Raw genomic sequence first — 144,179 nt, 5'->3', positions numbered from 1 at the left:
CTCCTTCCCGTCCCCAGGTCACCCTCCCATTCTCGCTCCACCAGCAGGGAGTCCAGCTGGCTCGTGGCCTCAGGGGAGGCAGGGCGGGGCAGAAAAATCTAGATGGCTCCAAGGCTGGCTGCTTTTGTAAAACAAAATGCAAAGTCTCAAGGGATGAAGATTCCCTAGGGGAGAGGACATAGTTGGAGCAGACAGTCCTGAGACTACAAAGTGATTTCCCTAGGCTTGAGGGGAGGAAAGAGAGAGAGAGTGAGATCTGTGGTTCCTGGAGAGAACCCTGCTAGAGGCGGCAAGGTCACCGAAGTGTGTGCGGCCAAGAGCAGACAGGGTCTATGATCACCACCCCTCTTGGCGGCCTGCTGCGGGGGGTGAGACCACTGTGGGCAAACAGCTTCAGGCAGAACAGCTCTGCTTTCCACAGGGGCAGGCACTGTTATTAGACCCTCCACAGAGAGGAAAATTAAGGTGCAGAGATGTTAGAGCATTGGCTCCAGATCTCACAGCTAATAACATTGGCAGAGGGGGAATTTTAACCCCAGCATTTTGACTCCACAATCCAAATTCTCAACCATTTGCTATCCTGCCTCCAAGCAAATAGAGCTCATTCACTTATTCAACTGTACTTATTGACTTCTTTACTGCCGTACAGCACTGTTGTGCACATGGTCATACCAACATGGCATAATGGATGCGGGCTCGGCGAGCCGCGGAGTTGAGAGAAAGATTTCTCGGACTTTCAAGGTCTGGTAGTAGTGCTCCTTTATTCAGAGAATAGCATGGGGACAGGACCCGTGGGCAGTGAAGAGCTGCAAACACGGGTTGAGGGTACCGCTAAATTTATAAGGCACAGGTATGTGAGTTCTCTCTTTCCAGGTCAAAGGAAAGATCATGTAAAAAAAGTTGCGAAAATGGTGTCAGTGCAGGGAGCGTCTGGTTATAGGGTGGTCCTAGAACTTTGGATACGAATCAGATCTGATCAGATCAGGACATGCTATGCGTCCAGAGAATGATATAGATTGGTCTGTAGGGCAGGACGCCTTGGGCTTTTCTACCTGGGGCAGCCTTGATCCTCGTCATAATCATTGTTATCTTTTTTCGGGGAGGGGGATGTGGTGAGGAAGATTGGTCCTGTGTTGACATCTGTTGTCAATCTTCCTCTTTTTTTTTTCGCTCCCCAAAGCCCCAGTCCATAGTTGTGTGTCCCAGTTGTAAGTCACTCTCGTTCTTCTGTGTGGGATGCGGCTACAGCATTGCTTGATGAGTGGTGCCATGTCCGCGCCCAGGAGCCAAACCAGCAAATCCCGGGCAGCCAAAGCAGAGCTCAAGAACTTAACCACTGGGCCTTGGGCCGACACCCATTGTTATCTTTCTATAAATTGGATTTGCTAGTAAATCCTTGCAATTTCTAAAAAATACAAATAAGGTAATAGATGCCCATTACACTTCTTTCCTAAGAATGAAAAGTGACCTTGGAGAATTTAAATTGTCCAGATATGTAAGTTTATATTATATATAATACGATAATCTATATACAATAGGCTAAAAATATACAAAATATATACTTTATACTTTTTTAGCTCCAGGTTCTATAGGCTAATTATTTAGTGTAATAATTTACAACCATTAATAAACAGAATATGTAAATATGATTATATTTTTGGTGTTATTGGCTTATTTGCATTCTTTTCTTCCTTTCACTTCCCTTTGAGAATCATTGAAACTGGGGCCTACTTTTGACATTTGGTGTATCTTAGCGTTAGTAATATTTTATAAGCTGGTAAATGTTTGTGGGTTGATATATATGTATGAAAGTGTGTATACAGGAAAACAAAACTCTATGTATATCAAAAGAAGAATCAGGGTCCATCAGAGTCACCCATAGTTTTTAATACATTTCTAACGTGTGAGACTACCACTGAAGCAACAGATACAAAATAAAGTGGAAAACTTGTTCAATTGCCTATTTAATTCAAATCCATTTCATACCAAATATGTGCCTAATTCAGAAAAAATAAAATTTTTCTGGAAATATATGATACATGCATATGACACGTGCATTTTCACGTCACCTTCCATTGCTTTTAGAAGTACAACTTATGTCTCTTCTTAGTAATGAAGCTAGAACACAGTTAAATATGGTGCCGAGATTGTATTGTACCTTACAAATCACACAACCTTTGACATGCGCAATTTCGCTAATGCATACAGCCAGGCTTAGTCGTTAGTTAGCACAGGAGCCGTAGAGCTGAGCCTCATTTTAAACTCGTTTCGGTCCTCTAAATCCAGTGTTCTTTCCAATATAATGTAGCCACTCAGTGTTGAGCCACAGCTTTCAAAAAAATATTTTGTTTTGTAGATTCACTTTTTATTAAAAATGCCCCTTCATCTGCTGCATTGTAAGAACAAAGGCTCCTACTGCGGGGTCATGGAACTGCAGGGATCCACGCAGGGACAGCCTTAGGGCTCTGCAGCCCTCTTAACATCAGATGCAAATTGTACTGTGCATGTGCAGGCGAGCATTTATTTGAGGAAATAGCTAGTGGTTTTCAAAACGTTCTTAAATCTGTGGACCTCTGCCCCCAAAGGATAAGACCGTGGAGTTAGGTATTCCCAATTCAGTCACTGCTTTTCTAATTTAGTGATGTGCTTCGTAATTAAGGGGTAAGTATGACGTGGTTATGTCTTGAAAATAATAACCTCTTAATAAACGTATAAAACCACGTGGCCTCAGCCTCATCGCTCTGTTTCCTGCCTCGTTAGTTGGCTGGGGAATTGCGTTTTGATTCTCACCAATTTTTAAAGGAGGAGAATCTCGCCCTCAATTCTGAAATTCTCCTACTCAGTTTTGCTCAAAAGTGAGATTTAAAGAATAAAAATTTTCCTAGCAATCTCACTCAAAACCACAACCTAAAATTAAGAGCACAGATTCTAAAGCCAGAAAACTTGGATTCTAATTTGGCACTAGAATTTATTAACTGTGTAAAGATTTACTAAATCTCTGTATGCCCAGGTATCCCTTTTCCTCCTGTGGTAAATATCCCTAACATAAAGTGCACCATCCTTAAGTGTACAGCTCAGTGACATGAAGTGCATTCACACTGTTGTGTAACCATCACCTCCATCCATCTCCAGAACTTTTTTCATCTTCCCAAACTGAAACTCTGCACCCATTAAATAAGAGCTCCCCATTCCCCACTCGCCTCTAGCCCCTGGCAACCTCCATTCTACTTTCTGTCTGTTACACATTTGACTACTCTGGGTCCCTTCATATAGTATTTGTATACTATGTACTTCATATAGTAAATCATATAGTATTTGTCCTTTCATGACTGGCTTATTTCACTTAGCATGATGTCTTCAAGGTTCATCCATGTTGTAGCATGTGTCAGAATTTCCTTCCTTTTCAAGGCTGAATAATATTTCATTTTTCATTGTGGATATACCACATTTTGTTTATCCATTCATCCATCAATGGACAAATGGGCTGCTTCCAATTTTTAGCCTTTGTGAATAATGCTTGTATGAACACGGATGTGCAAATGTCTGTTCAAGACTCTGCTTTGAATTCTTGTGTGTATAGACCCAGGAGTGAAATTGCTGGATCATATAGTAATTCTATTTTTAGTTTTTTGAGGAACTGTCATACTGTTTTCCAGAGTGGCTGTACCATTTTACACTCCCACAGCAACACACAAGTGTTCCAATTTCTCCGCATCCTCACCAACATTTGGTATTTTCTGGGTTTTTGTGAGGATAGCCTCCTGATAGGTATGAAGTGATCTTTCATTGTGGTTTTGATTTGCATTTCCCCATATGGTTAGTGATATTGGACGTCTTTTCTTGTGCTTTTTGACCATTTGTATGTTTTCTTTGGAGAAATGTTTACCCAAGTCCTTTGTCCATTTTTTAATTGGGTTGTTTGTTTTGTGGTTGTTGAGTTGTAGGAGTTGCTTATATATTCTGGATATTAATCATTTATTAGATACATGATTTGCAAACATTTTCTCCTATACCATGGGCCATGTATCCTTTTTTAAATGAAGATTCCGTTTGTCCTCACTTTATGGGTACGTTAGTTTCCATGGCTGTTGTAACAAATTACCACAACCTTGATGGCTTAAATAACAGAAATTAATTTTCTCACAGTTCTGGATGCCAGAAATTCAAAATTGGCATCACTAGTTTGAAATCAAGGTATTGGTGGACCACGCTCCCTCCAGAGGTTGTAGGGAAGAACCCACTCCTTGCTTCATCCAGCTGTGGTGGCTGCTGGCATTCCAATCTCTGCTCCCTTGGTCAGATTGCCTCCCCTTTTCTGCTGCGTCAAATCTCCCTCTGCTGCCTTCTCCTTGGGACACAAGTGAGGCGTTTAGGGCCCACCCTGATAATCCAGGATAATCTCCCTGTCTCAAGTTCTTTAACGTAATCACACCTGCAGAGGTAACTTTTCCAAATAAGGTAACATTTACAGGTTCCAGGCATTAAGACCTGCTATCTTTAGGTGACGGTTATCCAGGCTGCTAGCGGAGGACCGTTCTGAGGAGTCATGAGACGGGTCTAAGTCAATACCTAGCACAGTGCCCGTGCCGTGGTAAACACGTCATGAGTGTGCGTGTTATTATTATTGTGTATTTAGTAACGGTCACGTCAAACTCCCCTTGAAATCACTAATGGCGCTCTTTACATTTCTTTCAAATTTTTCTCAAAACTAGTGTCACCGAACCAGGTTCATTTTTTCCCGCCACCCAGAAAGCCAAGCAGCGAGATGATGAGATTGTAGCAGAGAGAGGATTTAATCACAAGGCAGCCACGTGAGGAAGCGAGAGCATGAGCCTCAAATTCGCTTCCCTGAAAATAGGGACTCAGGGGTATTTATGGGGTGGGGGCAAGGTGGTCTGAAATGTGGAGAGAGGTGATTGGAGGTGAGGAGAGGTGAGGTAAGTGTTGATCTGCGCAAGCGTGGTCAGACTTCATGCCTCTTCACAGGACCCATGTTCACAAAATGGCACATTAGCATGATCTGAGGGTGGAGTCGTTACCCTCTTGATGTCAAAAGGTCGCCTATCTGACATCTGTGTGGGCCCAGTTGGTGAGTTGGTCTCAAACAGCCTGAAGTGGACAAGGAATTCTAATTCCTGAAAGACAGCTCACACACCCATTACCATGGTGACCCAGGCTCCAGGGAGAAGTTATCTATAGGAACCAAGTGGGAGTCAGATAGCATATTGCCTAAGCAGCACAGTTAACGATGGGTGGGTTAAACAGCTGAAAGCTGTAATCAGTAATTGCAAAAAGGAAAACACTTTAGTTCCTAGCTACTTAATCATCAATGACTATTTACCGGTTTCTCTAGCAGTGATGCCAACTGTAACATCCCCAAGAGAGAGGAAGATGGGGCAAATCGCATGACTTGTGCCCTCCTCCCATCCATTTCTGCAGAGATGGAGTCTGGTTAAGACTGGTTCAGACCTTGAGGGAGAAACCAGCTCTCAAAAACATGTTCTGAGGATCAACCAAAGGCTGGTCGCTGGTGATTAGGGGGCAGGCCTGTGGCTTGATGTACACTCGATATCTGGTCTCCAACTCTCCCCTGGGACGGTGGCGCATCTCAAGGGCAAAGGAGTGGGGAGAAGGAGCCCTCTGACCAGGTTTAGTCACCGAAACTCACTCTCCTCTACGGACAGCACTGAGAGCAAGTGAGCATGGAAGTAGGATCATTTTGATGATTTTACTCAATTTGAATTTCCCAAAGAGAAGTATTAATTATATCTAAGTGGAAAACCATACAAAAAACTACTTATTTATGTATATAATATTGTATGTAATAAAAACTTACATATACATAAACATATGTACACACATGCACATATATACACTTCTCTTTGAGATATAAAATTTATTCAAAAATTCAGAAAATAATCATTAACTGCCCGTTATGTGTCAGGCCTTTTTCTAGGGCTGGTGAGTGAGCAGTGAACAAAATAGGCCAGCTCCTTGCTCTTGCGGATCCTACATTCTAGTGAGGAGAGAAAGACGGCGAATGAACCAATGAGCAAACTGACGCTCAGAACGTCCCGTGGGAATAGGGGGAAAGGTGCTGCCTTCCACAGGAGGCGACTGGAGTGGATTATGTCCAGCAGGTGCCAGGGAAGACTCTCCCAGGAAGTGAGACTGCCCAGCAAGTCACAGCTCTTTCTTTCTTGCCAGTACACAATATAATGGTGTCACTAAAAATGATAGTGTCTTAGAGTCACCAAAATACACACAGATACTTTTATACTGATGACTATTTTTATTTTCAATGCAAATTAAATTAAAAATAATATGCTTCTCACTTAAATTGAATTAAGCCAGAAATCAATGCCACTTCTATTTTCTTCTCTGATTTTGGTGCATCCTTGTGGAAAATATACAGTAACAGAAATCATGGAAACCCCTTAAACCTTTTGTCTGATCACCTAATTATCACCAACTAGATCATCCTTGTTATGAATTGAATTGTGTTCTCTCAAAATTCTTATGTTGAAGTCCTGAACTCTAGTATCTCAGAATGTGACCTTATTTGGAAATCGGGTCATTGCAGACGTACTTAAGTTAGGATGAGGTCATTAGGTGGGCCATAATTCAATCTGACCGGTGTCTTTAGAAAAAGCAGAAATTTGGACAAAGAGACAGATATGCACAGAGGAAAGACAATGTGAAGAGACATGGGGAGAAGATGGCCATCCACAAGGCAAGGAGAGAATTCTGGAAGAGATTTCTCCCTCACGGCCCTCGGAAGGAACCATCCCTGCCAACACCTTGATCTTGGACTTCTAGCTTCCAGAACTGTGAGACAATACATTTCTGTTATTTAAACTACCTAGTTTGTGGTGCTCAGTTATAGCAGCACTAGAAACGAATACAATCATATTCTGAAAACTATAACCTACTGATTTATAATTAAAGAGAAATTAACATTTAGCGTTTAAAAGCTCCAAAAATTTCAAAAAAGGATGGCCCTTATGTCATGGATGTTGTCAGCATTGGACAAAATTTGTTCCTAAGATAGTCACGCAAGTTCTAGAATTTTGGCTCCAGAGCTGAGTAGACAACACACAGTGTCCCTGCGTGTTGTGAACAATGTTTGCCTTCCACGTTTGCAGGTATGTACACACGTATAAGTTTCATTATTTTTCTAGTAACAAGGCTTAACCTACATTTGCAGGTATTATTCTGCCTAGTGACAGAAACTGTGGTCATTTCTCTGGTATTTCCTGATATTGCAGGTTTAAACTTCAGTTAGCTCACGATTTGCCTTCTTCCGGAGGGGCATTCCATTCTGAGGTCAGCTATGGAGTAATTGCCTGGCTGGGGTCGGGGGACGACGGCGGAAGGATGACAGGGAGGGAGTGTCACAAGGCCTCTGCTGTGCTCAGCCTAGCCTTTCATCTGCTGGCATCTACTGAGCCACAGCCCATTCCACCTGGGCCTGGCTGGGGCCACTCCTCCCATCGGCACCTACCAGTATTGAGAGCTGCTTAGTGACCGGCAGCCCCACTGTGGGAGCCAGTGTTCCATGGATGCAGTTTCCTCCCACCTGACCCCAATGTTCCTTGGGTGCATCAGCCTTTGCTCACGTCATTCATGCCCCTTTTTGGGGGTAGTGGGAAGCCTTAGGATCTCTCTCACGCCCTTCAGAGGGACTGTCCTAGGCCTGTCTGAGCCTGGAGCTGCCACCACTTCTCTACATGTGCCGCGTAATGGAGGGAGAACCTCACATCGGGCTTGCTCTAGCTAGTCTCCTGAGCCTCCCAGGCCACCTCTATCTTGGGCTCGCCAAATGTTCTGGGGGCTTTCTCACTGAACCCACACAATGCACATACCTTCTGCAGCTAACCTGGCCTTGGCTGGGGCCAGCGAAGCACAGGGCTCCTTCTCAGAGTCACCATGGGGGCCCTCCCAGGGCGTGCTTCTCTCTGCCATGCGCAGACAAGTGAGCTGTCAGCTTATGCCTGGACCAAGGATTTTGTTTGTCTTCTACCTCCTAAAACAAACACTAAGAACTTTGAAGTCTCTATTCTCTGGAGCACAAAAGACCTACATCCAGCAGTCAAAGAGGGGAGGTCCTAGGAATGCAAGAACAGAAATACAGTGACGCTCCAACGGGAGGTAATATGTCAAATATTATCCTGCACATATGTTTTCCTTTGGATATGGTCTATTCCCGGTGCTCTTTTCTAAGGCATTTACTTCTTTCATAATATTTCTATTGTTGATAAGAGGCTTTGTTGTCCCTGTGTCCACATCATACCCTCTTAGTTAGCTGGGTGCTGGAGAAAGCATGTTCATTTGCATCTTTAGAAAAATCAGTCGTTAGAATGTTCCTGCTTTCATATTTTTGAAGGATACATTTAGGAAAGAAGGCATACAATTAAGGATTAGTTATTAAATGTGCATATTAAGTTGAACATTCTCACAACAGAAAAGGTACCATTTCAACTCTCTTATAGTGTATGAGTCAAAATGTACTGGAGCAACCAGTAAAAATGATTACCAAGTAATCTTCAAGTTCTTCCTGTACTAAGGTTTATTTTGTTCTTCAAAAATTCATGTAATTTATTAGTGTTTCTTTTAGAAATTTGGTTTTGTTCACACTGAATCAACTTTAGAGTTAGAAGGGCCTTTAAATTTTTTAATTCTAATTTTCTAATTATATAGGATAAATTCAGTTTCAGAGAATTTAAATGACTTGCCCAAGATCATTCAGAATTCAAGATCTTCTGTTTCCCTGGGTTAAACTTCTTTTGACTATACTGTGCTGCCTCTTATACCAGATTTAGAACGCTGTTTATGAGGAAATTTTGTTTAAGGTATGCCTGAATATATCTGCCAAAATAGTTGTGAGGGGAGAAAACTGAAGACAGGGCCAGAATCCAATTTGTCAGCAGGCTTTGCCAACCACATATTGTTCCACGGACATAAAACCCCAGAAATGTAGTTCACAGCCATTCTGAGACGTATTGCAGGTCCGTGTAATTTATAAAATATATGATCAGCATTCAATGATATTTTTTAAAACACAGCTGATAGTAAAATGAAATTGAGTCATTTTCCCCACACATAAAGTAAACTAGATTGAGCTATTTGGTGTTTTCATCCACTTTCAAAAATAATCAGTGATGCAGCTCTGAAGACTGAGGAGTGGACCATGTATTATGGTATCATTATTTCCAGAAGAATTGTTAGCATATCAGATAACATAACCCAGGGAGCATGAATCGACTTGCAAAATAAAAGTGGGGGAGGGGTGTTACATTTAAACGTGTGGAAAGAGGAGCTGTTATAAGGAGCCAAGGATGGTGTTGGATAGTAAGTTTTCTGAACTGGTAGTTACAAAAGATTGTTAATTTTGAGTAACAGTAACCCATATATACCCGGAAAAGAAAGGGTTCGAGGATTTCGAATGCTATAAAGGATGTGTCCTACCAAGGAAACAATAGTTTGAACGGCAAATGCATCTTTTCTAAACAGCAAAGTCCTCTCCCCTTGCCCAGCAGGAGAAGGAGAACTTTCGCGAAGGAAGGAAGAGGGGCGGAGCCTGGCGGGCAGCTGCAGTGAAAGGACTCAGGGTACAGGCAGGGCGACTCTGCGCAGGGGAGGGGGCAAAGGTGGCAAAGCCCTGCGCTCACCGTCAGGCTCACCGGCCCTCCGAGAAAGCGTGGAGGTAGAGAGGGCCGCACAGCACAGGGGCTGTGCAGACTGGCTGGCTCCAGGGTCTGGCTCCGTCACTTTCTAGCTGCAGGAGTTTTGGCAAATTGCTTTACTTGCTGGTTTATGAGGAAGAGTTAATGAAATAATCTATGTAGAGCGCTCAGCTGGGTGTATGGAATGCAGTAAGCCCTCAATAAATGTTCACTCACTAGTAGATAGCACGGAACAGACATTTTATGAATGTTTACTCAGTCTCAACCTTCTCCAGGGGGCTTTTCTGGATGCCACCCAGGAGAAGGCCTGGAGGCCCAGGAAGGCGGGAGCTGGGGTCCAGGAGAAGCGAGCCCAGGCATCTCGGGCGGAGGGACCAAGGCTAACGGAGAGTGACGAGCAGTTTGCCGGGGCTGCTGCGACGAAACGGCGCTGAGTGCGCATTCCAGCAGCAGGAGTGGCGTCCTCCCAGGGTGGAGGCTGGTGCTCGCCAGCCAGGCGTCCGCGGGTGTTTCCTCCCAGTCCACCGGCTCGCTGTGCCGCACGGGGTTGGCCCTCGGTGTGCGTGTCGCCGTGTCCTCATCTCCTCTTCGTTTAAGGGCAGCAGTGGTATTGGATTAAGGCCCACCTGGATTAACCCCTTGACAAATAAAAATGGCAAGCAATGGGATATATTGGAGTATATGAGGAAGACATTTGGTGTAAACCTAATTCGGCCTGACTTTGTTTTTTCCAAAAAGGGCCTGACCATGGCCATTGAGCACGCATTGTATATCTGCTTTAAACATTTTCTATGGCAAGAACAAATGGTCTTAAGATAAACGTGCAACTTCCCCCCACATTGGCATTTCCTTAGGGATAAGCATCTTTCCTTAGGCTAGGAACTGATTGCGCTCACCTTTGACCACCCAGCTCACCTGTGACCACCCAGCTCGAGACAGCAGACTGCCACCCTGCTGTGTCCACCGAGACAGCAGAACTACCTGCTGTTTCCATCAATCGCTGTGCCAACAAAAGGGACATTTCAATCCTATGTGAAACATCCTGTTTGGGGGTATATAGCCACTCTGTGCATCCCACTTCTTTGGTGCCCTTTCTTCCTTCGGGAAGAAAGGCTCCGGGCCATGGTCCTCTGATTTTAGCTCAGAATAAACTCTCCCAAATTTTCATTTATAGATTGGTTATGGATTATTTTCATCGACACCCTTTTACCGCAGTCAGCTCTTTAAAGGTTCTGTCTTCAAGTCCAGTCGCGTCCTGAGGCGCTGGGGTCAGGGCTTCAGCACATGAGCACTGTGGGACACAGTTCAGCCTGTGATGAGTAAACACACTCGCCCATGTCAACAGTTTAGTAAGTGTATATAAATAATCTCCTGTGGTTTTTTTTTTTTTATTTTTTTTATTTTTTTTATTTTTCCTTTTTCTCCCCAAAGCCCCCCGGTACATAGTTGTATATTCTTCGTTGTGGGTCCTTCCAGTTGTGGCATGTGGGACGCTGCCTCAGCGTGGTCTGATGAGCAGTGCCATGTCCGTGCCCAGGATTCGAACCAACGAAACACTGGGCCGCCTGCAGCGGAGCGCACGAACTTAACCACTCGGCCACGGGGCCAGCCCCTCCTGTGGTGTTTTTAAAAAATTATTTTAAATGAGTTCCGTTGTTTCCAAGTCCTTATTAAAGACCGCTGCTCTGTTGTTGTGAGGCGACTCCTGTGTATAACAAACCTTAAAAACTGAGCGCTCTCTGCCTGACTCAGGAGGCCTGCTTGAGTCCTGGTCGACCCCTGATGGCCTGCCATCTCTGCGGTTCTTAGATTCTGCTTCTTTGTCTGTGAAACGGGGATAATTGTTTCTGCCTCGAAGGGCCGCCATGGAGATGAGACGAGGCGTAGTACATGAGGCAGGCTAGCAGGAACTCAAGGCATGTTCTCTTTGTGTGAGCACACACAGCCAAATTTGGACGCAGTCTGTTGGTGTTTAATCATGAACTTGGTGCTCAGGCAGGGGATACTATTAATTGTTTAGGCCATCAGTCGCAAAGACATCAGTTATAAGACAACTTCCCAACAGGGATATATTTGGCTTGGAAGTGATGACTGGCACCCAAGCAACCCTCCTGAACCTTGAGGTGAAAACGGTGTATTGAGGATGGCAGAGTAACGTGACAGAGGAAGCCTGGTCCCGGATAACTCTGGAGCTGTCGCATAGCCTTTTACAGCCCAACGCTGGCCTTCAGTTACATGTGAAAAAATCTATTTCTGTCTTGTTGAGGGCACTATTCTCTTGGATTTTGGGCATTCACAGTTGAATCTAATCCCAACTGACAAAGAAGTTTTATATTCTGAATAATAAAGAGTTTACTATATAATGCTGGTACAGTATCTGTACATAGAATTCAATAAATTGTAGCTATCATTATTATGATATGAATATAGACTTATAAGCTCTAAAACATTTAGTAAAAAAATCTTTAGAATAAACATATTTAGCAAAGTTGCAGAGATACAAATACAAACAAATTTAGTGCACACGTCTATACAAGCAACACAAAGCTAGAAAACAAGAGAGATTCCACTCATAGCAACAGCAAAACATTTGCCTCTTGGAAATTATTTCAACTTAAACATAAGATTTTATTAAAAAAAAGTTAAAATCCCCTTGGGGAAAGAAAGGAGCATAAGAACAACAAAAAACGACAAATACTATACTCCTGACTAAAAAGACTAAATTAAGAGAACTAGCAGCGAGTTTTAACAACAACAATAAACATGTAGAGAGCTTACAAGGGGTCTAGCACTGGTCTCAGTGCTTGTTATGCGTTAACTTGTTTATATACATCAGCTCAATAATCCTAGGAAGTAGGCGTTAATGTGTCTTTTATGGAAAAGGAAACTGAAGTATAGAGAAATAAAGTAACTTCCCCAAGGTCACATGGACACTAGAACTCTCTCTTTACTAAAATGCGCACACACACACACACTAAAAAATACAACTAAATCTCCAATAAACCAGATATTTGTTTATTCTTATTTGTTTATTCTGGTTCTGAGATGGATATAAATATGTGACTATTGAAAAATAGAGCTTAACATTTAAAGATGAATAATCCTGTTGGATAAATTCAATTATAAAGTAAAATGTAACAAAATAAGAAGGAAATTGATATGTTTATATCACAATTACAATAAAAATTTTATCCTTCACCGCCATGGCACACCGAGTTCATGCTTTGAAATATTCCCTTAGCTTCAAACACTTAGGAAGAAATGGATAAAGAATAAAAATATAAAACCAAAAGAAAATCCATGTTCATAAATAAGTGAAACATTTCAGTGGAAAACTGTAAGAGCAAGTCAGAGCAGTGAATAGTGATGAAGACAATCACTAAATTTATTCCGGTTTTGGAAGAAGGAGGTGGTGGCCAAGGAGCCCAGTTTCTGAGAGATGCAGAGTGGCGGAAGAACTTTCACAGGCAGGGAGCAGAGCAGGCTGGGGAGGGCTCCCTCACTCTGACAGGAGGCTGAAGAAGTGGGTGGCTGCCCACCGCCTTCATCTGTGAACTTTAGCAAACTGTGGGCCTCGACAGGCGGGAGGACAGAAACTGGAGAAACAGGAGGCATCCAGGAACTGAAGCATGCCAACCGCCAGCTTCAGGAGTGGATGGATGCTATTCTCGATATTCCTGAGACATTGTAAGAACTCAGAATTCTACGGCTGGCCATGCTCCTAAAATTGATGCATAAAATAAATTCATTTTTCCCCCTTGAACTTAATATAAGAGATATACATGGAGGAGCAAAGAGCTAAGAATTGGCATTAAAATTTTGAAGAACTGGGGCTGGCCCTGTGGTATAGTGGTTAAGTTTGGCACACTCAGCTTCAGTGGCTCAGGTTCATGGGTTTGGATCCTGGGCATGGACCTACACCATTCATCAGTGGCCATGCTGTAGCAGTGACCCACATACAAAACTGAGAAAGATTGCCACAGATGTTAGCTCAGGGCTAATCTTCCTCAAGCACAAAAAGAGGAAGACTGGCAACACATGTTAGCTCAGAGTGAATCTTCCTCACTAAAAAAAAAAATATTTTTGAAGAAGAACAAAGTGGGGGGATGTTCCTATCAAATACAATAAAGGTAAAATTTGGTATAAGACTAATACACCAACGAACCAGAAGAAAGAGCCCTGAAGCACAATCATATATGTTGCAGTCAGGTAGATGACAGAAACAACAAACTAGTGGGGAAATGAAGGGCTCAGTAAACGGTTTTGAGGACAACTGATCATCCATTACAGAAAAAAAGTAGCTTTCTACCACATACAGCAAGAACACAAATCAATCCTCAGGTGAATTCAACACCTAAGTGTGAAAATTAAAACGTAGGAAAATATCTATGTGACTTCAAGATTCCTAGAGAAGATATCAAAAACACAAAATATACTTAAGAAAAGATGGACAAATGTAACTACTTTAAGATGAAAAACTTCCTTGCATCAAAAAACTCTATACACTGAAAATGAAAGCTATAGATTAGAATAAAATACATGTGATGCTCACAAGCTGCGAAGGATTTGCCTCCAAAATGTAACGATCCACAGACATTACGAAAAATGGCAAAACCTCTCAACAGAAGAATGATCAAACTAAGTGCACAAATGACAGAGGAAGAAACAAGAAAGATCTTCAACCTTACTTGTAATGAGGGAAATTCACAGATTAGTGAAAAAATGTAACGATTTTGCAGAGCAACTGAGTAATAGAACTCAACCATGTCACTTCTAGGTCTATACATGGTATGAATGTATACATGTATGTACATGCATTCGTGCACACACATGCATATATGCATATTTACATGTGTACATATATGAGCAGAAAAAAAGATGCAAGAGAAATGAGTAGAAAAAGAAATGCAGGAGAATGTTCATTGCATTATGGTTTGTAATCTCAAAAATATTAGAAACTGATCTGGTTTTACATCAGGAAAAGATAACTAGGAGTAATATACAAACACTAAAGTAAATAACACTAGATCTACATTTCAAAGTGAGTGAAATGTAAATAGCATATATTAGCATAAAAAAGCGAAATTAAAGCATGATATGTACAGAAACTTCCATTTAACTGAAGTTTTAGAACGTGTAGACCGTATCATATATGTTTCATGCTCACACACCTATAGGAATAGGGTACAGCTGTGCACGGTTGTAGCGAACACCACGTCTGCAGCGGTGCTTTAGCTCTAGAGGCGGAGGGAGCGCCTGAACTGAGAAGGGTCACCAAGGGGCTTCAACTGCATCCCTTCGTAAAAATCAAAACAAACAGAAAGCTAGCAAATATGGCAAAATGCTAAGTTTATATAGACCTGTGTGGTGTTTTCAGGGTATGTTTTATATTTTTTTCTATACATTTCTGTGTGCTTGTTATATTTGATACTCCTTTTTAAAAGCTTGCTTTCTAAAATATGCAAATAACAGACAAATTTATAACTGCTAACACTCCAATTCTGTTTGATCAGTGGTTAAAGGAAATGAACCGAGTATTCAATAATAGAGAACTCAAACAAGAAGTCATCACACTGATTAATCCATATCTTTATGATTATTTAATAAATATAAATTTTAGCAACATTAAGATGCCATTAGATACCTATTTGCTAAATAAATAGAAATTAGAAAATGCCACTGGTGTTGGATCTCAGAACGACATACATTTTAAACGTTTTGGTTACATTGTCAATTGTTTTGGTTTTTCTGAATAAAAAACATGATGAGCTACGAAACTATTGGATGTGATTTTCACAGTAATCCTAGTCTATGGAACATTCTCAACGAAATAAACAGATTAAAAAGTTACTTCCTTAGAAATATTTATAGTCATGCTATTTATGATTGCAAACACAAAAACGCAACAAGGAAAACCCAATTGTCTAAGAATAGGAGATGGCTAAGCAAAAAAAGTCGTGTTACAACAGACGATCACTGCAGAGCTGTGAAAGCGTCAGCTGTGTGCTCGTGCTGCTGCATGGAAATAGGAATAACATTTAATTCTATAAAGCAGAGTTATAAAAATGCCAACTATGAAAGCCATATGGAAATAGAAAGTTAAATTAATTTGAAAGAGCGGAACACGCCATTTCCTGATTTCATGATTTCCACTAAGAAAAAACAACAATATTTGGTAAAGATAAGAAGAGAATTTGGAGGAAAATAAATAAATAGAGTTGGGTTTATTGGCTTCTTATTCTTTCCTTTAAAGTTGCCTAAGTTGACCTTTATTTCTTAATAAAACAACTACAGGGATGTTATCAGTAGGGTAATGTTTTACTCAATGAACCAACGCGTCTCTGCTCATGTGGTGTAATCAGAAGCAGCTGCCTTTTGTCTTCTGACACCGTTCGTCCTCTAGGCAGGTGACGCCATGCTGTACTGGGGAACAACACTTTTCCCTAAGAGATACGCCCAGTCTGAACCATGTTAAAATTTTACAATGGGAACAGTTGTGGATTAGTTTTTTGTTTTGTAAAGAATATAGTTGCTGCACAATCAAATGTTAAATCCATTCCTAGAACACCAACTAGAATAGTTTATACCACTCATGGCACCATGAGCTCCAAACCTGTGTCTCATTACAATTCCATAGGTCATTGTGTGCCATAGCAGAGGATAATCTTCCACCCGGATCCAAATGCATACAAATCAAAGGAACAAATAATGCATAAAATATCTAGCTTACCTCCCCTGCTGAAAATCTTTTGTTATGAATGAATGCATGAAGGAAATTATGCAGAAGGTAAAATTCTAACAAAAAGGCAATATTAGAAAAATAAAATTAGCTCTCTGGGATAGAGAAGGTATGAATACTTTTTCCAGAAGAGCAAAATTATTTTTAAAGTCTCTTGTTTTATCTTAAAAATCCAGGCACATTTTGCCTCTACTCCGTAATATATCCATGTTTATTATAATATAAAAACAATGTTTTAAGACATCAGTTAAATAATTTAATTCTACCTTCTAACAAAGCTAGAGAAAAACTGATGTTCCAGGAAGGTGTCCATGATTTTGCAGACATTCAGAACATGGTTGCCCACCCCCGGGGAGAAAACAAGCACCTGTCTGTGACACCAGCTCAAGAGCACACCCTGAGCGGGACGATTTGAATGACAGCAGGGGAGCCGCGAAAGGAGGGCGAAGGGCTGATGTTTGCTTTGCTCATAAGATTGTCTTTGAACTTAAATTTTTTCCAAAAAGAAAATGAAATCAGTCAATCTCTTTCAAGGTAAAAGATGTTCAGGGCCGGCCCTGTGGCCTAGTGGTTAAGTTCGGGCACTCTGCTTCCGTGGTCCGGGGTTTCGCTGGTTCAGATCCCGGGCGTGGACATGACACGGCTCATCAGGCCATGCTGAGGCAGTGTCCCACATAGCACAAACAGAGGCACTCACAACTAGAATATACAACTATGTACTGGGGGCTTTGGGGAAGAAGAAGAAAAAAAAAAAGAGAGAAGATTGGCAACAGATGTTAGCTCAGGTGCCAATCTTAAAAAAAAGGAAAGCATGTTTATACTTATTATTAGAAAATAGTTTATGTATAGTTTAATACAGTGTTTCCAAACATTAGACTTCTTGGTGAAAAATAATATACAGTATTAACTTTTGCTTCATAATATCTTTCTTTGTTAACCTGCAAAAAAAATGCCACTGAATGTTTTGCTAAATCTGGTTATTTAAGATAGAATGTTCTCAAATTGGATTGTCAGAAATCAGTGAAAAATAAACAACATTGTAGAAAAAAATGGAAAACTATAGAAATAATTATTTTTCCATTTATAAAATTAAAAAAATAATGCTAATAACTCAATGTGGTGAGAGATGATATTAAGACTGAGTGAAATACTTAGAAAGAAAGCACTAAAGGGGCATTGACAATATGACAAAAGGCCAATATTGTACATCTGTAATTTGCATAATTTGCTACTCTAAATTTTCCCTCAGAGCTTAAAATGGAATATAGTGATGATAAAGAAGAAACACCTGGATAAATGTTGACCAAAGCCTCTATGAAGAAGATTATTGCACAAAGTGTTGCCAATACTATTGGAATATAGTATAAAAGTATAGTAAAACATAAGTAGAGTGTAAGACCTTATCTACACGCTGAGTATACAGTGGAGAAATTCATTGAGCACAAATCAATGCATGGTACTCTGGCTTATTGGTCTTGTACACAAGAAAAATTCATTTTGATTATTAAGACTGTTAGTGATAAAGTAGGAGTCCCAGCTTTTGATTCATATTTGCTGTTCATTTATTTTGGTGGTGGTTCATTTCCAGGATTAAATTAGAGCCTGTTGAAGAAAGATGAGAGCAGAGGACTAGCCTATGGATTGGAACTCTATCATAGAAACCAGTGTGAGTATCAAGATTTATGTGTTGAGCTGGAACCCAAGGTAAGGCAAAGTAAGATTCAAAAAGGGCAAGCAGGGCTTTTCTGAAGATGGAGCTTCTCAAGGTGCATTTCTAGAGCTCTGTTTCATAGCATCTGGGTCGCTCCATATGCCAGAGACTAAAGAGCTGGCACTGAACAGAGACAAGAACTAAAGGGAAAGGAGATAAAAGGTGGAAGGGAGGTGAAGTTAATTTAGCTTGAGAAATAAAGTGATGATCAAAGAGTAGACTATAACCCCAGACAAATAGGCTAGTTACTTGCATACATTTCACCATAACAATGATTAGTGGAGAAGACAGAGAAAGGATAATCTGAAGACATAATAATGAAAGCGTACATAAGAAATACTACATAGGTTCCTGAAGGTTGACTTGTAGACATGGCAACTCTTCTTATATCACCTCTGTCATCTTCAAGTACTTACTGAGCACTTGATAACTGTCTGTTCTGCCAGTGTTTCACTGTGCCTACCTTCTTCAGAGCCACTTTATTCATTAAATATGGAATCCTCAACACAGAAAAGCTTCAAATTCATCCAGGTCAAGCTTGCATCGATGAGTGAATTTCCTCCGCAGTATGTTTCTGATGAGCATTCGCTCAGCTTCCTCTTGAACACGATGAAGTGGTTTGAATTCCAGAAACTTTTTTGGAGCACCTTCACATGTGCAAAGAACCGGAAAGGTGCCGAGAAGGAAATAAAGTCAAATTAGAAATGGAAACTCGGGAAAGTCACTGAGGTGATCTTTGAAGTACTCATCCTGATCCAAACAAAGCAACTACAACAAATTAAAATGATAAGGCAGTCATTTCTATGTTCCAGAAACAAACACCCACACAAACACACAGAGGAACACAGGGGCTAAAACTAGGAGTTTCTGGGTCCCAAAATATCAGAGATGAACAGTGGTTCATGCATGATGGAGGACAGAGCCAGACACAATATTTAAAACTGGAGTTTGGGTGCTCTCTCTTATCTTAAAGGAGCCTAAAAACAGCTATTTTTCCTGCATCCTTGCAGTGCAGCCAGAAAGAGGAAGGTCCTCACTGTGTTGGCGACTCTGTCTATAGTACCCTCCATATCGCGGTAGAGTGGAAAGCCACGGCTGCCAAGGAAAGACCTGAATCTGGACAAGAAGGTGAGGACCAGGTGGAGGTGAAAGAGGGGGAGGGTGAGGAGAAAGCAGATCTCTATTTAAGCCTCCGAGGATAATTAACACTGAGAAAAACAGTCAACAAACCAGAAGTGGAAGATGAACTTACCAGTAACAAAGTACAAATAGGAGAACAACATCAAAATCATTTTAAAATAAATATATTTAAGATCCTCCTGGAAAGAAAGGAATACAATCTATGAAATAAGTCATTATGAAAGAGGAAAAAAAGTGCCTATCTCAATAGAAGTTGAATGGGCATCTGATAATATCCAAACTTGTTCATGTGAAAACAGACGAGCAAAAAACACTTAGGAACAAAAGATAATGGAACTTTTATAACCTGGAAGAGGGTGTCTGCAATGACCTACAGGAAACATAGTAACTTTGGAAGCACCCCCACTAGAGTCAGGGGCAAAATAAGGCTGCCCCCAGTCCCCTACTCTTCAAATATGGACTTGAGGGCCTAACCAATACACTAAGATTAAAACATATTTTAGAAATATCTCTTATAACCTTGAGTAAAAGAAGAATTTCCCTAAAAGACACAAAACTCAGAAATCATGAGGATAATGGCTTGTAGTAAAAGGATATGCACCAAATTCATAATAGTGGTTGCCTCTGGGAAAGGAAGCAGACAGAGACGAACGAAGGGATGGTAAGGACTTCGACTTTATATATAATGTTTTGTTTCTTGAAAAATGTCAAGTGTAAAGTGTTAACAAACGCTCCTTCTGATTGGTGGATACGTGGGTGTTAATTGCATTACCTCTTGCGTTTCTCTGAAAAAACTTTTTTTTTAAAAATGAACAAAAACTGAAAGCAAAATCCCAGGACTTAAACACTACCTTAAAAGACGTGGATGCTCTTCTTCAGAAAACTATAGTTATCAGAGTTACATGTGACCTAATAAATAATTATAGTAAAAACAAGAAGAATATGAATACAATATAGATGTATAAACACAATGTTATGGGTATGCAGAAGAAAAAAGCAAAGCAACAAAATTAATATAAATGCTTCGTGGAAGAGATTTCATTAGTACTGAATCCTCAAAGATACATGATGTTCCAATATTCAGAAAAGGCCTTTCTAGAAGAGTGTTCCTGGATAAGGCTTCACAGGCAAACTGACAAAACTTGCAGCCATTCTGAGAATAGGGAGTAACCTGTCCACAGCAATGGAGTGGGAGACGGAGCCGGTTGGGTTGTGTGGGGTTGAGCATAGCGGCTTTGAAGGGTTTAGGGTAACATCTAAACGTGGAACTGTAGGCCAAGAAGAGCCGTGGAAGGTTTTTGAGGAAGACACCTTTTGGGGTATCTGTCATCCTATGCTACACCTGTGCCAGGTGTGGGCATCTATAACATTTTGAATCTGTGCCCCTGCCCACTAATAGGTTAAGAGTATACACAAGAGTCAACTAATGTTTCTCTCCCAGGAATGAGAAACCGGAATTCAGCAAAGTGAATCAGTCTGTTAGGTGCTTGATCTGGAAGTGATATGAAATTGGCCTGGGGTGGCTAGGTTCAGCCATGTATATCTGCTGAGGCAGAGAAAGACAGTGCACAAAAGAAAGCAGACAGGACTTGAGAGCCTGGAGCGCCTGAGTGACAGACCCCAGTGCCTTGCAAGGGCAGGCTGTGCTTCTGGACTTGGAGTTGCAGAAAGAACCCTGCTTCTGTCTGACAAAGTTGTCTTTTTTCTAAGCGACCTCAAAGGGGTTTTGTCTCTGACCAAGGCCAAAGGACAGGATTTGAAGGAGCTCAGGCTCAGTGTCCTCAGGAGTTACAGAGGAGGCCAGTAAGTGCACAACCAGATGAGGAAATGAATTTGGACAATTCTAGGGCCACTGTGAGAACTGCTTCAGAGAGCTGTTTCAGGAGAGCCCTGGGGCAGACGTCAGACTTCAAGGAACCAAAGTGTAAGTATAAATTATAGAGAGATTTTTATAGAACTTTGTGAATTAAGAGAAGAGGAGAGATAGGGCTGCCTACGAGGGAGCAAAGTCAAGGGGAGGCTTCTGTTGCTACCATTCAGGTTGGAACGTTCAAGCGTCTGTGTAAACAGAAGAGGGAGAATTGGTAGGCAGGACGTTAATGGAGAGCAATGATACCATATACCCACCCAACAGCTGTGCCAAACATAAACAGCTGCATTTGCTTCCTATGACTTTGTGCCTGAAATCAGCAATGCTGCACTTACGCAACATTCAAGTTTTCGGGGAACAGAGCACCCAGCAATTACTGATTCTACTCCAAGAGAAAAGAAATTATATTACTTTAACGTTGTAATAAGTAAACCTTTTTTGTATCACATAGCTATTGCTGCATAAAAAACACCCCAACACTTGGAGATTAACACCGCAATCGTTTCTCATTTCTCACGAGTGTATAGGTTGGCTGGATGATTCTGCTGATCTTGGCTCAGCTGATCTGCTGGCTCATTTAGTCATGCCTCTGTGGTCAGCCAGGGCTTGACTGGCCACTGTGTGCTCTTCATACATCTAGGGTCTCAGATGAACACTGGGCTGTGTCCTGTTCTCCAGCAGATGAGCTTATTCTCAGGGCTATCACATGGAAACAAGACAGAAGCAGGAGCACACAAGGCCTTTGAGGTCTAAGCTTGGAACTGGCACACCATCACTTCTCCCCCTTCTATTGGCCAAAGGAAGTCACAAGGGCATCCTTGATTCAAGGAGCAAGGAAATGGGCTCTACCTCATGACGGGAACAGGTGCAATGTCACCTTGTAAGGGGATGAATAAAGGCAGGCTACTAATTGAGGCCATTAATTTGATCCACCACACTTACAAAGGCAGGGGTTTTTCCTGTTTAGATGGAGGAGGAAAGCGTCAGAAGTGTCAACAAGTGGTTTTTCAAGGAGGTCACTAGGCTCTCAGAAATTTAACACTAAAACAGAAGGCTTCAAATCTACTTAGGACTGCTTCTTTCTCTTATATTTTATGTTGCTGGCTCAGCTAGACTAAGTTGGTGAGCTTTATTCCATTCAAATATATATATTACTTTCAGAGTAATATTCACAGCTCAGTAATATAAAGTCATTAACTGTTTTGAGTCCAGAAATAGAGGAATATACAATACTTAAGTTCAAGGTACTCACTGTGCACCTGGTAATCTAAAAGTCTAAGAAACGGGTAACTTCCTTTCCTATGAGGGTGGATAAAGCTTTTTTACTTTTTCACGTAAATGTCACTTTAGTAGTCTTAGATCAATTCACATTTCTAAGGTTAGAAATGGACTTTGTAAGAACTTGAATTGGGGGCATTAAAATGAGAAAGAACAAGTGCATGTTCAATCCTGAAAAAGTGGACTCTGTATTTTTTAATGGAATATTAGATATTAAGATAATGTGCTAAACAAAAAACTGATCTTTTCATTTTGGTTAAAGGTTTAATAGAATAGGGAAATTGAAGTGGAAATAATTCAAACAGGCCTGGATTTCGGTGGTTAGTACATAAAGGACGATGGTACGGTACTTTTGGATTTTTGAGACTGGGTCAAAAAACAGCTAAGAAAAAGCCATCCTCTGAGAAAGCCGAAAGGAAAAGATGAACGAGCTTATCATTCTGCAGAAGCAGCCCTTTTCAAGAGATGGTCTGCAAGTGTATGCTGCCAATGGAGATTTTTAAAGCATCCAAATCCAGTCCAGGTGGCCAGGGAGCATCCCAAGGTTGGAAAGCAAAGGGAAACTGGAACTCCACCGACAGCATCACATGCAGCTGGCAAAGCCTTTAGGCCTGTTGGCTGAGGCATCCCTCAATGAGAAGGGCTCTGTCAGACAGTTGTCTCTCGTCACATGACCCGTTTAGAGGAGCCAGCTCTCCCTGTCCTGACTGCATGGCCACTTGGCAATCTTTTCATTTAATTTGCCCTCCTTTACGGGCTATGGTGGTGGGAATGTGCTGATCTGAAAACATCGATCTTTTTGGCATTTCTGTCAGTCACTATGACTGGCATTCTTGCTTTGGGCTGGTTCCCTTAGCCTGATCACTTCCTGGAGCATTCACGAACTCAAGTTTCTGGACCACGATGCTGAGAACTAGGCCTAGCCCCTGAACTTGGGGATCTCTAAAGTAAGTGCTATGACGTGAGACACGTCCCGTGGAGCCAGCTGGTCTCTCCCACGCTGGGTCAACGCACAGGCAGGAAGAACAGCCACCTTTCCTGACACCCAGTGCGTGTTTTACATATTATACCACCTGCTACTTTTTTAGATAATGCATGTCTAGCTACAGTAATTTTGGGCATAGTGCTGTTCAAGAAAATATGAATTGCCTCTGAATTTTCCATTTTCCTTTTTCTATATCTCTCACCTTGGAGATGGAATGGGTGTATTGTATATATCTATGAAAATGAGACTGGTGGGATTGATAGCTTTCCTCCGCAGTTTTCATGGCTTTCTCTAAATCCAGTCAGTCTACTGAGTAGGAGCTGCAGCAGGAAGTGAAGTTTGTGTGAGAAGCCTTATCTCATTCTTGGACAGACTCTAAGCATCATCAGAAATACTGCATAGAAGTTGGGTGTTCAGAAACTCAAGGGAGCACACCTGGAAACAGTGTTTTTATGTCAGTTTATTTTTATTTATTTATTTATGTTTAAAGATTGGAACCTGAGCTAACAACAGTTGCCAATCTTTTTTTTTTCTGCTTTTTCTCCCCAAATACCCCCAGTACATAGTTGTATATATTTTTTAGTTGTGGGTTCTTCTAGTTGTGGCATGAGGGATGCCGCCTCAGCGTGGCCTGATGAGCGGTGCCATGTCCATGCCCGGGATCCGAACTGGTGAAACCCTGGGCCGCCGAAGTAGAGCGTGCAAACTTAACCACTCGGCCACGGGGCTGGTTCCCAGGTTTTATGCCACTTTAAGATAGCTTTGTTCTACCAAAAAAAGTACAAGTGTAAAAATAAATAGGTTCCTAAACAGATTTTGTCATTAATTAAAAATAGCAGGCCCAGCCCTCTGGCATAGTGGTGAAGTTGGGTGTGTTCTCCTTTGGCTGCCCCGGTTCTTGGGTTTGGATCCCAGGCATGGACACACACCACTTGTCAATGGCCATAATGTGATGGTGACCCACACACAAAATAGAGGAAGCCTGGCACGGATGTTAGCTCAATGCGAGTCTTCTTCAAGCTCAAAAATAAACAAATAAATAAAAATAACATAATATGCATATTATCTTGCTTATGAGGCTTTTGGGTATCATTTATTTAAAATTAGTTTTAATTCTTCAATATTATTTACACGACTTCTTTTTTTTGTGTGAGGAAGATTCACCCAGAGCTAACATCTGGGCCAATTCTCCTCTACTTTGTCTGTGGGACGCCTCCACAGCGTGGCTGATGAGTGGGGTAGGTCTGCACCCAGGATCTGAACCTGTGAACCCGGGCCACTGAAGTGGAGCATGTGGAACTTGAACCACTCAGCCACAGGGCCGGCCCCCTACACGACTTCTTTCTGAGCAGAAATTTTTTAACATTTTGTAAAATTGCAAAATTTTCAATATTTGCATTTAAATAGAACTCTATGCAATCATTGATATCTCACCCCATTAAAGGAAGTTTAATACTGGATAATGCACTCAGGAAAATATTGCTGTAACAGAGAAAACGGAACAAAAAACATAGTGTGGTGTGGGTAAAATTATTAATAGTGGCATTAATATGAAAATAAACTTGAGGATAATAATTATTGTAGGTAAATTATGACCATTGAAATGATTTTAGCTGCAATGGACAATTTGCTTGTGGAGCAAGCATAGAATACTGTTAAGATAACTTCTCTTCAATTACACTGAAGTGTGTAAAGGATTCACTTTGTGCTTAACTCTCGCAAATGGTCCCACATACATGCCAATAAACAATCGTGAGTTTTAAAAACACATGTGTCGGGGCCAGCCTCGTGGTGTAGTGGTTGAATTCTCACGCTGTGGCCTGGGGTTCACAGGTTTGGAAAACAAATACAGACCTACACACTGCTCATTAAGCCATGCTGCGGTGGCGTCCAACATACCAAAAATGGAGGAAGATTGGCACAGATGTTAACTCAGGGCCAATCTTCCTCACCAAAAAAAGAGAAAAAACCCCCACATATATCAATGGCCAATCTTGCTATTGATTAACAAAGCAATGCAATTTAATTCTACTTGGAAAAAAATAACATAAAAATATCGAACCAGAAAAAGGTAAATAAATTAAGCAAATTTCAAAATGAAGTGTCCCTTGGATAAAGGCAATCACTATTTTAGCAAATGGGAAGGTTTCATTTTCACCCACCATAGACAGGCCCAGACACATTACAGAACTGCTGTGTCACTGTTCTGTTTTGATGACCTGCAGAAAGGGATTCTGCTGTGTTTACTGTGCCCCCAGGGGTGCCTATCCCAACAATAATCCATCCTTATCCATCTGGTCATCATCAATTTTGCTACTTAGAGTTTGTCAGATTCAAGTGAATTATAAAAATAAAAAGTCTAGTAACCATCAGTGTTCTAAACCCCACTGTTCACAATGGACCATTGGTAATGTTACAACAATCAACTATGGCTATTTCATTTTAATCTGCAGCTGTTCAAATAAAAGGGATTTACTAAAACAGCTTTTCAAAAATTCTGTAACAAGTGTACCAACGCATTCTTGCTTATATTTCCACATAATTTGGATAACAGTATCGTTGAAAACAGATGTCAGCTTCTTTGAGTATAATCATATGTCGTCAATGCTCCACACTCTTGGATTTACGTTTAAGTAACCCAGGATGAGGTTCTCTGCCTGTGCCACCTGTTTCATTGGTGCATCCTCTCCCATATTTAAGCCTAGCCCATGAAAATAGTGTTTCTGTTTTCATAAATGTAAGCCAAATATATTCAATAAACAGGTTATAACAGTAATTGTTTCCCCAAAAGAGTGCAGACAAGGTGATGTAAATTCACTTTATTTGGATTTCAATCCAGCTTCCTTTGATTTTGTATAATATTAATATTGATTTTTCTATGGGACAGGCGGAACCAGAAGTGCCCTTAACTTTTTCTGTGCCGGAAACATTTTAATATTTCTATCACTAAGACTTAGAGTCTCTAATGAGAAACAAACACCACTGGGAAGGCCTGGGGTTGCTCCGCAGTGACTGGAGCACTTGTCTTTCACCAGGAAGACGCCCATCTGTGCTGTGTAAGCGGCAGGGAGGGCGCCTGTCATCCGCCCACTGAGTGCCACTCTAATTTCATGCAGTCAGGGGGGCAAATATGCAGAGGTGGCATCCTGCAGCATGCCTGTTATCACAGAAATAAGCCATAGCGCTCTAAGGCCTTCAGCATAAGCCTGTTAAAACCGGATGAAAGTAAGTACACCTCTTCACTACGTCTGCCTCAAGTGTTCGCTCTATCCTGACTCCTTCTGCCTCCCTTTGTTTTTCTCTTTCCTCCAAATCTTTTTATTGACTTATTAGAGTACAGAACGCAGTTTGTGTATAGGAGTGTGTTTGTATTTATACATTCCTAATCATCATGGTTCCTAATTTTAAACCTGCATTAGCAAAGGGTTTTATATTTCTCTCTTCAATAACACCACTAAATTATGTTTCTGCCAAAGGACCAGTCTCATTTGAAAAAGAAAACAGTTTTAGTTCTTCGTTTATTGTAGTCAACAAACCAAAAAAGATTGTTTTGGAAATTATTATTGTTAATCATGTTAAATCACTGAATTTCTTGCTGGAAGCAACAACTAATACTTATTTTGTACCTACGGGTTATTATTTGCGTACTAGAATTTATACACAAGACACTGCCATGAAAGAAAATTTCATTCAAAAGTCACAAAATAGTCTTTAATTATCAGCTACTTTTAATTATAAACCAAAATAAAGGATGTAGTAAGTTTCTCTCCAAACCGGTGAGAACGCTTCGTGAAAGCCTGACATTAACCAGTAAGAGTGTTCAGTTCCGTGAGGGCGGGAACCCAGCAGCTCCTACCCAACCTCAAGCAGCTGGAACAGGGTCAGTAAACATTGCTTCTTGCAGCTTGAAGAGTATTCTTTTATTTTAAAATGGTATCCGCGGGCGCGCTGTACCAAAGACAAGAGCAGGAAAAGGGCCTCGGAGAGGAGGCTGCAGAATCGGAACCAGCAGGACAGAGAGGAATCCAGAGGTCAGGGAACAACATTTGGAAGGTTAACCCTAAGAGCTGCGGTGCAGCAGGCCGAGCGCCCTGGGACAGCGCGCGACAGGGGCAGGGGTCCGGCAGGAAGTAGCCAAGATCCGGGGGACTCTTTCCCCGGGAACAGACGAGGAGGAAGAGGTACTGGGAAGGAGAGCCGCAGCCACCTCCCTTCCACGTGGAGCGCGACCGCATAGCGCCGGCCGTCCTCTCACTCCTGGGGAGCGGGGCGCGGCAGGTGCGGCGGGAGCATGCGCGCCGGCGGCAGGGCCGGCCCCGCCCCTCCGCGGTCCCGCCCCCTCACACCCTCCCCCCTACGCCCCCTCCCCCTACCCCCCCCCGACCCCGGCCCCGCTCCGCCCCTCCCCGCCCCCGGCCGCTCCTTCCACGGTCCCCCGGCCCCTCGCCACACCTCCTAGAGCTCCTCCCCTGCCGCCCCTCCCCGCTCTCCCCCGCCCGGCCCCCTGCCGCCCCTCCTCGCGACCCCCCGCCCGCGGCGCGGCAGCCTGGCCGCTCGCCTCGTGGCCCGCCCGGCCCGGCTCCGAGTCGGCGGCGGCTGTGCTCGGTAAGGAGGCCTCCGCGGGCCGGCCGGCCGGGTGGGGACGGGGCGGGGCGCTCGGCCGGCCGGCTCCTCCCTGGCCCTTGGGCCCCGCGCGCTGCCCCGCTGGTCGCCCTCTTCGGACGGCGCGGCGCGGTCGTCGCACAGCCTACCGCCCTGTCGCGGTGCCTGGCGCGCCACCTGGGCGGGGAGCGGGGCAGCCGGGGTGCCCCCGGCGTCTGGCCCCGGGCGTCGGGGGCGCTGGCCTTGGTGCCCTCGGGTCGGCGGCCCCCGTCCCCGCTTGTCCCTTCCGCCGACCAGGGTCGTGTGCGCCGGGCCCCGTGTCCTCCCGGCGGCGGCGCGGGCGCTCGGGCGGGACGGTGTGCGCATTTCGCGAGGTCGGAGAAGTCTGGTGGGTTTTGTCCTCTGCGTTTATATCCTGTCGTCACTGATTACAGTCCACAGGATGTGCTTTATTTTATATATACCTTTATCTACTTGGAGGGATACTCGTTATCCGTCCATGCCCCGCGGTGGAAACGAAGTGAAAGGACAGTCTGGTCATTGCTACTGCTGAGAGTCCGCGTGCGATGGCCGGATGGTCAGCCAGGTCGCCCTGCCCGCCGCCCCGTTTCCACGCCGGTGGCCCGCTCACTTCGGGGTTCTTTGGTCTCCACTATGTATTGCCCGTGGCGCGGTCTCCTGGATCCCGCTGTTGGAGCTGTTCTGGAAGATGTTCGGGGCAGGCTCCAGTTTCAGTCCTTAGCCGAAATAAGTGTAATGGATCTCCTGCTGATTTCTGGTCCTCTTAACTCAAAAATGGTTAATGTGGCAAACGGGTGGTGGTGCGTGGCGTTTGTCCTTCAGATTTGATAATATAAAGACTTTGAATGCATTTAGCTCTTCAGCAAGATGTTAAAAAGGCCTCAGTTACTCCTCTAGGTTCCTTAGAATCCTGAGAAAGGTTTGAAAGAGGAGAGGTTTTTGGACCATCCCCATGAATTGGATTCTGCTACACTCACTTGGTGTGTAATCCTTGAGTGGGAAAGAAGGTGAGCTTAGAACTACTGGTAGTGACGCTCTCAGACTGTGAGGGCATGCAGGAGTTGTATTGCAGGTAGCCCTTGACCGTGGGGGCGTTTACTTAGCACCTTACTGGACAATACTGGAGTCGAAAGAAGTATTAAGCTTGCTCTGCCTCTCCAGTCAGCTCTGTCTGTTTTCTAGGAAAGGATATTGGTGGGAAGGTGATCTGGCAAAGACAGAATTAAGAAGAGTTAAGGAACTGTCTGAACATTCACTATAAGGAGAAATAAGTGTAGTTTAAGTTCATCATAAGAATCTCAGATGAGCTCTACCTTCGGTATATTTCATTGTAATACCTGTGTGATTTGTATCTTAAATTACACTTCTAATTCATCTTTACTTAAAAAAGTTTCAATTGTCGTTTGTACAATAAACCATCTGTCTGTGTTTGTACGTGTGTATGGGAAGCCACTAAAAGCTTGAGCTTTTAGTGCTTTGGGAAGATAACACATGCAAACCAAACTGCTTGTGAACAAAACAGTCTGACAAGGAACTAATAAAAAGAATTTGAGACTAAAAGAGTCTAAAATAGAATGCTAGTGGTGTGGAACAGCCGTGGTCAGGGGGTTTGGCAAGGACAGGGGCCTTGGGGGCCGGAGTGATCAGAGATGGACGCAGAGAGCGTTGGGCCTTGGGCTGAGTCTTTTGTGGAATGGATTTGTGTAGACTGACAGAGAAGACAGAAGAGTTTCGGGGCCTAGAAGGGAGAGGAGGGTTTCATGCCTCAAAAGGAATAATTATGGTTTGTTTAGAAGCAAGAAAGACTGTTTGCAGCATCCGGGTTGGGCACTGCGGTCATGGTACTCCCCTCAGCAGCCCCAGCTTACCACTCCAGAAAATTGCAGTTTATTCTTCGTAATGCGGTGTTATTCCTCCTCTGTGGAAACTTCCCTGATTCTCACAACCAGAGTCCTTCCTTTGACTTCCGCTTTTCCTGGTTCACCTCTAAGTGCCTATATAACAACAGGGTTTTCTTTTTGTTCTTTGATTGCCCAGACCTTAGATTTTGCCATTTCCTGTTTATTTATTTAAATTGAGATACAATTGACATATAACATTATATTAGTTTCAGACGTACAGACCATAGATGTAATAGACCGTTAACTATAGTCGTAAAAACAGTTTTATATATTTTTAACAACTAGTTTCCATCTTTAAGGAACATTTATGTTCTTTAAGGGCAGGAACGGGTCCTTGGTTCTCTTTTTATTCAGAATGTTTTGCACTGTGGTCATGGCTTTTTAACTTAAATGATGATAACCACCGCCCCCCCGCCCCCCCCCAACCCGTGCCTGGCCTGGTACTTGACACATGGTTAAGTGCATACTCAACAGATGCTTGCCTGAGCTGGCTGCTGAGCAGAGGCGTGGGGTGATGAAAGCAGCAGTCGGGAAGACCATTCTGATTCTGAAGGAGATTGCAGATGGGAGGTCCTGGAGCTCTTACTGTGAAGAAAAGGGAGGCCTGAGAGCGGGGGAAAGGCTGAGCAGGAGGCACCAGGCAGCTCGCAGCCTGACCCAGGAAGCGGAAGCAGCCCCCTCACGCCCGCCCGCATTCCTTCAGGTGTGTCTCAGGTTCCCCTTCTCTGGAGCAGAAGGGGAGTTTGCCAGTCACCAGTAGATAACCGTTGATTGTTCCGATCAGTTATTTTAACCGAGAAGGAGTGCTGTTGCTATTGCAGTGGAGCAGTTAGCAGGGGAGCCAGAGTGGGGACTTGGGAGCAGGATGGAGCAGATGAGTTCAGCTTTTAAAATACTGAATTGAGGGGCCGGCCCGGTGGTGCAGCAGTTAAGTGCTCACGTTCCGCATTGGCAGCCCGGGGTTCCCCACTTCGGATCCTGGGTGCGGACATGGCACCATGTGGCAAGCCATGCTGTGGTAGGCATCTCACATATAAAGTAGAGGAAGATGGGCACAGATGTTAGCTCAGGGCTAGTCTTCCTCAGGAAAAAAAAAAAAGGAGGACTGGCAGATGTTAGCTCAAGGCTAATCTTCCTCGAAAAAATAAAATAAAATAAATACTGAATTGAAAGATACATTGAAGTGGCGAGTTTGGAGAACTCCAGTGTGGGGCCAGGAGAAAGCCAGCTAGGAAATATTCAGCTGTTGGGGTGACAATAAAAAGCATGAGATAGGGTGAATAAATTAGTGCAGAGAGGAAAAGGCAGTTCTATGGCTGTGGGCTACACCCAATGAAGGAGTCAGGGAGAGAAACCGAGAAGTGATTGACCCGGGGCGGAAAACCAGCACAGTAACGGGAGCCCGTGGGGGACCATAGAAGGAGCTCACTGTTGAGTCTCCTCAGTTGCTGATGAAAAGTGCCAACTGCGAAGATGTAGTTGAACTTGGCTAGAAAGAGGCCATGTCAGTGTGAGTTGTGAGTAGGGCTCTGCTTTTTGTTTTAGGTGTAGGCATGTCCCCCTTTCACGTGAAGAGTGTTGTGGGGGACTGGAATTGGCCACCCCAAGATTTGTCTGGCATGAGGATTATTTGGGGCTGGTTACTTTTAAAAACTGCGGACAGGAAAGAAACTCTGAAAAGTAGAATTTACTTACCCTTTCTAAGAGACATTTACGTTGTAAAGGAAACCTCCGTTTGTAAAGGTGTCTCCCTCTCTGTACAGAAAGAAGAGGGATGACCTTATCTCTAGAAACTCTCATCAATGTGGAAGGCAAGGACTTAAATCTGCATAGTAACCTGACCCTTGTTCACTGCACTTGTCTGGTAATCTCCCTTAACTGACTCCCCACCCCCAAGATCCTCCTTTGTCTTTAGCTGAAGATGATATTTAAGGTGGTGGCTTCAGCCGTTTTTGGCGAGTTGCTCAGGTTGCCTGAGCCTCTCCCATGTATACGTGTTATAAAGCTTTGTTTAATTTTCTCCTGTTACTTGGTCTCATGTGAATTTAATTCGTTCTCTGGCCAGAAGAACCCAGAGAGGGTAGAGGAAATGTCTTCCTCCCCTACAGTGTTTTGTCATTTACAAAGCATGTCCACTTTAGCATTGCTAAAACATATTTTGAGGATAGTTTGTTATAGAAATATACCTCCAAATGGAGAAAACTATTTAGGGCCATTAAGAAACCAATGAACTGTTCACATACTTCAAAAAAGCCCTTACCCCAAGTAGCATAGATTCAGATCTTATGGTTGAGTTAAATAAAACAAAGACAATGAATTCAGAAATACTTGGGAGAAATGAAACTTCAGTTCATTCACACGTAAAATCATCTTTTATTTAAACATTTATACTAGTGTTTTTTTTAGAATAGTGCCTTAGAAGAATTTATCCCTATTTTATTTTGCAAATGCAAATGATTTTCCACAGTAGCGGTGGAAAAATGAGACCTTTGCTCCGAGCCCATCCGAGTGGTCACTGCTTCCCAGCCCATGGACGCCTCTTGGGGAGGACCTCCCCACGGTGGGCCGCGGTGTCACCCGCTGGGCCCCTCCTCATTTGCTGTGGGCGTCAGCTCCCATACGCAGCGTTCTCTTAGTGAAGCTCGCTGCTGTGGGGAATGCTTGTGCGCCCCCTCTGAGGATGGGCCGTCCGTGATGAGGGTTGGCTGCGCCGCAGTGAGTGACTGAGGAGTAAGTTGTTTGGAAAGCGGCAGGCGGGCGCAGGAGACGAGCGCGGTGGTGCTGCCGCCTGGCCGCTGGGCCTGGCCGGAGAGAGCGCGTGTGGCCAGAGGGACTGGCGCACGTGCAGTGCTTTTCTACAGTGTTTTGGCACATTAGCAAGTATGATAACTTTTAAGATGATGACAATAGCTTTTTAGATTAAATCATTGTTGCCTGTGTTTTTGAGGGAGAGTGAATTAAGGGCCCTGAATCGGGGCGAGACTTTTTTGCTGGGTGTCTGCTTTGTGTCACTTGTGTGCAGTGTGTATGGGGATGACTGATACAGACATAACATGCCTTCGTGGAGCATGTGGCCTAGTGAGGGGACAGGTATTAATCTCCCAAATAAATTAAGTATAGTATGCATCAGACCGACAGGCGTGCCCTCTGGCTTTAGGGATCAGAAAGGCCTCTGTGAGGATGAACAGCCGCCAGCCACGCATGGAGCAGGGTGGACAGAAGTGCAGGCAGAGGGCGGTGCTTGTGTGAAGCCCACAGGGTGCAAAAGAGCTCAGTGCACTGGAGGGAGGGAGAGAAGGCCACTAGGCCGGAGGGCACGGACTGGGTGGGGCAGTGGCTGGACTGGTAGCAGGGCCAGAGTGAGAAGCCCCATGAAGGCCATGTTGGGGTTTGTACATTCTGTTTTCCTGCCATGGGGAGGCTTTGCAGAGTCTGAGCATGGGTGCGATATGATCTGCTCTGTATTGGGAGAGGCCCACTCTGACTGCCATCTACAGAATATTGGGCAGGCGGCAAGACCAGGTAGGACGCTGTTGCAGGTGTCCAGGTGGGAGTCCTGGTGCTTGAACCAGACAGGTGTGTGTGGAGATGGATAGAAATGGGAGGACTTAAGGAGTGTTTTGGAGGGAGAATTTACTAAATTGCTGATGGATTAGAGGGTATGGGAAAGGAAGGAATCTAAGATTACTCTCTTGATATTTAGCAAGAGAAACTGGGTGCATTTTCCTAGCTAGGGAAGACTGGGGAGGACTCCAGACCTGCTTGCTCTGCTTGGACCATTTCTCCAGTGTCAGGCCGCTGGAGGGAGATCATTTTCAGGGAGGCAACTCAGTGTGGCTGTGCTATGTGTCAGGCACCCAGCAGTGTGCTAGGCACATGGTTCTGGAGTTCAGCAAATGTGGGCTGTCTTTCCCTTTGCTGTGGCAGTGGGTGTTTTGTATTCTGCTTAGCTCACACAGGACCTAATGGCTGTCCTGAATTTGAACCGCCAGTCTGCCTGCAAATGGACAGTGTGTGTGAGTACATGCAATCTTAGCACCTGCCGTCAAGCTGCCTTCGTGTGGCATTTTCAGTCCTGTCTAGGAAGGTCTAAAATTGCTGGATGCACCAAGTGGACCATTTATTCAGTTTCCCTACAACATGTTGGCCCAACGCCGATCCTAACACCGGGAGACTCTTCAAGCTGCTCAAGAGTCTGGTCCTGCGATTATGAGCTGTTGCTTATTCCTTATGGTTTCTTCTTTTATGAGTATATCAGACTTAAAAATGGGACCTTTTTGAGTGGCAGCATTTAAAAGATTGCTTTTGGTCACTATTATTATTGTTTTAATTTATTTCTAAATAGAACAAAGGAGCAGGTTATAGACGTGATTCCAGGCCTGTATAAATGGATCCTGGTGGGCACTGATGTCAGTCCAAGGCCCAGTTCATAGATGAGCAGATGTTCCGCCCTTGCCTTTGGTTTTCTAGGTCTGGTTGTGCGTGCTACACTGACTTGGTGCTGTTTGGGAAATGGAATTATGACCTAAATCCAGGGTCAGCAATTTGGATGTCTAAACGGGCTGGGCAAAGGGGCCTGGGAAGTGGGCAGAGAGGAGAAAACTTAGAGTTTTCTTGATTTTGTTTTTGTTTTCTCACCTGTGAAAACTGAACATAGGTACTTTCTACTATAGGAGGTTCTTAAAGTACAGGAATAGTAAGAGGGAGAAAAATCCCTAGTGCTGTGGAAGCAGTAGGGAGTGGTGGAGACTGTGGCAAACTAGGGGGTCTCATATTGTCTAAAGGGGATTGTTACTGTTTTTAAAAAATCCAAAAACTCAAATTAGATGTCCACCTTTTTTAAAAATGTGAAACCTCCCTGTTTAAAGATACTAGCTCAAACCTTTTGGACCCTGCGAAGGTAAACAGAATATGTTTGCTGACTAGATGAGTTTGTGGGCTGCCATTTTACAGCCTGTAACTTGTGGGATCAGCTCTGTGATTAGCTGAATGTACCTTCCTTTTAATCAGATTGTTTTTCTGACTCAGCAGCACCTTCCTTGTTTATCATGATGGAGAGTGTACACCGATTTCTGCCTGTTTAAGTCTGACCTGGTTCAATCTGGGGGTGAGGAGTGGGCTGCTGGGCCAGGCCCTGTGACTCTGTGAGGGACGTGCTTGTGTAGGGAGGTAGAGTTATCAAAATTTGGGTAGAACCTACACTTTTTAAAGTTTTCATTCATGTTTCTGTGGAATTTTTAAACATATTCCCATTGTTAAAATATATATTTTTTCACCAGTTCTCTGAGAGTTTGGTAACTGATGGACATGTGACTTTTGTATGATTCGAGGGGATGGTGTCCTCTCTCGTTTGTGGGCTTTTGCACATTCGTACCTGCCTTTCTTGTTGTGACTTCTCCTCCTCCCAGAGGCCTCCAGGTCTCCCTAAAACTGGGCCCCGCGTGTGGTTTCCTGCCACCGTGGGCTGGCGTCTGGCATTTCGCTCTGAAGGGTGCACCCTCGCTGTCCTCTGCTCCTCAGGGGACTGTCGGGATTAAGTTCACCACGTCTCTCCAAAGCCTAGCAGTTTCCTGACACGTTAGGGACAGTGAATAAAGGTTGAATGATTTGGGGTTAGTTACTGACAGGCTAATACAGGAAAGAAGTTCCATCAAAACCCTAGCATTTCATGATTCTGTGAGTAATCAGCTGAGGCTCTGGGTTTGATTGAAAACATCAGCCCCGACCTTTCAGCCACTCATTTTATTATCATTATGGTTACATGTCAAAGGTTCTTCTCTTTGCTTTATAGCAAAGAATCTCCTTTAATTCCCTATCATTACACCTTTATTCCTGGTCCTAGACATCAGCAAGATGAATTATGAGAGATGCCAGCATAGCACTTCCAAATCTATATTTTATGCACTCAATTTCTGAGGATGGTTAGAGCAAAGATTTTTTTCCCCCTTTCTTTTCCAAAACTGTGAGCTTGCTGTGAGTTTATTCCCAGAAGATATCTGGATGTTTTTTGGGCAGCTTAACACATACATTGAACTTAGATTAGGAACTGTTAAGGCTCGCAGACCAGGAATTTAAGAAGTCTTGACCAGCACAGGAGATCGTCCTTTTGCTAAGTGTGCTTGGAAAAGACTTGTGCTTGTAGATGGTGTCCAAGTGGGTAGAATTCAGTGCAGGGCCGTGAGTATATTTCATTTGTTTTGTTAACTGAATGCCACAGATATTTGGTACTTTTTAGAAGGATAATAGGGAAAGTCACACTGTTGGATTCGGCATCCCATGTGAATTAGCAGCTGGCAGTTGGCACCCGTCCTGTGGATGTACCGTGAACATAGAATGGAAGCGTCCCCACTTCCAGCTGTTGGCATCTTTGTGTTTTGCATGAATGGCGACGTCCATCCATTTCACTGCAGTTGATCATTAGTAATCTTTAGGGCCACTTTATTCTTCTACTGTGAGGACAAGGAGAATATCATTTCAGTCTTTTCAGAATCAGCTTGCATCTGTGTCCAAAACGAACGGTGCCCATTGCCGTGCAGTAAATGGCAAGAGGAAAAAGAAAGGAAGCTGTGAAGGTACAGTTATACATTAACCACCAATATGATTCACAAAGTGTAAGGTTAGTAGGCATGGTTTTAAATTGGATTTATATCCAAATAAATTGTCTTTTAAATTTCTGCACCTTTCAGCTCAGAGTAGCTCTTCTGTCAGAGGCCAGCTATAGCTTATGAAGAAGCTTCTGCTGTTTCACATTTGGCAACTTAGACTTAACATTTTTTTGAATTTTAGGGATTTTGGAAGTAATCTAATTCAGATTTGCCTCAATCTCTACTATTAGCAGAGAATTTTTTGTTCTAAGGGCCGTTCTGTGCACTGTAGGATGTTTAGCAGAAGCATCCCTGGCCTCCACCCACTAGATCTCTGTGGTACTTCCCCCCACTCAGTTGTGACAACAAAAATGTCTTCAGACGTTTCCAAACATCCCCTGAGAGGGGGCAGAGAGCGCAGAATCGCCCCTGGGTGAGAACCACTGATCTAATTCAGCCTGTTTGTAGATGACAAATCAGAGGTCCACTTGTATTATGCAAACTGCCCAAGGGCAAAAGTCATTATGTCAGAATATGAATTAAAAAACAAACGATCTTGGGGCCCGCCTGGTGGTTAAGTTTGTGCGCTCCGCTTTGGTGGCCCAGGATTTGTGGGTTCAGATCCTGGGTGTAGACCTACACCGCTCATCAAGCCTTGCTGTGGTGGCATCTCATATACAAAATAGAGGAAGATTAGCTGAGATGTTAGCTCAGGGCCAGTGTTTCTCATCAAAAACCAAAACAAATGATCTAACGTGAAGGAAATTCTTATCAATTCAAAACTCATTTTCCTCTTGTTGTAAAAAAAATAGTTCTTATGGTAGTTTTATGCTCGTAAATGATCTCTGTTGATTCTGTCTTGCCATGACCAGCCAAATACAACTGCCAGTAATGTTAATCAAACTTTGGCAAAGACATAGATTATTAACAGTACTTTGAAAGCTAAAATAAGTTGTAAAGCAGTTGAAATTTTACCACATTGATAAGTAAGGCAAATTTATAAAATTAGTTGGTTTTGAGCTCTATGCTCTTTACCCAACTCATAAATTTCTACTGATAATGAGGATAAAAAAATCTTGTCACATATATTCCTAATCCAAATCCCATATTGCAGAGATGCCAAAACGAAAGCCCGGAGAAGACCTGAGTAATGGCAGAGCTGACCCTGGGCCAGGTGGCTTTCAATTGCAGCCTGTTAATCTTTGTTTTCATAGCTAAGTTTTGCAGTAGAGTTGTGTTCAATAGCTTGGTGAATTTTGTAGAATAATAATTAATCTTTGTGTACTTGCACAGTTGGGAATTGTGAAGCCAGTAATATAAATATTTGCTGAGTAAGAGTATATTCATTCATTCCGTAAGTGTTTATTTAGTGCTACTTTGGCCAAGATGTGCTAAGCTGTGGGCTGTAAGAGACATGAGAAGGAGCCAAACAGACACTGAGGCATTGTTCTTGCCCCCAGAAAACTCACAACCAGGGACACAAATTCAAATTTCAGGCCTCTCTGTATTACATTAGAAAAGATGCACTGGTTTATTCCTGTATTTGTTCATTTAACAGCATTTTTGAGTACCTGTTGCATGCAGTGGCACTGGGCACTCTGTCCTTTTTGCCTAGGAAAAACCCAGAATAAAGCTAGGAGGAGATGGTGCATGCTAGTGAGTGGACCCTCAGACTGTACAAGAGAGGTGTGAAAAGTATCAGTGCCTGTGCTGACGAGGGAGTGACCGTGCTGTCTCAAAGTTAGTGAGAGTGAGAATATCTTTGTCAAGTCCGTAATTGACAAGCATCGTTATGGTGCTCCACAGATGGTACGTAGAAGCTGATTATGGAAGGTCACACTGTGGCAGGGCTGAGTTCCCTTCACACCAGTCCTAGTTGCCGGCAGCCAGATCATAGAGCACTCCCTCCAGGGACCATGTGTCACAGGCGGAAGAAAAAGTCCAAGGTTTTAATCAGCCCCTTGGAGGGGTGGGTGATGTCTTCAGGGTTGTCGTATTTCTGTATTGTTTATGTGGCCACTGTTGGCATATGGCACAAAAGAAGAAAGCGTTCACTTTTTGGAAATGGAAAAATCTCTGTCCTCATCTTTGAATGTTCTCACTGAGTGTTATATCACAAATGAAGACAATAAATTCGCCAATATGTATGCCCTTCTGTATGAGTGTAAAAAAATTTTCCCCAGGCTAAGTCAGTAAAAATGTCAGTCAAAACCAAAAATAAAAAGAAATGGTTTATAGGACGCCTGCGACATGGCGGGGTGAGCTCACCTGGGACTCTCTCCCCTCCAAACTACAACCAAAAGGAACAACTGAATTTCAACCAAAAATTATAATAACAAAGAGATTGTCAGAGACCCACAGCAGCCAAACAAGGGAGGGCGGAGAGGCTGGAGCCGCCCTTGGAGGAGCTGGAACAGGGTAAGAGAGATCTTTGCTTCCTCCCCTAGAGACTGGGATGGCTGCCGCCGGTGAGGGAAGGAGTGGGGGAGGGGCTGCGCATCTGCGGGATTGTCCGGGACTCCCACCACCCATGCAGCAGAAACCCTCTAACGGGGGAAAGCTTTCACATGGGGGGACCCCATCAAGCCAGGGCCCCCGGAAACCAGAAAGCGAGAGCTGATCAGAATCCAGGTCTGTGCGTGCGAGAAAGTGCCCCTCCTCCTCCAAACCGGTGCTGCACACCGCCATCGTGGCTGAGGGTGGAGGGCTCAGAATGCGCGGCTCTCTACCCCCACCTAGTGGCAACAGGCTGTTACTCCAAATGAATAATGCCAGCATGTGCAAAAACCGCTCCTCTACCATCCAGCAATTTATAAAAGCTCCAGACCAAAAGGAAAAGAATAAAAACACAGAATTAAGTCCCGAGGACTTGGAAATAGGTAAACTAAGTGAAAATGAGTTCAAAGTAGCTATCATCAAAAAACTCAATGAGATAAAGGGAAATATAGAGAAATAAGTCGACGAGTTCTGGAGTTACTTCACAAAAGAGATTGCAACTATAAAGAAGATTCAATCAGAAATACTAGAGATGAAAAGTACAATGGATCAGATAACACAGAATATGGATTCCCTGAATGCATGTGTAGACACGATAGAGGAGAAAATTAGCATAATTGAAGATAGACAGGCTGAATGGCTCCAGACAGAGGAAGAAAGAGAAACAAGAATTAAAAAAATGAAGAAAATCTCGGAGAAATAGCAAACTCAGTGAGGAAATGCAATTTAAGAATTATCGAAATCCCTGAGGGCATGGAAAAGGAAAATGGAGCAGAAAGTGTGCTCAAAGAAATAATAGAAGAAAATTTCCCAAATCTAGGGATTGAGGGAGAAATGTGTGTGGAGGAAGCTTTCAGATCTCCTAGATTTGTCAATGTAAAAAGACCTACCGCAAGGCATATAGTAGTACAAATGGCAAAAATGAAAGACAAAGAATACTCAGGGCAGCAGGACAAGAAGATAACCTACAAAGGAACCTCTATCAGACTTTCAGTGGATTTCTCTGCAGAAACTTTACAAGCTAGGAGAGATTGGAGTGACATATTCAAAACTTTAAAGGATAATAATCTTCAGCCAAGAATACTCTGTGCAGCAAAAATATCCTTCAGATAGGAGTGAGAAATTAAATCTTTTCCAGACAAACAAAAGCTAAGGGGCTTTGTAGCCAAAAGACCTCCACTGCAAGAAATCCTCGAGAAGGCTCTCATACCTGAAAAAAGAAAAAAAGGGAGAAAGGGTCACAAAACACAGAGCAGGGAGACAAATAAATGGAATCTGAATAGGATAGCAAATATTCAAGTATAGCATTAGGATAAAGGAAAGGAAACCACCAAAGCAAAGACGATCTTATCACTCTAACCACAAATTCACAACACGAGTTGGAATAAGACATGAAAATAATAATTTAGGAGAGGAAGAGGAAAGGGACCGAATCAGTCTAGGCTAAGGAAGTAAGAGACCACCAGAAAATGGACTGTATTACACACGAGATTATGAATACAAACTTCAGGGTAGCCACTAAACTAAAAAACAGAACAAAGACACAAAACATGAATAAGGAAAAATCTAAGAAACCCAGCATAAAAAATTGCAGAAGTCAATGGGTAGGCTAAAACACACAGGATGAGAAACAAAGGTAACGCAGGAAAATCAGATAATGAGTGACAGAATGACAGCATTAAGCCCTCATGCATCAATAATCACCCTCAATGTAAATAGATTGAACTCTCCAATAAAAAGACACAGAGTGGCAAAATGGATTAAAGAACAAGATCCAACAATTTGTTGCCTCCAGGAAACACACCTCAGCCCCAAGGATAAACACAGGCTCAGGGTGAAGTGGTGGAAGACAATACTCCAAGCTAATAGCAAACAAAAGAAAGCAGGTGTCAAAATACTTATATCAGATAAAACAGACTTCAAGATAAGGCAGATAAAGAGAGACATAGAGGGCCAATATACAATGATCAAAGGGACACTTCATCAAGAAGAAATAACGTTTATAAATATCTATGCACCCAACACAGGAGCACCAAAGTTCATAAAGCAACTATTAACAAACCTAAAAGAAGATATAAAAAATAACACAATAACAGTAGGGGACCTCAGCACCCCACTCACATCAATGGACAGATCGAGACAGAAAATCAACAAGGAAACAGTGGAGCTAAATGAAAAGCTAAAACAATTGGACTTAATAGACATATATAGAACACGTCATCCAAAAACAGCAGAAGACATGTTCTTCTCAAGTGTGCATGGAACATTCTCAAGGATAGACCGTATGTTCGGAAACAAGGCAAGCCTCTACAAATTTTAAAAAATTGAAATATTAATAAGCATCACCTCCGATCATAATGCTATAAAGGTAGAAATTAATTACAAGAAGAAAGCTGAGAAAGGCACAAAGATCTGGAGACTAAACAATATGCTATTGAACAAGCAATGGATCATTGAAAAAATTAAAGAAGAAATCAAAAAATACCTGGAGACAAATGAAAATGATAACATGCCATATCAACTCGTGGGATACAGCAAAAGCTGTATTAAGAGGAAAATTCATTGCAATACAGACACATCTTAACAAACAAGAAAAATCCCAAATAAGCAATCTTAAACTACACGTAACTGAATTAGAGAATGAAGAAAAAACAAAGCCCAAAGTCAGCAGAAGGAGAGAAATAATAAAAACCAGAGCAGAAATAAATGCTATTGAAACAAAAAAGGCAGTAGAAAGGATCAATGAAACAAAGAGCTGGTTCTTTGAGAAGATAAATAAAATTGACAAACCCCTAGTCAGACTTACAAAGAAAAAAAGGGAGAAAGCTCAAATAAGCAAAATCGGAAATGAAAGAGAAGAAATAACAACAGATCCTGCAGAAATACAACGGATTATAAGAGAATACTACAAAAAACTGTATGTGAACAAAATGGATAACCTAGAGTAAATGGATAAGTTCTTGGACTCCTACAGTCTCCCAAAGCTCAGTCAAGAAGAAGCAGACAATTTGAACAGACCAATCACAAGTAGAAAGATTAAAGCAGCCATCAAAAGCATCCCAAAGAATAAAACTCCAGGGCCAGATGGCTGTCCTTGGGAATTCTACCAAACTTTCAGAGAGGATTTAATACCTATCCTTTTCAAGCTATTCCAAAAAAATTAGGGAGGATGGAACACTTCCTAACACATTCAGTGAGGCCAACATCACGCTGATACCAAAGCCTGACAAGGACAGCATGAAAAAAGAGAACTACAGGCCAATATCACTGATGAACATAGATCCAAAAATTCTAAACAAAATTTTAGCAACCCGAATTCAGCAATTCATCAGAAGGATCATACATCATGATCAGGTGGATTCATACCAGGGACACAGGGATGGTTCAACATCCACAAATCAATCAACGTGATACACCACATCAACAAACTGAGGAATAAAAACCACATGATCTCTCAATGGATGCAGAGAAAGCATTTGACAAGCTCCAACAGCCATTTATGATAAAAACTCTGAACAAAATGGGGATAGAAGGGAACTACCTCAACATAATAAAGGCCATATATGACAAACCCACAGCTAACATCATACTCAATGAGGAAAAACTGAATGCCATCCCCCTGAAAACAGGAACGAGACAAGGATGCCCTTTATCACCACTTTTATTTAACATAGTACTGTAGGTCTTGGCCAGAGCAATCAGGCAAGAAAAAGGAATAAAAGGAATCCAAATAGGGAGGGAAGAAGCGAAACTCTCGCTGTTTGCAGACAACGTGATCTTATATATAGAAAACCCCAAGGAATCCATTGGAATACTTTCGGAAGTAATCAACAACTACAGCGAAGTTGCAGGGTATAAAGTCAATTTACATAAATCAGTAGCATTTCTATATTCTAATAACGAACTAACAGAAAAAGAACTCAAGAACACAATACCATTCACAATTGCAACAAAAAGAATAAAATACCTCACCATGAATTTAACTAAGGAAGTGAAAGACCTATACAAGGAAATTACAAGACTTTTCTGAAAGAAATGGATGACGACATAAAGAGATGGAAAGACATCCCATGTACATGGATTGGAAGAATAAACATGGTTAAAATGTTCATTCTACCTAAAGCAGTCTACAGATTCGGTGCCATCCCAATCAGAATCCCAATGACATTCTGTACAGAATTAGAACAAAGAATCCTAAAATCCATATGGGGCAGCAAAAGACCCCGAATTGCTAAAGCAATCCTGAGAAAGAAGAACAAAGCTGGAGGCATCACAATCCCTGACTTCAAAACATACCACAAAGCTACAGTAATCAAAACAGCATGGTACTGGTACAAAAACAGGTGCACAGATCAATGGAACAGAATTGAAAGCCCAGAAATAAAACCACACATCTATGGACAGCTTATTTTCAACAAAGGAGCTGAGGGCATACAATGGAGAAAAGAAAGTCTTTTCAACAAATGGTGCTGGGAAAACTGGAAAGCCACATGTAAAAGAATGAAAATTGACCATTCTTTCTCACATTCACCAAAATAAACTCAAAATGGATCAAAGACCTAAAGGTGAGACCTAAAACCATAAGGCTTCTAGAAGACAATGTAGGCAATGCACTCTTTGACATCAGTATTTAAAGGATCTTTTCAGACACCATGTCTTCTCAGACAAGGGAAACAATAGAAAGAATAAACAAATGGGACTTCATCAGACTAAAGAGCTTCTTCAAGGCAAATGAAAACAGGATTGAAACAAAAAAACAATGCACTAACTGGGAAAAAATATTTGCAAGTCATACATCTGACAAAGGCTTAATATCCGTAATATATAAAGAACTCAACAACAAAATATCAAACAACCCAATGGAAAAATGGGCCGGAGGCATGAACAGACATTCCTCCAAAGAAGATATACGGATGTCCAATAGGCACATGAAAAGATGTTCACCATCGCTGATCATCAGGGAAATACAAATCAAAACTACACAAGATATCACCTTAGACCCATTAGAATGAGACAAATATCTAAAACTAATAGTAACAAATCTTGGAGAGGTTGTAGAGATAAAGGAACCCTCATACACTGTTGGTGGGAATGCAAACTTGTGCAGCCGCTATGGAAAACAATATGGAGATTCCTCAAAAAATTAAACATAGAACTACCATACTACCCAGCTATCCCACTACTGGGTATCTATCCAGAGAGCTTGAAGTCAGCAATTCCAGAAGTCCCATGCACCCCAATGTTCATTGCAGCATTATTTACGATAGCCAAGATGTGGAAGCAGCCTAAGTGCCCATCAACAGATGATTGGATAAAGAATATGTGGTGCATATATACACACACACACACACACACACACACACACACAATGGAATACTACTCAGCCATAAAAAAGAACAAAATTGTCTCATTTGCAACAACATGGATGGACCTTGATGGAACTACGTTAAGTGAAATATGCCAGATAGAGAAAGACAATCTCTGTATGACTCCACTCGTATGAGGAATTTAAAAATGTAGACAAACAGGACAGATTAGTGGCTACCAGGGGAAAGGTGGGGTAGGGGGTGGGCACAAAGGGTGAGGGGTGCACCTACAACACGACTGACAAGCAATAATGTACAACTGAAATTTCACAAGATTGTAACCTATCATTAACTCAATAAAAATTAAACAAACGAGCAAACAAAGGAACAACTCTAAGAAATATGACAGCATGTCAAAAGGAGAGAAGAGCTAGCATGCAAGGGCTCCCATTGGCCAAATCTAGGAAAGTTTAAGCAAAAAAATGTATAATGACAGTAATGAATTATTAGTCATATAGTAAAATAAGAATCTATAAATCCATACTGAGACAAACAGATAAATGAGTAGAAAGTTGATGAGGAATGTGACCTTTATATAACTTTAAAGTACCTCCTCCCAAATACTTATTAAAGTCTGAAAGAATACTTTAGAGTGGAGGAGCCTAGCAGATATCACCTTAATCAAATTAACGAAGTAAACAAAATCAGTCATGTGGAAAATCAAAATCTGATAGCCTTCAGTGAGAAGAACAGCATCGTTTCTGTGAAATCTCTGCCAAAGACGCATAGCCCCAGTGTAACAATGAGGAAACATCAGACAAACCAAAATCGAGGGACATTCTACAAGATAACTGGCTTTTTCACTTCACAAGGCCATAAAAGCCAAAGAAAAACGGAAAGACTGTTCCAGAGACCAAAGAGATGTGCCGACTAAATGCAACACACGATTCTGAATAGGATCCTTTTGTTTCAAAATTCACTGTTGGAACAATTAGTGAAACTTGAAAGGGAACCGAGGACTGTGGGTAGTATTGTGTCACTGTCAGTTCCCCGATGTGCAGACTGTGGTTATGAAGGACGTCCTCGGTTGTCAGGGATCCACATGAACGATTTGGAGGTGATGGGGCATCTACTTCACAATTTACTCTCAAGTGACTCAGAACACAAAATATTTTTTTTAACTTCACTTCCAACTTTTCTGGAAGTTTGAGATTGCTTCTAAATACAGAACATCAAATGTAACAGTCCATTCTCATTCTTTAACATAATTTAACACCTGGTGGGGACACTATAGAATTGGAAATTAGAGAAGCCTAATAAGGAGAAGTTGTATGGTGGTCTCTGTTCATCTGGGACAGAAGCACCCATGCTGGCAGCTGTGGATGTTACCGTGATCGGGCTGGTCCTTGTTGGTCCTGACCACATGAGCACCAGCCCCTTTATTTCATTCTACCTAAAAGATTAAGTCTAAATTAAATAATAGTGTACCTATTGTTCCCAAGGAGAGGAAGAAGTTAGGGATGGAACGTGTCAGGGAGCCTTTGTGTGCTACTGCCTTAGCAGAAAGGGAATACTTCATTTATTCATTCCACAAACATTTATTGACTGCCTACTATGTCCAGGCATTGGGAATATAGTAATGACTGAAATAATCAGAGACTCTTTCCTGGTGCTTGCATATGCTCTAGTTTGGGGCTGTGGGAGGCAGAGGGAAAGAGAATAAACAAATAAGTAAATATGTAACCTGTCACGTAGTGATAAGAACAATGGACAGCAATGCGCAGGCTGAGGAGGACAGGGGTGATTGAGGGCTGGGTTCCTGTTTTATATAAGGTGGTCAAGAATGGTCTTTCTGCAAACACCAGATGATTTCACTCCTATGTGGAATATAAACAAACACATGGACGAAGAAAACAAACAGTTCAGTGGTTACCAGGGGAGGGGGGGTGGGGCACAGGAGGTGAAGGGGAGCACTTATGTGGTGACAGTCAAGAAATAATGTACAACTGAAATCTCACATTGATGTAAACTAATATGAACTCAATAAAAAAATAGTCTTTAAAAAAAGAAATAGTTTATAAATTATTTTGAGAGATGATTTAATTCACTCACCTTCTTTAAATTATTCTGATTTTCACTTAACCCACTTGGAAGTTTCTATAATGAAGATTCCTATGGTTAAATAAATGCACAGGTCCCTTTTTCTCCCTCCTTAAGATTACCCTTTCCCACGGGCAATGAGAATCTTTTGGAACTAAAAATGAGAAAACCTAGTTTTAAAGAGGGGATGGGAAATTGAACCTTTTATTTTTGTTTTGTTCTCACAGTTTGAACTTCCTCCCACCCCCTGCCAGGCATAAAATAAAAGCTTGACTTTGAGAGAAGGGAAGGGCCTTGGGAAAGGACTACAGGGGTGAAAGGCACGTATGTATGGTGATGGATCAAACTAGACTGTTGATGGTGAATGTAACGCAGGCTGTACAAAAACTGACATGCAATGATGTACACCTGAAACTTGCACAATGCTGTAAGCTAGTATGACCTCAATAAAATAATTTCTTAAAAAAGCTTAAGTGAATAACCTGTCACTCACATACATTTTTCGCTTGTTTGTTGTACCAAAGTGGAATAATGTTTATGGATCAGGGGTTTCAACTTTATCAACCCTTTGATAACATAAATTTGTAACATCCTCCTTAGTTTCCTGAAATGAAATTAATAGGTAAATAACTTACCTATACTTACTTTTAAAAAGTCAGTATAATGTCCATATATAATAAAAGGGGAGAAATAAATGGCAAATAATTTATATAAAATGGTATGTGTTTCAAAATGTTTGGACTTCATTAAGCCTGAATAGAAATGAAGTAGTTGGATGCTGTACCTCTGTGTAGGTTCACTGTGACAGTCACTGACGCCGTGCTGGCAGGATCCTGTCAGGGGAGCGGAGTCTCTGAGCAGCCTGCACTCAATGAGATCTTCTGAAATGGTGAGCAGTATTTGCTAAAATTCCACATGAAACAAAGTAAAACTTTTCCTCAATTTACAGAGTTGCATTCTTGGGAAAGACGGGAAATATTAAAACCATGTAAAAATATGTCCCATAGGGCTGGCCTGCGGCCGAGTGGTTGAGTCCGTGCTCTCGGTTTTCCCAGTTTGCATCCTGGGCACTGACCTAGCAGCACTCATCAAGCCATGCTGAGGTGGCGTTCCACACAGCACAACCAGAGGTGCTCACAACTAGAATATACAACTATGTACCGGGGGGCTTTGGGGATAAGAATAAAAAAAAAAAGAAGATTGGCAACAGTTGTTAGCTCAGGTGCCAATGTTTAAAAAAAAGTCTCAATTATACGTAAAATGAAGTTATGCTCAAAGTTTAGAGAAGCATAAATAGGTTTTTCACATGGCTATCAACCGAGGCTAACTCTTGCCTTTAAAAAGTGAGAGCTGTTGCAGTACCCTATACCCTTAAAAATAAAAAAGGAATTGATCAAGAAAATTAGTTTAGTATATGGGGCTTACTCCTGTGTGGTTTGGCTGTAATGTAAGAGTCCTTGTATGCAAACTCTTTCTCCTCCTCATCTGTGCTTTATCTGCATTAGAAGCTAGCCTCTTGCTCAGCCCAGGCGTTGCCCTGGGTGCAGGTAGAGGTTTGGGGTGAGAGTAGGAGTGGGATTGGATTCCAGTACATTTTTACAGCTTGAATATGATGTAAGAAGCAACAGGGACTCAAATTTCCACGAAGGAATATTTTAATGGTGGTTGACAACTAGTCAAAGTTCAGAGAATGAAATATAATACATAAAACAAATAGGTAGTGATGTCTATAAATGGTGCTTGTAAGGACTCAAAGGTAATACATGCCATGTACTGATATCTTACACCCAAACCCCTCCACAGTCACACTTGCGTATGACAATTTTGGGTTTATTGCTGATTGGGTGACCGTGACTGTCCATGAGAGACATAAAGGCATCTTCCACTGCAGCTCAGCTGCTTGCCACCGCACATGGAGAATCAGATACAATGCAAGATTGTGTTTAAAGGTGGGGCATGTGGCCTTAGGAGGTCTTTTTCTGATGATGCAGGCGAGGTGGGAGTAGCCTAATGTGGGTAACTTAAAATTGTGTCCTGGTCCAAAGGTGCAGGTGGAGGGCACGTTGTGAGTCTTAGCTTTTGACACTCAACCCTGAGGATGAGGAAAACCTGGGAGTCTAAGGGGGATGGTTTGGTGGGTTTGGCCGCTGGCCCTGTCTGCGCTGAGGATGAGCCGAGAGCCCTGTGCCTCTCGGAGCCTGCTGTGGATTACAGTCCTTAGGAGAGAACTGTATGTTGGTTTTGGGGGTGAGCATTAAGCCATTTTCTTGATTATTCCCTGTATGTGCAGAGCTTTTGGTAAGCTTCCCAAGTAGTTTACAAAAATCAGACCCAAAGATTTTTAGTCATTCTTCTTTGATGTCATCTCTGGCCTTTCTCTCACTTTTTTGTTTCTTGTCTTGTTTCACTCTGTGTCTGTGGGCTAAGTATAGAGACACCTGGGCAAAATGCAGTCAATGATTTACCAACTAATAGGGATTTGCACCTAAAGCAGATGTAAAGGAAGCAGAGAGGACTGGCGCATTAAATTGTTTAAGGCTCGCTCTTGGAGTTTTGGAAGGCTCATTGACAGTCTAATTTTAGGTAGACTCAATTAACGGGAGCAACTTTTCAAGGTCGTGATGCAGAGCATCCTAACTTAGGGGGGTTTCTCCCACATCTCCATTTAGCACTCTATGAGGTGACTTTTCAAATTCGTTTGGTATTTCTATGGTACTTTATACTTTTAGAACACATCCATATAGATTTCAGTTACTGCTTTTTTTAAACATGTGCTGACATTGCTACACAGTGATTTCTGAAGGTCAGAGTTATTAGTGGTAGTTATCTCTTAGCCAGAGTGTTTAAGATATCTGTCCTTGTTTTTATTTAAAAATTTTTAATTGAACAAAAACATCGTGTTTTTCAGGTCATCAACTACTCAGAATTTCTGTAATAGAAGAAATGGTTTTGCAAGGGAACTAAAATGATTAGTATTCTGAATATTTCATGTATCATATAAAGAAAATTTCTTTGAAAGGTCTTCTTAAGTTCAGCTGAATAAAATTTACTGTGTTACTTCTGCACTAGCTATATTACCCAAAAGAGTTGGAGTCTGTTGTTTTCTTAGGCATCAGAACAGTGGGCCATCCGCATCCGTGGGTCCAGTGGTCTGAGAACTGAAAGGCTGGTGATGGCTGCCTCTGTCCTGAACGTGTACAGACTGTATGTCTTGTCATTATTCCCTAAACAGTACAGTATGACAAGTCTTCACATAGCATTTACCTTGTATTAGGTATTATAAGTAACCTAGAGATGATTTCAAGTGTACGGGAGGATGTGTGTAGATTATGTGCAGATACTACGCCATTTTATGTAAGGGTCTTGAGCATCTGTGGATTTTATTATGGAGGGGGGTCCTGGAACCAATCCCCCAGGATACTGAGGGACAACTGTGTAGTGAAACTTGACATTTTGCTGGCTTTTGAGAAGATGGTAACTGCTGAGTTTTCTTTGCTAAATTATCTCCAGTCATTTGAGATGAAAATGAATTGGAAATAAATGGTTATGGCTGACAATTAACATGCAGTAAAAAGCACCTTAAGGGGCCGGCCCCATGGCCCAGTGGTTAAGTTTGTGCGCTCTGCTTTGGCGGCCCAGGGTTTCCCTGGTTCGAATCCTGGGCGCGGACATGGCATCACTCATCAAGCCATGCTGAGGCGGCATCCCACATGCTACAACTAGAAGGACCCACAACTGAAAATACACAATTATGTACTGGGGGGCTTTGGGAGAAAAAGGAAAAATAAAATCTAAAAAAAAACCCCCAAAAAACAAAAGCACCTTAAGAACAAAGCCACTTACATGGTTAGGTGGGACTGTTGCCTTTTTCTTTTCAAACATTTGACTAAGTGTAATTAAAATATAAAGAGGTTTCATGTGACCTTATTTAGATCTAGCCAGATTAAAAACAAATAGGAAAAGTAAGTTAGAAACCAGTTTGAAGTGAAGATCTAGCCCCTATCTGTGCTGAAATGTATCTTCCAACCTACAAGGAAGTTTTTAGGGCTTCTGAACACACCGGAATGTTCTTTAGGGTTCCTCAAGGAAGGCTCCCAGGGTCAGGAGCACCAGTGTCTGCAGCGCTGGGCGGGAAATGTGAGGAGGTGAAGCAGCCTGGGTTTAAGATGGAGGGAGCCATGACTTGTGGTGCACCAGCACCCATCTGCAGGGCCTGTGTGATGGATGGGTGCCTTCATCCATCGGGAGTCTGAGTCCTTTGTTGCCGGGCCTAACGTCTTTTTCCTCCCAGTCGAAGTCAGAAATCCAATTATTTAAAATGTGTGTCTAATTTCCTGGGTTTTAGATAATGTGAGGCAGAAACAAAACATCTGCAGGCTGAACTGGGTCCAGATTGCCAGTCTGAGACTTCTGGCATAAGCACCAAGAGCAGGGAGGCAGGGATGTAGGGGAGAGAAAGGGCTGTTTCAGCGAGTTCAGAGCACCTTCTGTTTTCTTGCCTGTGCGATGTATGACAAATTGATAGAGGGCTCACTTCCACGAAGAAGCCCTAAATGTGACGTGACGCCCAGGTAGTCCTGGTCTTCGTTGTTGGCATTCTCAAAGGCAATGGCGCTCCCTTCAGCCCTGCTTGCAGGATATGAAGACTGGCCCCTGCCGGGGTTGAGGGGGAGGTGCCCAGCACCCTACTGTGCGCTCTGGTCTTACCCTTTCTCTGTCCGCCCACAGCAGAGTCTTCTCTCCCGTCTCTGTCCTCTGAACTCTGAACAAGAAGAGGTTCCCAGATTTGGGGCAGTATATGCCAATAAAACTACATGTGAGCTTACAGACAGTTGCCAACTTTTTATTTTCCACGAACCAGACAAAACCCAAACCAGCTACCATATGTAACCTCTTCTTAAGAAAATCGCCTTAACAACAAAAATGTAGTGGGAATTCATCTCAGGACAATGGATTTTCATTCCAAGAAAGGACAGGTGACAGTCTTTAGGAAACAGGCACAGCAGAAGGGAGGCAGTTACTATGAAACTTCTCAGATGGGAAAAGTTTTGATAGAATTTTTAAAAGATTTTTGTGATCCCACACCGTGATATCATTGTTTCATGTCAGGTCTTGGTGTCTTGGCTCATCTGAGTTTCCTCTTAGTTGAGTTGGTTTTTCTGCTCATGCTTTATCAGCATTTTTTGCTTAGTTTCTCAGGATTCCTAAACGTCCATTTTTACGCTTCAAATGTTTACATCTCTGATCAAGTAAACAAATGTTCGCCACTGCCCCTGGTTCTGGCTCCTTGCTCAGCCTCCTACCGCTGTGCGAACTTATTTAATGTGCTGCAGCTGCCTCTGCTGAAAATGGCGATGACAACAGGGTAGTTGTGAAGATGAAATGATTTTCTAAGCATAAAACATTTAGAAGTAGTTGTAGGTCACTTTGTTCAGTACTGTCTGAAACTGTCAGCTGCTGTAAACACTTGTGTACTTTAATGTTGCCCCCAATGAGCGGTATGTTTAGTTACACACTACAGGATTATGTGCTTATTCCCTCAAAGAATAAGTAAATATCTGCTGAGATACACTTTCTTTTCCTGGGGAGGCTCGCTGTTGGCCTTTGCCTTTCCGCCGCAGCGGTGGTCCCACCCTTGATCACAGGAGGCTGCCTTGTTAGTTGCTGCAGCATGTGCACAAATCCACACCCTCCTGAACTTTGTTTTAGAGAACAACGTAGACTCTTCTGAGTGGGACAAGAGGCACCAGTAGGGGCCGACCAGGTGGGTGGTGGCAGATGAGGTACCTGGGTGTCCGGCTGCAGAAGGGGCTGCTCCAGTCCCCCGGTGCGTGGCACCTTGCACTCAGGGCTGGCCGGGTGTGCAGCGTAGCTCCCGCCGAGGCATCCTCCAGCATCCTGCAGCCAAGGATCCTCCCGGGGATCTCGGCAGGCCACACCGTCTGCGCAAGGGGCTGCCCAAGGCTTTGTCTTACTGCCCACGCAGTGCGCAGTAATTTTTTACAAATTGTGGGAATTCTTTTCATTATTGTGAAAAGACTTGTGTAATCTTAAAAAAAAAAAGGGGGCCCTGTTTGAATCTTCTTTTGGGAGATGCTTTGTTGTTACTGAATGCTTAAATACCAAAAATTCAGTTTCAGAATGCAGCCATCTTCATTACTATAATAAGATTGAAAATTGTATTCTTGTTTCTTAATTCACGTGGATTGGATTTTTTTTGACCCAGACAGAGAAAAAAACATTAATATGTATCGTGAATATGCAGTTTCAGTACCAGAAGTACTTGGGTTCAACTCTTGGTCTGCTTGATACTTAAAGACTTTGGGAAAGAAATAATTTTACAATGCTGTGTTCTTTTCTGCTACTTTATTGCAGTTAATATCTCTGGGGGTTAAATTATAAAAATTATCGAAAGGAAAACTGAAAATAGAGTACCCGTGTGATGTGGTAATGTATTTGCTGTTGTGGAGGAAGAATGCTTTTTACGGTGTTTAATTGTGGTTTTACCTCCTCCCAAAGTGAAAGTCACCTCAGCTTTTCCAGTGCTGCTACTGCTGGTCATACGTTTTGAGATTCGCGGTTAAAGTTAACACAGCAAACATGTGGCGGTGTGTATGTTCAGCGCCGAGAACAGGGAATTGGGAATTTAGGCACACACGTCATAAGTTTTGTGTCACGCATATCACTTTATTAATAATGCACTTTTTAAAAGGAAAGAAATTTCCCTGACCTTGGACTGAATTGTCCTTTTTGCTTTATGTATATCTTCACACGGCTCACACATTTCCCACTTTGTCCCCGGTATGTGTCAGTGAGGGTAGGACAACTATTTTGGTCATCTTTGCCAAAGAATCCAGAAAAATATTTGGTGAACTATGTGGAAAGTAGAATATGATGAATAGGAATAAGACAGATTGTCAGCTAACTTGGTGTCATATGATGGAAGAAATGAGGCTGTTGGTTCATGAATAATGATCATTTTTCAGTATCGAAGGTGATCCTGGAAATAACAGTCTCACGTAATATTTTATAAAATAATGGAATAGACATTAGCGAAGGAAATCTACATGTATGTCAAGATATTGAGAACAATCAATTTTGTAAAAAATGAGCCTCTTTTTTTGTATATTGAGAGAGTATGAATTTATTTTCATGAAATTACATTTGTGGAATGTGTAAGCAAGTAGTCTTCCCTGTATTTCTTAGAGTTCCGTGGGTATGCACCCAACAGTCTTACGAATAGTGTAAATATGGGAGAATGGGGCTACTTTACTCTTGGTGGTAAAGTGGGCTCTTTCACTTTCTCTTTTGGGGGATGTTGTTTTCTGCTTTTAGTAGATTTACAAAGTTGGTGGGGCGTTATTTCACCTGGAATCATCCAGTACCTGGTGTGTAACACCGAGTTGCTTTATTCCACAGATGTTTGTTGGGGCCAGTGTGTGTCAGGCACTGCTCTGGGGTTGTGGCTTCATCAGGAAACAAAATAGCCCAGAGCCCTTTGTGGAGCTTACGTCCTAACTTGGGAGAGGCTGTCAATAACTGATAAAAATACTGAATAGGTAAATTCTGTAGTCTTTTGAAAGGTGGTGAATGTTATGGAGAAGAGGAGAACTGATTCGGGTAAGAAGCACTGGGAGTGCTGGCTGGTCAGCTCCAGGCCTCCGCGAGCATCAGTAAAGATATCATCAGTGGAGCTATCTGGGGAGGCGTTCCGGAGAGAGGGGCCCTGAGGCCTGAGGTGGCCAGGCATGCTGAGGGACAGCGCTGAGACCGCTGTGGACAGTGAGGTGAGAGAGCAGAGAGTGGGTACGGGGTGGGTGGGGGAGGGCGTTGTGAGGACTGTGGTCACGCCGACGTTGACAGGGGGAGCCTGCCTGGCTCGGGCGGAGGCTTGACGTGGAGGGACTTACGCTTTGGGGTGATCACTCTGGTTGCAGAGTGGAGAACCGGACCTTGGGGATACCCGCTAGGGAGGTGGTTGTCATAAATTGGGCGGAAGATGACGTAGCTCTGACCACAGCAGTATAAGTGGTGAGGAGTGGCTGGATTCTGTGTGTATAGTGAAGGTAGCGCCAAGGGAAATTCCTGACTGGGTGTGGATGACAGGTGTCCATCATAACTCCAAGGCTTTTGGCAGGAGAGAGTTGCCACCTGGGATGGAGAAGGTCTTAGGTGGGGCAAGTGATTGTTGTGAGAATAGCTCGAGTTAGCATGTGTCAAGATCTTAGAACAGGGTCTGCTCGTGGTAGGTACTCAAAAATGCTGGCGTCTCTCATTAGCATTAGTAGTAACTGAGAGCTGCTACTTTTTTCAGGTTTTTCCTGGTCAGCTCCCAGTGTCGCCTCTTGGCGCTCCCTGTGAGGGTCAGGTGGTGTGGGGCAGAGGCAGTGAGCCTGGGCTCGGCGGCTGCCAGGTGACTTGGGCTTATCTTTGCCTCTCGCTAATTTCCAGGTCAGGGCGAGTCGTTTACCCCACCGGTATCACGGAAAGCTCACGTGAGATGGTGGACAGAAAAACAGGTGCATATCTAAAAAACCACTTAGACATGGATGATTACATTTGAGCCACTGATTCAGCAAAAATAAATATATATGGCAGGCTCCATAGGGGTTCTATTTACTTCTAACATTTTTATTTTATATCAAAGTGATACACTGTATAACAAATGAATCTAAAAACGTTTGTGGTAACAGTAGTGTCGTGCCCAGTTCTCCCTTTCCCCCCCTGTCCTGTCTTTCTCCCCACCCCTCCCTTGTAAGGACAGCTGACACCTGGGCCTCCCTGCTGGCTGCCCCTCTGGGCTCAGCGGTCTGTTTGGGATTACCCGGGATGTCTCCGAACCGCAGGGGCATGGCCAGCTGTCCTGGGCCTGGCCCCTCAATTCCACCTCTGAACAGATTATCTGGTTCTAAAAAAACCAACAAAAATCTCCAAACTCTCTATTGATTACACAGATAAGCCCATATGGACGATTTTGCGTAGCCGGCATAGTTGTATGCCTGCCTTTTACTCTCTCCGCCATTTCAGCCTGTTTCCTCGCTCCTCCCCTCCTTGCTTTCAACCCACACCTCTTCTGCCTCCACGGGATCGTGCTTCCTGCTTCTTGCTTTTCTCACCCAACAGTCCTCACAAGTCAGCTGGGACAAGTCTAATTCATTCTTTGTAAAGGCCATCTAATATTCCACGGTCATGATGTGCCATAATTTATTCTGAAATTTCCATATTGTTAGGGACCAACTTTTTTTCTCCCCAAATTTGTCTTCAAATAATGCTTCAGATGATTCTGAGTAAACATTCATGAACATATTTTATTCAGCCATTCCCGTATTGTTGAGCATTAACCTTTTTCAGTTTTTTCTTCTCAAATAATGCCACAATAACCATCCTTAACACACTTGTTCTACACACTGGCGCTTTTATTTTTATGACATAGATTCCCACGAGTGGATTCTGAGGTTGACACGTATGTGCATTTTTTATCTTAATGGATCTTTTCAGATTGCTTTCTTTTTTTAAAAAAGTTTATTTTTGACAAATTGAAATTGTTATATTTAAGATGTACAGTGTTATGTTTTGATATATATACACATCGTGAAATGATTACCACAAACAAATTAATAAATTATGGTACATCATGACCGTCACCTCCCATAGTTACCATTTTTTGTGTGTGGCGAGAACACTTGAGATTTACTCTCTTAGCAAATCTGAAGTATATAATAATACGTTATGAACTACAGTGACCATGCTGTGCATTAGGTTTCCAGATCTTACTCATTTTATAACTGAAAGCCTCTACCCTTTGATCAACATCTCCCCTTTGCCCCACTTTCCAGCCCCTGGTGACTACCATTCTACTCTCTGTTACTATAAATTTGACTTTTTTTTTAGATTTTACATATAAGTGAGACCATGCTATATTTGTGTTCCTGTGTTCAGCTTATTTCACTTAGCATAATGCCCTCCAGGGTCATCCATGTTCTCTCAAATAGCACGATTTCCTTCTTTTTTAAGACTGAATAGTATTCCATTATATATCTACACAAAGAAAATGCAGTACATATATATACACATATAAACATATAAAATAAAAATTTATTTATATATTTTGTAATGTAATTGATAGAAATTTATATATTTTATGATGTAAAATATGTATTTATATGTATATATCCCACATTTTCTTTATCCATTTTCAAAGGGTCCCTGGCCCAATTTCCAACATGTGTGTGTGGCAGCTTCCCCACCCCTGCAAGCAGTCCTCAGATGCCAGCAGGTGTCTGAGAATCCCACTCAGTTCTGACACTCTCTACCTGGAGATAGAATCAGATTCCACAGATAAAGGGCTCAGTCCTACAACACTGCCCTCCTCTTGAGACGCTGGTGGCAAGCTCAGGTTGTCACCTGTGCTTCTGCCTGAAGGGCTAGGAACTATAGGTTCCCACGATCCCCTCCTCAGGTTTGATTACTTTGCTAGAATGACTCCTAGAACTCAAGAAAACCTGTTTACTCACTAGATTACTAATTTATTGCAAAGGATATTAAAGGATATGAATCAACAGCCAGATGAAGAGATACATAGGGTGAGGTCCCCAACAAAGGAGCTCTGTTCTTGTGGAGCTCGGGGCCTGGTACAGTGGCACCTGGAAGTGCTCTGGTTCTCTAACTTGGAAGATCTCTGAGAAAAAGAAGGGGGATGAGGTGTCCTTTGGGGGTTTTTATGGAAGCCTCATTATGTAGTCATGATTGACTAAGTCATTGGCCATCGGCAATGGATTCAACCTTAAGCTCCCCTCTTCCCTCCCTGGAAATCAGGGAGTGGGGCGGAAAGTTCTGATCCTCTAATCGCATGGCTGATTTCTCCTGGCAACCAGCTCCCACCCTTAGGTGCTGTCCCAAAGTCACCTTATTAACATAACAAGAGATGGCTTAATCACTCTCAGTACTTTGGAAATGTGAAAGAAGACCAAATATATATGAGAAATATATTTGGTCATTCAGATGACCAAATATAAGACACAATATTGCGCCATTCATCTGTCGATGGACACTTAGGTTCCGTATCTTGGCTACTGTGAATAATGCTGTAGTGAACATGGGAGTGCAGATAGCTCTTTGAGATAGTGATTTCATTTTCTTTAGACATATTCCCAGAAGTGTGATTGCTGGATCATATGGTAGTTCAACTTTTTAAGTTTTTGAGGAACCTCATACTGTTTTCCATAATGGCTGTACCAATTTACCTTCCCACCAGCAGTGCGCAAGGGTTCCCTTTTCTCCACATTCTCGCCAACCTTTGTTACCTTTTGACTTTTTGCTAATAACCATCCTAATGGGTGAGAGGTGATAGTTCATGGTTTTGTTTTACATTTCCCTGAGGATTAATGATGTTGAGCATCTTGTCATAGATGTGTTGGCCATTTGTATGTCTGTTTGAAAAATTGTCTATTCAGATCCTTTGTCCATTTTTTAATTGGATTATTTATCTTTTTGCTTGAGTTGTTTGTGTTTCTTACATTTTGATTTTCTTTTTCCCCTCCAACTTTACTGAGATATAATTGAGATATAACATTGTGTAAATTTAAGGTGTGGATTGTGTTGATTTGATATTAACCCCTTGCCAGATAGACAGTTTGCCAATATTTTCTCCCCTTCCATGGGTTGCCTTTTCGTTTTGTTGATTATTCCCTTTGCTGTGTAAAAACTGTTTATTTAGTGTAGTCCTTCTTGTTGATTTTTGCTTTTGTTGCCTTTGCGTTTGGTGTCGTATTAAAAAAATCAATGCCAAGACGAATGTCAAGGAGCTTTTCTCCTGTGTTTTCTTCTAGGAGATTTATGGTTTCAGGTCTTAAAATTTAAGTCTTTAATCCATTCTGAGTTGATTTTCGTGTATGGTGTAAGATAAGGGTCCAGTTTTATTCTTTTTCATGTAGATATCCAGTTTTCTCCGTCCCTTTGTTGAAGAGAGTATCCTTTCCCATTGTCTATTGTAGTCATCTTCTTTGAAAATCAGTTACCTGTCTATTTGTGGGTTTATTTCTGGCATCTCTCTTCTGTTCCACATGTCTTCCTGTATGTTTTGTGCCATTTCTATGCTGTTTTGTTTTCTATAGCTTTGTAAAATAGTTTGAAATCAGGAAGTGTGATGCCTCCAGCTTTGTTCTTCCTGCTTGATTGCTTCAGCTGTTCAGAGTCTTTTGTGGTTCCATACAAATTTTACAATTTTTTTTCTATTTCTGTGAAAAATGCCATTGGAATTTTGATAGATTGCATTAAATCTGTAGATCACTTTGGATTGAATCCGCATTTTAATTAATTAATTAATTTATTTATTTTTGCTGAGGAAGATTAGTCCTGAGCTAACATCTGTGCCAATTCCTATTTTTTGTGTGTGGGTTGCTGCCACAGTATGGCTGACGAGTGGTGTAGGTCTGCACGGATGTGAACCTGTGCCGCCTAACCAGAGAATGCCAAACTTAACCACTGTGCCACGAGGCTGACTCCTAGAATGGACATTTTAACAGTATTAATTCTTCCAATCCATGAACACGGGATATCTTTCCATTTATTTGTGCCTTCATCCACTTCTTTCATCAATATATACAGTTTTCAGTGTATAGATTTTTCACCTCCTTGGCTAAATTATTCCTAAGAATTTTTTCTTTTTGCTGCTATTGTAAATGGGATTGTTTTCTTAATGTCTTTTTCTGATAGCTTATTGTTAGTATATAAAAATGCAACTGATTTTTGTGTGTTGATTTTGTATCCTGCAACTTTACTGAATTCATTTATTTGTTTAACAATCTTTTGGTAGAGTTTTAGCAAAGACTCTCTGTGTAAAATCACATCATCTGCAAACAGAGTTAATTTTACTTCTTTTCTGATTTGGATGCCTTTTATTTTTCTTCTTGCCTAATTGCTCTGGGTGGTACTTCCAGTACTATGTTGAATAAAATTGGCAAGAGTGGGTACCCTTGTCTTGTTTCTAATCTTAGAGGAACAGCTTTCAGCTTTTCACCACTGAGTATGATGTTAGCTGTAGGCTTGTCATATGTGGCTTTTATTATGTTGAGGTACATTCCTTCTACACTTAATTTATCGAGAGTTTTTATCATGAAAGGATGTTGAAACTGGTCAAATGCTTTATCTGCATCTGTTGAGATGATCATCTGATCTTTATCTTTCATTCATGCTGTATCACATGGGTTGATTTGTGTGTGTTGAAACTTTCCTGCATCGCAGGGATAAACCCCACTTGATCATGGTGCATGATCTTTCTCAAGTGCTCCTGGATTTGTCTTGCTAGGATGTTTACATCGGTTCATCAGGAATATCGGCCCCTAATTTCCTTTTCTTGTAGTGTTCTTGTCTGGCTTTGGTATCGGGGTAATACTGGTCTGGTAAAACGAGTTTGAAAGTGCTCCTGCCTCTTCAGTTTTTGGAAGAATTTGAGAAGGATTGGTGTTAATTCTTTAAATGTTTTGTAGAGCTCACCAGTGAAGCCAGCTGTTCCTGGACTTTTCTTTGTTGGACTTTTGATTACCGATCGAGTCTCCTTGCTTGTTATTGGTATGTTCAAATTTTCCATTTCTTCATGATTCAGTCCTGGTAGGTTGTACATTTCTAGCAATTTATTCCATTTGTTCTAGGTTATTGAATTTGTTGACATATAATTGTTCATAGTAGTTTCTTACGACCATTTGTATTTCTGTGGTGTCACTTGTAATGTCTCCTCTTTCATTACTGATTTTATTTATTTGAATCTTCTCTCTTTGTTCTTTGGTTAGTTTAGGTAAAGTTTTGTCAGTTTATCTTTTCCAAAGACCAACTCTTAGTTTTATTGATCTTTTCTATTATCCTTCTATTCTTTGTTTCATTTATTTCTAGTCTGCTCTTTGTTATTTCTTTTTTTATACTAACTTTCAACCTAGTTTTGGTATGTTGTATTTCCATTTTCGTTTGTCTCAAGATATTTTTTAATTTCCCTTTTGATTTATTCTTTGACTATTGTTTGTTGAGGAGTGTGTTCAGTCTCCACCTGTCTGTGAATTTTCCATATTTTCTCCTTTACTCATTTCTACTTCATTCCATCGTGGTCCGAAAAGATACTTGATATGATTTCAGTCTTCTTAAGTTTGTTAAGACTTGTTTTGTGGCCCAACATATGATCTCTCCTGGAGAATGATCTGTGAGCCCTTGGGAAGAATGTGTGTTTGGCTGCTGTTGGGTGGAATGTTCTAGATAGGTCTTTTAGGCCCATTTGATCTAAAGAGTAGTTCAGGTCCAGTGTTTCCTTATTGATATTCTGTCTGGATGATCTATCTTTTTTTGAAGGTGGGGTATTGAAGTCCCCTGCTATTATTGTATTGATGTCTATTTCTTCTTTCAGATATGTATATATCAGATGCATGTATACACACACATATATGTCAGATATGTGTGCATCAGATATGTGTATATATATATATAATAGTGATGATAAAAGTAATATATATAACTATTATTATTTCCTCGTGATGAATTGACCCCTTTATCCTTTCGTAGTGACCCTCTTTGTCTCTTATTGCAGTTTTTGACTTAAAGTCTGTTTTGTCTGATGTAAGTATACTCCTCCTGCTCCCCTTTGTTTCCCTCTGCATGGTATGTATGTGTCCATCCTTCACTTTCAGCCCATGTGTCCTTAAAGCTGAAGTGAGTCTCTTGGAGGCAGCATATAGTTGGGTCTTGTTATTTTATCCACTCAGCCACTCAGTGTCTTTTGATTAGAGAATTTAGTCCATTTCTACTTAAAGTAATTATTAATAGATAAGTACTTACTATTGCCATTTTGTTAATTATTTTCTGGTTGTTTTGTAGATCCTTTGTTCCTTGCTCTCCTGTTGTCTTCTTTTGTGATGTGATGCTTTTCTATAGTTGTACGCTTTCATTCCTTTCTCTTTGTCTTTTGTTACCTACTATAGGGTTTTGCCTTTCTTTGCCTAAGAAAGGCTTACAGAAAATATTACATCATTTCTAATAGTCTGTTTTAAGCTGATAACTTTGTTCACATACAAAAACTCAACACTTTGACCTCCCTCTCTCCCATATTTTATGTTTTTGGTATCACTATTTGCATCTTTTTATATTGTGTATCCATTAAGAAATTATTGTGGATATAGTTATTTTTAATTCTTTTGTCTTTTAATCTTTATACTAGAGATAAGCAATTTACACACCGGCTTTACAATATCAGTGTATTCTGAATTTGACTATATGCTTACCTTACCAGTGAGTTTTACATTTTCATTTTACTAGTTAGTGTCCTTTTTTTTCCAACTTGAAGAGCTCCTTTTAGCATTCTTTGTAAGGCAGTTCTAGTGGTGAGGAACTCCTTCAGCTTCGTCTGTCTGGAAAGCGCTCTCTTTCTCCTTCAGTTCTGAAGGACGGCTTTGCCGGGTGCAGTATTCCTGGCGGGCAGCTTTCTTCTTTCAGAGCTTCTGACTCATCACCCCCTCTCCTGGCCCACGGGCTGTCCTGAGACACCTGCTCATGGCCTTGTGGTGGTTGGGGGGGGGTTCTCTTGCGTGTGCTGCGCTTTGCCCTTGCTGCTTTCAAGAGTCTCTGTCTTTGATTTTTGATTTCCATTATATGTGTTTTGGTGCAGTTGTCTTTGGGCTGAACTGACTGGGAACCTGTGAACTTCGTGTGTTGGATGTCCCTCTCCTTCCTCAGGCTGGGGAAGTTTTCAGCCGTTATCTGTCCATGTGAGCTTCCTGCCTCTTTCTCTGATGCTGGAGCCGCTGCCCTTTCTCCTGGTCCCAGCCGGTTTCTCCGCCTCAGCTCTGCGGGTCCCTGGGCGGGTGAGACTGCAGCGCTCCTGGTCGGGGCCCCACAGGCAGGCGAGCCCGGCGCGTGCCCCACCACTCTTCCCGGGGGGGAGCTCCGCTGGTCTGGAGCTCTCTCCTGGGGCCGAGCAGCTGCCCGGGGGTGGGATGCTACGGCAAATTAGACTGTTTTCTTCCCCTTTTGGTGCAGTTAGTCTCAGCGTTTTGCTCCCCAGTGTTGTTGGAGCTTCTTAGGTGGACTCCTGAGCTCTCCCAGAGCTGTTTTTGTCGGTGGATAGCTGTCTAGTCGTTGTTTGTTGGTGCATGGAGGCAGGGGTCTTCTACTCCACCATCTTGATGACGTCAGAAGTCTCAGCTTGCTTTCTAAAATAGCGTCTTATATCCAGCAGCAAGTAAGAAGGTACCTTTTTTCCACATCTCTAGTCAGAGCTCTTTTTAATTTCTTGTCAGTCAGAAAGGTATAAAAGGATACCTGGTTATTATTTTAATGTGCATTACCCAGAGTCTAGTGAATTTGAACATCTTTTGGTATTTTGGGGGGGACGTAGAAAATAAAAGTTTATGGCACCAACCCCAGTGGCGCAGGACTTAAGTTCGCATGTTTGCCCTTGGTGGCCCAGGGTTTCCAGTTCAGATCCCGGGTGCGGACCTATACACCACTTGACAAGCCATGCTGTGGCAGGTGCCCCACATATAAAGTAGAGGAAGATGGGCACAGCTGTTAGCTCAAGGCCAGTCTTCCTCAGCAAAAAGAGGAGGATTGGTGGCAGATATTAGCTAATCTTCCTCAAAAAACCCCCAAAACAACAAAAAGAAAATAAGTTTATTAGTTTATGCACAGGAGAGGCACAAGGGAGCTGGTGCAGAAAGGAAAGGGGCAGGTGGCCAGCTCCTTAGGGAGCGGGACTGTGGGGCTTTTGTGAGGCAAAGGCTGAGAGGAGTGCTTCCTCGTGGCAGGTTGAGGTGGGCCTTTCCTTGTGCCTGTGCTGTTGTTCAACAGGTTGCCTCATGTGACGCATGGGTCATTAGCATGCTAGCTCTCTGCCCCCAGGTGTGATTTCTATTATGCTAACGGGGGTAGGGTTACCTTCAGTGCACTCCTGTGTGCTAGGGTGCAAAAGGATGAATTATTGATACATGCAACAGCCTAGATGATTTTTCTTTTCTTTTTTTTTTGGTGAGGAAGATGGGCCCTGAGCTAATAACATCTGTGCCAGTCTTCCTCTATTTTGTATGTGGGATGCCACCACAGCATGGCTTAATGAATGATGTGTAAGTCCACACCCAGGCTCTGAGTCCTCGAACCCTGGGCCACTGAAGCAGAGCTTGGGAACTTAACCACTATGCCACCAGGCCAGTCCCAAATAGATTTTTGTTTTTTGGTTTTTTTGTGTGTTTTTTTTTGAGGAAGATCAGCCCTGAGCTAACATCTGCCGCCAATCCTCCTCTTTTTGCTGAGGAAGACTGGCCCTGAGCTAACATCTGTGCCCATCTCCCTCTACTTATGTGGGATGCAGCCACAGCATGGCTTGGTAAGTGGTGCGTACCTCCCAGCCCAGGATCCGAACCAGCAAACCCTGGGCAGCCGAAATGGAGCATGCAAACTTAACCACTACGCCCCGGGCCAGCCACATGAACGTCTTTTCATCTATTTCTTGGCTATTTGATTTACTGTTCTGTGTGTCCATAACTCTGGATAATGTGTCTAAGCCTCTATATCTTGTTTCATTGATTTTCATAGACTGTCTCTTGATGTTCAGATGGAAGGATGAGAATTATTCTTATACTGCTTTCTCTCCTCTTTCTTTCAGTATAATTGTTTCTTGTTTCATCAACTTTTGACAGTATCTCCTGGCTCCCCTTTTCCAGATTAGAATATTTGCACCCTTCCTTTTTCTTCCGTCTTCCCCCATTTCTACATTCCACCTTCTGTCAGTTACACCTGAACATTGTGGAAGATGTTAAGAATTATATTTTATTCTCTGGCTGCAGCCTTGTCTACTGTTTTGCCCACTAGAAGACTTAAAAGGTTGAAAGCCAGTAAAATGTGTTTAAAACACAGAATATTAAAGCAGAAGGGCCCAGAGATACCATTTAAACAAGGACTTCTCAAACTCTTCCATCAAAGTGTGCCAAACGCTGGCTGAGAAGAAATAGACTTCTTTTCCCAAACACTCAGGTTATTATGTAGATTTTCAGGCAGTGTTTTCTCTATTGTATTCCAGTTTTCTGTTTTAATAAATATAACTTGTAAAAACCAGTTACTCCCTGAATCTGTTGATGCAGTTAGCTTTCTGGGAAGATTTGTAAGGTTGTCTTGTGGCGTGAGTGCTCGTATGGGTGTCCCAGCTGAGACGCACACATCTCACCCTTGGCTCCATTTTATAGGTGAGGGACTGGTGGCACAGAGATGACGTGATTTGCCCAAGTTCTTTTGTGTGAAGACCTCATGTTTCACTGTCCTGTTCTCCCAAGACTTCAATTTGGTAGATGATCTCTAGTCAGGCCCAACCTGTTTCCAGCCTTATTTTCTCTTGAGTATGTGCAGGCCAAAAACCCTGGAGTCATTTTTCTTTCTACGTAATCCAGTCTGTCACCAGATCCCAGCAGCTCTACCTTCAAAATATCGCCAGAATCTGGCCCTTTCTTATGCCCTCTGATGCTACCATCTCTACCCGAGCCATCGCCCTCGCCCGCACCTCTGCTGCAGATGCTTAATTGGCCTCCCTGTTTCGACCTTTGCCTTCTCTAGGGTCCATTAAGGTCTTTTCTCTGTTCAGAACCCTTTCATCCCGCTTGCATTTCACTAAATAAAATGAAGGACCTTTGCAGGATCTACAGTGTCTGTCATGATCTGGCTCTTCCCTTCCTCCCTGACCTCATCTACCTTCTCCTCTTGGCTTACTCTGCTTGGCTGCGGTGGCTTCCTTCTTACTCCTTGAGCAGCTTAGTAAGCAGCTACCACAGGACGTTTGTGCTTCCCTTTGCAGGGAATGCTCCTCATGCAGATATGTCCATTGTTTGCTCCCTCATTCTTTCACATTTGTGTTCACGTTTTACCTTATCAGAGAGATGTCTCTGACCATAGCACTCATCGTGGCCTGACACATATATTGCATATTTACTTGTTTACGATCTGCTCCCTGATTAGCATGTGAGCTACATGAAAACAGGGACCCTTCTGTTCAGTGCTATATCCATAGTGCCCTGAACAGTGCCTGGCACATAGTAAGAGCTTGACTGGTCAGACAGGACTGGTTTTGGTCAGTTATTAAACCTCAGACATTTATTACATGCCATCTGGGCCAAGGCATGAAGCTCTCCTCTTTGTCATGCCTTTGCTTACAATGTTGACGATTTCTCAAATGTTTTTTGCTTTTTTCTATGTGTTCAAATCTTCCCCATTCTTAAGCACAACTCAGATGCAATTTCTTCAATGAAACCTTTGATCCCCAAGTTGCAGTTAACTTGGACTCTGTGCCCCATGTGGTATTTGTGGTGCTATTTATTACCTTCTGTCTTGTACTATAGTTATTTATATAGATGACTTCTCTCTCCTCCTGGATGAAAAGAGCCTTTAGGAAGTCCTTGTGTCCCCTTAGTGCTTATTCTGGTGTTGGGCCTGCCAGGCACTTGTGAAATGATCATCGAAATGAATTATATGTGATATGTAAGCCATTACTCATCGTATTGACTCAAATTTAGAGACAGCTTCAAATGCTACTTGGTGTAAGGATGACTGGAGATGTTGGTGATTTCCTAAAGATAATATTAGAAATTAAAGGTCTGGCAGATGGACCATAAGGGATTTGAGTTTGTCTGGCCTTTTGGACAGAGATTTAGGAATAGGAAAGGGTTTTTGTTTTTTTAAGCTTTTTTTTTCATTGCGGTAACATGAGATTATAACATTATATAAATTTCAGGTATACATTGTAACATATTTCTAGTTCTGTGTGGATTACATCATGTTTACCACCCAAAGACTAATTAAAATGCATCCCCACATCTGACAAAGGGTTAATCTCCATAATATATAAAGAACTCACACAACTCAACAACAAAAAATCAAACAACCCGATCAAAAAATGGGCAGGGGACATGAACAGATATTTCTCCAAAGAAGATATACGGTTGGCCAAGAGGCACATGAAAAGATGCTCATCATCACTGAGCATCAGGGAAATGCAAATCAAAACTACACTAAGATATCACCTTACACCCATTAGAATGGCAAAAATAACCAAAACAAAAAGTGACAAATGTTGGAGAGGTTGTGGAGAAAAAGGAACCCTCATACACTGCTGGTGGGAATGCAAACTGGTGCAACCACTATGGAAAACAGTATGGAGATTTCTCAACAAATTAAAAATAGAAATACTGTATGACCCAGCCATCCCACTACTGGGTATTCATCCAAAGAACTTGAAGTCAACAATTCAAAGAGACTTATGCACCCCTACATTCACTGCAGCATTATTCACAATAGCCAAGATGTGGAAGCAACCTAAGTGCCCATCAACTGATGATTGGATAAAGAAGATATGGTATCTATATGCCATGGAATACTACTCAGCCATAAAAAAGGATAAAATCGTCCCATTCACTGCAACATGGATGGATCTTGAGGGTTTTATGTTAAGTGAAATAAGCCAGATAGAGAAAGACAATCTCTGTATGACTCCACTCATAGATGGAAGTTAAACGTGTAGACAAAGATAACAGATTAGTGGTTAACAGGGGAAAGGGAGGGGTGAGGGGTGGGCACAAAGGTGAAGGGGTGCACCTACAACATGACTAACAGACAATAATGTACAACTGAAATTTCACAAGGTTGTAAACTATCATAATCGTAATAAAAAGTAAAAAAAAAATGCATCCCAACACACATGTGCCTCTCCACCCCTTTCGCCTTCTTCCCTCCCCCCTTCCCCTCTGATAACCACTAATCTAATCTCTGTTGCTATGTGATTGTTTATTATTGTTTTTATCTTCTACTTATGAGTGAGATCATATGGTATTTGACTTTCTCCCTCTGACCTATTTCACTTAGCATAATACCCTCAAGGTCCATCCGTGTTGTCACAAATGGCTGGATTTCATCATTTCGTTTGGCTGAGTAGTATCCATTGTGTATAAATACCACATCTTCTTTATCCATTCGTCCCTTGATGGGCACTTAGGTTGCTTCCAAATCTTGGCTATTGTGTATAACGCTGCAATGAACATAGGGGTGCAAGTATCTTTATGCATTTGTGTTTTCATGTACTTTGGATAAATACCCAGCAGTGGGATAGCGGGATCATATGGTAGATCTATTCTTAATTTTCTGAGGAAATGACACACTATTTTCCATAGTGGCTGCACCAGTTTGCAGTTCGCAGTGTACAAGGGTTCCCTTCTCTCCACATCCTCTCCAACATTTGTTTTTTCCTGTCTTGTTAATTATAGCCATTCTGACGGGAGTGAAGTGATACCTCATTGTGGTTTTGATTTACATTTTGCTGATAGTTAATGATGTTGAACATCTTTTCAGGTACCTGTTGGCCAACCATATATTGTCTTTGGAGAAATATCTGTTCACATCTCTTGCCCATTTTTTAATTTTTTTTTTAATTGTTGAAATGTATGTCTTCTTTGTATATTTTGGATATTTACCCCTTATCTGATATATCGTTTGCAAATATCCTCTCCCAGTTGTTAGGTTGTTTTTTCATTTTGTTGATGGTTTCCTTTGCTGTGCAGAAGCTTTTTAGTTTGATGTAGTCCCATTTATTTATTTTTTCTGTTGTTTCCCTTGCCCGGTCAGACATGGTAGTTGAAAGAATGCTGCTAACACTGATGTCAGAGTGTACTGCCTAAAATTTTCATGGTTTCAGGTCTTACATTCAAGTTGTTAATCCATTTTGAGTTAATTTTTGTGGATGGTGTAAGATAATGATCTACTTTCATTCTTTTGCATGTGGCTGTCCAGTTTTCCCAACACCATTTATTGAAGAGACTCTCCTTTCTCCATTGTATGCTCTTGGCTCCCCTGTTGAAAATTAGCTGTCCATATATGTGTGGGTTTGTTTCTAGGCTCTCGATTCTGTTCCATTGATCTGTGTGTCTGTTTTTGTGCCAGTACCATGCTGTTTTGATTACTATGGCTTTGTGATATATTTTGAAATCAGGGAGTCTGATACCTCCAGCTTTGTTCTTTTTTCTCAGGAATCCTTTGGCTATTCGGGGTCTTTTGTTGTTCTATATGAATTTTAGGATTCTTTGTTCTTTTTCTGTGAAAAATGTTGTTGGAACTTTGATAGGGATTGCATTGAATCTATAGATTGCTTTAGGAAGTATGGATATGTAAACTATGTTACTTCTTCTAATCCAAGAGCACAGAATATCTTTCCATTTCTTTGTGTCTTCTTCAATTTCTTTCAACAATGTTTTATAGTTTTCGGTGTACAGATCTTTCACCTCTTTGGTTAAGTTTATTCCTAGGTATTTTATTCTTTTTGTTGCAATTGTAAATGGGATTGTATTCTTAATTTCTCTTTCTGCTATTTGGTTGTTAGTGTAGAGAAACACAACTGATTTTTGTATGTTGATTTTATATCCTGCAACTTGACTGTAGTCATTTATTATTTCTAATATTTCTTTAGTGGATTCTTTAGGGTTTTCTGTATATAAAATCATGTCATCTGCAAATAGTGACAGTTTCACTTCTTCCTTTCCAATTTGGATCCCTTTTATTTCTTTTTCTTGATTGCTCTGGCTAGGACTTCCAATACTGTGTTAAGTAAGAGTGGTGACACTGGGTGTCCTTGTCTGCTTCCTGTTCTTAGAGAGATAGCTTTCAGTTTTTCTCTATTGAGGATGATATTAGCTGTGGGTTTGTCATATATGGCCTTTATTATGTTGAAGTATTTTCCTTCTACATCCATTTTATTTAGAGTTTTTATCATAAATGTATGCTATATCTTGTCAAATGCTTTCTCTGCATCTATTGAGATGATCATGTGATTTTTATTCTTCATTTTGTCAATGTGGTGTTGATTTTGTTAATGTTGATTGATTTGTGGATGTTGAATCATTCCTGCATCCCTGGAATAAATCACACTTGATCATTGTGTATGATCTTTTTAATGTATTGTTGTATTCAATTTGCTAGTATTTTGTTGAGGATTTTTGCATCGATATTCTTTGATGATACTGGGCTGTAATTTTCTTTTTTTGTGTTGTCCCTGTCTGGTTATGGTATCAGGATAATGTTGGCTTCATAGAATGAGTTAGGAAGCCTCCCCTCCTCTTCAATTTTTTGGAAGAGTTTGAGAAGGATGGATATTAAGTCTTCTTTGAATGCTTGGTAGAATTCACCACGGAAGCTGTCTGGTTCTGGACTTTTCTTTTTTGAGAGGTTCTTGATTGCTGTTTCAATCTCTTTACTGGTGATTGGTCTATTCAAATTCTCTACTTCTTCTTGATCCAGTTTTGGAAGGTTAGATGATTCTAAGAATTTGTCAATTTCTTCTAGATTATCCAGTTTGTTGGCATATAGTATTCTTTTCATAGTATTCTTTTATAATCTTTTTTATTTCTGAGGTGTCTGTTGTAGTTTCTCCTCTTTCATTTCTGATTTTATCTTTTTGAGCCTTCTCTCTTATTTTCTTGTGAGTCTAGCTAAAGGTTTGTCAATTTTGTTTATCTTTTCAAAGAACCAGCTCTTGGTTTCATCGATTTTTTTTCCTACTTTTTTAAAGTTTCTATTTCATTTATTTCTGCTCTGATTTTTATTGTTTCCTTCCTTTTGTTGATTTTGGGCTTTGTTTGTTCTTCTTTTTCCAGTACCTTTAGATGCACTGTTAGATTGTTCATTTGGGATTTTTCTTGTTTGAGGCAGGCCTGAATTGCTATACACGTCCCTCTTAGAACTGCTTTTGCTGTATTCCATAGATTTTGCCATGTCGTCTTTTCCTTTTCCTTTGTCTCCAGGTATTTTTTTATTTCTCCTTTGATTTATTGATTGACCCAATCATTGTTCAGTAGCATTTTGTTTAAACTCCACATTACTGTGGCTTTTCTGATTTTCATCACGTAGTTGATTTCTAGTTTCATACCCATGTGGTCAGAAAAGATGCTTTGTATTATTTTGATCTTCTTAAATTTATTGAGACTTGTTTTGTGGCCTAATATGTGATCCATTTTGGAGAATGTTCCATGTGCATTTGAAAAGAGTGTGTATTCTGTGGTTTTTGGATGGAATGTTCTCTTTCTATATCTACTGCATCCATCTGGTCTAATGGGTCATTTAATACCATTGTTTCCTTATTGATCTTCTGTTTGGATGATCTATCCATTGTTGTAAGTGGAGTATTAAAGTCCCCTACTATTATTGTGTTATTGTCTATTTCTCCTTTTACTTCTGTAAATAATTGTTTTATATATATAGGTGCTCCTATGTTGGGTGCATAGATATTTACAAGTGTAATATTCTCTTGTTGGATTGTTCTGTTTATCATTATGTAGTCCCCTTCTTTGTCTCTTGTTACAGTTTTTATTTTAAAGTCTATTTTGTCGATAGATGTATTGCTACCCCCATTTTCTTTTCTTTGCCGTTTGCATAGAGTATCTTTGTCCATCCCTTCGCTTTCAGGTTGTGAGTGTCTTTGGGTCTGAAGTGTGTCTTTTGTATGCAGCATATATATGGGTCTTGTTTTTTTATCCAGTCAGCCACCCTATGCCTTTGATTGGAGCATTTTGTCCATTTACATTTAAACTAGCTATTGATAAGTATGTACTTATTGCCATTTTCTTAATTTCTTTATGGGTGTTTTAGTAGTTCTTTTTGGTTCCTTCTTCTTCTCTTGCTCTCTTCCCTTGTGGTTTGATAGCTTTCTTTAGTAATATATTTGATTTGTTTTCTTTTACTTATTTGTTTACTTATTACAGGTTTCTGGTTTGTGATTACCATGAGGTTCCTATGTAATGTTCTACGTATAGAGCAATCTATATTGAGTTCATAGTCTCTTTAGCTTGACCTCATTCTAAAAGCTCTACTCTTTTACTCACCTCCTCCCACGTTATGTTTTTCAAATCATATCTAATCTTATTTTGTGTGTGTCTATCCATTACTCTCTTATCATTGAAATAGGTAATTTTAGTACTCTCGTCTTTTACCCTTCATATTATCTTCATAGGTGGTTCATCTGCCACCTTTACTGTATTTTTGCCTTTACTGGTGATTTTATTGCTTTTTTTTTTTTTAAATAATTTTATTATTCCTATTTCTGGTCTTCTCTTTCCCAGTTAAATAAGTTCTTTCCGCATTTCTTGTAGAACTGGTTTCTTGGTGATAAACTCCTTTGATTTTTGCTTGTCTGGGAAGCTCTTTATCTCTCCTTCCATTTTGAATGACAACTTTGCTGGATAGCGTATTCTTGGCTGTAGGTTTTTTCCTTTCTGCACTTTAAATAAGTCCTGCCGCTCTCTTCTAGCCTGTAGGGTTTTGGTTGAGAAGTCTGCTGACAGCCTTATGGGCTTTCCTTTGTTATGTCACTTGTTCCCTTCTCTTGTTGCTTTTAGGATTCTCTCTTTATCTTTAATTTTGGACATTTCAATTGTAATGTGTCTTGGTGTGGGCCTCTTTGGGTTTATCTTGTTTGGTGATCTCTGTGCTTCCTCTGCTTGGATGTCTGTTTCTTTCCTTAGATTAGGAAAGTTTTCCACTATTACTTCTTCAAATAGATTCTCTGTCCCTTTGTCTTTCTCTTCTCCTTCTGGGACACCTATAGTATGAATGTTAGTGCACTTGATGTTGTCCCAGAGTTCCCTTAGACTGTCCTCATTCTTTTTAATTCTTTTTTCTTTGATCTGTTCAGCTTGGGTGATTTCCTCTAGTCTTTTGTCTAGCTCACTGATCCATTCTTCTGTATCATCTACTCTGCTATTGAGTCCCTGTAGTGAATTTTTCATTTCCAGTATTGTATTCTTCATTTCTGATTGGTTCTGTTTTATATTTTCCGATTCTCTGCTGACATTCTCACTGTGTTCATCCAGTCTTCTCCCAATATCAGTGAGCATCCTTATGAGTTTTCTTTGAATTTTTTGTTGGGTAGACTGCTTATTTCTGTTTCATTTAGTTCTTTTTCTGCATTTTTTTTTTCCTGTTCCCTTGCTTGGAATGTATCCCTTTGCCTCCTCATTATGCCTCTTTCTGTGGGCTTATACCTATGTAATAGGTGAGTCAGCTATGTCTCTTGATCTTGGAGAAGTGAGCTTATGTAAGAGATGCCTTTTGTGGCCCAGCAGTGTGCTTCCCTCTCATCACCAGTCCCAATGATCCAAGAGTGACCCCTGCTTGGGCTACCTGTGTCCTTCTGGTGTGGCAGGGTTGCTGTAACTGCAGGTGCCCAGGGAGTCCAGTCTTTGCTCTTTGTAAATCAGGTTTGGGGAGCCCCAGCAGTCTTGGCTACAAGGTCTAATAGCACAGTTCTGTTGCAGTTTTCCTGATAACTGAGTCGGTACCCTGTGTTGCTGGTTGCTAGGCTCAGAGGCTTATGGTTGCTGTAGGCCCCAGGCCTGCAAGGCTGTTGTTAGCCTCTCTCAGGATTGCAGCTGAGTGGGGCTGGCCTGAGGCACAGGAGCACCCAGTTGTTTCAGGCTTTGGAAGGTGGGGCCGACTCCCTTTGTGGCTGTTTGTGAAGCACAAGTCTTCTGCCACTGATAAGCCCCAACTCCCACAGGTTCACGCACACTGTCAACACAGTCCTGGCCCCTGCACACATCCTGACCCCCTGGAGTGGACCCAGTTGCCCCACTGCAGAGGCCCCCACACTCTCCACCATCACTGCCCACAGTTCATCTGCTCCTCACACAAGCCTTACCTCAGAGAGGTGGACATGCTCACCTGCCTCTAGAGGACCAAAGCACCCAGTCTATGCAGGCCCACAAGTTACCTGAGGGTTTGATGTTGGGAGTGGCCACTCACTAGGGCTGGCTGTCTGCCCTGGCTGAACTGGATTAAATCTGCTCTCTAGTGGTGGGGCAGACCCCTGGGCTATCAGGCCAGGGGAAGAACTCCAATGGCACCTGCCAACACCTGTGCCAGCATGCCTGTACTAGGTTACAGTAATGGGTACCACCAATGTCTCCGTCTCTGGAGAGGTCTCACCTCCCACCGAGATGCACCCAGATCCTATCAGGTGAGTCTCTTTTCACCAAAGGACTGTGTAGCTTTCTTTCTGGTGATTTTAGGTTGCCCGCTGAGACAAGTGAATTTGTGCATTTGCCCTTTTAAGAACTGGCTTTATTCTCCTTATGTCAATAGCTTTCCTGGGGGTGTTCCCATTGCAGTTAATAGCCAGCGAAGCCAGACAGTAGCATACTCATCTCAGTTGTGCTCAGTCTGAAGGATGCTTATAGCGGTAACACACCCCTACTAAGGTCCCCACTTCTCCTGGGAAGGCTGCGTACCTTAGGGTGGCTCCTGCCCAGCCAGCAATGAAGTTCTGAGGCTCACAAAGGTGGCTTTTCTCTCTCCAGAAGGAATTTCTGCCTCTTGTGCCTCAGTCAGGACTGTCCCTTGTTGTAGGGGTTCTTCTTATCCAGTTTTCAGTTCTCTCTCCAGGGTAATTTTCCAAGAATAGTTGTATCCTGGTTGTGTTTGTCAAGGAGGTGAGTTCAGAGTCCACCTACACCGCCACCTTGACAAGATATCCTCAGGGTTTTCTGAAAGTAACGTTGGATGATCATTTTTGCCTTCAAAAGGATAAAGAATTAATTTATATAATAACCAATAGTCAAGCCTTAACATGTGGTAGAACTTTGAAGTAACAATTTTAAAGCTCTGAAATATTTTCTTGGAGACCTTGAGGAGTGGTTAAACCACTTGTGCTTTGAACACAGGTGTTAGGTTTAAAGGGATGAGCTCTGGAATCTTGTTGAACATGGTGATTCTGCACGGTGACCTAGCATCTCTCTTCTCTGTGTTCTTGTGCCTGCAGGGAATCTTCACCTCTTCAGCTCTTGATCATTCTCTGCCTCCATGGAAATACAGAGATCTTTTGCTTGAAGTTATCAACCTCCCTCCCGTCTGCATCCATATCTCTGTGTGTCTACAGCTCTTCTTACCTCTTTCTCTATCTTGCCTCAAGAGGAAGACCTGTCCTGCCTTCTTCCCAAGGCTGAAGCTCTGTCAGTTCTTAACCCCTCATGCTCCCTGTCTTCAGATACGGCTCTCCCAGTCCTTCCCGCTCCTTCAGGCATTGAATCCCTTTTCCTCTGTCCACACGTGCCTCTCCGCAGACTGCACCGACTGCTTGAGTGTCCTCACAGCACGGTGGCTGGATTCCCCCAGAGTGGGCACTCGAAGAGAGGGAGCAAGCCAGGTGGAAGTTCTCCAGGCTTGGAAGGCACACAGCATCACGTCAGCCACATTCTCTTTGATAGATGTGAGTCACTGGCCTACCTTCGAGGGGTGTGGAATTCGATTCCACGTCTTGTGGTGAGTAGTTGTGAAAACACCTTCAGGCATGTTTCAAAATCGCCACAGCATTGTTTGGAATGGTGTCCCACATTCGGTGCATGAAGAAAGAGTTCTGTAACTTTACTGATTTTTCAATAGGTAATACAGGCACATGGGACACCATTCAAAGGGGAAGTAAGTCTCCCTTCCCCCATACTCTGGCTACTCACTTGCGCTCCCTGAAGACAGCTGTTATAACCACTGTGTATGTTTTGTTTCAGAGAGGTTCCAGTACTGTGTGAATACAGGAATATGTGCACGTATGTATACATAAACACGTATATACATGTTTGTGTGTGTATGTGTATACAATCACCTGAAGAATGGTTGCATATTTAGGAGGAGAAAGCGTGATGAGGAGATCACAGGGAAAGCGTAAACAGGCCCTGCACAGGAGGGCAGCAGCGCTTCCTCCCTCCGATCGGTGAAGACGCCTGCTCTCTGAGGAGGATGGCAGTTCCCGCATGTGGCTGATCATGACGATGACAAGGGGAGCTGTTTTGAAAAAGCCTGTTCTGTGGCCTCTGCCCTTAGGCTGTGAGCTGGCTGGGTTGGAGTAGGGTCTGGGGGTTTTTATTTTAAATATTTTCGAAGGATAAAATGGACACTCTATGGAAGCACTTGGGTAATATCTTGAAAAATTATACCTGATCCTAATAATATATATATTACATATAATAATAATATACCTGATAAGCTTCTTATCCCACAGTTATAGCAGCCAGTGTATGAAGTGCTATGTATACAGATGGCACAAGATACTTATCAAAGTGAAAACCTTCGAGCCTTCCCAGCGAGGAGAGTGTTAGTGATCTGGAGAATGGAGAGGACGGGGACAGGAAGGGAGATCTCACCATGTGAACCTGCTTATAGTGTTTTTTTTTTAAAGCTTGGCACCTGAGCTAACATCTGTTGCCAATCTTCTTCTCTCTTTTTTTTTTCCTGCTTCTTCTCCCCAAAGCCCCCCAGTACATTGTTGTATATTCTAGTTGTGGGTCCTTCTAGTTGTGGCATGTGGGATGCTGCCTCAGCATGGCCTGATGAGAGGTGCTAGGTCCCTGCCCAGGATCCAAACCAGTGAAACCCTGGGCCGCTGAAGCAGAGCATGGGAAATTAATCACTTGGTCACAGGCCGGCCCCTATATTGTTTTGATCTTTGAACTAGATGAATATGTCACTTATTCAGTGAATGAATACATAGCTAAATGAATGAACAAAACGAAATGCAGTGCAGTGCTCCTGGTCGTTGCCAGGTTTTTGACCCTTGGGACAGGAAGGCTGTGGAGGTGGTAGAAATCCATCGCCTCTCTCTTCCCTTCCCCAGTTCTTGCTGCCCTTGAGAGCTTTATTTGCCTTTTGTTGTAGAACTTCTTTCTGGAATTTGTGAGATAACTGGTCAGCATTTCTAGTTTCTTTGTGTAGGTGACACTTTGTATCACTTTGTATTTTCACAACCATTCCAGTGGGAAGGCAGGAGGAGGCAAAGCCTGTCTGCATGCCTGCCTTCATTCATTCAGTTATTTGTTCATCGAACTTGTTGAACTATTAGCAAAGGCCAGACACTGTCCTAAGTGCTGGGGGTTATGCTGGTGAAAAGCCAGCCTGAGAGGCCTGACTGTGAAGTTTACAACTAGATGGGCCAGCTGACAATCAAGATGCAAAAGAAGTAAACGTTTAGTGATGGACTGCTTTGGATGGTTGTTATGGTCGACAGGGAGGGCCCCCCCTGCCCAGGAGGTGATATCTGAAATGAGGGCTGTGTGGTGAGAAGCAGGAAGCTAGGTGAATCCGGGCAAAGTGTTCCAGGCAGAGGGCACAGCGAGCGTGGAGATGCTGAGGAGTGCGTCGCTTAGCGCTTCCTGGGGACAGCAGATCCACTGTGGCCAGAGTGAGGTGGGCAAGGGGGAACAAGATGGGAGAAGATGAGGTCAGAGAGTTGGAGAGGGCAGACAGTGCAGGGGCTGGTAGGGCACAGCAACAAGTTGGGGTTCATGTAAGAGCACTGGGAAGCCGCCGTGTCCTGAGCAGGGGAGTGACGTGTTCTTAGCCAAGGCCTCTTAGACAGACGTCTGGGAACACCTCCAATTCAACATGTCTACAACTAAACTCGTTCCTCGTCCCCTGAGGTGCACCTCCGCCTGTTGCTTGGTGAAAGACACTGTCCATGTTACCCAAGGTGGAAATTTGACATCGCAGACCCTTTGTTATTGCCCATGTTCTGTTCTGTCGCCAGGTCCTACTTGAATCTGCGTGTTCTGTTTGCGTTCTTCTCTGTTTCTCCATCTTCACTCTTGTGGTTAAGCCGTCATCGTCTCATTCATTGAACCAGTGTTTGCTGACTGCCGTCTATGGGCCAGGCGTTATTCCAGATGCTGGAGACGCAATAATACAGAGCCCTCTTGGAGCTTATAGTCTGTGAAGAGAGACAGGTAAACAAAAGAAAAGTGATGAAATGTGCTAAGTGCCGTGCTACAGAAAGTGCTGTCTGTGGAAGCCTGTGGCAAGTGCCCGTCACTTGGGAGGCACCCTAGGAAAGGACATTTCAGCTGAGACCCTAATGGCAAACAGGAGGTGGGAAGGACACTCCGGGCGGGAGGTGAGAAGAGAGCTAGGTAAGTTTGCAGCATGGTCTGGCGACGGTTCGAGGTTGGCGCGCTGGGTAGGGAGTTAGGTCAGGAAGCACCTTATGAGCCACGTGAGTCTGGACTGTTCTTTAGGACAGTGGGAACCACTGAAGGGTGATAAGCAGGGCAGAGATGAGGTCCTAAGGGCATTTCCTGGCCATATGTGGACAGTGGATTTAGAGGGCAGGAAGATTAGAGTTACAGCCATGATTGGGGCTCATGCAGTAATCTAGGCGGCTACCTGTAGAAAGCACCAGTGAGGGGCTGGCCTGGTGGCAAAACGGTTAAGTTCACGCACTCCACGTTGATGGTCCGGGGTTCGCCGGTTCGGATCCCGAGCACGGACTTATGCACGGCTCATCAGGCCATGCTGTGGCAGGCGTCCCACATATAAAGTAGAGGAAGATGGGCACGGATTTTAGCTCAGGGTCAATCTTCTTTAAAAAAAAAAAAAAGCACCAGTGAGTCCAGTATTTGAATTTCCTGTATTTTATGTCTAAATTAATTCATCAGATCAAATTTGAGTTACGATACGGTAGCAGCCCAGATTTCCCAAATACACTAAAGCAGAATCTTTTTGGAAACTAACTTTTTTTACTATTGGGAATGTCTTTAGAATATGAAAGCTTTATTGAATTGGGTCTGAAATGAATTTCATTTAAATACTGAATTAATTGAAAGCCTTGCTTCTGAATATTTTTCCATAGATTTCATGCTCCTTATGAAGAAATTTCATTTTGCCTTGTGTTTTAGCATTGGCAATAAATACTGATAACAGAAGAGGCAGTGCTGAGGGCACTGACAGTGGGAGGTGTGGGTGATGGCCTAGGTGGGAAACTGTCTGCTTTCTTATGGGAAGGGATGGCGTGGTAGAGACAGGAGACCCGTGGATTAATGGTGCTTCCATTGGGTCCAGGATGGGCTGTGGAAGGGGAGGGGGTACCACTTAGTGGTGAGGACGGCACTCAACCTGCAGTTTACCTCCTTGGTTGTTTGAATTTAGTGAGTTCTTTGGAATTTTAGACATAATCATGGAAGAGCTGATTGGTCTCTTCATTTATATGGCTTATGCATTCGTCTCTCCCACACATGTCCCTTGACATTGTGTGTTACTGCCCTACAAAAAATGTGGATTTTGCAAATGAGGTAAGCGTCAACTCTCCTGGTATCTGAAGGAGAGGTATGATGAGGGATTTATTTTGTAGTTCTCTTGATAAAACTTTTTAATGAACACCTGTGTGCCAGGGGTTGTTTAAGCCGTTTAATCCTCGTGACAGCTCAACCTGTGACCTATGTGGTGGGTGCTGTTACTGTTAGCATGGCACACCCAGGGAGCTCGGCTTGGGGGTGCGTGGCTCGTCCGGCTGGATCTGGCCCAGAGGCTGTCGTGGCAGGGCGGCCGTCGGGGACACTGAGGCAGGAGGCTGAGCGGAGGGCCGCGCAGCTGATTGCTGCCGTGTTCCTGGGGAAATGTGGGATCCAGGGTAGGGCTTTTATTCTGCTCTCACTCTTTACGAGACCACCGGTGCGCACGGAAAACGAAAGAGTAGAGCAATTTTTTAAAAATCCTCTTTCTAATCACATCGCTTTGCGTCTGCGATGAATTTTGAAGACCTTCCTTTAACGAAAACAATAGTTTCGCTTTGTCTCCTAGAAGAAACCAGTTTTAATCTTGATTAATCTTACTTCGAAGTTTATTTTTTGAAAAACATTTTAGTCTTTAGAAGTGGTAGCGTGGGGTATATTTCCTCTTGTGAGTTCTGGGCACGTGTGGGCAGCCGGGAAGCAGTCCCTAACCCACGGCCTGCGCCGGAATGGCTCACTTTCTCCGGGCCTATCCCGGGACTCGCTTGAAGACACTGCGCACAGCGCCCCCTGCCTCATCGAGAGCTGGCCCTCCTCACACCGGGCTGGCTTTCTCGTGTATGGCAGGGATCGCCATAATTTGGGGCAGAGGACCTTTTTTGTTTTGTCAAATCTCCCAGATCTTGTTTGCGTGTAGCGATGTGCAGAGCAGGTGGGGAGGGGCTGGTGCAGAGCTGTGCTGGCTGCGACCCTGCAGCGTGAACGGGCGGGAGCCCCAGCCGGCCGCTGAGCGGAGCGCCTGCCTCCCTCCTTGGACCCGGTGGAGGGCGTGCAGGAGCTGGGTCAAGCCGGAGCATTTGGCCGCCCTTTGGGAAGGTTTGACGAAGGACTGCTCTGCTCGCGTTGTTTCTTGCTGTGCAGGAGGCAAGCTCTGCAATTCCTAGCGTGGATGAAGTGCAGAGACGAGAATGTGGGAACTGGATAGCTTCTCAGAATCTGCAGTCACATCTACACGTGCAGCCTCAGTATTTTTCTTGGAGATTTTTTTTTTTTGAGGAAGATTGGCCCTGAGCTGACGTCTGTTGCCAATCCTCCTCCCTTCCTTTTTTTTTTCTCCCTAAGCCCCAGTACGTAGTTATATATCCTAGTTGTAAGTCATTCTAGTTCTTCTATGGGGGACACCGCCTCAGCATGGCTTGATGAGGGGTGCATAGGTGGGCGCCCAGGGGAACAGGGGGCCAAAGCCAATGGCTGCAAAGTTAACAACTCAGCCACAGGCGGGCCCCTTGGAGACTTTTTTCCCCCAGAATATTGTGGGTGGAGGGCCCCATGTTAAAATATTAGCATAAAATGTAATCAAATGTATATGATTTTTCCGTCATTCTCAATTTTAGATGATTTCCTAAAAGGAAAACTAGTGCATATCTAAATGTGTTTTGCAGCATTAAAGCACTTAACGAGCGTTCGTTGTCATCTTATGTAAGGGGGATAATGAATTTAGAACTTTCTTCTCATTATCTGCAAAATGTAATTATAGTGGGTTAAATTAAATTCTTGGGGGAAAAGGTGTTTTAAGTGAAAGAATTGAAGTCAGTTTTGTTCCTTTTTTTTTTTTTAAGAAAAATGATCACAAACAAAAGATTGAAGCAACTTATCTATTTCCAGAAAGTATATATCCGTCCATTGGATTAGAACTAGGGTGATCATATAATTTAATACACAAGCAGAGCACTGGAAGGTGAAAGAGGAGCTGACTGGAGGAGAAATAGTGGGTCAGCAGGTATAAACTGGACTATCCTGTGCAAACCAGGGGCTTTGATCACCCTTAATGTGAGAATCCTTTCTAAAGAATGACTATTGAAGGAAAATAAGGGGCTTGCCAGATGGTGCAGCGGTTGGGTTCACATGTTCTGCTTCTCGATGGCCCGGGGTTCGAGGGTTTGGATCCTGGGTGCGGACATGGCACCGCATGGCATGCCATGCTGTGGTAGGCGTCTCACATGTAGGATAGAGGAAGATGGGCATGGATGTTAGCTCAGGGCCAGCCTTCCTCAGCAAAAAGAGGATTGGCAGTGGTTAGCTCTTCCTCAAAAAAAAAAAAGGAAAACAAAATAGAGAATTGCAAGTATTTATTTAATATTGAAGAGGATTATTGTTGGTTCTGGGATTTGATTTTACCCTACTTACAGACTAATAAGTCAGCCTGTTACTGTTTTGCGGATGTGGACAGAAGACATGAGACTTCTGGCTCAGAGTCAAAGGACTTTATCATTTTGACCCAGCAAGCAGCATGCGCATCAGCATGTTTATGTTGGTTTCCGTTGCTCCTCAAACCCCACAGGGGCAACGTGGTTCGGCCCAGATGGAGGCTGTGTACAGAGTGTGTTTACATTGCTGCTGAATCACGCACTGAGGGGCAGCCACCATGTTTACAGCAAGCAGTAAGTAAACCTAGTCTTTGCTGGAGGTTGGCAGGGGAAGGAGGTGGAGAAAGGGGCAGAGAGGTTAACTCATCTGTCGGGGTTACCAGCTGCATAAACAACCCTAAGAACTGGCCTCAGTGCAAGGGCAGTCAGGGCCTTGCAGTCTTTGCACAGGTGGTAAGATGTGCAGGAGTGCAACAAGGCCCCGGAGAACTGTCTCCCCCAACAGTTCTGTTATAAAATGTATTGTCTTGTGGTTTTAGGCTTCTGTTTATTGCATCAAAGTAGAAGTGAAGAAACACTACTGAGGAGAGGCTCATGGAATTCAGAAGGGCTTCTTCTTTTTTCTTTTTTTTGCTGAGGAAGCTTGGCCCTGAGCTGAGATGTGTGCCAATCCTCCTCTATTTTGGATGTGGGATGCCTCCACAACAGGGGCACTGATGCATGGTGTAGGTCCTCGCCCAGGAGCTGAACCTGTGAACCCTGGGCTGGCAAACCGGAGTGCACCACACTTAACCACTAGGCCACCGGGGCTGGCCCAGAAGGATTTCTTTATGGACATATTGATAAGTTTCAGGGAAACGGAGACAGGCATTTTTAAAAGAGATTTCCTTATAGTATTCTAAAAACAAACATAAGATTTAGAGATGAACTTGTGAGGCTTTCTCTTTCAGGGTAGGTTGGCATCTATTTTCTTAACATCATTTAAGTGATGTATTCATTGTAGCTAAATTACGAAAGTGACCTAAGTACCCTAACTGTTACTAAGCACAGTCTATCAGCCCAGTGACTCGTGGGCTGGCCCATTCTGGCCCTCGCTGTCACTCAGCACAGGCTATCAGTGCAGTGGCTTCTGGAGGTGCCAGTCTGGCCCTCGCTGTCACTCAGCACAGTGTATCAGTGCAGTGACTCGGGGACTGGCCCAGTCTGGCCCTCGCTGTCACTCAGTACACTCTATCAGTGCAGTGACTCAGGGACTGGGCCGGTCTGGCCCTCTCTGTCACTCAGCACAGGCTATCAGTGCAGTGACTCGGGGACTGGGCCAGTCTGGCCCTCGCTGTCACTCAGCACAGGCTATCAGTGCAGTGACTCGGGGACTGGCCCAGTCTGGCCCTCGCTGTCACTCAGCACAGGCTATCAATGCAGTGACTCAGGGACTGGCCCAGTCTGGCCCTTGCTGTCACTCAGCACACTCTGTCAGTGCAGTGACTCGGGGACTGGCCCAGTCTGGCCCTCGCTGTCACTCAGCACAGGCTATCAGTGCAGTGACTCGGGGACTGGCCCAGTCTGGCCCTCGCTGTCACTCAGCACAGGCTATCAGTGCAGTGACTCGGGGACTGGCCCAGTCTGGCCCTCGCCGTCACTCAGCACAGGCTATCAGTGCAGTGACTCGGGGACTGGGCCAGTCTGGCCCTCGCTGTCACTCAGCACAGTGTATCAGTGCAGTGACTCGGGGACTGGGCCAGTCTGGCCCTTGCTGTCACTCAGCACACTCTATCAGTGCAGTGACTCAGGGACTGGGCCGGTCTGGCCCTCGCTGTCACTCAGCACAGTCTATCAGTGCAGTGGCTTCTGGAGGTGCCAGTCCGGCCCTCGCTGTCACTCAGCACAGTGTATCAGTGCAGTGACTCGGGGACTGGCCCAGTCTGGCCCTCGCTGTCACTCAGCACAGGCTATCAGTGCAGTGACTCGGGGACTGGGCCAGTCTGGCCCTCGCTGTCACTCAGCACAGTGTATCAGTGCAGTGACTTGGGGACTGGCCCAGTCTGGCCCTTGCTGTCACTCAGCACACTCTATCAGTGCAGCGACTCAGGGACTGGGCCGGTCTGGCCCTCGCTGTCACTCAGCACAGTCTATCAGTGCAGTGGCTTCTGGAGGTGCCAGTCCGGCCCTCGCTGTCACTCAGCACAGTGTATCAGTGCAGTGACTCTGGGACTGGCCCAGTCTGGCCCTCACTGTCACTCAGCACAGGCTATCAGCACAGTGACTCGGGGACTGGCCCAGTCTGGCCCTTGCTGTCACTCAGCACAGTGTATCAGTGCAGTGACTCGGGGACTGGCCCAGTCTGGCCCTTGCTGTCACTCAGCACACTCTGTCAGTGCAGTGACTCGGGGACTGGCCCAGTCTGGCCCTCGCTGTCACTCAGCACAGGCTATCAGTGCAGTGACTCGGGGACTGGCCCAGTCTGGCCCTCGCTGTCACTCAGCACAGGCTATCAGTGCAGTGACTCGGGGACTGGCCCAGTCTGGCCCTCGCCGTCACTCAGCACAGGCTATCAGTGCAGTGACTTGGGGACTGGGCCAGTCTGGCCCTCGCCGTCACTCAGCACAGTGTGTCAGTCCAGTAGCTTGTGGAGGGGCCAGTCTGGCCCTCACTGTCGCTCAGCACAGTGTGTCAGTGCAGTGATCGTGGACTCGACCAGTTTGGGAAGAGAGAATCTGTTGCAGTAGGGGTTTTTGTGCAATTTCAGAGGATTACTTGCCAGGCAGGGTTCCTCTCCTTAGCATTGCGGAGTGTTGTAGGCATGCATTTTCTGGATGGGCCCCTCTTTGCCAACCGAGGGCCCCGTGCCCTGCAGTCTGAGCCCCCTCACATCTTCTTGTGGTTCTCTCCTCACGGTCTGACTCACAAGGCAGCCAGCGTGCTTCTCTTCCTCGCTCATCAAGATGTACCTCCACGTACGTTTCCAGACCCTGGTCGGATCTTCTGGTAAGTGCTGGGATAGTCTATGCTGTAGTTCGACAGCTGACCGGATGGTGCGAGCCAGGGGTTGGCACTCTGTGGCTTAGTGGCCACATCCACCTCACTGCCTGTGTTTGTCCCTCTTTTTGTTGGAACACCCCCTGCCCATTTGTTTATGTGTTGTCTCGGGCTCCTTTCACACTACCACAGCAGAGTTAAGTAGCTGCAACCAAGACTGTAAGGCCCTCAGAGGCTGAATATTTGCCGTCCGGCCTCTTAACGACACAGTTTGCCAACACCTGGTCCAAGTTAATAAATCTACTAGAGGCTGCAGTCCTTCATGTGTCTGGGTCTTGCTCTTGTGTGCCCCCCATAATGCTGTGTGTATAGAAAGTGCTATATTTATATTGGATAAATAAAGAATGATAAACATTTTTGTGCTGATGAGATGTTAAGCAAAGAGGCAGGGTCCACAGTCACATATCTTAAGGGTGCATTTTTTTGGGGCAGTGCTAGGCCTGTGGGGGAGGTTTCATCAGAGAAACCATCATCTACCTCCCTTTCTCACTCCCCCGTCTCTTCTTTCCAGTACCACAGCCCCTTTGCGTCATTTGGAAATTTAACTTACGTGACTTCATCTCGTTTGGGCAATAGTGGGTGTGATTCTGCCCTTAGGGAGCCTGAGGTGGGAGACAGAAATCTCTGCTCTCCACGTGCTTCTCTTGGGCCTCCCAGCCTCCCACACCGTGCCGAACGCCTCGTGTGGTTTTCCTGCAGCAGCCCCTAAACACAGGCCCACTGTTTCATCTGGCCTTCAACCAAAGAAGCAGCGGCGTCCCCCTTTGCTGGAAGAAAGACTGGATGTGTTGGCTCATTTGGAGGCAGCTTCTCATTGCCCAAGTCTCCTTTTGACTGTATGCAGGTTTCCTCTGCGTGAGGACGTTGACCCTAACTTTCCTGTAGCGTGTGAACCCAGTGAGTTGATGACTCTCGAAGCCGGCGTTTGTTCACGTGTGCTCTCCACCAGGCACCGTCCTGAGCACCACAGTTGGCTGCAGAGTAAGAAAGTGGGACAGCATAAAGACCTGACCTTAGTGCTTTCCTTCTCCCTGCGTCCAGTCGTGAGCCAGGCCCTTTTTTTCTCTGGAACGGGCTTGGCTACTTTCTCTCCTCTCCAGCCTCACCTCTTGTCACTGGACACCTGGGCTCTGGTGGCAAATCCAGCCCAGCTCTGGGAGACTCTGACTCTCGGTCTCGCCCTGTGAGTATCACCCCAAATCTATCATGTATTCCCATTTCCAGCCTAATCCAGCCATAGTTCCTCTGCTTGGCTTTCAAAGCCCCATGAAGCCTTCCTAGACAACGTTATTTCCCATAATACATTGCCTCCTGTGTGTCGGAGCCTTTTTTTGCATTTGAGCCACTGCTTGTGTGATTTCCCTTGTCTGGGATGAGTCTGTCTAAATACCCTTCATTCCTCTACTTTAGGGTGTCTTAACCTCAGCACTTTTGACTTTCTTTTTTCCTGGGAAAGATTGACCCTGCGCTGACAACTGTTGCCAGTCTTCCTCTCTCTTTCTTTCCCCCTCAAAGCCCCAGGACATAGTTATGTGTTCTAGTTGTGGGTCCTTCTAGTTCTACATGAGCTGCTGCCACAGCCTGGCTGTTGACAGACAGGTGGTGTGATTCCACCACCAGGAAGCGAACCCGGGCCGCCGACGCGGTGAGTGCCGAACTTTAACCACTAGGCATCAGGGCTGGCTCACTTTTGACATTTTTGTGTTAGATAATTCTTTGTTGTGGGGGGTTGCCCCATGCTTTGTAAGACATTTAGCGGAATTCCTGGCCTCGACCCACTAGATGCCAGTAGCACCCCCCTGCCAAGTCCCCTGGAGGGCAGAATTGTCCCTGTTGACTACTTCTGCCCTTGCCAGGCTGTAGCTTTACTCCTCCACGTTGACTCCAGCTCTCACTCCCCTTATTTTCCTTGGCTTGTCCATACCATGCAGTGGACTTTTAATTAGACACTTTTGTTTGCCAGTTGTTTTAAGTGGATTAATCCTGTTTCCATAATTGTGTTATAAGTTCCTAAAGTCAGGGCTTAGAAGGGTTCTTGGTGGGTAGCAATCACACAATAAACAGCTATTTAGCTATTGTTGTTGTTATTATTTTTTGAGGAAGATTAGCCCTGAGCTAACATGTGCTACCAATCCTCCTTTTTTTGCTGAGGAAGCCTGGCCCTGAGCTAACATCCGTGCCCATCTTCCTCTATTTTATACATGGGACGCCTACGACAGCATGGCGTGCCAAGCGGTGCCATGTCCGCACCCGGGATCTCAACCAGCCAACCCTGGGCCACCAAAGCAGAACATGCACACTTTAACTGCTGCGCCACCGGGCTGGCCCCGGACTTTACAAGTTTTTCTTGGTCTGTGGGCATTGTTTTCATTATCTGAAATGTGAGATCTGATAATTCAAACCATTGTTGCTGCCTTATCTTTGTAAGAGAAGTCCGAACAATGTTTTTGTTTAGATGGCTAAAATGTCTGTTTTCAAATAGGAAGGTGAGAGTAGGAGAAATCCTCCATTTCCTTTCTTCTTCTGAGGAAGCAGACAGATTAATTTAGAGCCAGTCTGAGTTAGCCTAAGCAGTTGTCACCGTGTGCATTTATGATTAACCTACTTATCTTTGTTTTTGACTTTATGACTTAGATCTTTATTTCACAGAGCTAAAAGGAAAATTACAGCTCCTTAGACATTCCATTGGACAGGGAACTTCTTTGAAATCTCTGTCTGTCTGCCTTTTTCTCTCTGTCTCTATTTTTTTGCCTGTATAAAACATCATGTTTATACATTTTGTAATCTTTATAAACTTTTTGTCTGTAAGGAAGCCTGTCTATTGCATAATACATATTGCTATGTACTTTGTCATGATGTAATCATCTCAAACTTTGGTAGATGTTTTTGGCGATGCTGACTGTAATTGCATTGATTGTAAGTATAAATCTTCAAGCTTCAGTTTTAAAGGATATATAAACAGAACAGCAGCGTGAATTAACGTTATATTTAGAGAACTTACATTATACTTATGATTTTTCTCACCATAGCTTACTTTAAAAAAGCAACAGCCGTCCGCACACTTGGTTCCTGGTCTTTTTTATTAGTGTGGAAGTCACTAGTGCCTGTCATGTAGCTCTTTTGAAACATGCCTTAAATTTTGTTTATAACTATAAGCCATCAACCTGTACTGCTGAAATGTTAAAGACTTAGCTACTGAAGTCTGAGATTGCGGTTATGAAGTTATTAGGTGAGGTATAGGAAGTGTATGTGATAGATAAAATTTTTAGTGTTATAATTAATCCTAATTAATTTAAATATCATTGGCTGACCAGAAATATATTCTTTTGATTATATTTGAAAATATATTCTTTTGATTACACTTCTGTGTAAATTTATGGGGTAATTTAGTTTTTCAGTTTTGAAGTTTAGCAGCTCACTGAATCATGAAGAGTTTGGTAAAAAGAAACGTTTCCAGTGACTCTTGTCTTCCACTTAGGAAGCGGTGCTGAAGCTTTTACGTTTGAATCGGGCCTCTCTGCCCCCTGTAAAAATAAAGATTTAATTAGTGTATTTTAAGACGGAAGTTCTTAAACTTTCTGGTCTCAGGACCCTATTATACACTCAAAAATTCCTGAAGACCCCAAAAGTGCTTTTATTATTATGTGTGTTTTATGTATCAATATTTATTGCATTAGAATGAAAAAAATTAAAACTTGTTATTTAAAAATAACAAACTTGTTAACAAATAATATTTTTATGAAAAATAACTATTTTCTAAAACAAAAACATTTAGCGGCATTGTTTTACGTTTTGCAAATATCTTTGAGTGTCTGGCTTGATAGAAGATAGCTGAATTCGCACATCTGCTTCCGCCTTCAGTCCGTTGTGACATGTTGCGCTGGTTGAAGTATATGAAGAAAATACACCTGTGCACAGATGACAAGGGTGGAAAAGAGGAGCCCCCGAAAGTGTCACGGAGACCCCCAAGCACCCTCAGACTACACTTTGAGAACCCCTGCTTTAAGATGTTGCTGTAACGTTTCAAAGGTTTCCTTTTTTTCTTCCTTCTTTCTTCAGACGTTAGAGGCTCAGGGAGTGTGGCGACAGTGAGAAGTCGTCTAAACTTCCTGGAGTGAGCTTTACTGCTGTTAGTAGTCACGGGATTAAACACGTTCAGCTTTTGAAACTCGGTGTCTGTATTTTGCGGTATGACTCAGTGCAGCATAGCGGTTAGGTGAATGTGGGAACGCCAGATTGAGACGGCCTGCATTCACAACTAGGCTTCTCCACTCACTGGCTTTGTGACCTTGGGCAAGTTTCTTAATCTCTCTAAGTCTCAATGTGTTCATCTGTAGTATGGGAATAGTAAGGGCACTGCTTCCTAGAATTATGGTGAGGCCTTAGTGAGATAATTTATGTAAAGTATTTGATGGCCTGGCATAGAGGAAGCATCCAGCAAGTTAGCTGTTACTATTTTTCGTTTCTATTTTTTTTTTTTTTGGTGAGGAAGATTGTCCCTGAGCTAACATCTGTGCCAATTTTCCTCTATTTTATATGTGGGATACCACCACAGCATGGCTTGATGAGCAGTGTGTAGGTCTGTGCCCAGGATCCAAACCCACAAACCTCAGGCTGCCAAAGCGGAGGGCAGGAACTTCACCACCACACCACTGGGCTGGCCCAAGATGTTACTATTTTTATTGTTACATCTGGGTTTTTAAAAGTGGCTGAATGGTTATGCTAGGTAGTAACCACCATTTTCTTTATTTTTGTAAGTTCACATGAGACTTTCAGTTTCTTTGGAATGATGTACTCAATTGAGTGTACTTGTCCTGATGTTGACTTTCTTACAATTGCAGTGTGGAGGTAGTCTGAGAAGATGGGGGGTTCCTGGAGGTACACGGAGTGCTGCTGCGCGGCCTGGGTGTGAGTGTGGGTGCAGGGACTGAGTGCGCAGGGCCTGCTTTGGACCTTATGTTCCTGGTTTTCCCTGTGAGACTGTTTAAGGAAAGGTTTGGAGGGTTAAACACAGTATTAAGTTCACTAGCTGTTAACTGCCACAGTTTACCAACTGAAAAGCAGAGAGTTGAATGTATTTGGTGATTTTTCTCTGATTTATTTTTTCCACTAGGGGTAAAATAGCTGTGTGTAGCATTTGGCTATGTCCCTGGTATTTGTTCTATTATCTCTGTAAGAAGACAGCGTCTTCATTTTCACAGGAATCATGGAAAAGTGTTTTAGAACAGAGGTTATTCTGCTGTGGTTCACAGTAGACAAACGCTTTCATTGGGCTTCAGTGTATAAAACACACACACCCACTTTCCCCACCTGCCTCCTGTCCCAAAAAGCAGACTAACTTGGCAATTGTGATTTAACATTTTTAATAAAAAATTGCATTTGTTTCCCTGGATATTATATTGCTTTTCCTTTCCCATTACTTTCCAAGACCATGCACAGACAGTTTGTCAGTAAATTTTGTTCAGAAATTGAGACTAAGGTGTTAGAGGTCGCAATTGTGAAATGAATGAGAGCAATCTCAGCTAAATTGGAGCGGGAAGGCCTGTAGGGGCGCTCTCACCCCCGTCACACGTGGCCAGGTGCTGCCCACGGAGCCGAGGACGCTGCTCCGCGGAAGCACCGCGGCTTTACTGCTGAAGGAAGGTTCCTCCCACCTGCGGCGGCCCAGCCAGGGAGGCGCATCGGGGCGACCTGCTCCTCCAGGGCCTCCTGCCGCCAGCCCCTCCCGCTCCCCTGTCTCTGCCAAAGCAGCTCCCTGCTTTGCTCTCTGGATTTGCTTCTGGTTCCCGTAGCATGGACGTTCCAAATTGCAGTTCTTTTGGCTGTTCTCAAGCTTGTTTTGAGGGTGAAATAACTGGCGAATTTGCTTTATAGGTTGACACAAGGTGGGGAAAGTGGTGTATTGAAAAAGCACATATTTTAAAGTCAGAGATACTTGGGTTCAAATCCTGGCGGTATTGTTTATTGGTGGTGTGATCTGGCGAAAGAGACTGAATTTCTCTGATCCTCCTTTTTAAAATAGTTCCAATGATACTTCCCAGGGGTGCTGCGGAGTCTGTAGATCATATTGACGAAGCGCCGCCGGGCTTGGGCGAGAGTCCCCCACCAGAACCGCATCAGCGGCAGATCTTGCAGCAGAGAGGGCGCTGGTACAGGAGGAGAGAAAGGTGCCTAGCGGGCGGGAGGGAGCAGTCTCTGGGAGGCCTCGCAGCGCAGGCTTGGCACCCGTCACACGGTTTATTTTCTAGTACTTAGGCCCTTTGGCTGCTTGAAACAGACCCAACTAGAGTAGCCGAAGCGGCCAGGGGCTCTGTGCTGAGAGGCTCCCGCGGTGTCCGCGGAATCCGGGAACAGGACCCAGGACTGGCACGCAGAGGAGGACTCTGCTTCCGAGTCTTGTTGCATAGCTCCCTCCTTCTCCTTTCTCACTGCAGCCTGCTGTGCTCCATTTCCACAGATGAAAATAGGTCTTGCCAACAAGGCCCAGTCTGCATGTTGCATTCCTGCTACCCAGAAAGATTAATCTGATCTGCCTTAGTTCCAGTTAGAGATTTTTGGGAAGGAATCTGACTTGTCTAGCTTGGGTCTGGAAGCCACCCCTGGACCTAACAGTTGTTGCCAGGGGCTAAGATCATGTGGTCACACCCGAGCAGCTCCAGGTGTAGAAATATGGATGGTGAGGGTAGGGAAGATGGGGCAGTTCCTCAAAAGGGAATGCTGGGAGGAGAGTCTGGCAGACTGTCGTTACAATTTATGCTGGAAAGAGGACTGCATTTAGTGTGAGATCTGTGTTTGAGTCTTGGCTCTGCTGTTTTGAGTTACAGTGGCCCTGAGCATTTCTCTTAATAGCGATGTGAATCTCAGTGTCCTCATTGATGTCATATGCTTATTAACATATTGCAGGACATGGTTAAAAGATCAATAAGGGTTGTTGCTATTGCTGCTGCTGCTGTTTTTATGACTACTGGTGTTGTTATCATCATCTTCATTATCCCGTCGACCCACCCAGTGTCACTTTGGAGAGCATCAAATCAGCTAATGTATATGAAAGCAGATTAACCACACACACATATACACATTAAGGTATTATTATTTAATCACTATCTTGTAGTCTAATGTGATTCTTTTTACTCAGTCTTGGGTTTCTCAGTTTACTTCTTTATAACATTACAGTCATAAATCTTTCAGAATTTATTAGCTTCTGTAAAGTTTTTGAATTTTGATGTATAAGATCCTAGAAAAATGACAATCTCTGGAGGAGTGACTGAGTTAATCTCCTGTCTCCTCTGGCTTTCTTAACATTCTCCCTAGAGAGTTCTCTTTCTATATGAAGTATTATATTTATGAGACATAGAATTACCTTTTGCTTGCCAACTTGTTATTGGTATGTCACGTGGTAGCTCTGAATTATCAACTCATACTTAAGTAATTACGAAACGCAAAGAGGAGAAAAGGAAAGTCCATGATTCCCAGTTCCTACTCCCCTTTAAGTTGTTGTGTCGCTGCCTTCTGTTTGCCACACACGTGGACGCGCATGGAGAGCGGGATGCGAGAAGGCCAGTCTGTGACCGGACACTAAATGTGTCCAGCACCCTCAAGCTGTCTTCCTTAGAAGCATCTGCCTTGGTCATCCGGTGCCTCCACACAGTGTGGGAGGCTCATTCTCTCCTACTCTCTGGAATGTTCTCTGAGATTAAAATTGATTCATTCTAAGATTCCCCTCAGAATTCCCTAGGACAAACAATTTATTTAGAATGCTTTGTAAATACAATTTAAAGAAATCTATGTCATGGTGTAACCCTCTCCTTTTGAAGGGTTATTTATGTACAAATGAAAAAAAATGTTTAGCGAAAAAGTATTGTATTTAGAAAATTATTTGCTCAGGAATATAAGGAGTTGCTTGAGGTTATGATGTATCATTAAATGTTGACCTGAGAATTACAGAAACTACAGGTTTATATTTTAAAACAATTTCAGAATGTCTTAAATAACTGATTAAAGAAGCTTCTTATGTTGTAGGACTGGGCTGTGAAGCCAGCTGGCAGAAAATGGAAATGTTAGATTTTAATCAGTAAATACAGAAACACCAAAATGCTTTACTTTGCAAGGCATTTTCATAACCTGAAATGCTGCCAGGACTGTCAACTTGAATATTTAACAGCCTAGAAATGAAAGTTGCTATTTAGCTCATTCAGTTCAATATCATTCTGCCTCTTGTGCTTTTGTACAAAGGCTCTCCTAGCAGAAATCACCAGGAGCGCACTGCAGTGTGCCCCTCTCTCCTCCGGTCGCCTGACTTCCCTAAGGACTGTCCTCTGATCTGCTTTCTGTGGAGAAGGGTCAGTCGGAGGATTTGAAAAGTGAGTTTGGTGGGTATAGAAACTGAGTTTAAACTACGCAAGGCTTTTTGGAGCTCAAGCAGGTAAGCCCTTCTGAGATCTTGGATTTGCCTTGAAGACCGCAGGCAGATGGGTGGGGAAACGAAGTCGCTGCCTGATGGAACCTGTGGTCACCGTCTTATCCATGAGACCTTGACTTTTGCTATAGCTTTCTTCCTGTTTGGGTAAATCTTTTGATACCATGCTCTAGAACTTTGCTGGTTTTCGAGGAATCTGCTTTGGAAATATGGTAGTATTTTAATGTCTTACCTTTTTAAAGGGGATTCTTACCTTGGCAGTGGGGTGGGGTGCAGGAACCAGTGGAGTGGCGGGGGTGTGGAGTGTTCTTGCCCAGAGCCTGCCGGCAGCAAGCTATGTGACCTTGTCTCTGATTTGTTTGGGCTTCAGTTTCTCTTTCTGTAAAGTGAGAACGTTGGATTGATTTGGATCCGTACTTCATAAACTGTGTTTCCATCAAACACAAATTTATTTAATAGGCGCTCTGGGGAAAAAAATCTATTTTCAACTAAGGTTAGAAATAAATTCGGATGAAAATTAAAACGTTTCTTTCAATTGCAGCCCTCCCTACTTTTACTGTGTTAACACTCATCGAGAGGAGCACTTTAGTATTCGGCGTTTCTCAGCCTGGTGTGGTCATGAGGTAGGCGGGCTAACTGGGGGCCTTTGGGGACTTCACTTTCCATACTGGTTAGATAACCTTGGGCAAGTTACTTACACTCAGTTTCCCCGTCTGTATAAAAGAGGGATCCTGAAGATTCTATAATGTCTCTAAAACATTTTGTAAAATTCTTTACAATTAGTAAGCGCTCAATAAATGTTAGTAAGTCTTAGAGATAACAGATTATGGTCGATTTATATCTCACTTGATTCTTCCATTTTTCTCTGACAGTGGTAGATAAAGAATCATTTCCATTTTGTAGAAAACAAGAAGAAAACTCAGAGTTGAGCGTCCTGTGGAGAGGACAGCGTTGAGCAGCTGGGGAGCACTGAGCGCGGGCGGAGCGGCGCGGCAGGTGCGGCGCTGGCCCCTCGGCGGCCGCGCGCTTGTCGGTCCCACGGTCCCACGGCCTCAGGGCGCGCACGCCTCAGAGCATCCGCAGCTGCGGACCTGGTTTCCCACAAGTGACCGGGGCGGAAGGTTAAAGACAGTTCAAAACAGGGTCACAGAAGTGTCCATTAGACCTAGAAAAGGTCTTAAAGATCATCTTCTAGGGTAGTCTGCCGCGTTTATTTTACAAATGGGGCCATAAACTCCAGAGCAGGGAAATACCTGGCGTAAAGCTGCATAATTTTAGTGAGGTTAGTTCTCTCCCTCGATGGGGCTGAGACTGTGGAAGAGGGCAAACGCCTTGCGTGAAGCGTGCGCTGCTCTGTCTTTATCTGTCCACGGTTCACTCGAGGAGATCTTTTAGTGGCTATGGTTTTGTGTCCGTGTGAGCTGCAAGAGAACAGTGAGCTATTGTGTTCTGATCTCGCAGGCACTAGACAAAGGCAGCGTGGTAATGGACGCATGTGCTAGCGAGTCCATTTTGATGGTTGGATCGTAATTTATGCATCTTACGTAATCCCTAATGCTTGGGCAACGATTTATCCATCAGGTGACCAGGAAATCCTGCTGTTCTCTGTCCTTTAGGTGTGTGGTTTGACTTTCTCTAATGATTTTTCAGAAGATCTGACTGTGATAATTGGAGCCCAGGAGTTGAAGGGAGTTGTCACAATTGCGTCTGTGTATGGAGCATTTTGATACGGGCGGTTTAACATCAGGCAGCCGGCAGGTGCAGGGACTCCTGCATCCATATTAAGAGGAAGAGCAAGCTCTTTTTCTCCTCAAATCTTCACTACCTGGAATTAGAATAGTTCGTTGGTTGAGGGTGGTGGGGGAAGAGATACCACAGTTAAAGGAGCTGCAGAATGGAAAGAAGGTACTAATTATCTCACTGTTCAGTAGTTTTTGTTTAGTGCTTTTACATATTGTGAAATTTTCTTTTATAAAGTTCCACTCAGTACAGACTTAGGAATTTCACATAGTGTTCCAAGGTTTGATAAGAAAGTAACAAAATATAAGGTAGTGTTACATACTGCAGTCTTTCTACTTAAGATAAATGGGATTTTTAATTACATTTTTTGGGGGATAGACTTAAGCAAGCTAAAATGAAGTTTCAAAGTGGGAACTAATTTGCTAAGGTATCAGTGCTTTGAATGAAGTACAGCAAAGTCAGATATGTTTAGCTGGATCTAGAAAATCAGAAAAGATAGCCGTAGATGAGGATGTGCACACGGATATTTAAGTTGTAGTGCCTGTAGGGTTTGGAAGAATGCTGGTCTGTATTATGCTGATTCCCATCTCCTCTCTGAGGTTGGCCCCAGGCTTCCTCGTGAGCGGGAGCAGTGACCTCTGCTTCCCCAAGGCCTTGTCTGGAGTGTTAATGTCATCTTGCACCAGGCCATGTGCAAACACAGAGCTAATTTGGATTTAAAATGTGTAGAGAGAGAAAGTCCAGATGATTTTCGTGGGTTTCATTAGTAACTAGAAGGAGAGGTTGGGGTAGAAGGCAGGAGGGTGGAAAGAATGGAGGTTCAGGCCTTTGAAGGCTGTGAGCAATGGAGGAGCCTGGAGATCCCGGGCCGCTGCTACCTCCTGCCGCCTTTGATTGTGGGCCCACAGAAATGGGAGCTGCCAGCCCTGGGGGCGGGGGTTGGGGGGGAGGTGTGTGAATCAGACAAACGCTGGTGAATTATCATTTTGCATATGCAGAGTACCAGAGTGAGCTCTCACTACTGTGACCTTCGTAAATTTGAATCAAGGAAAATAATTTAAATTAGGATAAGATGGGGATGATAAGGTTTATCTTTACCTAGCTCACTGTTTAGTTGTAAATGATGTAAGTTAATGGAGTTTCAATATCGCAGGAGGTTGACGTGCATACAGTTGATAGATTTTTAAGTCATTGAGGTTGATTTATTGAAGCCAGCCCTATGTTCTTGGATGTAATCAAATCCTAATTCTTTAGAACTATGCCATTTCCCGTTTATGTTCAGATGGTGTTTCTGGCCGGTGGTTCCTTCCCGCAGGCGAGCTTCTTCACAGCAGCCGCGTGTTTCCCTTGGGGCCCTCAGGGACTCTGTAGACAGAATGGGAAGAGATCAGGTACTATCCTGCACTTTGGCATCCAGGCTTAAAGAAAACCCCCCACAAATATCCTTGCCCTCTCCTCATGCTATTGAAAACATTTTAGTGAATAAAGAGTTAATTTATTAAAAACCTTTTGAGAAATTTGCTTAGTGTGTTCTTGAGAGAATTCATTTCAAAAACCATGTCACTCATTTTTGTACCTTTTATTTCATCACATCTGCTTAACTGAAGTCCATAAATTCTTGCCTTATCGTGCATATCAAAATTCTGTAGTCAGATTGCTTATTGAAAGTAGTGAGTAGAATACATATGTGATTACACAAACAAATATGCATAGCTTTTTTGCTTTAATTGTGGTCTTTTGAAAGCTGAGGTTTTAGAGCTACCTCATGAGCAGTCAGTTCTGTAGATTTCTTTTTAATCTTTTTTTTTTCTTTTAGGAAGATTAGCCCTGAGCTAACATCTGCCACCCATCCTTCTCTTTTTGCTGAGGAACACTGGCCCTGAGCTAACATCCGTGCCTATCTTCCTCTGCTCTATATGTGGGGCACCTGCCACAGCATGGCTTGACAAGTGGTGCCATGTCCACACCTGGGATCCGAACTGCTGAACCCGGAGCTGCTGAAGTGGAACGTGGGAACTTAACTGCTGTGCCACCGGGCCGACCCCAGTTGTATAGATTTGTATAATAATGTGAGTTATGTCACTGGCAAGCCAGTATATTTTCCATCCTAATTTTTCAAGTATGTGTCTATTAGAGGTGAAATACATGGAAAGCTTATGAAACAGAATGTGCCCATTTAAAAAGATACTGCATTAAGTTGTATTTGTAGCAGGTTATAATTTATGTATGTTTTAGTTCAGGTTATTGATAAACTGTGATTTTGTTCATTCAGTTTATTCTAGAAGGTCACAAGAGGATTTTAGCTTTTAAAATAAGAATTCATAGGGCTGGCCCCATGGCATAGTGGTTAAAGTTCGGCGAGCTCCCCTTCAGTGGCCTGGGTTCACGGGCTGAGATCCCAGGCGGGGACCGACTCCACTAATCAGCCAAGCTGTGATGGTGACCCACATACAACGTAGAGGACGACTGGCACAGATGCTAGCTCAGGGTGAAAAGCAAAAAAAAGAGGGACCGAGCAAAAAAAGTCTTCCTCAGGGGAAAAAAAACGAATTTATAAACTCTGTATGATACTTGACTACCCTTTAGGAAGATATGAGGAACAATTTAGGAGAAAATGAAACCTAAGAAGGAAAATATTTTTGACAGTTTAAAGTACCTGAAAGAAGTCTGTTTTAAGGCTTCCAGGTTTAAGGCTAGCAACGATATCTCCTTTTCTTTAAGTCTTAAGCACATAGGAAGGGAAGTAAACAGATGGAGAAATTTTGTCGTCCGTAATATAGCTTCCTGGTGCATTTCACCGGCAGAAGCAAGGTCACTGCCTGTATTCTCCTTTCAAGGGAGTCTGTATTTCAAGGTTTTCTGGCCTCTGCTTTGGAGAAGGCAAGACTCACAATGTGGGAAATTACCTAGACGCTAGACAGCTACATGTGACAAATGGTTGCAATAGAATTCATATTAATTTTATTAACCACTTTTTTAATATTTTTCCATATAAGAAGAGCATGTAATATGAATTTTTTCTTAGCTAGTGTGAGAATATTTACCTTCTTCTTTTTATCATAATAGATTCTCAACAAATTTTGAATGAATAATAATACTTAAAATTTATTGAGTGCTCCTTGTGGAATGGGCTGTTCCAAGTGAATACGTTAAGTAATCGATAGAAACTGAGCCAAAAGACTTGACTTAGAAGGTTGTGCACATTTGATTTAGATAAGACGACAGAACTACTTAGAAGGGGAAGGGTCATGATGTGTTGGGGTCTTCGGTTCTGAGCTGTAAGTGGGTAGGTGCTCCAGATTTTAAGAGATTTGGAAGAGAATGCTTAGAATGACCACTTTTGAGTAATTATGAGGAATGGGAGGGGAGAGAGGTAGGATATTATAGGCCCACTTAAAAATTCACTTATAGTGCTAGCAGTTAATACAGTGACTGGAAAATAATAAATGCTCAACAAACTTTTGTTTTTTAAAAAAACAACTTTTGAAAATTGTGGTAAAATGTACATAACATAAAATTAACCATTTAAGTAGTTTTAAGTGTATAATTCAGTGGCATTAAGTGCATTTACTTTGTTGTGCAACCAGCAGCACTCCAGAACTTTCTCATCATCTCAGTCTGAAGCACTGCACCCATTAGCAGCTCCTCGGTACTTCCTCCTCCAGCCCCTGGCAACCACCATTTTACTTTCGGTTTCTATAAATTTGGCAGTTCTAGATACCTCATGTAAGTGGTATGGTATGGTATTTGTCCTTGGGTATCTGGTTTATTTCACTTACCATAATGTTTTCAAGGTTCATCCGTGTTGTAGCATGTGCCAGAATTTCATTCCTTTTTTAACACTGAATTTGTTTATGTTTGTTTGTCAGTGGACCTTTGAGTTGTTTCCATCTTACAGCTATTGTGAATAATAGTATTGCTGTGAACACTGGTGCACAAATTTCTGTTTGAGTCTCTGTTTTCGTTTCTTTTGGGTATATACCTAGAAGTGGAATTGCTAGGTCATCAGGTCATTCTACATTTAGGTGTCTGAGGAGCCATCATACTGTTTTCCACAGTTACATTCCCACCAGCGATGCACAAGGGTTCCAATTTCTCCACATCCTTGCCAACACTCACTCTGTTCTGTATTTTTTTAATAATAGCCATGCTACAGGATATGAAGTGGTATCTTATTGTGGTTCTGATTGTATTTTCCTAATGATGAGTGATATTGGACATCTTCTGATATGCTTATTGGCCATTAGTATATATTCTTTGGAGAAATATCTATTCAGGTCCTTTGCCCATTAAAAATTTTTTATTGATGAGTTTTGTGAATTCTGTATATATTCTGGATATTAATCGCTTATTTGATATGATCTGTAAATATTTCTCCCATTCCACAGGTTGTCTTTTCATTCTCTTGATAGTATCTTTTGATGCACAAAAATTTTCACCTTTGATGAGGTCCAGTTTATCTACTTTTTCTATTCGTTGTTGCCAATCCAGTGTCATGAGTCTTTTCACCTATAGAGTTTTATAGTTTTAGTTGTTATATAAAGGTCTTTGATCCATTTTGAGCTAATTTTTGTATATAGCATAAGGTAAGGGGCTAACTTTATTCTTTTGGGTGTGGATATCTGGTTTTCCCAGGACCGTTTTTTGAATGAATACACTTTAAGTGTTTTTATTGAACTATAAAATGCACAAAAAAGTATGTGTATCATAAGAATACAGCTCCATAGATTTTTATAAAGTTGAACACATTATGAACACCAGCACCCAGATCAAGAAATAACCTTACCGGGACCCTGGAAGCCCCCGGCTTGCCCTCCTGGTCACTCCCCCAGTGCCCCACCTCACTGATGATGATTGCTTTCCATAGGTTAGTTTTGCCGGTTATTGAGTTTATATCTGTCAAATCAGACTATGTATTATTTCATGTCTGGATTCTTTTGCTTAGCATATTGTCTGTGAGATTTATCCATGTTATTCTATATAGCGGTAGTTTTTTTAAAAATTATGTAATATTCTATTGTATGAATATACTACAATTTATTTGTTCTCCTATATATGGGCATTTTGATTATTTCCCATTGGAGATATCAGGAATAGTGCTGCTGTGGACGTTCTTGTACTTGTCCTTGGGTGAATATCTTCATTTTCTTTGGATGTATATACCTAGGCGTAGAATTGCTAGGTCCCAGGAAATGTCTACGTTCAGTCTTAGTTGTTACTTGCAGCTGGTTTTCTAAGGTGGTGATACTAATTTGCGTGCCTGCTGGTGGGAGGTGAGAGTTCTAGTTGCTGCACGTCTTGTCTAGCATTGCTGTTCCTTTCTTGTTCATTTTAACCGTTTTGGTGGCTGTATAGTGGTAGCACTCTGATTTTAATTTGAATTTCCCTGACACTACTGAGGTTAAGCATCTTTTCAAATGTTTACTGGCCACTTGCGCATCTTCTTTTGTGAAACGCTCATTCAGTGTATTAGGCCATTTTTCTGCTGATTGTCCGCCATCATCTCACTGATTTGTGGGAATTCTTGAGATTTTCTCAATGAGGCCTCAGTTTGACATGTGTAGTGCAGATATCTTCTCCTGTTCTTTGGATTGCCTTCGTAATGGGGCCTTTTAATGAACACGTGTTCTTAATTTTAATGAAATCGAGTGTATGTCCTTTTTTCCTTTACGGTTGGTACCTTTTTGTGAGCTTTTAAAAAATCTTTACCTAGGGGCCAGCCCCGTGGCTGAGTGGTTAATTCTGAGCGCTCGGCCTCGGCAGCCCAGGGTTCCGCTGATTGGGATCCTGGGTGTGGACATGGCACTGCTGGTCAGGCCATACGGAGGCGGCATCCCACATGGCACAACTAGAAGGACCCACAACTAAAAATCTACAACTATGTACTGGGGGGCTTTGGGGAGAAAAAGGAAAAGTAAAATCTTTAAAAAAAAAAATCTTTACCTAAAGTCATGAGGGTATTTGCCAGTTTTTTTTTTCTCTAAAATCTTAATTATTTTAAGATCTACAATACTTTGGAGTTCCTTTTGGTGTATAGGTCTGGTAGAGAGCAAGATTCTTTTTTATACCATGTAGATATCTGGTGATCGAGACCATGGTTTTCCTGTTGCACACTCTATTGCAGTACCTTACTTCAAATTATGTCCCCTTTGTCATAAATCATGTCTGTTTCTGAATTCTCTTATCTGTTCTGGGGTGCCTGTTTATCTTGCTGTTGGTGTTGGCTGTCATATTGTCCCCTGTAGCTTTATAATGTCTTGATATCTGATAGTGCAAACCATCTAGATTTGTTCTTATTCTGAGCCCTTTGCATTTCCATATAAATGTTAGAATCAGTTTATCAATTTTGTAAAAAGAAACCATACACGTTAGGATTTTTATTAGATTGTATTGAATCCATAGATCACTTTGGGAAGAATTGTCATCTTTGAAATAATTGAACTTTCCAAACCATGTATGTGGTATATTTTTTCATTTAATTGCATGCTTTAAAATTTTTCTCAATAATGTTTTATGGTTTTCAGCGTAGGGGTCTCATTCATCTTTTGTCAGATTTGGTATTAAATCTTTAATATTAATTAATGCCACTGTAAATGACTTTTTAAAATTTTATTTAAGAATTTTTATTACTAATTTATAGAAATAAAATTATTTTTTACATTGACCTGTGCGCAGCAATCTTGGTAAATTCACTTCTTTCTAGTAGTTAATTGCTTCTCTTGGATTTTTTGTGTTCAGAAGTATATTGCCTGGAAATAATGAGAGCTTCTTTCTGTTCAGCCCTTATGCTTTTTATTTTGTTTTCTTGCATCATCGCACTGGTTAGGACATCTAGTATAACCTTGATAGAAATGATAGTGGGCATCTTTGTCTTCTTTGCCATCTCAGGAGAAAAGCTTTCAGTAATTCACCGTCAAGTATGCTGTTTGCTCAAGACTCATTGGAGATGACCTCTATCAGAATTAGACAGGTCCCTTCGATTCCTAGTTTGGTAAGTTTTTTCCTTTTTAAATCGCGGATTGGTGTTGAATGATGTCAGTTGCTTTTTTTTTTCTTTCTGTTGAAATCATATGATTTCCTCTCCCTTTTAAAAAGGACTTTTGCATTCATGTTCATGAAAGATTGGTCTGTAATTTTCGTTTCTTATAATGTCTTTGTCAAGTTTTGATGCTATTGTTATCTTGATCTCGGAAAATAGATTGAGAAGGTTAATTCTTTTCTTTTCCCTGGCAGAGTTTAATGTGAGCTTTCTGTTGTTTCCCCCTTAAATGTTTGGAAGAATTCACCAGTGAGACTGTCTGGGCTTGGAGTTTCCTTTGAAGGAAGGTTTCAATAAGGGATTCATTTTCTTTCATAGACAAAGTAGGATTCAGATTTTTAATTTTTTCTTGATTTAGCTGAATATGTTTTGTTCTTAAGAAATTTGTACTTTTCATTTAAATCATCAAATTTATTAGTGAAAAGTTATTTGTGAGATGTTTTTATTTTCTTGTTAACATCCGTAAGATCTATAGCCATTTTCTCCTTATCCCCACTTGATATTGTCAATTTGTATTTTCTAATTTTTTTCTCTTTATCAGTCTTGCTGCGAGTTTATCAATCTTATTAATCTTTTCAAAGATCAAACTTTTGCCTTTGTTGAATTTCTGTATTGTACATTTGATTTCTATTTCACTGATTTTGTTCTTTTTAAAAATTTTCCTTCCTTCTGCTTTCTTTGGATTTGATTTTCTATTCTTTTTCTAGCTTCTTCATAACTCACTTGAGGCTATAATTTCATTGTAAACTCCTGTTATAGGTGCATCTCACAAATTCTCAGAGGTCGTATCTTAATTATCATTCAGTTAGACATATTTTCAAATTTCTGATGTGATTTATTCTTTATTCAGTGGATTATCTGAAGTGTATTGTTCAATTTCCGGGCAGTCGAAGATCCTCTAGTTAAATATTTCTTATTGATTTATTGCTTAATTCCCTTGTGTTCAGAGAATATATTCTGAATGGTTATGATTACTTGAAGTTTGCTTTATGACTCAGCATGTGGTCAGCTGTGGTGAATGTTCCGTGTGCATTTACAATGAAGTTGTCTGTTGTCTTTGTTGGTGCAGTGTTCTATATGTCGTCAAATTTGTTAATTGTGTTCAGATCTTCTGTAGCCCTAATGATTTGATTCTTTGGGGAGGATTGGGGTTTCTGATTGTTCTATAACTGTCGAGTGTGGTGTAGTTAAGGCTCCAACATGGTTTTGAATTTGTCTGTTTCTTCTTTTAGTTCTCAATTTTTGCTTTACATATTTTGAAGCTCTGTTATTGAGTACGCACCAATTTACAGTTATTTCTTGCTAATGGATTGATGCCTTTATAATTATGAATGTCCTTTTTTTAATCTCTGGTAATACTTCTTGCCTTAAAGTCTACTTTGTCTTATATTAGTATAGCTTCATCAGTTTTTTTTGAGGAAGATTAGCCCTGAGCTGCCAATTGTCCTTTTTTTTTTTTTTGCTGAGGAAGACTGGTCCTGAGCTAGCATCCATGCCCATCTTCCTCTGCTTTCTGTGTGGGATGCCTACCACAGCATGGCTTGTCAAAGAGTGCCATGTCTGCACCCGGGATCTGAACCAGCAGACCCCAGGCTGCTGAAGCGGAAGGTGTGCACTTAACTGCTGCACCACCGGGCCGGCCCCAGTTTTTCTTTTTTTTCATAAGTGTTTGCACGGTATGTCTTTTTATGTTAAAACAACTTTTTTTAAAAAAACTATTTTTTGGCCTTGTATTTAAAGTGTTTCTTTTGTATGCAGCATATAAATGGGTTCAGTGTTTAGGTTTCTAAAATGCACTCTGATAACCTTAGTTTTCAACTGGAGTATTTGGCCCATTTTCATGTAATGTAATTAATGACCGGCATTCATATCTATCACCTACTATTTGTATTCTATTTTACACACTCTTTTGACCTGACACTTATCTCTACTTTTATTAGCAAACTTTTAGTGGTTACCTTAGGGATTACAAATCTGTATCCTTACTTTATTACAGTGTAAAACAATTTATTACTTAGTTCACTTTCCTTCCTCTTTCTTAGAAAACGTTAATTCCACTTGCCCCTCCCACTTTTTATGTTACTGTTGATATACATGTTAATTCTAGACATGTATAAGACTCAGAAGACCTTAATGTTATTATTAATCAGTATTCATTTATATTTACCCACATTTTTACCTTTACCTTTATTTTTCATGTCTGTGTTCTGTTAGGGATCGTTTTTCTTCAACCTGAAGAATTCTCTTCCTCCTTTTCCTCCTCTCCTTCTCCTCCCAATTCTTTTAGTATGGTTCTGCTGTCAGTGTAGTCTCTCATTGTTTATGGGTCCAAAAACATCTTTGTTTTGTCTTTGCTTTTGAAGAATATTTCCACTTGTATAGAATTTTTGGTTGACACTTACTTTCTTCTAGCATTTTTTGTATGTTTGGTGAGGAAGATTGTTGCTGAGCTAACATCTGTGCCAATCTTCCTCTGTTTTATGTGGGACGCCACCACAGCTTGACTTGACAAGCAGTGCTAGGTCTGCACCCAGGATTCGAACCATGGAACATGGGGCTGGCTCCTCTTTTAGCATTTTAATGTTGTCATTCCATTGTCTTCTGGCTTTCATTGTTCTTGTTGGAAGTCAGCTTTCTGTCTTATTGTGGCTCTTTGCCAGTAATTTCTCTCCCTTTCCCTTGGCTACTTTTAAGATTTTTCTCTTTCTCTTTATTATATTAGCGCTCTTATTATGATGTGCCTAGATGTGGATTGATTAATATTCATCTTATTTAGAGCTCAGAGAGCTTGTTTTATTTAAATAAACTTTTTACCAAATTTCAGCGTATATACATAAAAGTGCATACAATGTAAGTGTTCAGTTTAATGAGTTTTCACAAAGTAAACACAGCTGTGTATCTAGCAATGCTATTAAGAAACAGAAACACACCTCAGAAGCTCTTTCTTATATCTCCTTCTAGACATTATCTTCCAAAAGTAACAACTATGTTGACTTCCAGCGCTGTAGGTTAGTTTGCCTATTCTTGGTTGTTTGGTATGTGTTCCTGTTTCTGTCTCTATTCGATCAACATGTGTGTGGGATTCACCCACATCAACGCGCATATTTACAGTTGGGTCATTCTCATTGCTGCATGCTGCTTTTTCATTCTATTGGATGACTGTACCATAATTTATCCATTCTACTTTTGATGAACATTTTGTTATTAGAAATGTACTATGAAAATTCTCATATATGTCCTCTATTTAATATTTGTGTGCATTTCTGTTCTAGGAATGTTGTTGTTAGCTATTAGGATATGCATCTGTTCAGCTTTAGTAAATATTCACAGAGCTTTGAGAATCTGTAGTTTGATGTCTTTGATCAGTTTGGGGAAATTTTTGACAATTTTCTCTTCAAACATTGTTTTTTACTATTTCTCTCACTCTTTTTCTTTTTGGGACCCCATTTACATTTTGCATCTTTTCATTGTGTACTGCATATCTTTTATGCCCTTTTTCTGTGTTTCCCATCCTTCCTCTCTGTTGCTTCAGTTTGGATATTTTGTTTTCTTAGTCTTGTCATCCCGATTACTGCAGCATCAGTCTGCTGTTAAACCCATCTCTCAGAGGGCTTCTTATATTGTGTTGTTCAGGTTTTGAATTTCCATTTGGTTCTTTTTATATATGCTAAGTATCTGATGCTATTCTCATTTTGATTTTCACATCCTCTCCTTAATTTTCTTGACTGTATTTATCATAGTTATTTTAAAATCCTTGGCTATTAGCTCCAATCTCTGTATCACCTATGGGTCTATTGTGGTTTTTGGCCAAGTTATCTTCTCTCTTATCAAGCATAATAATTTTTGATTGAATGCCAGATATTGTGTGTGAAAAGTTTTAGAGGCTCTAAATGTTCCAAGTTGATATTATGTTCCTCTGGAGAAGATTTACTGTTTCCTTTGCGAGGCAGAAAAACTTGGAGATTGGTCTCCTTAATATAGCTGTGTTGAAGTTGGGTTATAGATTCTGTAGATCTCAATCTGTCTCCAGTTGGTTCCTGTTCCTTAGGTCTACCCCTCCAGGTGTTTACTGAGAGTCTGTTGTGTTCACCTCTTCTCCTTGTTGAGTCTTTCATTCTGGTCGTTGCCTTCACAGTTCTGTGAGACTTTAGAAAACTCTACGTTGCTTACAGATACTTATCACTTGGCTTTTTCCCTTTTCACCTTACTACATTCCAGGATGAAGTGAGTCATGTGGTTGAGAGCCTTTGACTCTCCAATTTTGACCCTGTAGCCTCACAAGGTCACATAAGCTCCATCATGGACCTTCACGTGTGCAAATATAACCAGGAAAGTGTTGATGCAGATTAACAACTCACCTCTCTGTTTTTCGTTTCTTTTTGTGATCTTAACCTTTCTAGTTCTCATTACTTTCATATGTCTCTGATGCTTTTATCAGGTTAGTATTTTATTTAGCTTTTCTTGATGTTATTCAAGGAAGTATTGGTCTGCCATAAACTATTTCCTTCCACTTGGATGTCCTCAATAAATGTTTATTTGCAAAGTTGAACGGCTTTTAGAAGTACAGGGTGTTGCAGGTGTGACCTATGACTGTAATTCAACCCTTTAACTACTAAATTTGATTTAATAAGTGAATGCAAAGTATTAGGAATTAAAGAATGGCTACATATGCCCTTTGGAGGAATAACTCAAATTTGATAGAGGATCTTTAAGGTATTTCATTAGAGTAAAGAAACATGCATTATTTTTAGTTTTTTAGCTTCTATTGATTTTAAAGCAGTCACAAAACTCTTAATATTCATATAATTAGTGTGCTGTGAGAGCATCTTATTTTTTTCTCCAAGACAGCAGTTTATTTCTGAGAGCCTGGATACCTTAGAAAGACAGATTTTGGAGAGACAAAGGTAAAACCTTAATGGTTCAGGAGAAGTATTAGGGAATGCTTTTTTAGTGTTGTTGGGATTATATTTTCCTTTCAGTGATTTTGGCCATATACAAAGGGGACATTTCAGAAATAAATGAAATGATCTTATTTAACCCCAAGCATAGATTTGGCAGAGCAAAGATACAAAGATATGTGTCAATAGAGAGTTAAAATTATATGAGCAATTTTGTAAGGACATCAGTTCATGTCTTTTTGGAAATCACAAATAAATCTCCTTATCCAAGAACAAAGCATACTTCCCACAAACTAGAAGGTAGATTTGCTGTATATGACCTATCCACAGGAACCACTGCATTTCATCCATCATAAGATGCTATTGATTGTAAGCTGCTCTGTTAAGGGCCAGTAGTAAGAAAACGCAGTGCCAATTAAACAATTATATGATACTTTCTTATCACTAAGAATTTATATTGTATTGAAAGAACTGTGCTGTACGTACTTAAGCATATGTTTTTATTATTTATTACTCTTAGACATTTTAAAAAAGGAAAATAGCTTAGTCAGTTGGATTGGGCTTTTCTAAAACTTGATCACCTTCAGGGTCCAACTCTCCTGAGTGGCTTTTGGCTCAGTGATGAGTTGTCTGTGTTTTCACATGGTTTCAGCCTTTGTGCCCTCAGGAGGGTTGATGTTGAATCATGTCTTAAAAAGAGTGTTTCAGTATTGTCTCCAGGATCTTCCTCCAAGCTGTTGGCATATGTTCTGCACATTTTGATGGTGTCATCAGATGACTTATCTGAAAAGAACTAGGACATCTATTCCTTCTTCAAATGATCTGCAAATGGTTTGTGACGAAAGCATCGAAGCGTTCCAGTTGTTCTGTCCAGCCGTCAGGAGGCACAGCCACATCTCTGCGCGGGCGGGCGGTGATGACTACTAAGAACTGCTGCCTGGCCGGCAGCACCGCAAGACCGTCTTGATTGCAGATGTGTTAAAACGTACAAAATGTGTTTTGTTATCAATCAGATATGGCATACATTGGCATATATTGCCACTACGTAATATCTGGCTACTCTGTACATGATGTGTACTGTATTTCTGGCCACAGACATATGTGTCTTCTGGCAGACAGAATGGAGAGAAAGAATGAGTTTAGTGCACTGCTTGACATTAATATTTGATATTCAGGGATTATGGGAAAGATCATTTTCACATTATTGAGTGACTAGGAACAGAAAGAGGCACAAGAGACTCTGAAAGTGGATAACAGAAACAGATACCTTGTTTCCATTGATTTGCCCAGGAGATTGTTGTAGTCTCTTCCTATATAGCTGGAGTTATGCCCCAAGTTACATAAACACATATATGAGCATCACTCCCCTCCCCACCTGTGTCCTCTCCCTACACACAAATCTCTCATTCATAAACAGGTAGGTGCTTTGTTTTCGCCAAAATCTCACCTGCTCTTGCCTCTACATCTTCCAAAACCCATCCATTATCCTTATCATTGATTCCTCCTCTTTAAAAACTTTAATTGATGCTTTATTTTGTGCCATCTCTTAATTTCTCTAAAACTCTAAATGTCAGATCTTCTTAAATTTCAAATAACTAAAAATCATTTTGTTTTGAAGTTGTCGTTTATAATTTTGTGAGGTCTTTGAGGTGGTTGGAAGAGCTCTGAGACATTCTTGAGTCCAGGCTGGGCTCACAGAGTACGATGTGGTTCCTGAGTTAGAGCAATGCTAGGATGACAGTCCAAATCTTTCGTAGTGTTTTAAAATGCGGACTCTTTAGAGAGTGGCTGTCTTCTTGCTGTCGCTTTTACCACTGCTGCTTCCTTGCTTCTAAGATTTTTATTAGCCTTGACTCTTAGTTGTAAGTGACAGAAATCCACCTCAAACTGGCTTAAGCAGAAAAGAGATATTATTAGCTCATAAAACTAAGAACTCCTGGTGTGGTTGGATCAGGTATGGCTGCATCCAGGCTTGTTACTCTCAACACTCAGTCTGCTGTCTTCTGTGCTGGCTTTGGTCTTAGTGAAGCTCTCTTGTACTGGTGGCCTCTGCAGGTCCTGACTTACTTTTACTAATTTAACAATCTCAGAAGGAAAGGTTCTTTTGCCCAATGTTTCCAGAGTCCTAGAATCAAATAAATCTGTTTGGTTTTTCTTAGGTTATATATAGGTGAAGCAATTACTGTGGCCAAGAGGGTGAATTTTACTATGCTGGCCCTTTCTGGATTACCTGCCTACCGTGAAACTACGCATGCAGACTCAGAACGAAGCTCCCCAAAGTAAAAAAAGTAGCCGCACAGAGCAGGAGGATGTGGGGCTGGATTCTCCTTGCTGGCACTACAAGCACAAGTCCAGTGGTCTGCAGCACATAGAAGTTATTTGGTTTATCAGAACAAAAGGGGAAAGTAAAAACTTACATCAGTGAATCTGGAACTGGATCCAAGGAAATAGATCCCTAACCTCAGTCCTGGCTCTCTCAGGTCTGAAGGGTAACGTTACTCCCCAACTTCAGAATTATGTCCGTTGGTCTGAAGGGCAAGAAGCTGCTGCCACGCCAGGAGGGCAGAGTTTGCGGTTGGAAGAGCCCGTCCTCGGGAGCAGGAGCCCCAGATGGTACTTTCAGCTCTGAGGACACAGGCCAGTTATTTTTCTGCTGGCTTGTGAGCTCCTGGAGGGCTAAGATTGTGTTTGATCTTACTTTTTAAACACTTTGTCTCTTTAATTTTTCTTCCTTAGTTTCTCCTTCTACGTCTCCTGCTAGATAGATGCTGAGGCCTCTTAAGTTATGCTCTGTGTCTCTTCTTTCGTAATTTTTAGCACTTGCTCTTCCTGTGTTCTATTCTGGGTGATTGTTTCAGCTCTGGATTCCAGTTTACCAGTTTTCTAAAAAGTATACTTATTTAACTTATCTACAGAGGTTTTCAAACTTTGTGTATTTCATTTCTAGATTTTCTATTTACTTTTCAAATCTGCTTTTTCTTTATTTGAACAATGTTTTATTCTTGTCTGAAGGAGTCTGTATTTTCATTTATTTCTTCAAGAGTTTCTACATTCTTAAGTCCTCCTAGGCTTTTTCTGCAGTGAAGACTCCTGGAGTGCTTGCTTGTTTCTTTTTGCTTTTGTTGACTCTTAAGGGTTTCCTCTGTAGCTCTGGTCTGGGAGCTCCTCATCATCATGGAGTGTCATGAGTTCTGAGTGTCCCTGGTGGTGGAGATGCTGTGGGGTGATTGGCTGTCACTGACTTGAGCTTTCTGCATTGCTGGGGGGCCAGTGGCACCCCATCCCCAAGTGCAGCACAGGTTTGGGTTTCTGATTTCTTGGTGATTGTCTTTCCACTAACGTCTCAGTGAAGGTGGATCTCTTCTGTGCTATAGCCCAAGCAGTGAGTAAAGGTGTGATAGTCCTTAATCAAAGACAGGACAACATTTTCTTGGTTCTTGGCTGTGTAGACAGAGACAATTTCTAGCTCAAAATCATGTTTGCAGCTTATGGTGTCAGCTCCTATCCAAGGGGGGAATAAAAAGCAAAGCACCTAACATGTATATCGCATTTAATTTCCTCAGCATTATCTTTGTTTCTGGCATCTGAAGATTTCCCTTTTTCTTGTGAGGAAGATTGGCCCTAGGCTGGCATCTGTGCCAACCTTGCTCTATTTTGTATGTGGGGCACCTCCACAGCATGGCTGATGAGCAGTGCTAGGTCTGCACCTGGGATCTGAACCTGCGAACCCTGGACTGCCGAAGCGGAGCACAGGAACTTAACCAGTACGTCACTGGTCTGGCCCCAGGATGTCACTTTTTTAATAATCCAGAGGTCAGCTGTGTAATACAGATATTTTTGTTATATTTTTCCAATATTTCTTTTTTTCCCCTGCATCTACTCAATTGACTATCTTGACCAGAAGTCACTTATTTTCTGTATTTCTGTAGCCCCTAGTGTGTTGTCTTTCACATGGTGGAAATTATATATATATATATATAAAAATATGAAATACATGTATATATGAAATTTTATCTGTATTGCATGTGCACACATATGTATAGACATGCATATATATAAAAATACAATTAAAAAAATTTTTTTATGCTTAGAAACTAAAAAAAGATTTTTCTACCTGGAAAGAATAATTACAAGGCTGACAGAAGAAACTAGATCTGCTGCATAGAAAGGAAGAAACTTGAATTTGCTGCATTGTCATAATAAAACGTTTGTAATACTTACAAGTTTTAAAAACACTTTCAAAATATATGCATACCATGGGAGGCAGAAGAATGACCCTCAAAGACGTCCACATCCTAGTCCCTAACGCCTGTGAAATAGATGTTACAAGGCAAGGGGGAATTACAGTTGCAGGTGGAATTAAGGTTGCTAATCAGTTCACCTTAAAATCAGGAATTTATCCTGGATTACTCAGATGGACGCATGTGATCACATGGGTGCTTGAATTGTGGGAGAAGGAGGCAGAAGAATCAGTGTCAGGATGGTGTGTTGTGGGAAAGACTTGCTTGCTTTGAAGTTGGAGGAAGGGGCTTGGAGCCAAGGAATGTGGGCAGCCTTCCTAGAAGCTGGAAAACGCAAGAAAATAGGTTCTTCTCTAGAGCTCCTGAAAGGAACATAGCCCTCTTGACACCTTGATTTTAGCCTACTGGGACCCATTTAGGACTTTGACCTCCAAAACTGTAAGGTAACAAGTTTGTGTTGTTTTAAGCAACCAAGTTTGTGGTGCTTTGTTACAGTAGCCGTAGGACAGCAATGTGCATCTGTGCGCCCCAGCGCTTCCACTCCAAGTGGAAATGTGCTGAATGTACGTTTCAGCAGGAGAGAGGCAGGAGAAAGTTCCAGTAGCACTATTTGTAATACCCCATTCCTGGAAATTACCCAAATGTCCATCAGAAACGAGACAGGCAAGTATGTGTGGCACACCCCGCAATACAAGAGTGACCTGTCTGCGTCCGCGTGCAACAATATAGATGTCTATCACAAACATCATGTCAGCAAAAGGAACCAGTCACAGAGTCAGTGCACACGTGTGCGTCTGTTTCTGTAGAGTATGAGAGACAAGAGTAACCTGGTGTTAGAAGTTGGCCTAACCATCACGATTACCCCTGATGGGGAGGTCGTGAGTGAAAGGGATAACATGTTTGGAATATTCTGTTTCTTGGTTTGGTGCTAGTTACAGGTGTTGAGTGTGTGAAAATTTATTGATCTCTACACTTACTCTTGCGCACTTTTCTGGGTCTGTGTTATACTTCAGTTAAAAACAGCACATGCCCCAAACCTCTTCGACAAGAGCTCTGCAGTCTAGGGGGTGTGGATGAGGTGCGGTCTCCTTGCCAGGACACTGGGGGCTCAGAGCCAGAACCGGTGATTGGATTCTTGTCGTCTGCTCTGGTCTGACTTCTTCCCTTCGTCATATCACATTGGAGAAAGTTACTCTAGTACTGGCTTTTGATTTGCCTGATGAAAATCCTGATTAGTACATTCCACAAATTTCTAATGGAGTCTTGAAATGCTCATAATAGAGACGTGCTCCAGTAACAAAACAGTTTGATTTATTTCTGCAAATAATGTATTTTCATGTCACTTAATGTGGCGTTTCCTTTTAGGCAGCAGTACCAGTTGTCGTGATTCAAGCACCAAGGTATTCCAGATACTCCTGGAAGGAGATTGATTTGAACGTGCTCAGTGGTGTGATGTTAGGAAAATTTAATTTGGGCGAGATTTCAGAGTGACTTTTGCTGGAAAATCTGTTGTAATGAGTGTAGTCTGTCCTCTTCAATAAAATAGGAAGGGTTCTGTCGTCTAAATCTTCAATTCTAGCTCCAGCTCTGTTATCAGCTAGCCACATGAACTTAGGCGAGCAGTTTACTTACACATTTTCCCACTATCTGACCACCAAAAATATATGTTACTATTACTTCTATGCATTAAACACACGCTTTGCCTCTGTTTGTAGCCAGGGACAGCAATGATATGTTTTTAGAAATGGAGCCATTAGTTAAGGTGTAAAATTTTGGAGTGAGACAAATCCTCGCTTTGTTCTGAGTGGCCGTGTCACCTGGGGTTTGATGACTCTAAAAGCGCCGTTGACGGGCTGCCACCACGTGCTTGGCGCACAGGAGGAGCAGGTGCAGGCAGAGGAGGGTGTTTATGATTTGTTCAGTGTCCCAGCTCACCCGTTTAAGGTTCTGAGCAAATGGCTGATGTTGAGGGAAGATAGAACTTAGTTTCTTGGTGATAATATTCTTGGGCAAATGAAACCTTTATAAAAGTAAATATGACGACATAGAAGATTACTCCTATAAAACTACGCCTGAATGTTGAATTTTTATTATAAATATTTCAAATATGTAGTGAAGAAGAGAGAATAAGAAAATGAACAACTCTATACTGGCCATTCACATTTAATAATCTCAATATTTTGCCATGTTTGCTCCAATTTTTAAAAGAAAGCATTGAAATTACAGTTGAAGTCTCCTGTCCCCAGAGCTGTTTATCTTCATCCTCCTGAGATATGACTACTTTGCTGTAGCTTTGTATCATTCTCAGTCATGTTTTTATATTTTGAGTAGATGTTTCTATATTTGTAAGCAAGCATTGCATAAATGGTCTGTGGTATACACATCATTCTGCAACTTGATCTTTTTGTTCAAATGTATTTTAGAGATTTATCTGTGATGGAGTATATATTACTCTAGTTCATTTATTCTAAATGCTGTATAATATTCCATTTTGGAACGTATTACAATTTGTTTATCCATTTTCCTATTGACAGGTATTTGGGGTATTACCAAATTTTTCTTATTACAAACAATGCCACAATAGACCTGTCCCTTTTGCACATGTGCTAGAGTTTTTCTGTCTATTTGGAAGCACCTGGAGCCACTTGGTATTGTACCAATTTACACCTCAGCCATTTGCAAGAGTTCCCGATGCTTTGCGTTCTCTAACACTTGATAACACTTACCTGCCAGCCATGCTCATGTGTGTAAGAGGGTATTTATTTTTAGTATGCATTTCTTTGTTTCCGTCTGATCTTACTGTAGATGCTAAGTCTCTGAGCCCTGGATATTCTTTCAGCAAATACTTTTTAGCTTAAGAGAACCAGAGTCAGTTTCTCTTACTTGTGATTTGTGTCCCCGTCTTTCGTTCCTGCTCAGATTTCACTCAGTGGAGCTAAAAATGCTGGGCTTCAGCCTCTGCCCTGGCCGGTCGGCAGCCTGGACTCCTTCCATGAGCGTGGAGCATGTGGTGTCTCGAGGGTGGCAGGAGCAGTGCGTGCCCCTGGATTATCTGCCTCTTACCGACTGCATGCAGTACATGCTCAGAGGGGTGTAGTGAGATGTTTTTTTCCAAATATAATGGAAAAAAGCAGGGAGTCTTGCTGAGAAAAGGGATTTAGAAATGGAAAATGGACTGTTCTGTTAAAAAGAGAAAGTACTGCATCTGTTCTTTTACCTCTGTCAGCTTTTCTCTTCTTATATTGGATGACTAAGCTGCGTCATTTCAAATGAGTAAAAAAGTCCTATATTTTATATATACGAAACAACATAAAATATGTCAGCCATGAAGCATAATAGAAAAAAGGTGCACCTATAAAGTAACATCGAGCTTAAGGATGAAAACATTATGATGCTATTGATTTTCCTCTCCAACCGCTATGCTGAGTTTTAGGTTTATCATTTACTTGCTTCTTCAAAATAATTCGCCACGTAAGAATGTATCTCTAAGGCACATATTGAGTGCTTTTGCTTGGTTTTGTGTTTTCACAATGCAGTGTAGTCTTCTGGCTCGCTTTGTTTGTGGAACATTACTTCTAATATTTACGTTCTTGCATATGCAGTTGCAACTGATTCATTTTCACGGTGCAATGCTATACTGTGTGAATATAACACAGGTTATTTTGTCGTATTCCTCTTGGTAGATACTTGGATTATTTCCTTTTTTTTACCCTCATTAATATGAACTTGTCTCCTAACAGAGTATAATTGCGGGAGTCCTGGGGTCATAGGATTTGCTGGAACATCTTCAACTTTAAAGTTTGTACCTAATTGTTTTTCTGTGGCTGAACCAGATCCCATTCCTCCACCTCCTTGCCAATATCTACTGTTGTCAGCGTTCTAAATTCGTTACTCTAATGGCTATGAATTGGTATCTCATTGTGGTTTCATTCTTTATTTCCCTAATTACTAACAAGGTTGAGCAACTTTTTTATAAATTTCTGTGTGGAATACTTATTCATAGTTTTGCCCCTGTATGGATTGTTATATCTGTCTGCTATTGCTGTCAAAAACACTGCATCACAAGCCTCCCCAGACCTCAGTGTCCTAAAACAACACATTCATTTGCACATGAATAGATCTTCAGGTGATTTATGATGGGGCTGATTTAGAATGGGCTTGACTGGGTGGTTTATGAAAGGCTTAGGGCCCCGGTGTGCTGAACTGGCCTGTGGGCTGTGAGCTGGGCTCCAGTGCGCCTGCCTGTGTTCATTCCAGGGCCTGCTCTGAAGGAGCAAAGGCTGACTGAGGCATGCTCTTGTAGTGGAGGACAGTTGCAGTGCAGTGAGGTGCAGACAGACTGCAGAAGCACATTTAAGCCTCAGCTCACTTGGCATCTGCCATTGGCCAAAGCAAGTCGTAGGCCAAGCCCAAGTCCAGTGCATTCAGCCCAACTGGAGCCATGGCAAGAGTGAAGCTGTCTCATTATATGATAGGAGAGTCGAGAATTCACTCTGAGAAAAGGGAATGGATGGAAAAAGGTACCTCATGGGCAGGCATACCTGGGAGATATTGTGGGTTTGATTCCAGACCCCTGCAGTAAAGCAAATATTGAATAAAGTGAGTCACATGAATTTTTTGGTTTCCCAGTACATGTAAAAGTTATGTTTATACTACACTATATTCTGTTAAGTGTGCAATAGCATGATGTCTCAAAAAACAATGTACAAAGGCCGACCTAGTGGCATAGTGGTTAAGTTCGTCTGCTCTGCTTTGGCAGCCCAGGCTTCACCAGTTCGGATCCTGGGTGCAGACCCAGCACCACTCATGAAGCCACGCTGAGGAGGCGTCCCACATAGAAGAACTAGAAGGACATACAGCTAGGATATACAACTGTGTGCTGGGGCCTTGGGGAGAAAAAAAGTTAAAAAAAGAGGAAGACTGGCAGCAGATGTTAGCTCAGGGCCAATCTTCCTCAGCAAAAAAAAAGCATAGAAAATGATGTACATATCTTAATTAAAAAATACTTTGTTGCTAAAAAATGCTCACCACCATCTGAGCATCCAGCAAGTTGCCATCTTTTTCCTGGCAAAGGATCTTGCAAAAAATGCCAATACCTGTGAAGGGCACTATAGTGTAGCACAGTTAAATGAAGTGTGCCAGTAAAACGTAACCAAGAGAGAGCAACAGTTAATAATGCTTATAATACTTAATCATAAGTAAAGCTGGCTATACTAATATCAGACAAAATAGACTTTAGATTCAAAACTGTCACAAGAGACAAAGAAGAGTATTATTTAGTGATGAAAGGGTCAACCCACCAGGAAGCTATAACAGTTATAAATATTTATGTACCTAACATCAGAGCACATAAACCTGTGAAGCAAACATTGACAGAACTGAAGAGTGAAACAGACAACAATAACAGTAGTAATAGGAGACTTCAAAATCCCTCTTTAAATAATGGATAGAATTTCCAAACAAGATCAATAAGGAATCAGAGGACATAGACAACACTATAGACCAAATGGACCTAACAGACAAATTCAGAACATTCTACCCAACAGCAGCAGAATGCACATTCTTCTCAAGTGCCCATGGAACTTTCTCCAGGATAAATCATAGGTTAGGTCACAAAACAAGCCTTAACAAATTTAAAATTATTGAAATCATACCCAGTATCTTTACTGATCACAGTGGCGTGAAGGTAGAAATTGGTAGCAGAAATAACAGGAATATTCACAAATATGTGGAAATTAAATAACACTCTTGAACAATCGTTGGGGCTGAGAAGAAATCAAAAAGGAAATTAGAAAATACCTCGAGACAAGTGAAAATGAAAACACAATATGCTGGAAGTTATGGGACACAGCAAAAGCAGTACTAAGATGGAATTTTACTGTGATAAATGCCGATATTAAAAAAGAAGAAAGATCTCGAATAAACAAGCTAACTGTTACACCCCAAGGACCCAGGAAAAGAAGAATAAACTAAGCTCAAAGTTAGTACAAGGGAGAAAATAATGAAGAGTAGGGCAGAAATAAACAAGATAGAAAATAGAAAGAACAATAGAAAATCAATGAAACTGAGTTGATTTTTTTAAAAGATAAAGATCTCATCAAGATGGCAGTGTAGGCAGACTCTGAACTCATCTTCTCCCACAAACGCAACCAGGTTCCCACTGTTCTTGGAAAAATTAACCTAGAGAGAAAACTGAAAACTGGATAAGAACCCCCACAGCAAGGGACAGTCCTGACTGAGGCACAAGAGGCAGAAGTTCCTTCTGAAGAGAAAAAAGCCACCTTGGTGTGGCAGAGCTTTACAGCCAGCCGGGGTGGGGGGAGCCACCCTAAGGTACACAGCCCTCCTGGAGAAGTGGGGACCTTAGCGGGGGTGTGTTACAGCTATAAGCATCCTTCAGACTCAGCACAACTGAGACCAGTGTCCTAGTATCTGGCTTCGCTGGCTGTTAACTGCAACAGGGACACCCCCAGAGAAGCTATTGAATGGAAGCAGAAAAAACCCGGCTCTTAAAGGCTGCACACACAAATTCATTCATCTCAGAGAGGAACCTAAAGTCTCCAAAAAGAAAGCTACACAGTCCTTTGGTGAAAAGAGACTCACCTGGTGGGCTCTGGGTGCATCTAGGCAAGAGGTGAGACCTCTCCAGAGACTGAGACACTGGTGGGGGCCATTGTTGTGCCCTAGTAACAGGCGTGCTGGCACAGACACTGAGAGGCACCATTGAGGTTCTTCCCCTGGCCTGATAACCCAGGAGTCTGCCACACCCACTAGAGCACAGATTTAATCCAGTTCAGCCAGGGCAGGCAGCCCACCCTAGGGACCGGCTCCACCCAGCAGCAAGCCCTTAGGCTACTTGTGGGCTTGCATTGATTGGGTGTCTTGGTCCTCTACAAGTGGGTAAGTGTGTCTGCCTCCGGGGGGCAGGACCTGTGTGAGGACCAGGTGAACTGTGGGGGGCGTTAGGTGGAGGCCTCTGCAGTAGGGTGACTGGGTACGCTCCAGGGGGTTGAGAAGTGTGCATGGACCATGGCTGTGTTGAGGGTGTGTGTGGACCTACAGGGGCTGGGCCTCATCAGTGGCAGGAAACCTGTGCTTCACCAACAGCCACAAAGGGGGTCAGCCCCACCTTCCAAAGCCTGAAACAGTTAGGTGCTCCCATGCCTGGGGCCAGCCCCACTCAGCTGCAATCCTGAGAGAGCTGACAACAGCCTTGCAGGCCTGGGGTGTACAGCAACTGTAAGCCCCTGAACCAAGCAACAAGCTATACTGGGTACCTACTCAATTATCAGAAAAAACTGCAACAGAAGTGTGATATTAAACCTTGTAGCCAATGGTGCTGGGGCTCCCGAAACCCAATTTACAAAGAGCCTACCAGGGAGGGAAAGACTAGACTCCCTGGATACCTGCAGTAAGAGCAACCCTGCCACACCAGAAGGCAACAGGCAGCCCACACAGGGGTCTCTCCTGGAACATTTGGACTGGTGATGAGAGGGAGCCACACTGCTAGGCCTCAAAAGGCATCTCTTACATAAGCCCACTTCTCCAAGTTCAGGAGACACAGCTGACTCATCTAATGCACAGAGATAAGCACAGAGAAAGAGGCATAATGAGGAGGCAAAGGGATACATTCCAAGCAAGGAAATAGGACAAAACCCAAGAAAAAGAACTAAATGAAACAGAAATAAGCCATCTACCTGACAAAGAGTTCAAACAAAAACTCATAAGGATGCTCACTGATCTTGGGAGAAGACTGGAGGAACACAGTGAGAATGTCAGCAAAGAATTGGAAAATATAAAAAAGAACGAATCAGAAATAAAGAATACAATACTGGAAATGAAAAAATTCCCTAGAGGGACTCAATAGCAGAGTAGATGATACAGAGGAATGGATCAGCAAGCTGGACGAAAGACTAGAGGAAATCACCCAAGCTGAACAGATCAACGAAAAAAGAATTAAAAAGAATGAGGACAGTCTAAGTCTGGGCCAACATCAAGTGCACTAACATTCATATTATAGATGCCCCAGAAGGAAAAGAGAGAGACAAATGGGCAGAGAATCCATTTGAAAAAATAACAGCTGAAAACTTTCCTAATCTAAGGAAGGAAACAGACATCCAAGGACAGGAAGCACAAAAAACACCAAACAAGATAAACCCAAAGAGGCCCACACCAAGACACATTATAATTGAAATATCCAAAATTAAAGATAAAGAGAGAATCCAAAAAGCTGCAAGAGAAAGGCAACAAGTGACATACAAAGGAAAGCCCATAAGGCTATCAGCGGACTTCTCAGCTGAAACCCGACAGGCTAGAAGAGAGTGGCATGACTTATTTAAAATGCAGAAAGGAAAAAACTTGCAGCCATGAATACTCTATCCAGCAAGGTTATCATTCAGAATGGAAGAAGAGATAAAGACCTTCCCAGACAAGCAAAAATTAAAGGAGTTTATTATCACCAAGGAACCAGTTCTACAAGAAATGCTGAAGGGACTTATTTAATTGGGAAAGAGAAGACCACAAATAGATATAAGAAAATTATCAAGGAAAACCCCCCCAAAACAGGCAATAAAATCACTGGTAAAGGCAAAAATATAGTAAAGGTAGCAGATTAACCACCTATGAAGATAATATGTAGGTTAAAAGACAAAAGCAATATTACCTATTTTAATGATAAGAGCATAATGAATAGACACTCAAAAATAAGATACGATATGATACCAAAAACATAAAATGTGGGAGGAGGGGAGTAAAAGTAGAACTTTTAGAAGGAGGTCAAGCTAAAGAGACTATCAAATCAATATAGATTTCTATATACATAGACTATTACATATGAACCTCATGGTAATCAAAAACCAGAAACCTATAATAAGTAAACAAATAAGTAAGAGAAAAGAAATCAAACATATTACTAAAGAAATCCATCAAACCACAAGGAAGAGAGGAAAGGAAGGAGAAGGAACAGAGAAGAACTACTAAAACACCCATAAAAAAGTAAGAAAATGGCAATAAATACATTTTTATCAATAGCTACTTTAAGTATCAATGGACTAACTGCTGCAATCAAAAGACATAGGGTGGCCGATTGGATAAAAAATGAGACCCATACATATGCCGCATATAAGAGACACACTTCAGACCTAAAGACACTCACAATCTGAAAGTGAAGGGTTGGAAAACGATACTCCATGCAAATGGCAAAGAAAACAAAGCTCAGGTAGCAATATTTATATCAGACAAAATAGACTTTAAAACAAAAACTGTAACAAGAGACAAGGAAGGGCACTACACAATGATGAAGGGAACAATCCAACAAGAGGATATAACTCTTGTAACTATCTACGCACCCAACGGAGGAGCACCTAAATATAGAAAGCAATTATTAACAAACAGAAAAGGAGAAATAGACAGTAACACAATAATAGTAGGAGACTTTTTACCTTTCTTATTTATTTTTGTATTGTAGTCATAATAGCTTATAACATAGTGAGATTTCAGTTGTATATTGTTATTTGTCATACATCATATAAGTGTGTCCCTTCACCCCTTGTGCCCACCCTCCATCATCCTTCCCCTGGTAACCACTAATTTATTCTCTTTGCCTGTAAGTTTGTTTACATTCCACATATGAGTGAAATCAGATGGTGTTTGTCTTTCTCTGTCTGGCTTATTTTGCCTAACATGATGCTCTCAAGGGGCATCCATGTGGTTGTGAATGGGATGATTCATCTTTTCTATGGCTGAGTAGTATTCCATTGTATGTATATACCACAATTTCTTTATCCAATCATCAGTCGATGGACACTTGGGTTGCTTCCACGTCTTGGCTATTGTGAATAGTGCTGCAATGAACATAGGGGTGCATAAGTCTCCTTTAACTGTTGATTTCAAATTCTTTGGGTAAATACCCAATAGTGAAATAGCTGGGTCATATGGTATTTCTATTTTTAATTTTTTGAGAAATTTCCATACCGTTTTCTACAATGGCTACACCAGTTTTCATTCCCACCAGCAGTGGATGAGGGTTCCCTTTTCTCAACACCCTCTCCAAAATTTTTTGTTTTTTGTCTTGGTGATTATAGCCATTCTACTGGATGTAAGATGCTATCTAAGTGTAGTTTTGTTTTGCATTTCCCTGATGATTAATGATGTTGAGCATCTTTTCATGTGTCTATTGCCTGTCTGTATATCTTCTTTGGAAAAATGTCTGTTCATATCTCCTGCCCACTTTTTGATTGAGTTGTTTATTTTTTTGTAGTTCATTTGTGGGAACCCTTTATATATTACGGAGGTTAATCACTTATTTGGTATATGATTTGCACAGATATTCTCCCAGTTGGTGGGTTGTTGTATCATTTTGATCTTGGTTTCCTTTGCCTTCCAAAAGCTCTTTAGTCTGATGAAGTCCCACTTGTTTATTTTTTCTTTTGTTACCCTTGTCTGAGTGGACATGGTATTTGAAAAGATCCTTTTAAGTCTGATGTCAAAGAGTGCACTGCCTATATTCTCTTCCAGAAGCTGTATGGTTTCAGGTCTTACCTTCAAGTCTTTGGTCCATTTTGAGTCTATTTTTGTGCATGGGAAAGATGAGGGTCTAATAACAGGAGACTTTAACTCTCCACTTACACCAATAGATAGATCATCCAAACAGAAGATGGATATGGAAACATTGGCCTTAAATGACACATTAGGTCACAGGGACTTAGTTGATCTATATAGAACATTCCATCCAAAACCCACAGAATACACATTCTTTTCAAATGCACATGGAAGATCCTCCAGGATTGATCACATGAGACCACAAAACAAGTCTCAATAAATAAAGAAGACTGAAATAATACCTAGCATCTTTTCTGACCACCAGGGTACGAAACTAGAAATGAACTACAGGAAGAAAATCAGAAAAGCCACAAAAAATGTGGAGATTACACAAAATGCTACTGAACAATGATTGGGTAAATGAAGAAATCAAAGGAGAAATAAAAAAGTACCTGGAGACAAATGAAAATATGACATGCCAAAATCCATGGAATACAGCAAAAACAGTTCCAAGAGGGAAGCTGATAACAATTCAGGCCTACCTCAACAAACAAGAAAAATCTGAAAGAAACAATCTAACAGTGAACCTAAAGAAACTGGACAAAGAAGAACAAACAAAGACCAAAATCAGCAGAAGGGAGAAAATAATAAAAATCAGAGTAGAAATAAATGAAATAGAGACTAAAAAAAAAATAGAAAAAAATTAATGGAACCAGGAGCTGGTTCGTTGAAAAGATAAACAAAATTGACAAATGGTTAGCTGGACTAAGCAAGAAAAAAAAGAAGGCTCAAATAAATAAAATCAGAAATGAAAGAGGAGACATTACAATGGAAACCTCAGAAATACAAAAGATTATAAGAGAATACTATGAAACGCTATATGCCAACAAATTGGGGAATCTAGAAGAAATGGATAAATACTTAGAATCATCCAACCTTCCAAAACTGGATCAAGAAGAAGTAAAGAATTTGAATAGACGAATCACCAGTAAGGAGATCGAAACAGTAATCAAAAACCTCCCAAAAAATAAAACTCCAGGACCAGACGGCTTCCCTGGTGAATTCTACCAAACATTCAAGGAAGACTTAATACCTATCCTTCTTAAACTCTTCCAAAACATTGACGAGTAGGGGAGCCTTCCTAACTCATTCTATGCAGCCAGCATTATCCTGATACCAAAACTAGAGAAGGACAACACAAAAAAAGAAAATTACAGACCAATATCACTGAAGAAGATTGATGCAAAAATCCTCAACAAAATACTAGCAAATCAAATACAACAATACATTAAAAAGATCATACATCATGATCAAGTGGGTTTTATTCCGGGGATGCAGGGTTGGTTCAACATCCACAAATCAATCAATGTGATACAGCACATTAACAAAATGAAGAATAAAAATCACATGATCATCTCAATAGATGCAGAGAAAGCATTTGACAAGATATAGCATACATTTATGATAAAAACTCTAAATAAAATGGATGTAGAAGGAAAATACCTCAACATGATAAAGGCCATACATGACAAACCCACAGCTAATATCATCCTCAATAGAGAAAAACTGAAAGCTATCTCTCTAAGAACCGGAACCAGATGAGGATGCCCACTGTCACCACTCTTATTTAACATAGACTGGAATTGGAAGTTCTATCTAGAGCAATCAGGCAAGGAAAAGAAACAAAAAGGATCCAAATTGGAAAAGAAGAAGTGAAACTGTCACTATTTACAGATGACATGATTTTATATATATAAAACCCTAAAGAATCCACTAGAAAACTTTTAGAAATAATGAATACAGCCAAGTCACAGGATACAAAGTCAACGTACAAAAATCAGTTGCATTTCTATACAGTAACAATGAAGCAGCAGAAGAGACATAAAGAATACAATCCCATTTATAATTGCAACAAAAAGAATAAAATACCTAGGAATTAACTTAACCACAGAGGAGACAGATCTGTACACTGAAACTTATAAAACATTGTTGAAAGAAATTGAAGAAGACACAAAGATATGGAAAGATATTCCGTGCTCTTGGATTGGAAGAATTAACATAGTTAATATGTCCTTACTTCCTAAAACAATCTGTAGATTGATTGCAATCCTGATCAAAGTTCCAACAACATTTTTCACAGAAATAGAACAAAGAATCCTAAAATTTATATGGAACAACAAAAGATCCTGAATAGCCAAAGGATTCCTGAGAAAAAAGAACAAAGCTGGAGGAATCACACTCCCTGATTTCAAAATATACTACAAAGTCATAGTCATGAAAACAGCCTGGCCCTGGCACAAAAACAGACACACGGATCAATGGAACAGAATTGAGAGCCCAGAAGTAAACCCACATGTTTATGGGCAGCTAATATTCGACAAGGGAGCCAAGAGCATACGACGGAGAAAGGAGAGTCTCTTCAATAAATGGTGTTGGGAAAACTGGACAGCCACGTGCAAAAGAATGAAAGTAGACCATTTTCTTACACCATACACAAAAATCAACTCAAAATGGATTAAAGACTTGAATGTAAGACCTGAAACCATGAAACTTCTGGAAGAAAACATAGGCAGTACACTCTTTTACATCCATCTTAGCAGCATATTTTCAAGTACCATGTCTGACCGGGCAAGGGAAACAAAAGAAAAAATAAACAAATGGGACTACATCAAACTATAAAGCTGCACAGCAAAGAAAACCATCAACAAAATGAAAAGACAATCTAATAATTGGGAGAAGATTTTTGCAAACCATATATCAGATAAAGGGTTAATATCCAAAATATACAAAGAACTCATATGTCTCAACAATAAAAAAGACAACAGCCCCATTAAAAAATGGACAAAAGATCTGAACAGAGATTTCTCCAACACGATATATGGATGGCCAATAGGCACATGAAAACATATTCAACATCATTAACTATCAGGGAAATGCAAATCAAAACTTCAGTGAGTTATCACCTCATTCTGGTCTGAATAGTTATAATCAAGAAGACAGGAAACAAGTGTTGGAGAGAATGTGCAGAGAAGGGAATTGTACACTGCTGGTGGGAGTGTAAACTGGTGGAGCCACTGTGTAAAACAGTATGGAGTTTCCTCAGAAAATTAAGAATAGATCTACCATATGATCCAGCTATCCCACTGCTGGGTATTTATCCAAAGAACTTGAAAACACTAATGCATAAAGATACATGCACCCCTATCTTTATTGCAGCCTTGTTCACAATAGCCAAGACTTGGAAGCAATTGGGGTGCCCATCAAGGGATTCATGGATAAGGAACACGTGGTATATATACACAATGGACTACGACTCAGTCATGAAAAATTATGAAATCCAGTCATTTGTGACAAAATGGATGGACCTTGAGGGTATTATGCTATGTGAAATAAGTTAGAGGGAGAAAGTCACATACTGTATGATCTCACTCACAAGTTTAAGATTAAAACCATGACAAAGAAACACATAGCAACACAGATTGGATTGGTGGTTACCAGAGGGGGAGGGGGGAGGTTGAAAGGGGTGATGAGGCACATGTGTATGGGGATGGATTATAATTAGCCTTTGGATGGTGAACATGATGTAATCTACACAGAATGCAACATATGTTATGATGTACCCTGAAAGTTGTATAATGTTATATTACTGCAATAAAAAAAAATAAAGGGGAAAAAATTAAAGTCAGTAGTCTCCACGACCACCTCCCCACAAAATAAATAAATAAAATTGACAAATCCTTAGCTGTTAAACTAATTATGAAACAGGGAGAAGACCAAATGAAATCAGAAATGAGAGAGGGGACATTACATCTGATGCCACAGAGATAAAAAGGATCACAGGAGATTACCATGATTGCAACAACAAACTGAATAACCTATAAGAATTGGATAAATCCCTAGAGACATGCAACCTTCCAAGACTAACTCATGAATAAACAGAACAGATCTATAACTACTAGGGAGACTGAATCAGTAATCAAAAAACTCCCAGTGAAGAAAAGCCCGGGACCAGATGGCTTCATTGGTGAATTCGTCCAAACATTTAAGTAAGAATTAATGCCATTCCTTATCAAACTTTTGCAAAGAATGGAACAGAAGAGAATACTTCCAAACTCATTTTATGAGGCCACCACTTCCTTGATACCAAAGCCAAAGACAAGACATGAAAAGAAACTTATAGGCCAATATCCTGGATGTATATAGAAGGAAAAATCCTCAACAAAATATAAGCAATCTGAATGAAACAGCACGTTTAAAGGGTCATACACTATGAACAAGTGGGATTTATGCCTGACATAAAAGGATGGTGCAACATGCTAACATCAGTTAATGTGAGACAGCACTTTAACAGAATGAAAGATAAAAATCACATGATCATCTCAATGGACGCACAAAAAGCATTTGACGGAATTCAAAACACTTTTATGATAAATCTATCAACAAATCAGTTATAAAAAGATTTACTTTTATCAATTTAGTAAAGGCCGTATATGAAAAGTTCACAGCTGACGTTATACCTCCTCTGATAATCAAGTTTTCATGCATACCTTTCTTTTTTAGGGCTCTCTCATCTGTCTCCTTGCTCTGTTAGCCTATCTCTGTACAAGTATCACACTGACTTAATAACTATTGCTTCATAATAAGATGATAAGGTAAACATTTTCACATAGCTCTTCTTAGGTTTGTTTTTTTGTCTTTTGTTTCTTCATTTTAGGAAAAGCTTGACAAATTCCAACAGAAAATATTAGAATTTTGACTGGAATTGCATAGACTTATAAATTAATTTCAGAATTATTGTCATCTGCACAATATTGGGTGCCAGTACATTTCTTTTGTCTCACTAAAAAAATTTTCTTAAGCTTTTATCCCTGTTTTCTTCAGTCCCATCTTGGAATTTACTTACAATCTTTTGGACTGTGTCTAGTCTCAGTGTATTTTGCTTTTCCAGTTTTCTTTTTTGGTATCAATGACTGCATTTTAAAGGAGCTTTAGTGAGATAAAATTCAGGTAGTGTATGATTCACACATCTAAAGCATACAATTCAAGGCTTTTTAGTATATTCACAGTGTTGTACAATCATCATAACAGTCTAATTTTAGAACATTCTGTAGCCTCTGAAAGACACCCAATATCCATTAACAGTCACTTCCCATTTCAAGGTTCATCCATGTATCAGTGCATCATTTCTTTTTCTTCCTGAATAGTATTCCATGTTGTATAGAAACCCCACATTTTGTTCATTCACTCATCAGTTGATGGACTTTGGGTTGTTTCCACTTTGGGCTATTATGAATAATGCTGCTGTGAACATTCGTGTGCAAGTTTTTGTTTAGACATATGTTTTCATTTCTCTTGGATATATGCCTAGGAATGGAATCGCTGGTTCACTTTAACATTTTGAGGCACTGCCAAATTATTTTCCAAAGTGGCTACACCATTTTACATTCTACTAGCAATGTATGAAGTCTATTTTCTCCACATCCTTATTACTGTCTGTCTTTTTGATTATAGCTGTCTTAGTGGATGTGAAGTGATATCTTGTGTTTTTTATTTCCATTTCCCTAATGATTAATGATGTTGAGTATCTTTTCATGTGCGTGTTGGCCATTTGTACATCTTTTTCTAGCGAAATACCTGTTCAAATTCTTTGCTGTTCAATGTCTTTTTCTATAGAAAATGTTCAAATTATCTTCCTTTAGATATGTGATTTTCAAATATTTTCTCCCATTCTGTAGGTTGTCCTTTAACTTTCTTGACAGTTATCATTTACAGCAGAAAAGGTTTTAATTTTGATTTAGTCTACTTTACCTATTTTTCTTTTGTCACTTGTCCTTTTGGTGTCATATCCAAGAAGCCATTACCTAACCAAAGGTTATGAAGATTTACTCCTTTATTTTCTTTAAGAATTTCATAGTTTTAGCTCTTACATTTAAGTCTATGGTCCATTTTGAATTAATATTTGTATATGGTGTAAGGTAAGGATCCAGCTTCATTCTTTTGCATGTGCTTTTCCAGTTGTCCCAGCACCGTTTTTATTGAAAAAGACTGTTCTTTCCCCAGTGGGCACCCTTGTTGAAAATTAATTAACGATAGATGTATGGGTTTATTTCTGGAACATCATTCTGTTCAGCTGGTCTGTATGTCTGGCTTTATGCCAGTACCACACTGTCACAATTACTGTAGCTCTGTAGTAAGCTTTGAAATTAGGAAGTGTGAGTTCTCTAACTTTCTTCTTTTTCATGATTGTTTTGGCTATTCTGGGTTCTTTGCATTGCCATAAGCGTTTTAGGATTGATTTATCAATTTCTGCAAAAAAGTCACTTGGGATTTTGATAGATATTGCATTTAATCTGTTCGTTAATTTGGGGAATATTGCCATCTTAAAATTAATGTCTTCCAACCCATTAACAAAAAATATCGTTCATTAATTTCTTTTAACAGTGTTTTGTAGTTTCCATTTTACACGTCTTAGACTTCTTTTGTTAAATTTGTATGTATTTTATCTTTTGATTCTATTATGAACAGGATTGTTTTAATTTATTCTTGGTTTGTTATTTGCTTGTGTATAGAAATACAACTGATTTTTTTATATTGACCTTCTATCCTGCAACCTTGTAAATTCATTTATTAGTTCTAATAGTTTTATTAATTGATTCCTTAGGATTTTTTACATACTAGATCATGTCATCCTTAACAGAGAGAGTTTTACTTCTTCCTTTCCCATTTAGATGCCTTTTTATTTCTTTTTCTTGCCTAACTGCCCCCACTAGAAACTTCTGCACGTTATTAAATTAAATTCTGCTGTGACAGCAGAATTCCTTGCCTTGTTTGTGATCTTAGGGAGAAGGTTTCAGTCTTTGATCACTGAGAATGATGTTAGTTGTAGGTGTTTCATAAATGCTCTTTATCAGCTTTGGGAAGTTGCTTCTGTTTCTATTTTATTGAGAGGTTTCTTAACTTTTAAAGGGTATAACTTTTGTTAAAAGACTTTTCTGTTTTTATTGATATGATTATGTGGTTTTTGTCCTTAAATCTCTTAATATGGTGTAATACATTAATTGATTTTCTAATGTTAAACTAACCCTGCATTCCTAGTTATGTTGTATAATCCTATTATATGTTGCTGGATTCAGTTTGTTGAGGTATTTTGAATCTATATTCGTAAGGGATCCTGGTCTGTAGTTTTTTTCCATGTGATATCTCTGTCTGTTTTGGAATTGGCAATACTGGTCTCATAGAATGAACTGGAAGTATCCCTTCTTCTTTTCTCTTTTTTGGAAGAGTCTGTGAAGGATAGGTATTAATTCTTTGAATATTTGGTGTAAGTCGTCTGGGCCTGGGCTTTTCTTCTTGGGAAGTCTGAAAATTGCTATTTTTATCTCTTTACTTGTTATGAGAATATTCAGATTTTTTATTTCTTCTTGATTAATTTTCAGTAATTTGTGTCTTTTTAGGGATTTCATGCAAGCTATCTACTTTATCCACATACAATTTTCATAGTATTCCCTTAGAATCTTTTTGATTCCTCTAAGATCAGTGCTGATGTACCCTCTCTCATTCCAGTTTTAGTAACTGAATCTTCTCTTTTTCATGGTGTGTCTAGCTAAAAGTGTGTCAGGTTCGTATATCTTATTGACCACACTTTAAATTGCTAATGTTTAAACTTATTTCATTTCCAACACTTTTTGCTTTACTTCCTTGTATTATTGTTCATAATTTCTTGTTCATTTGCGATCTTTTTTCATTTGTCGTTTTGAGCATCTTGAACTTATTTACTTAGGAATATTTGTCAGTATTCTTTGTAGTTTAAATTTCATCAGGGTGACTTCTTCCTCCAGCGGCTTATTTTACTTGCTGTCTTTCTTAGCCTTTGGTTTCTGTATGTGGTTTTGAATTTTGATTTTCAGGCACACTGAGTGGGAGGACCTTGTTTTCTCATTCTGTGTGTGCCCACTTTCTCCTGGCTTTTTGATTTTGTGGTCACCCCTGCCTGGTTCCCTGGGGCCCACGTCCTGGGCAGGAGTGCGTATTGCCCTTCCTGCCTTCTTAGACTCACTACTGTCACCCGGAGCTCTATGCATTTGTGGTGGAAGTTGCACTCAGCTCCCATTTGTGGCTGGTGGAGCCTCTCGCCATCTCCTGACTTGAAGGGGTACAACTGGCTGCAGCGCCCATCTCATGTCGACCCCTGGGCTCTGGGCTTCCTCTGCCTTTTTCTTCCTCTGGAGCCCAGTGGACTGAAGGTTTTAGCCTCGCTTGTCACTTTCTTTCTGATTTGCTGCAGGTTTACAAGGGTTATTCAGTGTATATTTTAAAGGCTTTGTTCTTTGTTTACAGCAAAGGGGTATCACAAAGCAAGGCTATTCCGCGCCATCTTGGCAGGAAGTTCTCTAGAGTGAACTTTTGGAAACTTAGCTTGCTCAAGTTTGGAGACCTCAGTATGGAACAAACCTCTTAAGAGATACTGTGTTCTAAGGAGATAGAAAATATTTATCTATGTTACCCATTTTTGAATGGAGTGTAAAATGTCAAATATTGTTCTAGAAAGAATTCAGATAGGTAAGCCCTAAGATAAACTAACCAGACTTATTACAGTGCTGATATTCCCTGAGGCTTGTCTCTCTGGACTGCTGCTGTGACTGTGTGTGTGAGAGAGAGAGGGAGGGAGGGAGAGAGGGAGAGAAGGAAAAGGAATATGCTTCTGATTGTCTGATTTTTATTATAGCTGGACTGGTGACGGAAAGGACTCAAATTGAAGATATATCTAGGGAGGTGCCTGTTGATAACACTTCCAGTTTCAGACAACCCTGTGTGATACCCTTTGGACCCTGAATATTGGGACTTCCTGTGCTGTGCTCATAAGGCATTATGTAAGACACATGAGGGCACAGTAAGTACAGTTTTAACTGTAATTTGTTAAGATTTTACAATAAATAATAAGGGTAAGATGAAAAACCGAGGGGCGTGGGTGGCTCCCGACTCGACTAAAGCTGGCGGCGGGGACTTGGAGGAGGGTGGGGAGCGCGGCCGCCTGTGCTCGTTTGTTCTGTAATCTTGGGCAGGTTACTTATCCCCTCGGTGTTTCCTCGTCTGTGACATGGGGGTGATAATGGTAAGAAAGCGTTTTTTATCATAAGCATTAATAAATATCAGTTGAAAGTCTGTATGTAAAGGGATTATGGCTATGCCAGGTGCATATGAATACCCAGGTAACATTAGCTATTATTATTAATATAACTAAGCAGGAGCAATAATTTGTGCAGAAGTTATCAAAATGCATTCATTTGTAATTATTTATTAATTTGTTCAAACACCCACTACTAGGTATGATTAACATCGAGTAGCAACTGGGTGACTACATTCTAGCCTGGTGACACTTGTGAAGTAGTGGGAAATCAATGCAATGGTCAGATATTTGTATTTGATATTTTGGTGCTAAATTCACTTTAAATCCTCTGCAACATCCTAGAATCGGCTAGAACTCAGCTCTGTGGGGCGTGCACTTCCTTCCACGAACACTATGTGAATGGCCATTTGTAATTCTTTAATGGCATCATCATGTTTCTTGTTAATTTACGTACGTTTCTTAGCTGTACAGTGGCCATAAGATTTATTGTTTAAACTGGGACAATTTTAGGAGTGAAAGGCAGTGCTATAAATAATTATGCCAGGATGGGAGGCGTAAGACAGCACTACCCTTGGTTAGATAGGGCACGTGGCTACTTTAGTTGTCTCCCTTGCTAGAATGTCTGATGAGTCATCCTTATATTCTGAAAGTAACTTGATGATAAAAGGTGATCAATAAATATTTTTTGAAAGAAATACCAAATAGCAACTGGACATAGGCAAACAGTGAATTATTTTTGCTGTTTATAAAGTCCTTTAATTTGAAGTATTGAAACTGTTCATTTGCTTTCCAAATAACACTCTAATTCATCTGTTTAATTAGGAGGTCAGTAAGACAAGTATCTGGCAATGTGCAGACACGAAATTCTACTAACCATGGAGGAAAGTCAAACTGACTAAGAGGATTAACTTGACATAACAGTGTACTATTTCCAAATTTTCTGCAGAAATACAAATCATTTGCATATACTTACCTGTCTTGTTTTTTTAAATGTAAAATACTATTTCGAAAGTTCTTTAATTAAAACTGCTTGAAATAACTTGTGTGTCATCTGATGCTATTCTTCCTTGGCTCGAAAATTGTTTTATTTCTTCAAAACTCAGCAAGGAGGCGTGTGGCTGATGTAACATTTGGAGCCCTCACATATCAGGGACAATCGGAATAATCCATGTATTTCGTACTATGCCAAGGATATCTGGTGAAATTTATATCAAAACAAGCATCCTATTTGTTTGGTTAGAATATGTCCTGCGAATTGACATGTGAAAGGATTACATAAAACCTCCCTGTGTGTCTGTTTTTCTGAGTGTCAGCCTGTCTACCACCTATCTGTCTATGTATCTGTCTGTCTATGTATCTATCTATGTATCTGACTGTCTATGTATCTGTCTGTCTATCTATCATTTGTCTACGTATCATCCATCTCCTTTGTATTGTATTTGATGGAGTATTGTATCTGATTCCTTTTTGTCTAGTGGCAATATCTTATACGGCCTGTTAAGTACCTTTTATATTTTTGCTTTATTATTTCTAAATCTAAAGGGAATCCACTTGTTGCTAAACTGTACTTTGAAACTTCTCTTCAGTGTAAAAAATTTTCATCTTTTTTCCAATACATAATAATATAAATTCAGGCTTTCTTGTTTTGTCTTTTTTTTTAAACAATCAGAGTTATTGAGATAATTACCAGGGACTAGCAATGCAGATCACTTTGATGGCCAGGAGAAAAGCTTCAGCAGCCAGATGATTTTAGTCTGACAAGCTATGGGGCGTTGTTAGTTGTGAAATGCAAGCCAGCCTCGCAGTGCTGAGGTCTCGTGCAGGAAGACTTTGCTAAAGGACCAGTCGAAACTGTTTGTTTGCGTAATGTTCAGGGTATTACTGGGAGCTAGGAATGATAAATTGTATTCACGCCCTACAAAATGAATGGAACGTTAGCGAATTTAGTGTAAGTCCCTGTCTTAAGGACATAAATACCATCTGACTGGAAGCAGACAGATAAGGAGGAAGTGTTTTTGTTTGTTTTGGGTATTTTGGTATATGAAAGAAAAAGAAGGAGTTGTTGAGTTCGAGAAGTACTCTCACTCTAGTCGTGCAGCATTCTAGAAGGAGTAATGTGTAGATCGAGACTAATAGCTGTTGAACTTACGGGGTTTGAGGCTTCTTTGTAATTCAGAAACATGCTTTTGCAGTTCCCAGCGATGGACACTCACTGAGAGTCCACTGTGAGCTGGTCCCTGTAGACAAGGGTCAGTAACTCACACGTGCCGGAGTCAGGAAGCCTGCAGCCTCCTAAGGGAAGACATATCTGCAAATAAAAAATAGAGTACAGAGTGCTGAATGCTGTGGCAAAGACAAACACAGGTACGGTGAGTTTTAGGTAAGACACACCCACCCACTGGGAGCAGGAGGTAAGCAAGGAAGGCTTTTCTCAAGGGGAGGAAGTCCCTTTTAGTTGAGTCATGAAGGATGGGTAAGAACTAGAGAGGCTGAAAGAAGGAGAGGTGGGTGGTGGGAGGGTGTTCCCAGCTTGAGGGGCCAGCGGCAGTGTGGGCTGAGAAGCAGCAGGCACGTGGTGTTCCGGAGGACTGCAAGGCCTGTGGACTGACTGGAGCATAAGATCGGAGGCGGTCAGAGTCAACAGGAGTACAGGCAGAAGATGAATTCAGGAAATTTCAGTGGCCCGCCCAGTGGCGCAGCCATTAAGTGTGCACGTTCTGCTTCGGTGGCCTGGGGTTCACGGGATGGAGGTAATTGATTATTATCCAGTAAGGAATGGAGATTATGGCCTGTGAGGGGTGTTATTTGTCAGGGTTCTCCAGAGAAGCAGAACCAATAGGAGTCGTTGACAGTTCTGTGACACTGTCTATTCACAATCTGTTCCTGCTTGATAATGATCAATTAACATATACATATATATTATGTATATTTTGTATACAAGGAGAGAGAGATTGATTTGAAGGAGTTGACTCATGCAGTTGTTTGGGCTGACAAGTCTGAAATGGACAGGCAGATTGGCAGGCTGGAGACCCCGAAGAGACTTGTTGCAGTCTCGAGTCCAAAGGCATTCTGGAGCAGAATTCTCTCTTCCTGGGAAGAGGTCAGTCTTTTTTCTCATAAGGCCTTCAACTGATTGGATGAGGCCCAGCCACATTATGGAGGGTAATCTGCTTTATTCAAAGTCTACTGTTTAAATATTAATCACATCTGAAAAATACCTTACGGTACATCTCAGCAGCTGGAGGGCATAATCATGCATCACGCCTCTAGTTACATGTGCTGTTTCCTTATAATAACTTTTTTTATTCCTGCAAATTTAAATGTGGGCAGAAGTGACCAGGAGACCTGCTTGGTGTCTGTATTGGGGTTAGTGGGCCATTGTTTGTGTTCTCATTAGTGATCTCATGGGCTCTCATCATTTATTTGGATGTGAGTTTTGAGGTCTTCGTGTGGGTGTGGTTATGCATTTCCACATTACACTGTTAATGAAGTGACACAATGTGATATGTGCTTTGGTTTGATGCCAGGTTAGGTGTGGGTTGATGAACTCCAGGCCTTCAGTGAAATGTGTCAAGTGACAGTCTGGTCCCTGGTTGGTTTTAAGATGTTAAATATAAGTCTGTGTCAAGCTACAGAGCTGTTTCCTCAGGATGAGCCTCACTGGGAGGTGGGTGGTTAACATGGGGCTGAGGCCCGGCTTCCTGGGTCCAGGCTGGTAGTTCCTTGAGAGCTGTGTGCTCTAACTGTCCCCAGAGCACATGCTGTCGCAGAGGTTGCTTGGACCAGACTTGGGAAGGCCTGCACCTATCTCAAGTTATGTATGGATGCCGTTCTCAGCGTTTTTGGGTTGCGGTGGCATGCCTCCTGTGGAGAGGGTATATGATGTGTTCAAAGTTATTCTTAGTGGTTCTTCTGCTGGTCTCTGGACCAGCAGCATCAGCATCACCTGGGAGTTTGTTAGAAATGCAGATTCTTGTGCCCCACCCCAGACCGGCTGAATCAGACATTCTGGGGGTGGGGCTCAGCAAGCTATAGATTACCCAGCCCTCCAGGAGGGTCCCGTATACCCTCATGCCTGAGAACCACGATCCTCGGGAAATAGCTGCACGAGTCTGACCTATTAACAGTGCTGTAGTTAATTGATAGTGGCTGCTGCAGATTTCTTAAATATTTTAGTTTAATATTTAACATCACTGTTCCTCTCCAAACATGTTTTCTGCCTTTCTTCAGTATCATTTCACTTCCCGCTGCTAAAATCATTACTGCACCTCTTCACTTCGCTTACCTTGCCCTAAACCCTGAATGTTTAACCTTCTGTCTTTCTGTATTGGCACAAATTTCAATTCTCTCTTAAAGCCCACTTGGTTTCTAATTTAATGCTAATGTTTTTACCATGATTTGCACCCCTCGTTGGGATTTTCCCTTTTCTGAACTCCAGAAGCGCTCACCGCCTACATAGGTGCTGTTTTCATGTGGGGCCCTCGCCACTGGATTACCACAAGTGTCTGTTCAGTGTTGTTCCTGGTGTCTAATGGCATCTCCATGCAAATGGATTTTTTTGATCAAGAGTAAGAAAATATTTCAAATCCATATTACTAATTTAAGTTTCGAGGTGTTTGGGACATGTAATTGTTTTAAAGGATGCTCACATAGGATAACTAGAAAGATGTGCATTCGGGATGAGTTCCACATGGCACTGTCAGTTTGGGGCTTGTTGCCAATGACAGTGTCCGTCTTCATTAGTTGAATTTAATGGTTTAGTACAGTAATCAATTTAATACATCTGCACGCACTGTGGAGAGAAAGGGGTTCAGGCGCGTTTGAGTTCAGTGATTAAAATCGTGTTTGAATTTTGTGTGAAATATCAATAGCATCCTTTACTTTGCATGTTACCCTTAGGATGATACAGTGACATTTCCCGTCAGCCCAGCAAACTAGCGCTGGCAGGTTAAGCACGGGAAACGCCAGACTAATGGAGAGTTTGGTGCTTTCTGAACATCTGCTTTTGAGACAGTGATTTCATATCTTGAATATCTAATAATTTTTAGAGGCTGATAATATGTCAATGTATGTCTTCCTAGACTAATACTTTTATGTTTCTTCATAGAATTTAAAAAATACTTATTAATATTTTTCAATATGCAATCACATAGTTAAAAAAATCAAATAATATTGATAGGTATGAAAATAAGAAGTAAATTCTCTGCCGTAGTCACTCACCCACACACTAAACTCCCAAATCTTTTCCTAAAGGTGTGACCACTGTTTACGTTTTCTTGTTTTTATTCATATTTATATACGAATCAAAAACAAAAAGAGAAAGCTGAAAAACTCAAACTCTATATGCACATAGACATACATGATACACACATACATGCACACGCGTATCTCAAATGGGCCCGCACTCTCTTTCTTGTTCTATATCTTGCTTTTTTTGCTCTTAAGCGTGTGTATCTTGGAGATGCAGATGTTGTCATTAGTTTCAGTGGTGCATGGTATTCCATTCTGTGCTGAACTATGATTTATTTGAACAGTGCTCTTCTGTATACATTTAGATGATTTTTACTTTTTGACATGACACGCCATGTTACAACCAATGGTCTTATTCACATATCTTGTATGCTTTTGCAGTTGATTAATAGACAAAATCTTATCAGTAGAATTATACTAAAGAGTGTGTGTGTTTGACATTTTGATGAGCTGTTTGTATCATCCTCCAAAGAGGGCAGCCCAGTTCAGGCTTCTCTGACAGCGGCTGTGAGAGTGACTCTTTTCGTTAGGTTTTATTACACATCTTATGTCTTTGTGTACTAAACTCTGCCGGTGGATGAGCTTCTGGTCACCGCGCCGGGCTCCCAGTGCTGCTGCAGCCTTGCAGCCGGGCTGGGCCCTGCCCCGCCCCGCCCCGGTGGTCTCCCTGATGCACCATGCTTCCCACAGCGTCCAGCACACAGGCAGGTGTCATTTTGGGTGCCATTTGCTAGCCTTTTCCACCCACCACCTTTAGAATTGACTGGCAAAGTGTAGGCACATGATAATTGGGGAAACTAAGCATTTTTTTAAATATAGTCATAGATATTTGGTGATTCATAGATATTTGGTGTGTATGTTGGTGTTCTAGGCACAAAACCCCAAACTATATGTAGGCTGTAAAATTTCAAATTTCCTACATAAAAATGCAAGTTTCCCAAATAAAAAAAGAAATTTTATTTGACTATATGAGAATAAACTATGTGGTCTCTGTGTATATAAAATATCTGATACTGAATAAACGTTAGGTTCCAGTCTTCTCCCCCTGAACCTCTTAAAATCTGTGAATCTACATCTAATTAGTGAATCATGAACTTTGAGAAATAGAAATATGAGACATTATTCATTCTCTACAGGATCTTAGAATGTGGCCGCGTGGAAGAGAACTGACTCCCGTGGAGGAGCGGAGGCAGCCGGTGCTCTCCGGCCAGTGCTCTCGGGCCGCTCAGCCTTCGGAGAAGGTGGGATCATTGCGCGGAGCTTGCATTTGGCCTTGAAGGATGAAGAGCATCTAAGATGTCCATGTTTAATGCTTTATTTAATTTATTTAGTAACTAAAAATATTTATTTAATGCTGTTTTAACAAACGGCTCTTAAATCCAGCCTGGTAAAATGCAATATGAGGGAATACAACTTAACTGCATTGTCACATCTGGGTACTCTTTCTGGGCAGCTGACCTTGAGAGAGAAGGAAGTTGAAGGGTCCCAGAGGGATCGTCCGGGCTGAGGAGGCAGCATGAGCAAAGGGACGGGGTTGGAAGCACATTTTATCATATGTGATATGTGACCAGATTATAATGACCTGGTAAGTTTTGTAGAATGAGCCCTGGACTGGGGGCCAGAATATTTGGACGTTAGTCTTTGGCTCTCGTGATAATTAGCTCTGTGACCAGGGACGAGTCCTTCCCCAGCCTGGGGCTCAGCTTCTTTGTCTATAGAACCAGGGTCTTAGGTTAGAAGATCTTTAAGGGTCTTTCCATTTCAGTAAGTCTGGAATTTGGTACATAATGAGACAGTAAGATGACTGGGAGGTCAGCCTGGCCAGGCGGAGAGGGTCTTGCCGGCAGAGCAGAGCGTGGTGTACTTGATGTTGTGGCTGCTGGATGTGGCACTCCGACAGGAGGGGGCCGTGTTGGCTTCGATGAAGTCTTTTTAGTACTATCTTTAAGTAGATATTGAGAAAATGTTGAGGGTAGGATTATTTTAGTTCCTTGTCTTTCAGTAGTACTTCATTTATCGTCTTATTGCCCCACACGTCTGATGACAGTTTGCATCAGCCAACAGAATTCATTTATATATAGAGGAAGCATAGTAAGAAGATGTTATAAAGCTGTTTTAGATTTTGGTCCCTTTATTTTTCATATAAGTCTCTCAGCAAATACTGTTTTAAAACATACCTGGAATTTTGTTTTTATCCAGGTGTATTGAGGCTCACTGATCAAGAGACCACTGCCACTGAAGATCGTTTGTTACTCTCTTTTCCAGGAGGCCAGGGACATCACGCTGTGCCCAGGGATGCACCAGAGTTGGCCAGGAGGCAGCAGGAGCAAGGGAGAATGTGGGCACAAGCCTCATCGTGTTCTGTGGGAAGGAGTGGGCGAGGCAGGGGGAGCAGACTTAGCATCGCTGGTTTGGATAATTTCGGTGGTCCGGCTCTAAGGGCCGTCTTAATGGTCTGCCTGCCCCGGGATGCTTCAGGGCAGGAGAATAGTGTCCCAAAGTGCAGGCGCCTGATAGAAAGACGTGAGAGGGGTGTGGACTCAGGCTTCATTGGTTTGCACATCAAGGGCGTGATCACAGACAAGTTGTTTGCTGCCTCTAGGAATGAGCTCACTCTGAAAGGGCCAGTCCCTCCTCTGTCCGCAAGCCGCTAAATGTCAAAGCATCATAAAATACAGAACATAAAAAACGTGAGTAATACAAATACTATAGAGATGTCACTCAGAGACTGTAGCTATATTATTACTTGAACAAAATTGAGAGCATTTCCTCTCTGTCTGCATCTGAATTCCATGAGAGCAATGGCAAGTAATCTTTTCCTGTACTTTTATCTAGAAGGTTAATTTCATTTGTCTTTAGTTTGTATCCCACATTGAATCAGAGCAAAAAAGAATTTGAAAAGTGGACTTGAAACAGCAGGTGAAATTCAGATAGTGGTTTATCACTGGAGTTGTTAAACAGGCTTTCAGTGTTTCCTACAGTTCATGCAGCCAGTGGGTGTCACCCTCTGTTCTGATGGCAGAGGACCAGCAGGTGCCCGAAAGCCCTGGAGTGCTCCTGGAGTGCGGTCTGACGGTGAAGGGAAGGGTGGAGGCGTTGCCCGACAGTTCCAAGGTCATGGCTTGAAATCACCAAACACAAGTTGGTGGGTGAAAATCCTTTGTTTTGCTTCCTTGATTGGAATTCATAGACAGGGAAATGAAGACACTGATTAATTAGAAAACATCATTGTAACTTGTAGTATAAGTATATGATGCATCCAAGGCCATCAGGAGGGAACAGAAATCAGGCCTTTTTGGTTATTTTCCCACCTCATAATCCTCTCTTCCGAAATGATGGATTTTAAATTGGCAGATGGAGAGGTACCATAGCAAAGACTTACTTTATGTTCCTTAAACCATTATCTCCCCCTTTCGGAGCACTGGGTTTTATTCCTAAAGCTTTATTTTCAGTTTTCAGAGCTAAAGTTTGAAACCTGAGAAATCACAGTAATGGTTTTATTTTTCTCCATTCATGTCTATTTCCTTAAGAGTTCTGTCTGGGAGGATAAAAGGGCTCATTTTTCCTTTTTTTAAAAAATTAATTCTCTATTCATTAATAGTGGTGTGGATTTATGTGCTTTATGAAAGCGTTAGCCCAGACAGAGGCAGAGGATGTTAGAGCCGCAGGAGCTCTGGGGAACGTGGAGTCCAAGTGCTTCATTTCACAGACCGGCGCAGTCGGGGCCGGAGGCTCGCTGTCGTTTGTTCCAGTTTTGCAGCTCTTTATGGCAGGGTTGGCGTTTGGTCTTAGGTCACCAGACCCCAAATTCAGAATTCTTCCTGCTCTATCATATAGTAGTAAATCCTTTTTTATTTGCAAAATTGTTCAAAGAATGAGGGCAGCATAGCATAAGAGAAATGTAAATTTATTTTGACGTGCAAAATTATCATCTTTCCTGTGTATGTCTACACATCTATAATCTTGATCCATCCAAAAGACATATGCACATAAGGAGCTTGAGTAATTTAACTCTTAAGGAAGAGGTAATGTCATTTTTGTGAGGAATATGTTTCTTCTATCTAGGCAGAATTTCAATAGCAAATAAAGAAGGGTGAACCAAACACCCTAATCCACCAACTGAGTGACAGGCAGCATGTTCTGTATTCCTTTCTATATTTGAATGATACAGTGATTATAAAAATGCTTCAGGAGCTGTTGTGCTCACGTAATCAACTCTTTAAATACTATTTCTTGTTACTATTTCAGTTTTTGCAGTAGAACCTGTATGAGACAGGACTCATGTTGTTTTGAATTATGTAAATTTCACGTGTCGAGTGGGTAAAGGGGGATGAAATTGGGGTAAAGAGCTACCCTAGAAAATTAGACCCGATTCAGTTCATTGTTTCACATGCAGCACAAGAGAGGCAGATAGGATGGGTTCCTGCTCTCCCACCCCCACCCGCTCTATGGAGCAGCGGCCATGCGGCCCCGCCTGTGGCCCCCAGACCTTGAGTGGCGTCAGCTGGCTTGTTGGAAACTCATAATCTCAGGCCCCACCCCAGACCTACTGACTCAAGATCTGCATTTTAACAAGAGGCCCAGGTGATTTGTATGCATGTTACAGGTTGAGAAGCACTGGGTTATAGTACCTGTTATCAGGATGCTACTTTATTAGTTGCACGAAGATATCCATGGTAACTTTCAGTGTGTCATTTACCAGGCCCAAAAATACTATTCTTGAACCTTGCATTCATGCCTTCATTCAGCAAATGTTTGTTGAGCTAGACTAGGTGCCAGACTATGTTCTGGGGATGAAGGGTGGTTAAGACATTGTCTCAGCAAGCTCATCAAGCAGGTGAGACCAATAGGATGGATGATGGCAGTCCAGTGCCAGAGGCCCAATAACAGAGATTAGCACAGGATATTTCCAGGCTTCAGAGGGTTACCCAACCTAGTGTGGGTGGAGTGGGGAGAAGGAAGTAGGATCAAAGAAAGCTTCCTGAGTTAACTCCTAAAGGATGAGTAGATGTGTATTTGTTTTCTATTGCTGCATAACACATTACCACAAACTTAGTGGATTAAAACCCCCCTTTTCTGTTACCTCAGATTTTCTGTAGGTCAGGTGTCCAGGCTTAAAGGGATTCTCTGCTCAGGGTCTCAAAAGGTAAAATCAGAGTGTTGGCCTGGCTGAGTTCCTTTTGGAGCTCAGTGGTCTCTTCCAAGCTCATCTGATTTTCAGCAGAATTCAGTTTGTTGTGGTTGTAGGACTGAGGTTCCCGTTTTCTCTGGCTGTCAAACAGGGGCCACTCTTGGCTCCAAGAGGCTCTGCACTTGTTTGCCACGTGGCCCTCTTACAGCATGCTGTCCCATTTTCAAGGCCAGCAGAGATTCTGGCTCCAATCAGTTGAGTTGGTGTCATATTGTGATACAATCAAGGGGGCGACTGTCCCATCACTTTTGCCGTATTTGGTGATCTAGACGGCAGTGACAGGTTCCACCCCACTCAGGGGAGGGGATTCTATCAGGGGTCGTCTGAGAATCCTGCCCACAGCAAGGAAATTAGCTGGTGGAGGAGGGAGTGTGGATGAAAGAAACTACAGAGCGAGTTCAGGGAACTTTGGGTGGGAGGTAAAAAGAGCTTTAGAATATAAAACGATGAACTCCTTTTGGTAGTTTCTGAGTTTTGGGAGCTTGTAGAGGGTCCGGATGAAGCTGTGCAGTGGGACTTTGGATCCGCTTGTTTGAAACTTGACGGAGGGAGATGAAGATCCATCAGTCATCGTGCTGTGAGACTGAAAGTGGACTGAATGGCGTAGGGTGCGTGGGTAGGCCGTGGCCAGATGGAAGCCCTGGAAGAGCAGCAGTGATGGTCGAGCACGGGAAGAGGCCTGGGCAGGGAAGGCAAAGGTGAGCCCAAGGCTGCGACGCAGGGGAAGGGCGAGGGCAGTGTCGTCACAGTCAGGCCGTGAGAATGCGATGAGGAGGAGGGAACGGCAGAGGACGCCCTCTAATCAGCCACTCAGCAGAGAGTCAACGCCTAGCAAATGATGGGTAGTCAGCACCCAAACATTGGATGTTGTATTTTATTTGCATCCTTAAAACTCAGCAGAGTTCCTGGCGTATAATAATTGCTCAATAAATGTTTTTTAAATAGGTAATTAATTCAGTTAGGGTTTTAAGGTTCTTCTTTACTCTCTCCTCAGAATTCTTCTTTGATCAGAGATTTGTTCATTTGAGATGATTTTTCACTTGGTAAACACAAGTAGGCAAGCTAACAGTTTCTATTGAATCTGGATACAGTCTTAACAATTTGAAACCTGGCAACATACCTGTGATAGCTACCACGGAGAGTCTACCACGTGTGTGTAATAAGGCTTCACCCGAGGATCTCTAATCCTTAAAATGATCCAGGAAAGAAGTTATGATTATCTCCAAGTCACAGGTTAGGAAACTAAGGTTCAGAGAGGTTAAATCACTTGCCCAATGTCACACAGCTATAGGGGGAGCGGGGGTTTGAGCCCTCAGCTGTCTGGTTTTAAAACCTGTACAGAGACAGAACTCTCTTATTGTATATAAAACACTAAATAGCCTAGGAATCATATTAAAACATAAGGCTGTAATAAGTAAAACAGTGTGGTACTGGTACTTGAATAGAGAGACAAACTAAAGAAACAGAAGAGAAAAGCCATAAGTAGGAGCAAATGCACATGGCAGTTTAGTATGTGGTTCACACGTCTTAGACTGGTGGGGAGGATGAGGGCCATTCAGTAGGTGGTCTTGGGACAGGTGAATAGCCACCTGGGCAAAGATATTGTGTCTTTACTTCATACCATGTCCTGGGACAGATTCAGATTTATCAAAGATTTAAATGTAAGAAAGAAACCGTAAGTGTAATAGACATAAACAAAGGAGAAGGCTTTATGATCTGGGAGTGGAGAAGCATTTTCCAACTATTACTCAAATCTAAAAGCCATAAAAGAAAAGTTTGATAATTTCATTTTTTTAAAATAAACAAACAACAAAAATTTCTGCATATTAAAAAAGATCGTAAGAAAAGTAAAAAAGAGAAATCACAAACTTGGAGAAAATAGTTCATCTCATATTGTAGACAAAGGACTAATCTTCCTAATTTATCAAGACCAAAAGATGAATAATCATTCCAACAGAAAAGTGGACCAAGGATATAAAGAGACATTTCACAGAGAAGGAAATACAAATGGCTTTTAAATATGCAAAATGATCTTTAACTTCCTCATAATGAAACAGATGTAAATTAAAACTATAGTGAGAGACCATTTTTCAGTCATCTTGGCAAGACTCCAAAAATTTGTTGACAAGGCTATGCGGAAACAGGCCCTGGCCCGAGGCATTTGGCACTGTTGACGGGCACCTTGTGTGGGGCCCGCTGTGGTGGTATTTATCTGCAGGAAAACATGTCTGCTTGGGCCCGCACTTCCACTTCTGAAAAGTCATTCTGTGATCGCCTTGCACACATGCAAGATGAAATGTGTGCTCCTTTTTCACTGCAGCATTATATGATTGGAAAAAAGATTGGAAACAACCTAAACATCCAAAAATATGGAACCAGTTAAATAAATTATGAAATATCCATTCAGGGTAATACTGTGCAGCTGTGAAAACAAGAACAACAATGCTCTTTATAACCTGATGAAGATCTCCAAGGTATTTTGCTAAGTGAAAAGAGAGTCAGAAAACAGAATTATCATGTGCTACCTTTTGTGCATGAGAACAAACATAAGAATATATATTCACATTTCTTTGTATTCTTATAACAACCACTTTGCATGGGTGAGTTAGACTGATAACAGGGATCACCGGATGGGGGTACTATGAATTGGCCGATGGGGGAGGGTAGGTGGGAAAGTTGTCACTGGATTATTTGTTTGTATGTATATTTTTTTCCTTGAACCATATGAACTCAAAAGATAAAAGGAATTATATCTATAGAAAGATACCAAGCTAAGGCATCTCAAGGAATCTGTCAAGATCAATTCTCTATGGCTCTATGGGCAGGTGGCAGCCTGGCGCAGCCATCTTCAAACTTGTTAGTTTGCTTACCCTGTCAGTAAAGAAAGTTGATCACATATCTCCATATATGTGGATTATTTGTTTATTTGAAAATTATATGACTTACTACTATACAAATTGTATTTTGTACCTTAAAGCCGTAGACTAAAAAAGAAACTAAAAAAGTGTACATAAAAATGAAATTAATAGTATTTATTTTAACAGTTAAAAATGAGTTTGCTCTCATTAAAATATTAATATGAATGATTCTTTTTTGGAAACTCGATTCAGAGCTTTGTGTTGCCATTATCTGAAGTCTATTTATTTTATTTTAGTGAGGTCATAATAGTTTATAACATTGTGAAATTACAGTTGTACATTATTATTAGTCACTATATGTATGTGCCCCTTTACCCCTTTTGCCCACCCCCAAACTCACTTCCCCTCTGATTACCACTAATCTGTTCTCTTTGTCCATGTGTGTGTTTATTTTCCGCTTATGAGTGAACTCATAGGGTGTTTGTCTTTCTCTGTCTGGCTTATTTTGCTTAACATAACACCCTCAAGGTCCATCCATGTTGTTGTGAATGGGACAATTTTGTCTCTTTTATGGAAGAGTAGTATTCCATTGTGTATATACACCACATCTTCTTTATCCAGTTGTCAGTCAGTGGGAACTTGCGTTGCTTCCACATCTTGGCAACTGTGAATGATGCTGTAATGAACATAGGGGTGCTTGGGTCTCTTTGAATTATTGATTCCAGTTCTTTAGATAAATACCCAGTAGAGGGATAACTGAGTCGTATGGTATTTCTATTTTTCGCTTTTTGAGAAATCTCCATACTGTTTTCCATAGTGGCTGGACCAGTTTGCACTCCCACCAGAAGTGGATGAGGGTTCCCCTATTCTCCACAACCTCTCCAACATTTGTTATTTTTTGTCTTGGTGATTATAGCTATTTTAGCAGATGTAAGGTGATATTTTAGTGTAGTTTTGATTTGCATTTCCCTGATGATTAGTGATGTTGAATATCTTTTCATGTGTTTATTGGCCATCTGT

General features: G+C 41.7%; 1 long non-coding RNA gene across 2 annotated transcripts; it reads left to right on the top strand.

Annotated features, from left to right (window-relative positions):
- The first annotated feature begins 73,946 nt into the window (after positions 1-73,946).
- Positions 73,947-143,327, top strand: LOC139084791 (uncharacterized). 2 transcript variants are annotated; one of them, XR_011542544.1, is made up of 9 exons: positions 73,947-74,727; positions 74,970-81,118; positions 83,733-83,809; positions 84,372-95,407; positions 95,833-96,085; positions 100,905-101,007; positions 129,459-129,623; positions 136,247-136,351; positions 137,376-143,327. It is a non-coding gene; the product is annotated as an uncharacterized lncRNA (long non-coding RNA). The 2 variants fall into 2 exon arrangements; XR_011542543.1 differs by having other exon boundaries at positions 83,733-95,407.
- The last annotated feature ends 852 nt before the right edge of the window (positions 143,328-144,179 follow it).

This window comes from Equus przewalskii, chromosome 7 (assembly GCF_037783145.1).
Source record: "Equus przewalskii isolate Varuska chromosome 7, EquPr2, whole genome shotgun sequence".
Classification (NCBI taxonomy): domain Eukaryota; kingdom Metazoa; phylum Chordata; class Mammalia; order Perissodactyla; family Equidae; genus Equus; species Equus przewalskii.
Note: the sequence above shows the minus strand (reverse complement) of the source record. Positions and strands in the feature narration are given on the sequence as shown.